The sequence below is a fragment of the Podarcis gaigeae genome (genome assembly GCF_964106915.1).
Source record: "Podarcis gaigeae genome assembly, chromosome: 4".
Taxonomy (NCBI): domain Eukaryota; kingdom Metazoa; phylum Chordata; class Lepidosauria; order Squamata; family Lacertidae; genus Podarcis; species Podarcis gaigeae.
Window position 1 is genome coordinate 66,662,938 of NC_139677.1, and position 137,189 is coordinate 66,800,126.

Sequence of the window (137,189 nt, forward strand, 5' to 3'; positions counted from 1 at the left end):
TCCTCACTGCAAGAAGTGAAGCTACAAGGAACCAGGCAGAGAGCCTGCTTGGCAATGGCACCCTGCCTATGGAACACCCTCCCATCAAATGTCAAGATCTTTGCATTTAAAGGAGAAAGCCTACAATATTGTACACCAAGCATGAGGAACCTGTGGCCCTCCAGTTGTGGCTGGACTTCAATTCCCAATAGCCATTGGCTCTGCTGGTGAGGGTTGTTGGAACTGTGGGCTGCAAGTTATCCTATCTTGTCCTGTCCAGTACAATGTGTGTGCAAACAATACTCTGGTTTCACAGCAAAGCTTTTTTTGGAAAGATATATGAATAAAAATGGGGTCTACAATATGCAGGTACAGTAGTAGTAAACACACCATCCACCCCAATTTTATAACCCGGCTGCACTCTGACACTCCTTAGCTACTCCACGACAAAAGCAGAAGCAAATTAGGATGTAACTCTGCCCCACAGCTAAAACATCTTTTAACACTTCCAGGCCCTAGTGATGGATTTTTGACCCACTGTCTGTCAGATAATATTAACAGATGGCTGAGCTTTGGATCTTTAACTGTAGGAATGCAGAATGGAATTCTTCATTGGCCGTGGGTGGGGGAACCTAGAACTAATAATCTTGCATGACAGAATCATAAATTTGTTTGGTGCTTTAGGGACATCCACAAATGATGGTTTACTTTGCTGATGATTATAGAAATCCAGCATCATATTATTTACATCCCCTGGTTTCCTGCAGTGCTATTATGAGTTTCACGATGTTTACAGTCATTTTTAAAGCTTCATTGTCAGGCATTCCAAATTTCTGCCATCACTTTATTTTCTGTGCTCTTTTCTGGGACTGCTCTGACCACTGTGAGAACAGTTTGCTGGAATTAGATAGACCATTGGCCTGATCCAGCAGGCTCTTTATATACTCTTCTTATCTACTGTGGGGTTAAAAAAATACTTTCTACCTTTGTGCTGAATTTAGTTTTAAGTCCTCCAGATTAATAATAAATTTCAAGCAGGAATGGGACAGAGTTAGGGTTAAGGTTAAGTACAGCAATAGACTTTCTTAAAAAATCTCTTTGTCCATGACACAAATCTTTCCTCCCCCTAATTTTTATATTACTCCTTGATCCTTATGAGTTTTTTTCCTGCTAAAATTACTGCACATTATATACACACTTCAGATTTCCTAAAGTAACTAGCCCATAGACAGATGCATGCAAATATTCAGCAGCGCTTGCAAGACCAAGCAGCTGAACAGAAGAGAATCTTATTCTTTACAAAACTCTATATTGCATATTTACATCAGTATCCCCAAGATAACAGGACAGGGGAAACTGGGAGATCCGATGAGGAAAAGGACAGGGCACCTGTACCTCTTGGTTACATAAAGGAATCCTGGAAGGTGCGGCTTGTCTTGAAGGAGTAAGAAAAAGCTGCTGAATTTCTCCTTCCAAAACACTATTAAAGCAAACAGGAGCCCTGTTCTCTCTCTCTCTGTGTGTGTGTGTGTGTGTGTGTGTGTGTGTTTGTGTGTGTGTTTGCATCTGGGTACAATAGCAGGAAATAAGAGAACAAATAAGACGTATAGAATAGAAATTAAGCAGTCCTAGAAAGAGTACTGCACAAAATTACATAGGCTCCCAAGGCTATTATTTGATGTGTGCCAATATTGATTATTTGAGCTCTTGTTTCCCAAGTTTCTCCCCCCAGCATAACTAGCGATGGATTTCAAGCATTACTTTAGCGCCCTCTAGGGGTACAATAGCCAACTGTGCGTTTCTCGAGGGCAGCTCCCATTCATTAGCGTTACAGTTGTGGACAAGGAACACTTCGAAGTCTGGTATAGTCTTCTTAATGCAAGACTGATTATATAAAGCGTTGTTCCCTACAAACTTCCAGTAAAAACAACTGGCTCATCGGTGTGAAAATTTTGTATCACTGTATGAAAAGATTGCTCAATCATGTCCTGGTGGGTTCTCTAAAAGTGGCTTGCACCCGAGGAGCAGGATCCTGCCCCCAGATTTCCTGAGCAGTGCATCAGTTTAAAATTATCTCAGAACATTTACAAGCTCGTTTGAGGGCTCTTTACATGGGTCACCCGCAGTTAGTCCTTTGAAATCAATCCCACATTTGTTCAGAGTTAGGCAATGGTGGCCTTTGAGACCAGTAGGGCAGAAAGCTGGGAGCTCAACAGTAGGGGGCGCCAGAGCCAATGACAAGCAGAACCAACTAATTCTTGTTTGTCACCATCTTCCTCCATGCCAAGTTTTACAAAGGCAACACTGAGACTGAAGAGTAGGAATTCGACAGGCAGTGCCTGGTGGTGAGCAGGCAGACAGATTAGGGCAGGGCCGTGTTTTGTGGGAAACTGCCTGATGCACCTTAATGGATCAGTCCCCACTGGAGTTAAATTTAAGAAAGATTGAGGTGTTTTGCCCTTTTATAATATTTCCCACTCCACCTTTCCAAGGCTTAGGGGTGTGTGTGTGTGTTAGATGGCCCACTTCAGGAAATGGCTTTTTTTGCCATGAGGGAGGGAGCGAGCCAGTTGTGTGTCAAAGACTCTTAATGTCTTAATGGTTTTCATGGTCCAATTAGTATCTTTGAACCTCCTCTTCCATTGGTCCCAGGGCCCTTCCCATATGGGCCTTCCCAGTGCTTTTTTCTATAAAAAAATGTTTAGGAGTACTCTCATTTTCCTACTCATATTGAAATGCTGCCTCTCAATGAGGTCAAACTTAGATTCACAAAATGCTTAGGGGTATGTGTCCCCCTGCACCCCCGAGAAAAGAAGCACTGGTCCTGCCTTAGAGCATTTGGAAAGCCTCTGCATCTGGTCTGCCCTTAGGGCCAGCCTGAGGGATTTTGGCACCTGAGGTGAATTAGAAAATTGTGCCCCAAAAATACACACATGGAAGATTCATGCCAATTTCTTATAGCAAAGGCCACAGCATAAACTGCATTGCTGTTGTATAGGGTGCTTCTCTCATTCAATATAAAGTTCAGGAAGGGGAAAGAAGGTGATGCTGACCACAGCCACCCCCCCAACCTTAGTTTTCTGTGCTTAAGACAGCAGCGGCAGCCTGTACAGAGATGCCTTTCCCCTCCCTGTGCAAAACACCCAAAACTATGGTTTTCTTTGGGAGTGGGGGGACAGCCAGCAGCAGCAACTGGCAGAGGGAGCTGTGAACACTGCACATCTGGGTGAGAAACACATTGCACTTGAAAGTAACTCCACCGAAATGCAGGTGGTTTGTTTACAAGCGAAGGGGACTCATGAGCCGGACAGAAGGAGGAAGCAGAAGACCAATGCAAGGCAGTAAATAAAAAAGAAGGTTGCAATCACACTTCCTTGTATGTAAGCACCATTGTTTAAACACGCATAGGAATGGAAGTGATAAATGCGGATTGCATTTGCAAAATCAGGAAGTAATGCTGGACAGGAATGTCTCCCTTTCCCTGGGATGGATTCTTAGCAAATGGGAGGCATTTCCAAGACTTTGCTCCCTGGTCTCTCTCTCTGTCTGCCTTGGGGGCAGTCGGAAGTGACGGCAACTGGAAGAGAAGCTGTGGCTGCTGTCACCGGTGCTGGATCTGCTGCCCCCGTGGATCCTACTGTCCCCCTGTGGATCACCTCACCTTGTGTGTAGGCCGGGTCTGTCTGACCCTAGAGGTGGGAACAGGGAAGAGATAGAGCAGCTTCTATGCTATGGAACTCCTTCATTTAGGAAGATCCAATCAACTTCCTCCTTGATGGCATTTCAATGCTAGGCTAAAATGCTCTTGACTTTATTGCTGACCATTTAGTCTGCTTATAATTGGTTGTTTTTTTAAAAGCAACAACATTTAAATACAGTTATTGTAGGTTTGCTTCTCACTTAAAAGTCTCCACAGTATGTCGCTGCATTTCACTTACTCCATGTTTATGCCGCCGCCACAAGATGTGGAGGTGGGATCTGTCTAGTCCCAGCCTTGAAACACTGCTGCTTACTCTTTCCATAGCATGAAGATGGCTTAGGCACTATTTGTCAAGGAGCTACCGTCTGTGTTGATATATAGTCTATTCCAAGCACTCAGGAAAACCCTTCAAGGCCTTTTTTTATTTACCTAACATGGGTGTGACCATAGGCTCGGCTCAGCTAAGCTGAGGAAGCCTGTGTTCATCCTGCATTAACAACCGAAGCTATAAATCAGTTTGGGACATTTATTTAAAAAAGCAATCAACGATGCTGTAGAACGTACCTGTGGTGCTCCTATTTGATGACCTTCCATCTGTGAATGGAAGTGAAAATAAAAGTACTTCAGCAGAAATAAAAGTACAAAAAACTCTCTTGGTGTCAACAATGCTTTATTGCTGAACAATCCCAAGAAATTTTGCTGCCATAGGTAAAGGACAATGTGGTGCTCCCCACCCCCCAATTCCTCATACAGAAGTTGTCAATTCAGTCTTACTTTGGTGAAGGACTGAAGCTCAGAGATGGCGCATCCACTTTGCATGCACAAATCTCAGGTTCAGTCTCAGACATCTCTGGGTAGGATTGGAAGAGACCCCTGCCTGAAATCCTAGATAGCTCCAAGGCCGTTTCCCCCAAATCATGCTCATATGTGGCATCAGGTGTGGGGCAGGCAGAGACACAGCTGCCAGCTGACAATTGGGAGCCTTAAAGTACACTCCCAATCGTGCATTTGAAAGGGAAAGCAGGCCCAATACCTGTTTGCTGCACCACAGTGATCCAGCTGTGTTCCTAAGTGTCTGACAGCCAGGTAGCTATCAAGCGGGAACAGCTATGCAAAGTGCTTTGCCAGCCCTATGCTTGGCACTTCCCAAAGTGCTGCCAAAGCCTCAAGTGCTTGAGAGCTGCTGCTAGAGAGATTTGGACAGGTGAGTGGGACAAACCACTCGCCAATCATCTGATGTCATAACATCATGTGACTGACAGGTTAGGGTTAGGGTTGTCCCAGCCACCTGCCTACATTGGCCTGTGGAGATAGGGCCAGGTAAAGATCTGGCCGGTGGAGCCAAATTGGTTCTCCATCCTTGTTCTAAAACTATAAAGTGGTTGTTCTTTATGGGAGGGGTATTTCTAGGACAATGGTGAAACTGTGAAGCTCCCTTGTTATTTTTGCTATTGAATGCTGCATGTTGTTTAAGTAATCTTGTTATATTTATAGTATTGAAACATGGTTTTTTGTATGTTGTTATATTTGCTATTGTTTTGCTATGTTATGATGAAGTTCTTCTCGTAGAGTTTGAAAAGTATTCCTGTTTCCTTTGTTGTAAGTTGCTTTGAGCATGACTTTTTGTACGGAAAAATGGCATACAAATAACATGAATGAATGAATGAGCGAATGAATGAATGAATTCTTGAAGAAAGCAACTTCCAACAGGGCAGCAGCAACATGAAACAGCAATTCAACAAGGGATTCCATTCTATCACCTGTGGCGAAAATAGGGATCAAAGGTTCCTTAAAAATAATAATCATACTACAAGTGTTAATTTGCTTACCAATGCCAGAATGCCTAAGTTAACAACAACTCTTTATGAATGGTTTCTATTAATACCATAATTATCAATTTCTCCTTTCTGTAATTAATTTTCCCCTGACCTCACTATTTCACAATTTCTCCTACTTCCAACCATGTGTATAAAGGTAAAGTGATATAAGGGATTAAGTTATAAAGAATATGGAAAAATGGGTTTAAAAGGAAAGGAAAAATCGGAGACATAATAGGTGAAATGTATAAATATTGAATAAGATTTGAAAGAGGGTAAGGTATTGCTGAATTTGATTGTGTAAAGGGGAACACAGAAAAGGGAGACGTGAGGAAGTCAGGAAAGAGGGCTATAAAGATAATAAGCAAAAAGTTAGATTCTTCTTTTTTCTGTTTTTTCTTATCTTTTTTCTTATGTTTTCTATTGTATTTTTTCTTTTTGTCCTGTTGGATTGTGTTGTTTTTCCTTTTATTGTCTTTTTTGGGGGGTTTGTCTGATTGTGATGTTTGTTTTACTATACAAAATCTTAATAAATATTTTTTCTAAAAAAATAAATAAAGGTAAAGGTAAAGGGACCCCTGACCATTAGGTCCAGTCGTGGCCGACCCTGGGGTTGCAGCGCTCATCTCGCTTTATTGGCTGAGGGAGCCGGCATACAGCTTCCGGGTCATGTGGCCAGCAGGACTAAGCTACTTCCGGCGAACCAGAGCAGCATACGGAAACGCCGTTTACAGTGGCGTAGCGTGGGCTATCAGCACCCGGGGCAAGGCCAGTAATTTGCGCCCCCTAACCCATGGATTTGCGCCCCCTAACCCGTGGATTTGCGCCCCCTAACCCGTGGATTTCCCTAACCTCCAGATGTTGCGCCCGGTGCGGCCGGCCCCCCCTGCACCCCCCACGCTACGCCACTGGCCGTTTACCTTCCCGCCGGAGCGGTACCTATTTATCTACTTGCACTTTGACTGCACTTTGACGTGCTTTCGAACTGCTAGGTTGGCAGGAGCAGGGACCGAACAACGGGAGCTCACCCCCGTCGTGGGGATTCGAACCACCAACCTTCTAATCAGCAAGTCCTAGGCTCTGTGGTTTAACCCACATCACCACCCGTGTCACAACCATGTGTATATGTATACGTAACTCAGGATTACACTCCTTGTGTCTGATGAAGCAGCCTGACCCACAACAATTTATTTTGGCATAAGCTTTTAAGGTGCCATAAGACTCTGCTTTTGCTGTAACATATGAACACAACTACCACTCTGGAAATTGATATTCCTGTCATCCTTGAATGGGTCTTGTTACTAGTAAGAGATAACATTGATAGGTGAGGATAAATACCTTATAAGGATAGATGCATAAACTATGTGAGGCACTTGGATACAAGAGAATCGACAGTTTCAGGTTTAAGTGTCATTACAAAAGTGTGCACAATACACAACTACAAAGACCAACTCTCGTCTTTCTGAAGAGGGGGAAACATGTTCCTCTTTCTTGTCCGGCTTTCTTGTAAGCTGATAGCTTCCCAGAAGGTCCTGCTGTCATAAAGGAAAGTGGCATGGCAGACTTGGTAATGCGACAGGCCAGGAGGCCAGGCTCTCAATCTTCATAGAATCATAGAACATAGAGTTGGAAGAGACCACAAGGGCCATCGAGTCCAACCCCCTGCCAAGCAGGAAACACCATCAGAGCACTCCTGACATATGGTTGTCTGCTTAAAGACCTCCAAAGAAGGAGACTCCACCACACTCCTTGGCAGCAAATTCCACTGTCGAACAGCTCTTACTGTCAGGAAGTTCTTCCTAATGTTTAGGTGGAAACTTCTTTCTTGTAGTTTGGATCCATTGCTCCGTGTCCGCTTCTCTGGAGCAGCTGAAAACAACCTTTCTCCCTCCTCTATGTGACATCCTTTTATATATTTGAACATGGCTATCATATCACCCCTTAACCTCCTCTTCTCCAGGCTAAACATGCCCAGCTCCCTTAGCCGTTCCTCATAAGGCATCATTTCCAGGCCTTTGACCATTTTGGTTGCCCTCCTCTGGACACGTTCCAGTTTGTCAGTGTCCTTCTTGAACTGTGGTGCCCAGAACTGGACACAGTACTCCAGGTGAGGTCTGACCAGAGCAGAATGCAGTGGCACTATTACTTCCCTTGATCTAGATGCTATACTCCTATTGATGCAGCCCAGAATTGCATTGGCTTTTTTAGCTGCCGCACCACACTGTTGGCTCATGTTCCTCCTCCACAAGAGGTCCAGAGGGTGGCAATATGAGAAAGGGCCTTTTCTGTGGTGGCTCCCTGTTTGTGGAAGGGTTTTTCTTTTATTATGTATTTTATGTTCTCAGTTTTGATTTTTTGTTGCGAGCCACCTTGTGATCTTTGGATGAAGAGCAGCATACGAACTTAATAAATAAACAACAACATAAAATCAGTACTACCACATATTACATGCAAGGTAACTCTCCCAAGTCTCTGCAAAAGGAAACATCTCTGATGTCATGGACACTTCACCCTCCCCCTCAAATAATTTTGTTTCCAGTTAAGAACTTATCTTAATCTGCCTTTTACTTTCAAGCCAAACATGCATCAGCTCTCCTATGCCCTTAGTGAAAGACCCTCTCCCAACTCGGAACCTCTCCAGACATTCTTTTTATTGCACATTCATGATTGCTTGTGAGCATGATGCTATTTGGGGCAGTCACACACGATCCTGCTTTCAGTAATGATTGTGCCTGCAAAAGGTTTTGTGGTGGTTACATTGCTTCATTTCCAGTAACTGCCTGTCATGTCACTTCCTGCTGAAGCCCATTAGGGGTTTTTTCTTAACACCACAAGTGCTCTGGTTTATTTTTGTCCCGTTTTCGTTACGCTTTACCTTCTCCAGCAAGCTGAAGCAGAATAAATCCAGCCCTACTGCACTAATACTGTGCAAAGAACACTTTGCAGAATACACCTGTGATAAAAGAAAGGGCCCCTTCAGTGACACCCTGTCTACTCCATGCCTGCAACTGCCTGATATTTAGCAAGGACAGTCATACCTCGGGTTGAATGTGCTTCAGGTTGAGTGCTTTCAGGTTGCGCACTGTGGCAACCCGGAAGGAACAGAGCACATTACTTCCAGGTTTTGCCGCTCGCGCATGCGCAGACACTCAAAATGACGTCACGTGCAGGCGCAGAAGCTGCAAAATGCAACCCGTGCATGCACAGACACTCCGCCGTGTCTTACATTCCATTCAGGATGCGAACGGGGCTCCGGAACGGATCCCGTTCGCATCCTGAGGTATCACTGTGTACATAAGGGTCTAAAAAACCATGCTTCTCTGGATCTTGCTAGATTTCAGAGTCATTAGAACACATTTTCTTTCTTGTCGAATATATCACAACTGTAGACAAAACTGTGTTGTTTTAAAAGGGAAATGGAGGATCTCCTGGCCATTTAAAAAACAAAGAGTATCCTAGAGGGATGCACAATATAAGCTGTTGTTGCTGTTAAAAACTTCATTACAAAAAGACTGCTCGTTTTATGGTAGCATTTGCGAAAAATAAAAATAAAAAAGATTACTGCCTCACTTTTATCCACTGCTGGACTTGCCTAACTAGGCGTTAGCATGGTATTAGAAAGTATTGCATAACATGTTTAAATCTCGTCTGTATTGGGATTTGCAGCTGCATTAGCATCTTATTAAGAATCATAATCTTTAAAAAGTTCAGCTTCCAGATGGTCGGAGCTGAAGGGGTGTCACAGGTAACTGGTCGCCTTCCCTCTAACCTCATGACATATTATTATGGTCATTTTGCTCCATTTGTCATGGAGGCAGGAGGAATAAGAGTCCTGTTTAACAATAATTCCAGTTTTGCTATAAAAAGTATTAAGTGCTAGGGAAAGAAGCTGGATTTTAATATTAAGCTGCTTATTTAGGTCTCTAAGTTCTGGAGATACTTGCATTTCAAAACTAATTAGATTGACAGAAGCTTGGATTCCATTACAGCATTTCTAGAAGCAGAAGATTTAGAAGGGGGAAATTAAATGACTATTAAAAAGGCAGGATTTAAAAGTATGCACAGCCACCAATTATTATTCATCTAAAAAAACCCAGCAGAGAACAACAACTTGATAAGGCAAATTTCAGACAGCGACAGCAGCCCCAAAGCAGCAGAATTTCAGGAAGACAGTGATTTCTAGATTTTGGAGGAGCCCAGTGAGGAATTCACATTAACATTGTGGGGATCAATAAAATAACTTTTGTTGTTAGACTGGAGTCATTTTGCAATCCAACATATTTATCTTCAGTCAGGACTTGGAATAAAATAATAATAATAATAATAATAATAATAATAATAATAATTGTGATGATGATGATGTATTTATTATTTATACCCCGCCCATCTAGCTGGTTTTCTGCAGCCACTCTGGGCAGCTTCCAACAAAAGATTAAAAATACATTAAAACACCAGTCATTAAAAACTTGAGTAAACAGGGCTGCCTTCAGAGCAGAGTCTGTTGGACTCCTAGAAAAGATTGCTGCATATATAGCAATTACCAGTGCTTTTTTTCTTTAAAAAAAAATGTTATGGGGTATTCGCATTTTGACTCACGAAAATCACCATTTTATAATTCAAATTGGGAAAAATAAATGCAGGACTGATTTGTATATGCATATTCATCACAAAGATTCACAAAATGTTTAGGGGTATGTGCACCCTTGCGTTCCCCCATAAAAAAAGCACTGGCAAAGGCTTGTTCACATGATCCTAAGAGAGTGAACATCACCTGTTTTAATGGATACAGGCAATCAAGTGATGAATATGCATATACAAATCAGTCCTACTGCTAACTTGATTTCAGCAGCTTCTCTTCATTCCCATCAGCATTAAGTGATTATTTTGTTTCAGATTGTTAATAGAGCCCCCCCCCCCCCACAATATAAACTGGATTCTCTTCCTGCTGCTGCTCTGAAAATTTAACTTGCTTAGAAGGGACTACCCACAGGCGTCTGCCTCTATTTCTCAAGGTCCATTAGATTTTGAACAGCTTTGTCTGGAGTTCTTTTTTCCTCCCTTTCTAAAAACGCCTCTGATCAGGTCTGAGCTTTTTTATATTCATTCACGTTTGTGCTTTCTGAAAGGAAAGTAGATGGATCAACCAACAGTAAAAAGAAGAGAGAAACCCGAAGCTTTCCGCTGCATAAACTGACCTGTATCTAAACAAAGAGATTTAAAACAACTCTGGAACAAAGAAACGTAACAGCTACGGGGCAGATTGCGCATCGTAGTTCAGTGCATCTCATTCACTTCACACGAAGGCTAAGCTTCGTTCAGGAAGAACGATTCAGACCCTCTCAAAAGCTACAAGTGCCTTAAAGAGTCAAACGTTTATTAGAACAAAACTTCATTTGTTCTCTCCTTCCTTGCAAACATTTGACATAGAATTAGACTTGGTCATGTTTTCAAGGTTTCCCCTCAATGCTTTATATTCAATAGACAAGCAGCTTCAATCAACACCATGCTGAAAGTGTCTAATAACGTATAGTGGCAGTGAGGAGACATGAGGGTCAGCCTCAAATAGCAAACCCTAACTCGGCCCAGTGTTCCTATGGAGAAGCAGATGAAACAAGCACATGTATGCCCATCTGTAGGATCTAGTGGATACCGTGAGTCAAGGACTGACTCCCTCAGAGGTTATTTGTCAAATATAGGGATTTTTATGGGCCTGTGACAGAATCCGGATTCCACTCTTGGCACTCAAAAGTCATTCCAAATTTTGAATGGCTTAGTCCCTTGGATTATGCTATTCACCATCAAAGATATCTTGATTGCAGTCTTTGTGGCCATACAATTTTAGAATTAGACATATAAATCATTTCATTGGTGCCAAAACTAATTTCTAAGACTCTGGAACATGGAAGAGTTCCCTCCCTAGCCATGAATTTTCCCCAGGCAGGGCTATAGGAATGTGCTTACAATTCCCACAAATTCTTTGGCAATCACTTGTAGCCGTGTCTTCCATAAGATTGTCTTCCATAAACATGGTTTTAACAATGAGTCTGTAAATGACTGTGGAGGCCAATTCTGGATCCACACATCCTTCCACAGTGGGGACATTGGTTTCCGTGCTGGAGTTGATCATGGTGTGGATTTGCGAAACATGCCTTCCTCCTAGCACATTTCTCCTTTGTGTCCTGAGTTCGAATGTCTTCAAAGCCCATGACACCTTTGGAAAAGGCTGTTCTCCAACAGGTGCCCTCGCAGGCCAGTGTTTCCAAGTTGTCAGTGTTTATACTACATTTTTAAAGACACTTTTGTACAGTAGTTCAGAGCACTGTAGTATCAATGTGATTAAACAGAGGATGTGGGGTGTCAATTCAGTTTCAGCACAAGAACCAAGCACGACACAGGATGAGCACTTCTCTGTGGCAAGCCCTTTCCCCTTCTTAATCTATTGTTACGCACCCGCTATAAACCTTGCACACAATCCATGCTTTTCTAAGGCTGCCAGCTCAAGTGTGAATCCTAGGAAATATGGATCTCAAAGTAACAACCACCTTTTCCTTTGTGTGGAAATAACTAGTTTGAGGTGCTCATTAAATGCAGTTAATCATCCCTTGCCAAAACGTCTGCCCATCCCTTAAGATAATGGCACATGTGACTCTTTTTTTGCATGGGGGTAAACCTGCTAGTCTATGAAGGAGATACAGTGAAAAAGTATTTTTTAACAGATTACATTTAGCTTCAAAGGAAGGACTGTCAATGCTCACCTGACCAATGTCTTAACATTAATTGGCCCTAAATTGGCCTCAAATCAACACATCTCACAGTATGCCTCTGAGCGCCAAGTTGGAGCGGACCCTCAAGCCACTTGTTAAAACTCCACAGCAGAGCACCCTCCAGATACAGCGGTGGTGGAAAAGTATTGCTTCTTCACAACCATGGAGCTATGAGTTGTGTGATCAGATTCGCAACTTGCTGCCTGCCACTCACGTTCTCCCCATCTTCCCTACCTTTCATTTCTCCTCGCATTCTAGTAAACCAGGGAGGTGAGTGGGCTCAACAGGACAGCGCCCAATTCTGCCCATTCCAAAGTGGTCTTCAGTCCCCTAGAACAGAGGGGAGGAAGCGCAGGCCTCCAAGCCTCTTAAGTTGTCCTCAGGGCTCTCCTAAGACCACTCCTCCTTCTAGGCCACACACTTCACTTCTCCTGTTTCACACCCTCCTTGAATGCTTTTGCCCAGCTAGAACTCGTCCTTGCATGCCTAGATGGAGGACAGAGAAGGGTGTTCAAATGTAAAATGCACATTAGCTCCTCCAGCTACTTTTGCTTCTCCTCCCTGCCACCAGCACTGGCATTTGGCCACTGGAGGGTTGCCCAGAAGTCAAGGCGCCCTATGGTTGGGGGAGGATTCCCCATTCCTGCCCCACAGCAACTAGGACTTCAGCAAGAGCTACAGCCCATGACAAATGCAAGCTCTCCAAAAGCAGACAGGAAGGCTTCAGATTCCTTAAGCCTCTGGGGGAAGACCATTCCAGTAGGTCCACCGCCCCTAAGGAAGGAAATTGCTGAAGCAAGTCTACATCTCTACAGGAAGTGGGTTGACCAGGCATAGGAAAACTCCGGCCCTCCAGATGTTTAGGACTACAATTCCCATCATCCCTAGCTAACAGGACCAGTGGTCAGGGATGATGGGAATTGTAGTCCCGAACATCTGGAGGGCCGGAGTTTGCCTGTGCCTGGGTTTGACTATGACGAGGGATTCCACAAAAACCCTCCCAGATCCAGTGTAAGAGAGGCAATTTTGTCAGCAGGACTTCGCCGTTCAGGGATGAGAAAAGCTTTATGTGCCCAAGTTTCCTCTTCTACATAATCATTAATAAAACAGCAGCTCTGCCATCCTCTGCATCCAGCCATTCCACTTAATTCATCTGTCAGAAAAAGAAGCAAAGTGAAGCAAAGAAGAACAAAAGCAAGTAAGTGGTAAGGAAATTAGGGCTTGAGAGGAGTATATCTGCAAGGCCTCTTGGCAGATTTTGATACGCAGCTTGAACTGTCAAGATATATAGGGATGCCTTCGCTTGTCTTCATCTTGAGCAGAAAATTGCAAGCAGTTCTGGATAAGAAGGGAAACAGGTCATGACCAGAGTCCCAAAACATGTGCCCACTTAACTGTGGCTTAGCTAATGAGCTTCACTGCCACACAGGCACAGATCTAACTCAATTTCGCTCGTTACCAGCTCATTCAACACATCACTCATTCGTTTTATTTGTATGCCACTTTTCTGCAAAATAATAATAATCATATTCCAAGTGGCTTATGACAAAGAAAGCAGGAATACATGTTACAACAATTTCGTAATGATGTAGCAAAACAACAGTGAATATAGTAACATACAAAAACAAACAAACCCCACATTACTTAAGCAACAAGCAGCATCCATTAGCAAAGTAGAGTTGCAGTTTCATCTTAGTCCCAGAAACACCTCTCCCATGATATTGCTCAGTGTCCATCTCCTGTAGCCGCTTGCAAAGGCAAGGTGTAGAGTAGCTGGAGACAACCCTCCCATAAAGTTCATCTGATCAGTTTCAAAACTGCAGACTACATACGGCAGAAAGATCCTGCTGAAGTTCACTGCCCCAGACTCAAAATATACTGAGTACCATTCCCTGAACAAAACTACAACAGTGGTACCTCGGGTTACATACGCTTCAGGTTACATACGCTTCAGGTTACAGACTCCGCTAACCCAGAAATATTACCTCGGGTTAAGAACTTTGCTTCAGGATGAGAACAGAAATCGTGCTCTGGCGGCATGGCAGCAGCGGGAGGCCCCAGTAGCTAAAGTGGTGCTTCAGGTTAAGAACAGTGTCAGGTTAAGAACGTACCTCCAGAACGAATTAAGTACTTAACCCGAGGTACCACTGTACCAAAAAAAATAAATGAACCTAGCAAATCAACCTAACTATCCTAACTCAGTAGAATTTGAATGTGTATAGTAAAAGAACAAGCATGTCAACAAACTTCTGGGACAATTTGTTATTGTTGGCAAATTCAATAATGATAATGGTACAATTGTGGTAATGTGCTAATTATGTAAAGCAAGAGATTGTAAACAAAAACAAAAAACCCCTGGAGAGAAAAACATTACAGGGGCATCTCAAGTCAATACAGAGCGGACTGTAAAGCATCAACTAATGGTGATTTTGAGATCTTCAGTGCATCATTTTAGAGCAGGATGCAGCAATATTGACATTCCAATATAGGGGACTGGTCAAGAATGAAGATCAGGGCTGCTTTTGACAGCATAGACAAGCAACAACATTATTTCATTTTCCTTTGACTAAAATGGGATAATACACCACTGCATGCAGTGGAAACAATAAAGTACACTGAACACCACATATAAAAGGAGAGGAAGATGTAATTTAACACAATGACCACAGAACACGATTTTATAAAAAGACAATTTATTTTCAATGTAAAAAACACATTACACAGCATCGTTTAACTGTTCAACTCATATCTTCCAAAGCCATGCTGAACACATTTCTTTAAAAGCTTCCAGAGCTGTGCCTAAAACCTTTCTTTCAAAATCAACCAAAAAGATTTCCTGTCCTTTAAGAAAGATGCTTTTGAAATGTTACCCAATTCGTGTTCCAAATGTCCTGAATTCCCAACTGTGAGCTAGAAGCATGGAAAGAGACAAATCAGGATTGACAGGAGCCCTTAGAATGTTTGACTGTTGATTCCATGACTGCAACTCTGACAAATACTGCTGAACACCTAACTGAATCCCATGCAACTTCTTCTCCACAGAGATACCAGAGAGAGTTAACACAAAACAGAAGCAACAAATATTTTCTGGAGAGACAGAAGAGCTACTTTTTAAAAAGAGGAACAATATAAAATTGGCACAATTGGAAGGAGACTCTGGAGTGGTACTACTTCAAGGTCTACTTAAGTACAAGGGAGAAAGCATAATCCCCAATCAAAAGGAGCAGTTGAACCTACCAGATTTGTTTAGAAGAAAAATAGCTCCCCACCCTCTGGTCTAAGAAGCCTGGGCAACAACTTGAGAGAACCTTGCTATGAAAGGCAGGGAATCCCTGAACCAAAATAACCCTGAGTTTCTTTCCATGGAGAGGCAAAGTGTGCAATAAGTGTTCAAAGAAAATCAAACTTTCCTGGGCTAAGCCATTTCATAATTATTGCATTTAAATGTTTTTGTTCATCCCTCAAAATGTGAGAACAGAAAGACTCAAGACACAATATGCATGGAAGGATAATTTGTGCTTTAGACAACTGCTTCTGCTCCACTTTTAAAAAAGAAAGAAATAAGTCTTACAATGTGGAGAATGCAACTAAAACATTAGCTTGCAATATGAAAGGTTAAGACATAGGATTTGTCTAGATGAGTGGGATGTCAGATTAAATATAAGCCACCTGGGGCAATGCTCTAAATGTCAAGTGCAAAAACGGTTTGCCACAGAGAAGGCCCCAAAGGGGCAGATTACCATGGTCAGCCAACCAGAACTCTCATATTTACTAAGCCTTCTGGAGGACTCTAGCCATGTTGACTCCATACAACTTTAAAGTTTGCAGATTTCCAGCGGGTTCCTGTAGCTGTCAAGGAACCTTTCAGGAATCTCAGTTTGGACACCCCAGAATTAAAGCTTGCAAACCTAGCAATATGCACAATCTTACACTGGAGTCAATGCAAGCTGAAACTGGTGATTTGTGAACACCATTTGTGCCTTCAGATGAATGTGCTAAGTTGATGTTCACACGCATAACATCCTGCATGCCTCCTTGTGTATGTGCACAATCTCCATTCAACTTGTATTAACCAGTTTACTCTGCAGGTCAACTTCACCTCCAAGCACAATAGAGTAGAATGACTATTTGCTCTTTGCATGAACCTTCAGTCTTAGGCTTGACTCAAGTCACACATGTTTCATGCCTAAAGTTTTCTGGAAAATGCCTCTGTTCTGAATTCTTATTGCTTAGATATGCTGGCTGTGCTGGAAGATTTAGATGCCTTAAGTCACAGGGGCAGCTCCTTGGATAAGGGATAAAGGTATGTGGAAGACAAGATCTAGATCCCTCTACTTTAGCACCAGAGATCCCTATCATGATCATTTATCCTAGTGTGTCAGCAAAGGATAAACTGCACTATGTGGCATGCACAAGGGAATCCAGAAAAGAAGCACTAGCCCCCACGTATATCCACTGTATTTCTCCCTCCCTCCTTACCCCTACCCTGAGTTACAACTGCAGACACTGATCAATGCCAAGTCTACTTGGTGGCTGCAAAACCAATTGTGTAAGTTCCCCAATAACAAGCTGCAGATCTGGACTCTTGTTCACTGATCTGCAGGGGTCTTTGTCATGGTGCACCTTAATCTGTCATGGCACACTGCTCTCTGTGACTTTTTTCTACTTGCCCCGAGTCAGGAATGTTTGTACAAGGAGGATTCTGCCTCAATTTTAGACCTTCTGGTCCTTGGGTTAGGTAGACCTGTGATCCACCTAAGAACATCTAGCAGTCTCCATCCAGTTTCTAGAGGGTACATGTTCGTTATGAAAAAAAATCACCAGCACAGTGAGCAGAAGTGGAAAAAGTGGTGGCACTTCATGTTGAGGCTCTTAGGAATATGCAGGGCACAGAAGCTCAAGCCCCTCTTATCAGTATGATAATAGTGGGCAGAATATGAAGCACAGTGGGAGGCAGGGCACTGTAAGAAAAGGTTTGTATTGCTGCCTACTTCCTTTGCAGGGCTGCTAAACCAGCACTATTAAAAAAAAAAAAGACTTCAGAAACTACAATCCAAGTTTTAGTTTAGGATTAATTCCAATCCCACCAACAGCAGACAAAAGGATTTCCTCGCCAGATTCTGTCCGGAGTAAGGGAACCTGTTCTCTCTTCTCTAGGGATCAGCTAGTTATAAAGGAAGACATTTATTGCCTCTGAGCTCTTCCAATTCCATCTTCCTATTAAACAACAATGGGAAACGTTTTAAACACAAGCCTTGATAGTGAGTCTTAGCTAAAGGTCTGCAGGAAGCACACTGTGGAACAGTTTGCCTGTGGGGGAAAAAAGAACTATCCCTCAAAAAAGTGCCACTTGAAGAAGAGCTCAATGCTGACAAACACTACTTGTGCTCTAAATGTGAAACACTGGTAAAAGGAGAAGTTCTATGTCCAGGAGAGAAGGTCAGACAATGGCTGTCAGGGCATTTTGGCTTGACACACTCAAGTCTGAGTAGCCTCAGGCCTTCCAAAATCCCCTCCCTCACAAAAACGTGTGCATCCACCTCAACTTTGAAGCTCAGTCCATTTCCATAGACATAAGTCGGCGTCTCTCTCGTCGGGTTTCTTGAACTTCCTTCTTGCAACACCAACGGGAACTGCAGTAGCCAATCAGACAGGATAAGAGTCCAATGATTGTGGACAGGCCGATGCCAATCAACAGTGGGAATTTGAAAGCATTCAGCACTGAGGGTGAGGGAGAAAGAAGAAGAAGAAATGTTATGCACAATCCAGAGAGAGTAAATGTTTCTTGCATTAAAAGGGGCTATTTCAGATCTGGATATATGCAAATTAGAAAACGTATTCCTTTGTCATTTGTTACTTGCACCTGACCTGGACAGAGAAAGTAACAGAGATTCATAGGGATGTCAATGCAGTCCCAGGTCAATTTATAAAGATTAAAAATGTTAAGAGTACTGAAAGAAATATTGGTCAGCTACTGTTATCTATGATTACCTAAATAGCCCACCTTCCATTCTAAATTTTAAGAAAAAGAATCAAACACTGAGACTTTCCACCAGCAAATGTCCAGTTCAATCTATATTTAAAAGGCAACAAATTACCATGAAGGCCAGTAATCAAAACAACACTGAAGAAGAACACTGAAGGTATCTGAAGAAGTGTGCATGCACACGAAAGCTCATACCAAGAACTAACTTAGTTGGTGTCAGAGCCACCCGAGGTCCCAGCTCACAAGAGACCAAAATCCAGTCCTAGTTATATACAAAAGGTTTTATTGAAGAACATTGTTGTAGTTACATCCGAGCTCCGTGGCTCAGCATCTTTTACCCTTAGATGTTTGAAGTCCCCTCTGAGTCAGTCCCGCCCCTGCACCAGCTTAAGAGGCTTGTACTGCTCCACCTTTTCCTCTCCTTCCTTTTCCGCAGGGTCTTCCTGCCCCCCTGTGCTCCCTCCCTTCGGGACTCCCCCGAGGCTGAGTCTTCTGACGCCTGCTCCCCCCTCCTTCGTGCTTTGGGACCAGGCTCCTCCTCAGGGCTCTCCTCATTTCCGCGCGCCTCCACATTTGAACTTGGCGCGCGTACGTTGCCTCTGACCTTCCTTTCGACCGTTACGCTACTCTCGGTACTACACTCCTCCCCTTCCGGCAGGATGTTCTGCTCCGAACTCCTTCCCCTCTCTGCTCCCTGTTCTGCTCTTTCTGACACACTGGTAACTCCACCCCCTTCACTCCGTTCCGACGGAGAGGCCGGTCCCGATCTCCAACCCCCACTGGGGATTCCCTCTTCGTTCCCCTGCTTCTGACTGCTTCCCTCTCTACTGCCCCTTGGCCTGACCAGGGGGGCTCCCTTTTGGGAATCCTCGGATTCACTTGACGGACTCACCGACAACCTCGGGTCATCGTCGTCCTCTTCCTCGTCACCCTGGGACCCCTCCCCCTCGCTCTCTGTCCCTGAAACCCTGACAGTTGGTCTTTAAGGTGCTACTGTAAGGAATTTTTTTGTTTCAAAACAACTCTGTAAGCCAGCATAACATGGTGGCTTGGAATGAGCATCTGCCTGTAGAGTGAAATGTATGTTGCTTCAAACAACTCACATTCAACAGAAAAACAGAAGATTTCTGCAGACTAATTATACAAACTAGTTAAATAAAACAAATAGAAAACAGAGCAACTACTACTACAAGAAATCAAATTGCAAGCTATCATGTTAGTGCGTTCTAGCAGTTTTGTCTGATTTTCCCTGGATCATCACTTAGTGATGCAAGAACGGGAAAACCCTCATGGGCAGTCATAACAACCAATAGTTGTAGAAAGCATTCTGTTGTTTGCCACTATGCTAATGCTATATATAAACAAATGGAAGGCACTCTTACCATCCATTTTCACAGTTACAAGGATTGGCTTGGATTTGACCTCCATCTCCTGTTGCCAGATCCCTGCAGTTGACCGTACCCAGGGGGTTACTAAGCAGTAGTGGTTGCCAAAGTCCTGGTCTTCACAGCCATGAATCCTAAGACGGAATTCCATGGGGCTGATTCTTTCCAAGCTGACATCACTGCTTCCATTTCGTTTAGCCTGGGTGACTATCCCTTTCCGATCTAATGAAGCGAGGAAAACGGGGTCTCTGTCCATTGCGATCGAGTGCATGGCAAACCAGGAGACATCGAAGGACATGTCATCTGAATTGGGAAACACAAACAAAACCAATGTAAAGGGTAGGTATCACTAAACACAACAGTCCCAGGTAGGTACAGAGCTTCCTCTTGCCCTTCCCAGAGTCAGGTTTGCTAAACTGAAAAGGCTTAATTGCATCCAACAATGAATGGTCTCCGATTTGTGGGTCCTTCTGAGCAATAGCCTCAACTTTAAGCTTGTCAGGAGCAGAAGAAAGGACTAATGAAGGGGTCAGCAACCTTTTCCAGCCGTGAGCTGGTCCACCATTCCTCAGACCATGTGGGGGGCCGGACTATATTTTGGAAAGGAAAAAAAAGAATGAATTCCTATGCCCCCAAATAACCCAGAGATGCATTTTAAATAAAAGCACACATTCTACTCATGTAAAAACACCAGGCAGGCCCCACAAATAACCCAGAGATGCATTTTAAATAAAAGAACACATTCTACTTATGTAAAAACACACTGATTCCCGGACCGTCCACAGGCCGGATTGAGAAGGCGATCTGGCCCCTGGACCTTAGCTTGCCTACCCCTGGGCTAATGTGATTATTAGCAAAAGAAGCTCTATTTGCAGCAGTACATTTAGGGCAATACTACACAGTTATTCTGCTTCAGATTGATATTCTGCTTCAGACTGATGAGGAAGCAAGAACTCAGAGGGGCTGCATGAGACAGCCCTTCAACCTTTGTTAATCTCCAGCTACACTGCATTTAACTCCACTATATTCACTGCAATATCACATAAATATGATCTAAAACTGGTTTTGATGGCATCACCACAGTCCTCTTTTTCCAGTTTGTTCTCTAGCTTGAATTACTGCAAAGTTCTTTTTACCCACCATCTGGGTAAACTGCATAGTTCAAACAGTGAACCTGATATTCCCGTTATAAAAGGGCTGTTTTAAAGCATAATCCCCAGTTCATATGTGGTGACAAGACAGATTGCTGTGTATGCTCCTATCTGAGATTTCTGGTTTTGCTTACTACAGGCCAGTATGTGTTCATTCTTGCATCATTTACCATAGTTTTAAGATATGCTTGAACTGTTCTTTATGAGGACATGGGAAGAGAAGAGGAAAACGTAGCATGGCTTTAGGAAAGTATAGTAATGCTCATAGGAATAGCCAACCTGTTTAAGGTGGAAGGGCAAGCTATTGTAACCTTCAAAACAAGACATCAAATCATGGGTTATGAAACGATATCAGACAGCAGTATTCCCCTAAAACTGAGGTAATGCAAGTATAAGCAGGTTGCCTTACAGACACTAGTACAAACAAGTTTCTGTGACATTGCAAGGTTTGTTCCCTGTATGCATTGCCCCAATTCAGATCACCTACCTACATATCTACTTTGGGTGGTGTGCCATTAGGAACAAAGGCCTCCAATTTTACTAACAGACTAATCTCTCTCAAGTGTCTTTGCACTGACTTCCACCTCTAACACTGGATGACAGGTAGTCAGAGTCCATCAGTATATCCTGCATTCTTCCCTCCAATGTGCAAGATTATACTAAATCCATTAGCAGATCTGCACTTTTAACCTCATTAGACTGGTAGCTGAGGATGCAGTTTAATCGTTGCAACTGTCTTCTAGTCCTAGTCTTCTGAGAACTGGGAAGCAAGTGTAAGAACCATCACATACTACAAAGAATAGATTCAACGTAACTATGCCTGCTACAATATTGCTTGGGCTGTACCCTCAAAGCCAAAGTTCATTATGACAATCTTTGCATGAAGTGGATGTCAACTGATTATATTCATGATAACAGAAGGCAGTTGCCTCATCTGAAAAGAAGCATGATGCTTATCCATTTTTACTAGACTTGTGAAAGGTGCTTTACACATGAGACTTAAGTACGTGTACATTTTTATATCTTTGTTAAATTTATACCCCATGTTCCTCTGTGCAATACTCAAGGTGGCTAGCAATAAAATAAATCATCTTAAAATTACACTCACACCACAATCTAAGAAGAGAAGTTGAAAATCGTCTATCAGCATCCAGTTACAATAATATCAACATGGAAGATGTACAAGGCTCTAGAAGAGTGTAATGAAAATGTTCCCAAAATTACAAAACCAAAATCAACAAAAGTTTCATTGGAGGAGGGGTGCAATTATGCACATCCTGGGTTTATTTGAGTGCAAAACTACGTTTTTGTCTGCAGGGAACAGTAGGGAATGCAAATCAAAGCTTCATCAAAAGCATAAAGATTACAGAGGCATTAAGACATAGACTGGGAGCCAGAAGGAGGCTCCCAGTCTATATCTTGTAACTCATGAAAGTTACCCTGCCCACGTGAAATACAAAATGCAGCCTAGAGAACTCTAGAAGTCTCTAGCTTGGTTTTTGCCGCATTAAGATATTTTTTGCTGTTATTAGGTACTGCCATTTGTCATAAGCTGTTTATTGATTGCCCTTGTGGAAATTATGTTATCCTGCCTTCTGTTGCAGATAAAAAGGTACCAGAAACAAGCATTATTCACAAGCTGTGCACCCTAATAGGATCATTTCTATTGGATAACCTGCATCATCTGTGCAGTCCATTCATCCGCTGTAGCTGAAGGGAAGCCAATTAAAAAAACCTTGCATATTTGTAGTTTGTCATGTGGACAGCCTATCTGAGAAACTGCCCAAGACCCAACATTAAGATGTCCAACAGATGGGAACAATTTATCTTCATCCAGATGGGTTATCAGAATCTCTGACCAGAGGGATGTGAATGTCCCAGATACCTTACTTTCAATCCCTAAAGCCATTCATTACCCACATATCTATCCATCTCATTCCTGGACTTCACATTTCTGACTAACTTGATCCAATTACACTAGAACACGCCAAGAGACTTAACTCCTAGGAAGAGGAGCATGTCTTAAGCTACTACCTATCTTTTCCACAGTTTCATTTTGCTTTCATCTCTCACAGTCCTGACATTAACCTTTGTAAATTTATAATACATGTGGACAATATTTCAGTAAATCTGGTGAATATTTTGTGAGTTTGGACGATACTGGGGATTGCAGAAGCAGCAATAAAAGCAGAAACAGTGGCAGAAGCAGGAATAAAAACATCAGTCAGAATCAAGATGCAGTGGAATCTAACAGAAGTCCTGGTCGGATTTAATTTTTATACTAATGGACTTTAAAGAGAGATGGCTGTAGGCAGTTACTATTCTAAGATGTGAATAATATTTGCCACACTTTGGAGAAGCTCTTGTGGCATTTTTTGGGGATAGAGAAAGATAGCATTTGGAGCGGTGACAAATTAAGCCTTAAAACTGTGCACATGGGGCAAATTACAGTGCTAGGACACTTCCTTCGTGGAAGGAACTTTGAAGTGGATCAACATGTAAAGCACACAGTTATATGCACATTTTGATTTGACATGCAAATCTAAACTCTCTGACCTTTAGTCAATTCCCTTGGTCAACCAGCCTTCAAGATTCTGAGTCCCATTCCCAGCCTATCTGCTTGGCACTGTGTACATCGGCTTGATAGAATAGAGCTCCTTAAGCCTTGCCGAATCTCAGTGTTGAGACCATTTGTATTTAACAAAAGAAAACAAGGACATAGAGACTTTTCCTTGATTTTATAATTCCCACGGTAGTGCTTACAAGTTGTAGTTGTAGCATATTAAAGTCTTCTATTCAAATGCTTGTCCATAAAATATGAACTCTGCACACGGACCTATGGAAAAGCTAACCTAAAAACCTGTGGCTCTCCAGCTGTTGTTGGACTACAACTTCCATCCCCCCGATCATGGGCTATGCCAGCTGAGGGTGAGGAGAGCTGGAGTCCAACAACATCACAACAGCCACAGGTGACTCACTCCTGCTTTCAGGGCACATCTTCTCTACATCTAAAATGAAAATAGGAATGATTCTGTTTATCAGAAACCAAGTGCTAATGAAATATCTGCAGCGTTATTGCTCTAGTAATCCAACTCTTGCTGTGAAGTAACAGCAAGGAAGTATGTACTGCTGAATGGTGGAAAATACAGGTGAAGCTCCATCCAGCACAACCAAACTACCCGTACCTGTCAGCTCCTTATAATCTGATGTAACTGAATGGGGTTGGTGATCACACAGACTAGTGACAGAACCAATCCCGAGGGAGTGGGGGGGATGAGACGTGAGAGACACAAACAGAAAAGGAAAGGAACCACTTTCCTTTGGCCTGGGTAGAAACAGCTCCAAACATGGCAGCTGTACTCCTGGTTCCTTCTGGGATTCTTAAACCAGAAGACTTTCAACAGTAGACATATTTGTGGTATATTTCTATAATGCGGCACTGTGCCAAGTGCATATTGCATGCAGAGTTTGGTAGGAATACTTGAAGAATTTGACGTTTGTGAATTCTGATACAAACTGACTGGCTCTGTAGTTTTCGGGTCATAAAAATTTCAAAGTATGTTTTGAGAGAAGGCATTTAGAAATATGTATACAAACACAATTCTTCATTATTAACGAGGAAGAAGGATGTACTGGGCTTATGGGTGAACACATGCAAAAGTGATATGGACCAGAAATGGACTATTTCATGTGTTCACCCATAAGCCCAGTACATCCTTCTTCCTCGTTCATAATGAAGAATTATTCCTTATTGTGGGAGTGATTAGCAATAAGGGTATGAAGTTGCCTGTCAGATTGTAGGTTTTTGCCTTTTATTGTCTGGACCAGGAGTTAAATGGAGTACCTTTGGCAGTACCATTCACTGGACATTAAGTAACTTAGAAGACATCTTAAGGCAGCCCTGTTCACGGACGTTTTTAACGTGTGATATTTTATTGTATTTTTGGTTTTTATGGAAGCCGCCCAGAGTGGCTGGGGAGGCCCAGCCAGATGGGCGGGGTATAAATAATAAATTATTATTGTTATTATTGTTATTGTTATTATTATTATTATTATTATTATTATTATTATTATTATTATTATTATGGTATTGTGTTAACAAATCAAAGGTCCAACACTTATAGTTACTGAACAAATTGATTTAAAAAAAAAAGTTTTAAGGAAAAGAACAGGCTGACAGACAAAAGGGCATTTGGCTTCTTAGTTCAGCAAGGTTTTTGAAATACTTCCTGCAAGCACTTTGAACACATCAACACAAATACTAAGGATTAAGGAAAAATGAATTGTTTGCCCTAGATGTGTCCTCAACATACTGCATAAAAAGTATAAACACCCATCAGAATTACATTTGTATAGGTGAGCTGCAAAGCTTAACTGAAAATAGCTAAGCCCAGATTTGTGTGCCGAACACCCACAACGACCAGGCTGCTCAGGCAAATAAGCATATTCTGAAATGTGCTGGATGTAGTGTGTTTTCAAGAGGTATACAGTGATGATTAAACATGCAACTCTTCCACAGGAGAAAAAACAAAACAACAGCAGGATTTTGAGTACAAAAGTAAAATTTTATATTATCTCACGAAGGACTAGGATTCCTTACTATGTGGACACTTTCAGATGTACTGTTTTGCTGAGATTAGCTATTGAAGACCTGCAATTAATCTCAGGGTTCCATTCTCAATTGAGACACAGTACTCAGGTAATGAAAGAAAGTCTTAGTTCACTGCTAAACTAGCCAATGTGGCAGCAACTATTAATTAATAAGCAACCGTGTTCAAAATTAGATGGGCAGCCACTACAAATTGGCCTGAAAGATAGCTCCAAAAATCATCTGTCCTCTGGGAACCATCTCCCGTTGTGCATGATAAAACTTCTGTCCACAGTTTTTATTCTGTCTTGACAGATGGGCAAACAGCTGGCATCTCATAGCGTACAGAAAGGGTGTGAGTTAACAGTGGATAATGAAGTGTAGGATTGTGGCAGGTGTGGATCTCTTTCCTCACTTCCACAAGATTCAGGGCTGCATCAACTCCATCTATGCTTTCAAGGAAAATTCAGACCCAGAGCTCCCTGGTATGACTAAGAAAGTGGGACTCACCCAAGCACAGCTGCAGCTTACAGAAGCACCTGATAATTATAATCCAACTCAGATTATAAGAAGTTTGATAAAGGGTGAAGCTAGCAAGTTATGTAAGTTAAAAGGGGCGAGTCTTCAAGATCTTCCATGGTATTGTGGAAATGGATCATTTAATTCCAACTTCTACTTGCAGGCATAACACATCCTAAGTTGTGAGCATGTTCAAAAATAAACAGGGAAAAAGTAAAAGCCATTATCATTCAAGAGGTTCAAATCATACCTGGACTGAGTACTGTCCCTGCAATGGAGATGATGCAATCTAATTTCACCAGCTCTCCTCGATAAACTGTTGTTTTATGCGATTCCACAGAGACATTGAAAACAGGACCTATGAAGAAAAACACATATTTCTCGTGTGTGATCTCATATATTACACACAAACAGAAAGCCTTACCTAGTATAAACATATATTCATATATATATAAACATATATTCATAAGCTGCATCTGGTTAAAGATTCATGCCTCTAAAATGTACTTAGGAAAACTGAATCAAAACAAAAAGTGTTCAGCCCCTGAGAACATTTATGTGCTCAACACCATCAGAATTAGCTTTTGCACCAGTCAGGGTAGTGGTTCGAGCCCCACGTTGGGTGAAAGATTCCTGCATTGGAGGGGGTTGGACTAGATCAGGGGTCTGCAACCTTTAAGACAAAAAGAGCCACTTGGACCCATTTCTGAAGAAGAAAAAAAACTGGGAGCCGCAAAACCATTGCGACATTTAAAACAAATATATCTCCAGAGCCGCGATCTGACAGCGGGTGGGAAGGTGACGTCGGGACAGTGCGTGACTAACGCACGCACCGCCCCCATGCGACATCACAGCCAGTACAGCGCCCGTCACAGTGGGGAGTGTCAGGGCGCACAATGCGCCTCCTCCTCTCGCTAGTATCCGCCCCGGAGCCGCGGCAAAGGTGTAAAAGAGCCACATGCGGCTCCGGAGCCGCGGGTTGCAGACCCCTGGACTAGATGATCCTCATGTTCCCTTCCAATTCTATGATTCTATGAAAATTCAACAGTACTTCATACATTCTGTTGTCAGTGCTGACATTTATGAGAGCACAAGGAGAGCTCTTAAGGCTACCTGTTAGCTGTACTTGCTTTCGAGCTTGGCACCACTAAAACTAGGATTTTAAAAAGCACTACGAATCCAATGATATTCTGTGCATATTTTGATGGTACCAGGGACATAATTTTTGCTACATTATTATGATTATTTGATGTATTTATATTCTGCCTTTCTCCCAAATTGGGATTCGGGGCAGCTTAAAATATTTAAAACATTATAAAATACAAAGTAACAAAAGCAAACTAGTTAAAAACAGTAATTAAAATGCAGCAGAACATATTTTAAACCAGCCATTAAAATACAGTTCTTCCTGACAGCATTCCAGTGCAGCATCGCCTGCACTTTAATCTTCAAAGGCCTGTCTGAATATGAAGCTCTTAGCCTGCCGGTGGAAGGTTAACAAAGAGGAAGCCAATCTAACCTCTCTTCAGAGGGAATGCCAGAATATGGGAGCAAGTGAATGTGCTCGCGCTCATCCAAAGACCTTAGCACCCAGGCAGATTCATTATCTTTCAGGTTGCCCGTACTCAAGCCACAGAAAGTTTTACACGTGCTATGTCCACCCTAATTTCGCTGCCTAAAACAATGGGGCAAGAACACCCTTCCTCTTTATACATACAGGACTGGCAATAGGATGGCATACTCCACTGCAGGGGCCAGGCTGTGTGAAATATACTCAGAGTCGCAAAGTGATTTCATGCTCTTTATTCAGCTCATAGTGGTGAGGAGGAATGAATGAATGTCCCCTCAAAGTATCTGCTTTATATACATTATTTACACAATGGGCTGCACATGATTGGCTAATTCTGGAATTCTACTGTAAGCCAATCAGGTTGTGGATTCACTTATATCTGGAGCATGATTGGGTGGTTCCTGCCAACCAATCATATTGCTGCATTGTTCTAGGACCAATCAGACTGCTGCATTTTGAATCCTATTGTTCTAGGACCAATCAGGCTGCTGCAATTTGGATCCTATTGTTCTAGGACCAATCAGACTGCTGCAGTTTGGATCCTATTCAACTCAGTACATAACACTGTGAAAGACACACACATAGTTCTGCGCTCAAAATACCTTGCTGCAGCTCACTCCCTGCTCTGCGGCACCTGCTCTCTCCCCACTGAAACAGGTGGTGCCAGTGTGCACCATGTGAGTAGAACAATGCACATGTTGGGAATTCCATTCCACCCTTGCTGCAGATATGTGGGATTGTTACATGTCACATGTCTGTTTACATTCCGGCACAGATTGCTGGAATCCCGTGAGCGGAACATCTGTTCTGTACTGCTTTTGTTTTCTCTCTCTCCAAGAAGAACGACAAGGAGAGAGGCCGTGTTTCTCTTTGTACTGATTTATGTGTAATAAATGCGTAGTTTAGTATAGTATCCACGCCTCAAGCCTGATCTGTTGTGTGTTTACTTTGCTGAGTAATGTGTGTTCTTGCATGCACAGAAGCTTGAGTCGCAAATGCACATCAGAGGAGGATGACTGATGGATCTCTGCAGTGGCAAGGCTGAGAAGGGAGACACTCCGGCTGGGGCCAAGCCAGCTGGCTTTCCATCCCACGGTTCCGACAGCACATACAAGTCTGATGCTTACTAAAATGCATGGCCTCGCCTGCCGGCCACTCTGCTTACTTGCCCAACGGAACTATTTGTAATGTGCTGTGGGAAGCTGACCTAATGAAACAGCATGCCAGCCAAGGCAGCAAAAACCAAAGACCATTGCCCAGAATATCAGACTAACTAGGGGAGCTCAGGAGGAATGACCATGAAGTCTTATTCTCCATCTTGGCCCTTATACCTATTAAAGCCTACCCTTAACCTCCACGAGCAGAAAGCACTTATGAGAGAGGGAGAAGAGAGATGCTGAGCAAAAAAAAAAAGTTAATATCTCCGTTTATTTAAAGCATTTTTACTCCAGTCTTTGGCCAAAAAGGCTCCAACAGAATCTTATGAAGATCAACAAAAAGATTAAGAAATATCCCGCTCCCATGGTGTTGAAGATCACAGCCTCCAGGGTTGCCCCTGGCTGGCTAAAAAAGAAAGATGGAGAAAAGATATATGTTCCTGCAACATGGCCTTAGTCTTTGTCGAGATTTCTGCTCTTTCAAAGTGAACCAGTACTCCAATATTTGCTGTTTCTCTTACAGTCAGGCTAGGCCAGTATTCTCAAGGGACACATTCAACAGCAAAGCAAGTTTCTGTTAAGGATGTTAGCAGCTTGCAAACCATGTTATTTTTTTCTTGGTCTATGCTGAATCAGCCATAGAAGTCAAACCTCTGTATTGCAAAGAGAATTTATTTTTATTAAGATAACTTTTTTGAAAAGGAAAACCTGATATACAACCACTCTCACAGACACATTTTACTGTGACCAATTTCAGCTGTTAGAAGCAGTTACTACCTCAATTATTACTTCAAAATTAACATGGTACCAAATTTCTCTTCTAAATTACATTTTGTATCGTACAGCATGAGACTGAATTTATCTCTTGCCCTAATTACTTAGATAAGAAGGATGCGCAACAATAGCAAAAATATTTTTAAATAAATAAATATTTACATATGAGTACTACAATAACACAGAGGATGTAGTGAACCCACATAATCAAGACCATTCCAATGATTCGCAAATATAAATGTAAGATGGGCACATTTTCTTCCTCGCTGCTGAATTTTTCTACAGATAAAGCAATTCCTATATAGGAAGAGTGCCATAAAAAAAAATCTGTTCTACATGCTTTCCACTTCAGACAAAAATAGTTGCATTAAATTAATCCTGTATCAAGTTAAGAGGGAATTACTGCATTTTCTAGTGCCTTATCAGCCTATAAGAGGAAAACCAAATTTATGTCCCTGATGACAGCTCTTCCCTAGAAATTACTGCCAATCGTTAAAAAATGATGGAAGGCATTCCATATATTCAGTGTCACTTAGAATGGTCTATGCATAAGCAGGCACAATTTTGTGAAGACTGCAGAAAGCAGAGGGAACATGGCTAGAGCAATCCCACCTCACTCAGTAGGGGAGATTTGTAGAAGAGCCACTGCCATATCCAGAACCCTGCTGGCTTGCTACAGAAAGGAAGAGTTGCCATTTTCAGAGGTGGCATATTTCTGTCTGGCAACCCTGGAATGCCAGTTCCTGGTCTCAGGTTGTTCCCAGTACCGGCAGCACCTTAGTGATAGCAGCAGAGCTTTCCATGATAACGCTGGCAACCATAATCCAAGAACTACCATACAACCCAATTGGTTTAACAGATGTTAGTTATTGACCTCTTCTCCTCATCCAAGTTCCTCATCCAAGTTCCCAAAAGAGAACCCTAACAATTGGGCATCATACAAATCAACAGGCCCATGAGCCACAATCCCTGTGAAAGACTTAGATATTGTGCAGGTTTTACCTTAAGGAATACACCATCATGTAAAACAGGAGATAATATTGATAATTAGTAACCTTCAAAGAAGATCTTTTAGTTTTCACTCATGTTATCATCACTGGGGAAGCTGCATTATTTTATTAGGATGAAAACAAACTGCTGTGATGAAGTATTCTAGAGAACTATATTCTTATAAGAACTATATTTGTGTGTGTGTGTGTTCTGGGATCTTCAGCTGAAGGATGGTATGCAAATTCAATAAATACTAATAAAAATATTTTGTGACATTTTAACTTGTTCTAGTGTAGGTATTACCCAGGTGTAGCATTAAAAGGCTTCTCTGTGCTACTTATTATCAAAAAGTGTTCATAATCAGGATGTATGTATGTTTGCAGACACACATTTGATAAATGCACTTTAATTCTCTGTTGCTTGTCATTTTATTAAATATTATGATTCAATGATGTTTGTTTTACTTTTAAATGGCACTGAATTTACAAAGGAGGGGTGGTTTTTTTAAAAAAAATAACAATGTAGTAATATGAAAATGGGAACAATTTTTCAATCAGAAGTGTGGACAACTCTAAAAAGATTCCTATGGAGACGTTCTCAGCTCTTGCATTGGGTTTAGGAAATATGATTTGCCCCAAACGTGGGGGGCGGAGTTCTGCTGAAACAAATGTTAGACTATCTAGTCTGTCATGCACCATTATTTGAGGTAGGATAAAAAGGTAAGAAAAGGTAAAGGACCCTTGGACGGTTAAGTTCAGTCAAAGACGACTATGGGGTTACGGCACTCATCTTGCTTTTCAGGCCAAGGGAGCTGGCGTTTGTCCACAGACAGTTTTCCAGGTCATGTGGATAGCATGAGTAAGCTGCTTCTGGCACAACAGAACACCGTGATGAGTGCCAGAAATGCCGTTTACCTTCCTGCCACAGTGGTACCTATTTATCTACTTGCACGGATATGCTTTCAAACTGGTAGGTTGGCAGAAGCTGGGATGAGCATCAGGAGCTCACCACATCGCATGGATTCGAACTGCCAACCTTCCAATTGGCAAGCCCAAGAGGCTCAGTGGTTTAGACCACAGCGCCGCCCACACCCCTACTGAGATGAAGTATGACATTTCAGTGAGAAACCTGATTTAAATCGGATTCCCCCTCCCTTTTAAAATTGCCTAGATTTACATCAATCCACCCTGAAAAAGGGGATGGGGTGGGAAGAAGGAATATACACATAACTGCTGTGTTGATCACATTCTAATACAACTAAATATGCATTAAGGATCCCAGTGAAACAACTGTGACCTTCACAGAAACATAGTGCCAAAGAAGCAAATTATATTACAATATATCCTCCACTGGGACAGAAAGAGACACAGAAAACTTGATCCAACAGACAGTAGCAGCACGCAGTTGCTGTCTGGCCATCCTAGGTTCATAAGAATGCGACTTTCAATGCTACATTGAACACAGACCATATAACAGCATGCCCATAGTATGAGATATAGGAAAAACTGATGTCATCCACAAGCCCTTCCTATTCCAAAATATTACTCACATCTACCCTGGCCTCAGACCTTGCATTATTATTGTGAAGCTGCTATCATCTTGTCATTTAATAGGCCCTTCTCTCACATAATTCTAGTCATAACTGTTTTTTCTGTGTACATTCTTCAACTAGCACTAACCACACAGCAGAAGATATTACAAAAACAAAACGTTGTGTGTTTTAGCTGCGGCTTGTATTTCTAGCCACCAATTGACAAGAAGCCGTACCAGAATTATTAAAGCACTATCCTGGGCCTGTGCAGGGGAGGGAGGCCGACAGTCTCTCTTTTTGCTTCGCCTCAAAAAGAAGGAAAAGGCTAAGTAGGATTGTGTTGTGTGAACATAAAAATAGCCCTGCTGGATCAGACCAAAAAGGTCCATTAGTCCAATGTCCTGACAGTGGCCAATCAGATGCCAGTGCAAAGTCAGCTAGCAGGAGATGAAGGCAAGAGCCTCCCCCCTTCTTCACAGGAACTGGGACTCAAGAAGTCCACTGCTTTGAGCACAGAGTTACATAGCAGCCACTCACAGCATTCTCCTTCATGAGATTATCCAGTTCCCTTCTAAAGCCACCTAAGCTACTGGCCATCACAACTTACAGCAGCAAACTCCTTGAGTTCACTAAGCACTGTGTGAAATTGTCCTTAATTTTAGCTGTCCTCAATTTCTAGCCAGTCCGCTTCTTTGGATGAACCCAAGTTCTAGAGAGTAGGAGAAGAATAATAATATTTCTCTCTAACTACTTTCCTCGTGCCATTCATAATTTTGCAAACCTCCACCCCCTTTCTCCACAAACTAAATCTACATCAAGTTTCCCCTTAGCTGCCTTACTATGATTATTTAAGTGAAAAGTGCCGATTATTATTGTCTTCTCTCACAGAAAAGGTGAAAGAGGGGAGGGCGTTTTAACAAACACAGTTCCAAAAGGAATTGTTGTGAAAATAAGAATTAATAAATGGGGTGGGATTTATTTGGTGTTTTGGGTTGTTGTTGGGGTTTTTTTTGTGTTTTTTGTGTTTTTTTTGGATGCCAGCCCTCTTGTTCCTGATAAATTGAGAGGGATTTGGCTGAGAAGTACAGTATACTGTCTCTCTGGAAGAAACTGCTTTGGCCTACCATGATTCATCCTACCTGGGAATTGTAAAGGTTAACAGTGCTTGTGGGGTCAGCATTACTGAATAGTGAGGGACACAGCTGCCCTTTCTTACAATACAGTGGGCTCAAGGAAGGGCATAAACAGCCTCTCCCCTTCCATTGCAAGCCCCACAGACTGTAGGGACTCATACCAGCTGTAAGGGAAAAGGCGGCCTCAAATTCATGGCTGGCTCATGGTGGCTTCATTTAGCCAGAGCTGCCCTGAGAATTCTGTAGTGGAACTGGAAGGTGGGATATACATGTTTAAATAAATACTTTGATGGTCTCATTTTGCATGCTGTACAGGCGAGTCCCAGGTACATGCCCCAGAGAGTAAACACCGACAGTGCGCTCACACACAGTTCTAATTGGCCGCATGCTGAATATTAGTGCTGGGCTGTAGGCAGGCAAGTATAGGGACTGCTGAACACATGGGTCCTGGTTGGGATGAAGCACAAATTTGCAGAAGGGTCTAGGCACAATTTAGGAAGCTGTGCAGGGCTCCATAAGCAAAGCACAAGGAGGCTGGATTGCTCACTGCCCGGGATATTAAGCTAAAAATAGTTAACAGCTAGCGTATGGAATAGCACCACCAAGCACGGAAACAGGGCATCCAGGTCCCATACAACATTTCAGGATAGGACCTATGTGTGCAGTTCTCTCAACCCTAGTATTGAACATGTTGTTCTTCTCTTGCTAGGGGACATAATAAATGTGATATCACACTACCTAGAGCCCTGAAAGAGCACATACTACTTTGTTACTGAAAAGCCAACCTCTTTTATTAAAACATATAAAGCAAGTTAGACAAGATGCGTCTGAGGTTTTGCCCTCACGTATTTTCGTTATGCCTCTGGTGCTGAAGTGTTGCCTTGTGCTATCTCCTGCCTTCAGGGAACTCAAGAGTTCACTGGCCAGGTTATGCAGCCATGCCTGCAAAAGGTTTCCTTTCGCAGTTTGCAACCATACAGCTCTCATACATCTAAAGCCCAGAAATGTAGTGCTGAGCAGCTGAACGGCTTAGGACATGTGCTTCAGGAGATGGGAGCCTCTCAAATGCAAAAAAAACCCAAACCAACCCTACCCCTTACATAACTGGCAGCCTTGTTGACAAGAGTCCAAGGATGCCCTGGAATGTCCTAAGACCAACATGATGTTCCAGAAACAACAATGGATCCATTATAATAAATGAGAGATCTTGCTACCAACCTGAAAGTAATTCCTCGTTCTGCTTAGCAGAAGGATATGCTGAAAGGAAAAAGAAAAGTACAAATGTGCCCAAAACCACCACACTGGCTCACATCTTTACGAGCTCCAGTAATTGCAGCACCATATGTTAAAGAAGGATCAGATATACTATTAACAGTTAAATTTGTACTCTGACCTTCCTCCAAGCTCAGACCTGCTTACCTGTGGTTTCCAAGATCTTGCAGACAAAATGGGATGCCTGCATCATGCCTTGAACAGATTTTGGTGCCTCTTGCCTTTAACACAATTTGAGGTGAGGTGTGTATATAATTAGCTGAATGGGAAGTAGAATAGGGTTATGACTGCAGCTCATGTTTAGTGAGGAAAGAGCTGAACCATGAGCCCATGTGTTTGGAGAACACACTAATCCAAACCTTGGTTTAGAGTGGTGAGAGAATAAAAATGACTAGGGAAGAACAAAGCAGCCGCAACGCCACACAGTCCCGGTAAGTTACTGTTTGACTTACCAAGTTGTGTGAGTCAGGATTGTAAGTATGAGATAGAAAAGGAAACTCAAGAGTACCTAAAAGACTACGTCAATTGGGTGAATAGAAACTGGAAAATTTTCGGCTGGTAAAAATAAAGGATCATTTGCTAGCAATGAGAACTCTTAGACTGTGAAATAGCCTTGAGCAAATTAGTGATAGTTCCTGTTTTAAGAGTCTTAATACAGTAAATTGAACAGAGGTTTTTGTTGCACAGTTGGGAACAACCTTCTATTGATACCGAATGAAGGAGAATATAGATTAGAGATCTTGTGTGTCCTGATTTATGAGCTCCAGGTTAGAAGATGTCCTTGCTTCAGACAAGTGTTTTAAAAAGACGTGCATTCATTGCACCGCAGCGAAACAATGATCAGTGAGTGAGAGTCATAGGGAAACTTTCCGTCTCAAGCTGGCAATTCTACTACCCCCGGGATAAACAAGGAAGCTTTGTGGCAACTAGAAGACTAACAAATGGACTAGGGCATAACCTTTCAGGGACTAAAATCCACTTCATCAGATGCAACCAATATCATAATAAATCTGTTTGGCTTTTAAGATCCTCAAGACTCCCTTGGTTTTTCTGCAACTAACATTGCTTCTCACTGGAAAGAATCTGATACACATTCTTCTATGAGAGTTCATGGAAACCTTTCTAAAGCACATCTGTGTGTCAGGGCTCCTAGGGTAAAAATAAATAAATAACTTGGGTTGGAGTGCAGACACCAATTTACACAGGGGAAAAGAGACAGAGAGACCTCCTACAGTTCAGCTAAATTGCACATTCACATCCTGAAGAGCTTTTCTTGAAACATGAAACCATTCAGACAAAAGTGATGCTCCAAACAGCTCTGGCAGTAAGCCAAACCAGTGGTTGAAAAGTCTTTCGATCCAAATAAGTCCTCCCAGCTTCACGCAAAAAATCAATAAGAACACAGACATCTATTGCAACAACCACTAAAAGCTTTTATGTGGAAATCTTTGAGATTTCCTTTAACCATAGTCCCTATACCCTTTATTAGCTTCCTAAGTTACACAGGGTATTGCCTGAGTTGGGCATGGTTCAGATTGAAAGTCTTGTTTTAAAATAAAACATGGGCAACATGTTAGAGTCACTTCACACGTTTTGTTTTCACCCACCAAACACTGTCATACTACTGGAGCTGTGTGTAGCGTGAAGGGAAATGACTGAGCATCTTCAAACACTGAAGAGCTACCGTTGGGTATGGCTCCTTTGGCTCATACTTCTTGCTCACACTTTTGGTGTCTACTGCAGCAAACTCTGGTGCACTGTTGAGTGCCACCCCACCGTGTGGCCACCCATGTGCTTTCACACCTCAGAAAGGAGCTAGCACACCAGCCACGGTAGTAAAGGAAGGAATAAGCTGTAACACAACGTTCATTTCTGCAATCCTGATTTAAGCCACAGCTACCGACAATTGTTGGTGGTTCCTGGGGTGGTGGCAGCAGTGGCACCTCTCCACTGGTGCTGGGAGGATGCACCACTACTGGTACCTAACAGTCCCAGATCTGCAGGCTGCTTTCTAGAGGTCTGCTGCAAGGAAGTTATAGTTATGTTTGAAATTTTGCTATTGCTTGGGAAGCCTTTTCTCCTTTCCCAGTACCTTATGAAACATAACCCACCCAGCAGAAACAGTTCGTTGAAGGTATGATGAACAAATCTCTTCACACACACAGCTTGATCTCAACACTGCATAATGGTTGTTTTTCCCCTCAGAAAAAATTGTCAATATTATCCCCTTTTCACACAACACTGACTCTCTAGCTGGCAAGTGAGGCACTACAAAGAAGCGGCATGTGTCCTGACTAGCAATGCTCTGACTCTCTCAGTTGCACAGGGTGCACTATGTAGGTGACATGTGCCAACCTGCAGGCAATGGGCCCAAAAGCAGATTTATTTTCTTCCCGTTTTTGTTATTTATTTAATCATTTGATGATTATCAGTAATCAACAAAACTCTGCTCCAAAAATATTACTTAATATCACAATACTTTGCAAGTAAACACAAATTAACGCAAAATTACAAGATTTCTTCTATAAAAAAATCAAACCTGATTGAATTTGCTTTTGCGGGAGGTAATTATTTCCTTGTCAGTGTTGTAATACTGTACTGGGCAATCAGTTTTCCCCAAATTTATTTCTATATTCACCTACAATTCTCGCTCTTGGATGTTATTTTTGCCGTTACAGCCAAACTTTGTTAAGCCTTTCTTTCCAGGGAGGGAGTACTGTAACTTTATGATTTGTTTATTGCTCCAGTAGTTATGGAAGCAGTCAGATGCCATAACTTTAGAACAACTTCCATTTACATTGGTGTTCAGAAGTGTTAAACGAATGATCAATTCCAGAGTTTGGGACAAACCAAGTTAAGAAGCAGGGATGCCAAGAGAGGTATAATGGCAAGTACTGGAAGTCCATAGCTACTTGCTTCTGAATGACCTTATGAAATAGTTGAATGCACAGCTACTTCTGTTCCCTCCAGATATTGTTGGGAACTCCTAACAGGGGCAATGGTCAGAAATCATGGAAGTTGTGGTGCAGAAACACCTGAAGGGTACCAAGCTAGAGAAGGCTGTCTGATATCTTCTATGACTACTCCAAAGAGGATTCTCCATTCAAGCACATCTGACTTCAGAGAAATTTAAGACTTCAAGTGACCATCTTTAAAGGCTCAATGGGCAACTGGCAGACATACAAATCAATACTTGGATGTCCCAGTAACTTTTATCAAATTCATATGGAGAGAAGTAAAAGATGTGTTCCTAAGCATGGCATTTCCATCCCAATTTCCTGGATTTCAACCAGCTATAAAGACTACATAAATATTATTTGACAATACCATCACTGTAGGATTTCTTTGTGGAACAGAACTTCATGAATTTCTTAAATGCATTTAACACAGCAAAATAAAGGGGAAATTCTGATCCACGGACCACAGCTTTTCTGAAAGAATCTCTGCGACAGGCACTATTGTCATGTTCTCTCACCGATTACCATTTTGAGCTTTGCACTGACCTGAGGTCTGGAAGTCTATCTGGATCGGGTTGGATAAACCATTGACTGCCTCTCGCCACATGCCTCCACCCCCTGGTGACCATGCAGTCACCACACAGCGATACAGCCCAGCATCAGAAATCTGTGTCTGGTACATCCTGTAGCGGAACTCGTTCTCCTGAACCTTTTCCAAGACCACACCATCCACCCGTTCCTGGTCTGTCCAATCTTCCCGCCTGACCACTGAATCTTGATTGAGAGAAATTATGCGAGTGGTCCCATTAGGAGTTGACCGATCATTCAGATGCTTCTCGGCTGTAATGAGGACTGAGTAACGAGGAGTCTTGATGTTCTGGGAAGACACCTTGCATGTCATTTCAAAGGTGTGCCCTGCCATGAAGAATGGCTTCAGTTTCACAGCCTCTACGGTCAGCATATAATCTGAGAAGAGCAAAGGAGGCACAGACATAAGCTACAAGCAAAGGATGAACAAACATATACAGCAAGCAAAGGATTAGTGCTGCAATCTAACATTCAGCAGCGCATTTCATGTTAAAAAAAAACTGAGGAGTGGGCATCATAGTCTGTTAGAGGCAAACACACAAAGAATCTGAGGACAATATGCAAACCTAATAGCATAATTCCCACTGTGTTCAATGGGGCTACTCTCAGGAAAGTACTATATGCGCAAGGCCACAGCCCAAGTGACACAGCCCTTAGTGGCTACTTAGCAGAATGTTGTGACAATACATGAGGAACAGAAGCAGCAAGGAAAGATAGGCATGCAGAATAATTATATACTGAGAATTTAATCTTCATGTTTGGGTGAAGCCCTAATTGAGCCTTAATAAGAAGTTAGAGTTTCAATTTAACACTATGCAGTGGTTGCCTAAATGGGCATGGGTGAACTTAAGAGTCCAAAAAAATAGTTTTATCAAATTTTGTTTATTTATTCTATTTATTAATTATCTACATCGCCCTTCATCCGAAAATCAGAGTAGTTTACAATATTTTTAAAAAACCACAAAAATAAATAACATAGTAGCAAACAAAAACAATATCCCCCACCACAGTTCAAAAACCATAAATAAACTTTTTGCCTATTGCCTAAAGATATGTAATGAAGACGCCAGATGAGCCTCCCTGGGGAGAGCATTCCACAAATGGGGAGACGCCACAGAAAAGGCCTGTTCTCCTGGCAGCACACGAAGAAGGGCCTCAAATGATGGTCAGTTCATATGGGGAGAGGTGGTCCTTGACATATTGCATACCTCTGTCATTTAAGATTTTACAGGTCAAAGCCAGCACTTTGAATTGGGCCTGGAAACTAATTGGCAACCAGTGCAGTCAGGCCAGGATCAATGTATTATGCTCAAACCGTCTTGCCCCAGTGACTAACCTGTCCACTGAATTCTGCACCCACTGTAATTTCCAAACCATCTTCAGAAGCAGTCCCAGGTATATTGTTTTGGAGGAATATAACCTAGAGGTTAACAGCGAATAGGCGACAGAAGTCAAGCTATCCTTGTCCAGATAGGGGCACAGCTGGGCCACCACCCAAAGCTCATGGAAGGCACTCCATGCCACTGAGGCCACCTGAGCCTCAAGCAACAGCAATGGATGCTTAAGTACCTCCAAGCTGCGTACCTGCTCTCTCAGAGAGAATATACCCCCCATCAAAAGAAAGCCATCTCCCATCCATCCGGTCTAAGGAACTGCCCACTAATAGTGCCTCGGCCTTATTGGATTGAGTTTTGGTTTATTGGCTTTCATCCAGTCTATTACCGAGGCAAGACATCAGTCCAGCACATCCACTGCGACACCTGCAAGTGGAGCTGTGTGTCATCAGTATATTGCTGACAGCATAGTCCAAAGCTCCAGATGACTCCACCCAGCATGTTAAACAGCATGGGGGATAAAAATGAAAGCCTGAGGAACCCCACATTGAAGACTCCATAGGGTCGAAGAACACTCTCTAAGCATCCTCATCTGGAATCGACCATCCACATAGGACCAGAACAACTGCAAAGCAGTGCTACCCACTCCCTAACTCGGACAGCCGATCCAGGAGGATACTATGGCTGATGGTATCTAAAACCACTGAGAGGTTAAGGAGAGTTAACAGGGATGCATTTCTCTCCTGACAGGTGTCATTATACAGGGTAACTGAAACAGTTTCTGTGCCAAAGCTGCACCTAAACCCTGTCTGTAATGGATCTAGAAAATCAGCTTCCTCCAAGATCACCTGATGCACCCACAGTACCTCCTGTTGCAGATGATTTAGGTGACATTTGAGTGAAACAAAGCTTAATTCAGGATACAGCATTCATTTGGTTTTCGGATTAATCTCACAATAATTGACAATACTTCAAAAAAATCTGCAAACTTTTAGCATTTCTGCTATTATTATTATTTTTTAAAAAAACCAAGTCTTCTATTTGATCTTTGACTTGTTTGCAAGAATATCAGATATGCATCCACGATTAGGCAGGTTATGTTCCATTATCTCAGAAGTACTTTATCTCAGAAGTTACCTACTTGCAACCATTCAGCATAGTGTCAAGTTCTGGAAAGACACCTATTCACTGTCTGCGTATTGCCTCACCTCCATTTTTAAGACTAAGGTCTAAAGGTAAAGGTAAAGGACCCCGGATGCTTAAGTCCACTATGGGTGTGGCGCTCATCTCGCTTTCAGGCTGAGGGAGCCGGATTTGTCCACAGACAGCTTTCTGGGTCATGTGGCCAGCATGACTAAACTGCTACTGGTGCATGGAGGATTGTGACAAGTTCCAGAGTGCATGGAAACACCGTTTACCTTCCCGCCACAGCAGTACCTATTTATCTACTTGCACTGGTGTGCTTTTGAACTGCTAGGTTGGCAGAAGCTGGGACAGAGCAACAGGAGCTCAACTCGTCGCACCAATTCAAACTGCCGACCTTCCGATTGGCAAGCCCAAGAGGCTCAGTGGTTTAGACTACAGCACCACCCACGTCCCTCTTTTAAGACTACTGGACTTCTTAAGGCAGAATTGGGATATATCATGTGCGCAGTCTGAGATGGTGGTGGCAACTCAGTCTCATAGGCCATATGAATACAGGATTGTTGACATTTACATCAAAAGTATAATGAACAGACAGAGAGAAATATTAAGAGACATATCTGTTTGGGAGGCTTGAGCATTTTTAATTTTTTTGGAAGATATATATATTTGAAAAACAGGTTAGTATTCTTGAGCACTAATAATAATAATAATAATAATAATAATAATAATAATAATTTTTATTTATACCCCGCCCTCCCCAGCCAAGGCCGGGCTCAGAGCGGCTTACAAGCAATAATAAAAACAAGATGAATGATTACAAACTTAAAAACAAAAATAAAACACAACAATTAAAATAATGGAACATTAAAATATTAAAATGTAGCCTCATTGCAGGAGGAGAAGGAAAAGAAGGGGAAAAAAGAGAGAGAGGGGGGAGGGAGGGAATCAAGCTGGCTCCAAGCCAAAGGCCAGGCGGAACAACTCTGTCTTACAGGCCCTGCGGAAAGAAATCAGATCCTGCAGGGCCCTGGTCTCATGAGGCAGAGCGTTCCACCAGGCCGGAGCCAGAGTTGAAAAGGCCCTGGCTCTGGTCGAAGCCAATCTAACTTCCTTAGGGCCTGGGACCACTAGGGTGTTGTTATTTATGGACCTTGAGGCTCTCCGTGGGGCATACCAGGAGAGGCGGTCCCGGAGGTACGAGGGTCCTAGGCCGTGAAGGGCTTTAAAGGTCAAAAGCAGCACCTTAAATCTGACCCTGTACTCCACCGGGAGCCAGTGCAGCTTGAAAAGCACTGGGTGAATATGCTCCCATGGCAGAGACCCCGTGAGGAGCCTCGCTGCAGCATTCTGTACCCGCTGGAGTTTCTGGGACAGCTTCAAGGGCAGCCCCGCGTAGAGCGAATTACAGTAGTCAAGCCTGGAGATGACCGTCGCATGGATCACTGTGGCCAAGTCAGGGCGGGAAAGGTAAGGGACCAACTGCTTGATGCGGCGAAGGTGGAAAAATGTCGCCTTGGCTGTTGCTGTAACCTGCGCCTCCATGGAAAGGGAGGCGTCAAGGATTACACCCAAACTCTTAATGGAAGGCAATGGCACTAATTAGGCCCCCACAAGAGAAGGGAGTTGGTCCCTCATCCCCATGCCATCCCGACCTAGCCATAGGACCTCTGTCTTCGAAGGATTTAGTTTCAATCGGCTCCCACGAAACCATCCAGCCACAGCTTCCAAGCATCTGGTCAATGTGATGTCTCATTTTGTCCCAAAGATGTATAATTTTTTTCTTACAGGGCTTGCTATTGCTGCATTAAAAATAGTTACACACAAACACACATAGAGAATCAGTGAGAATTCCAACAGCAGTGAAGGAATTGCTCTATGCATCTGAGGGGAAAAACACTATTAAATAGAAAAATATGTAAGATTTTTAGTGAATGCAAAGTAAAAGTTCCATGAACTACCACAAGAAATGATTAGCAGACCTGCAATTGAATATTTAAGAAGAAATTTGGGCAGGGCTAGGAGAAAAAAAAAGGTAAAACATTAATTACAGTCAACCTTAAGGGGGAGAAAATATAAAACCATGCATCAATGGCATCTGACATCATATAAACTGAACCTGATTTATAAATCTCTCTGAGGATAACTGCTGGGAAAACCTCATGCAGATTATATGCCACATATTTTGGAGATGAAATAAAATTAAAAGTTTTTGACAGTTAGTGCTGTTTTATAATCAATCACAATATACAATATTCCAAATAAGATGGTTTAGCCTCTAAACCATTTTGAAGGCTGCACTGAATGCCAAAAAAACCAATAAATCTGTCAACAGCAGCTAAAATATCAATTGCCATGTATTGAAAAAAGAAAGAAGTTTCAGCTCTACTTGATGGCTACTGTAGGATTCAAGTTAGACCATTAATGCAGAAATTATAAATATAATATAGCATAATATAAATTATTATATTTAGGCCCATGAAAATAATCAAATATCAGCATTTATCAATGATAAAGTTGGTGATGATGTATGGCTGTCCATGCTGTTTACGTTGTTCTAATGAATTATCTGGCTTTTGCTTTATGCTACTTATTACCAAACTTGAAAGGACTTTATTTATATTTGTAGGTATTAATGCTTGTTTGTTTTGTGTGTTAATGTAAGTATTAAAACTTCTCATGGTAACCTGAGAGTTTAAATAAACAAAACGATTTGAATCAATAATACTGTTTCTATACTACTGCAGTAACATGGAATACAGTAACATGGAATACAGTGCCAAAATAAACATTTTTCACTAAACATAAGTTAATATCATGCAGAACTGAGCCACATTCTGAAGGTGCACAAATGTAAATAAGATGAACTGTAAAAACCGTATAGTTTACTGCTCATTTCCTACCATACAACCTGAGAAGAAGTTTACCAGTACTGGTAGTTATCACGGAGAGCTGTGATAAAAAGGTATTAAATGCAAACATGTTCAAAAGTATTGTTACACACTTCTCATCTATCAATCTGGGCATGATAAAAAAGCTTAATATATTATGAAGAATGAAGTCAGTATCCAGATTTATAAGACGGATTCATACCTACATTGGAGGGATTTTTTTTTGCCTGATCCTGCAAAAGTTTTGTTACAAAGTAGGGCAGCTTAGTTCAGATAATGGCACTTTGCCAAAACTGTTCATATGTAAAAGCAGCAACAAACATTACATTTGTGCTTTGTGATCAGTTCACAACAAATCACCAGGACTACAGCTCGCAGGGCCCTTCATAAGAATATCAAATCTACTGCTTCCATCACCATCCTATTTTAGTAGGCGGAAGCTGACAATTCATCAAATATAGCATTTTAGTCATATTTTTGTGACTAGTCGATCAGTCTAAAAAAAAAAGTATAGCCTGTTGCTGCTATCTGAAAAGGGCTTGGAATTACACTAGGAAATGCAACTTGGTGGTGCCAAACACTGGTTTTCCCTCAACCTGCTCCCTCATTTGGCCTCTACATGTTTCTACAGGTACATCACATACATTTTAGCTTTTCTGTATGAAAGAGGCAGGTCACGTACCATGAAAGCAGGGCTTTTATTTATAGATTTGAACTAGCTTGGCATTTAGGCCGTTTGAACAACAATCCATTTTCTTCCAATAAAAAAGCTGGCTGAATATTAAACACAAGGTGAATCTTTTACAAGGCAACAGGGAAATAAGATATACCAAGCTCGCAACACACTTCACAAAATTAAAACGACATACAATAATACTTTTGTCCTCCCCCAAGAGATCCGCAAGGTACTTGTTTGTGATTACAGCAAAAGGTGGGGTAAGCACAGTGCGCAAACTGCTAAGCACCAAACTGCTCAATTGCTCACATTAAAAATAGTTTAATGCTGCAGACTCAATTCCTCAAAGGTGAAGATGATTTTCTTGAATGGAAAGCTCTCAACTTCCTACCCCCAAGAAAGCATGCAAGAGTGTCTTCCGTCCCAACAATAATTAGCACAGATACATAGTGTTATGCCTGGGAAATGGGTGGTTTACTTGGGCAAGGATTGTGGCAATGTACAGTAGAACACACTTTTAAAGTCTCTATGCTGCCCTGCTGAGTGGCATCGTTGTCCTCAAGCTATGAAACCTGGAACAGCTGAACAGGGGCAGAAAACTAGAAAAGGGCACAAGGAAAGAACAGTGGTGTGTTTTGCGTATGGAATGAATAAATAATAGAATCCTGAAATTGTAGACTTGGAAGGGACCGTGAGGGTCATGTAGACCAACCCATGCAACACAGGAATCACAAATAAAGCATCCCTGATATATAGCCATCCAATCTCTGCTTAAAAACCTCCAATGAAGGAGAGTCCACCAACTCCCGAGGAAGTCTGTTCCACTGTTGAACAGCTCTTACTGTCAGAAAGTTCTTCCTAATGTTTGGCATGAATCCCCTTTCTCGTCGTTTGAATTCATTGGTTTGGGTCCTATTCTCCAGAGCAGGAGAAAGCTAGCTTGCTCCATGTAGAAGGAAGCCCTTTAGATATTTGAAGATGACTATCACATGTGCTCTCAGCCTCCTCTTTTCCAGGATAAACTACCCAACTCCCTCAACCATTCCTCATAAGGCTTGGTTTCCAGACCCTTTATCATCTTGGTCACCCTCCTCTGCACACATCCTAATTTGTCAAAACTCCAAATGTGGCCTGACCAAGGTAGAATAGAGGAGTACTATTACTTCTAGAAGTATAGTCTCCAGATCAAGAGAATAGCATTAGCTTTTCTTTTTCCTTTTTTGCTGCTGTATCACTTTTTTGCCTCTAGTTAAGCCTGTGGTCCACTAAGAACCCTAGATCTTTTTCACATGTATTGCTGGCAAACCCATGTGGTATCGTAATTTAAAGTTGTCAACCTACTCTTTCACATTTTCTCCTCAACTTCCATGTTTAATATATTAATAAGATGTCAATCACTTTTGTAGAAGACAATTAAGCTACTGTACTCGGGGATACAGAGAGATAAAAACCAGGTCCCTTACCCAGAAACCTTTGCCAGTAGTGTCACAAGCGAGGGCAAGTTTGACCCCTGCATCACTGATATCATGGACTGTAGCCATTTGCAAGAAGGTAAAGACAGGCACAACACTTCTACATCAGTGGTTCACAGCCTGACTAAAGAAGCTATCTGGGGGGCGTGGGGGAAAGACAGGATGACAGCTTTGCTGATCATTTATTAACAAAACAGAGAGAGCAGTCAACTGATTCCCCTCCTAAGGCCTTATAGGTAAGCATCTGCATGCTAATCTGAGCCAATGAACTGTCCTCACAGAACCTGGGAATGAAAGCAGGCAATCATATCCTACATTGGCCATTGGTATTCCCCTTAAATGCTGCATCTAGCCAATAAATGTCTAATACTAATAAATGTCTGAGAATGATCAGCATCACTGCCACAAACTCTTTCAACCTGTGAATTCCCAACTGAGCGGATTTGCACTTGATCCCTTGGAGAGTCATTTTTGAGGTTCAGTGGAGATCTATAAGGAAAGCTGCAAAGAAAGGGAAATAAATTTCCATTCCTCATTCTGTCCAGACCCTTCCCTTACTGGCGCTATTCCATGTCTCCATTTGTTGAATAAAGTAAAGAAGAAAATACTGCCTTCAGGCAATACTTTCTAATGACACCTTGTTGCCGCAAATCACTGAGTAGTTTTATAAACTTCCTAAGAACAGTTCATTGGCCACATGAATGATAACAAATGCTGGTTACAAACAGGAAATTTTAAGCCAAACATTATAGTATGCATAGCATAGTATTATAAACATGCATGCAGAATGTTCTTTTATTTAAAAGTATCATCTTCATTTACAAGAGGATTCTCCAGTGGCTATTATATAGATTGTCTTAAATGCTTAGTAGTAGTAATGTTGGTCATCAGTTACAAGCTCAATTACTACTGCATTATTTGCATTAAATAGAACAGTTACATTTCTTATTACAAGAGACGGTCTCATACACAGTTTTAACATAGGCATTTCAGAACAGTTATGTATGCAAGTCGGTCCAATGAACACCATGTAATATTTGCTGCACCAGAGGACTTGTGACTGTGCAGTACACTGCCCAAACAAATGCAGCTGCCTCAAAATATTCACCTAATTCCAGGCACAAAATGCATCACACATTGGATAAGCAACGTTCTGACCAGATGCCTACCAGAGAGGCAGTAAATGATTATGCCTTTATTTGTTTCAGCAAGAGTTTGCCACTGACTTCAGGAGGCAGCCTCAAAGGCAATGTGAGTACTGCATTAAATGCCTAAATATGCAAGATTATTCTTAAGGGGTAACATCCAATCTCTGCAACGGACAGCTCAAACAAACTTGCATCTTATCTCATTAATGGTCTTAGCTGTCCTTTGAAGACAGAGTCAATTCTCTCCAAAGATGTCACATATGACTCAAAAGAGATTGGGCCCAAACATGCTGTTCTTGGTCCCTTCAGAAGTCTCCTCTCTCTCTGGTTCCTATACCTGTGTCTTCCCAAATTCTCTTCTACTAATTCTTAAGAATTACAAATCAACTGCAATGTGAATGCCTGCAACAAACTTTCCCATAAGTACCGTATTTTTTGCACCATAACACTCACTTTTTTCCTCCTAGAAAGTAAGGGGAAATGTCTGTGCGTGTTATGGAGGGAATGCCTACGGGTGGCATGCCTACTGATTTTCCTCCTCTAAAAACTATGTGTGTGTTATGGTCGGGTGCGTGTTATAGAGCGAAAAATACAGTACATTTCTTTGTGACAATATTTTGACTAATCACTTAAGTAAGGATACATTCTCCTAATGTGCTTTCCCTATGAGCTGCCCTTGACTATTTTCATTTTATAATAAAAACAGACTTTTAAAAAAAACTGGAGGCAGTTCAAGCTATTAAACTCTCCAGAAGCTCCAAGCTGTTTACACAGCTTTTACTTGCTCAGTGTTGATTTTATATTTCCAATTACGCACAAGCAAGGCAAAAAGCTGAAACATTCCATAAACCAACGTTAAGATGTGCTAGTAGTTAAATGAAGAGTATTTGATTGTACTTAGCGCTAATAGTGTGGATTTACAATGATGTATAATAATGAGAAAACTATTAAGAGTAGTTCCTGAAAATCATTACCATTATAATTAAATTCTGCAAGGAAGCAACAGTAGGCAAGTTGATTGTGAAGGTTGTAAATGAAGTTGCCTTGATTTTACATCTCAAATCTATGCACAACAAAACATATTAGGAAAGAATATGACCACTTCAGAGCCTCCTTCCTCTAGGATTCATTGAGATGAACAGCAGCAAACTCTCTGACACATCTTGCAATATTCTGCATGCTTTACTACCATCAAAATCATTTTATTTTTTTTACCCACCCTTCACTCTAAGATCCCAGGGCAGGTTACAATTTTAAATACAGCATGAAAAACCATTTAAAACAGCTTACGAACACAAAAACAGAGTGGGTCCTAAAAAATATGCCCCTAAAGTGTCAAAGGCCAGGGTGAACAGGTTTGTTTCCAGCATTTGCTGAAAGCTGTATAGTGAAGCTGTCAGATGCACCTCTGTGGGTAGAGAGTCTCACTACTTAGAGGCTGCAGCACAGGATGTCCCCAACCTTTATAGCAAGGTTAAAGAAAACTCCTTTCCTGTCTCTACTTTGAACTTCATTTTGTGGCATTTCGGAATCCAACATGGCCTTTGGTTCCTAGATCACCTGGGTCCCAGGAAGCAGCTTACCATCACACCTAAGAACGAAGACTATGCTAAGCATCAATACAATACAATCTATGTGGGTCTGTCCTTGTGCTTGGTCTGTAATCTGCAGTCAGTGCAGAATTATGCAGAGCAATTGTTGACAGGAGTGAGACCCTGTCACAATATTACACCTCTGTTCAGAGATCCACACTGGCTACCAGACCAAATGCAAGGTGCAACAGTTGGTATTGTTATGAATTTGCGCAAAGGGGAAGGGGGCAGGCTCCTCATCAGAGGCACCAACTTCTCAAGATGATTGAGGGGCCCCGACACAATGTCCTGATGTCACATGCGCAAGGTCACCAGGGGGCGGAACCAAATGCCCTTTGAACATTGAGGTATGGTGGCTGCAAAGGGGAGATCACCTTTTCAGCTGTGACATCTTCTCCTTGGAATTTCCCTCCCCTTATATATTAACCAAACACCCTCATGGATGGTGCTCAGAAAACAGACAAAATATGCTTTATTCTCTCACTGGCTTTTAATAGTATTTTATTTTAATGCAATTGCTGATGAGCTGTTTTAACCCCCTTAAGGTTCTTTTACATTTTACCATAGTTTTTATTAGGTGATTGTTATTAGCCATCTTGGCAGAGGTAGGACATAAATATTTTAACAAGGAATAACTAGGCAAACACTTCGTCAACTTACTATTATGCAATTGCTATACAGAAAAGTAGAACAGTACTTCAAGACCAATTCTGTCTTTATAAAAAGCATTTCAAGTGTGGTATTTCACATTTTATGCCTATGTTATCAAGTTGAAGCTGGTGTTAAGCGCAGCAATTATGATCCTGAGACTAGGAAGTAAATGTCTAAGATTGACTTGGTGTTTTTCCCCCCTTAATGCCCACATTCCTGAATAATAATGTACACTGAAAATAAATTGTTTGTGTTTCCATGTTTTATCACCTCAACTAAGCTATTGTGTAGAATAACTGCAGCACATTTTTGCTGGTGCACTTAGGCCACTGAATATTGACTCAGGAGGTGGAACTAATTGCAAGTATCAGATTGCAGTGCTCTGGGTTTTGGATAAAGCTTCAAGGCCCTCCCCCCACCCCAGAAATCCCCACTTATTTCACAAGAACTGCTGCATAGTACAAAGTTTAAGGGTAGCAGCCTCCGTAGCATAATTGCTTTCTTTTCATATAAATTGCTTCCATGATCTCCAAAACGAGTGCACTGTTAGCATCTTTTCATGGTCCTTTTCTGTACTGCATTTCAGAAATACAAAGGCAAGGGATCATTTAATTTCAGACTGAAGACAAGGAGATAGAACAAGTTACATTATCACCACCTCTCTCTCTTTTTCCTTGTCTTAATCTAGTGCTCAAAACCAATGATTGCAAGAACACTGAGGTTGTATACTTCTTTGCAAATAGTTTAACAGATGCCCCTAATATACCACTGCTTTCCTCTCCCAGAGAGGAAAAAAACATGGGCATGTTTTGCAGAATTCATGAGGCAGCAGCGTTCTCTGTATCCAGACTCTCTAGGAGGAAGTAAATAATCGTGGGACAGAAAACAGGGTTCTCATTACAAGGTTTCCACCCAAGTAGCTTTCAAAATGTACTTAAATACCCCAGGGATACTAAATGGCTTTTGGGAGAGCGCATACTGGCAGCTGCAAGCTAACACCGATTAAAAGGAAACCCCCACTGACCACCAACGAGAGTAAGGCACACGGTAAGTGGGTCCAAGGCCAGAGATAGTGATTTACAAGAGGGCTATTGCTGTATATAGCATTTTGTCTTAAGCTTATCTGCAGTGTATGGGGTGTTATGGTCAGGAAGGTGGTTTTCACTACCCCCAGGCTCAGCCACACATATGAAAGATCTGCGTTGTGTGTGAACCCAAGATGCATTGTTACAAGTCTGTACCAAAGCCTCCAACTTGGAAAGCCCAACAACCTAGTTTTAAACACATCCATTTGCTCACTTATCCCCTGGGTAAATTTGAATTTGACACCTTTCCAAATCCTGCCCTTCTGTTTTCCCGTGGGCTAATGTTAAGTACTTTAATAATGAGAGAGGTAGCCTGGCCTTCTGCCCTTGACTGCCCAGACAAATGCCTGCCTTCCTGTAATCACAGGGCAACAATCCAACTCCCTATTCACATTTCCTCCCCTCTTCTAGGTAAATTGTTTTTGCTATAATAAGATGCAAGTTTGTTCAGTTAATTCCCTCTCCTCTCCCTCACCCCCCATCCTGCCTTGAGTATACTCAAGACAGTCTATACGGAAACCAAGAAACACTCCTCCTACATCTCCTGGTATCTCCCTTGTTCCCTGAAAGACAAGACATGCCAGAAACAATTTCCCCTTTTAAAAAAAGTCTAGGATTTTGGACAGAATTTTTAAACAACTAAGAACCAATGCCTTCTTTCCTGGTAACAGAAGGGAGCAATAAATACATTTATTTTGTTTGATTTTCTCTGTAATGATTTGTTTTATTTTTTGTTTTATTTTTCGCCAGGAGCAGATTTCACAATTCAGTGCCATGCCTGGCTCATATTAGAAACCCCCCCTATTTACATGGTGTTCCCTTTAAAGTGTTTGTAATTACTCCACAAATATTAGGGTCAGTTGTATACCGTTTCCAACCAGCCTAAATTGGTAGGCAGTGGCACCAGCCTTGAGGTACCTTGAAGTACCAAGAGACTTTTGAGTACTAGGGATGAGACTGTTCCAAAGTAATTCAGCCCAGCTTTGTACAGTACTGAGTGTATGGCTCAGTTATGATACTTAGGACATCTTAAAAGATAGATCTTGAGAAAGCCAATTCTGCTGACCCTTTAGACCTTGCTCGGTCCCCAAAATATGTTCTTTTTGCGGGGGGGGGGGGAGTTGCTGTCTAGGGAATTTAGATTTGATACACAAGATCTAAGATTGTGAAACTGAATTAATTTTAAATTAGCATCTCTAGCATAGATCAGATTATCAGCGTTTAGCCGAACTGAACTGGTATTAGGTTTTCTTCAGCAAAGCTATACCCAAGGAATGACGAGTTCTTATGGCTACCTCTATACATCTAATTTTAAGCTGGGAATTGAATCTGGCTGATGAGCCACATACTTATTCCCCTGAACTCCTGTGGGTCAAGTTTTGACAGGTAGGTAGCATTGTCAGTCACCTGACATCACAATGATATCAGGTGAGCCACTTTACCAAAACTATCAGTTGACTACCCCTACTTACAAAGCACTGTGTACAGGGAATTGCACATGGCTTTGAAGATGCTGTCACTCAGCTGATCAGTGATCCTGGCAAAGCCCCTTTAGGCCAGATATATCTTTATCTGACCCACACCTGGCATCATATATGAATAGTTTATTTTTAATGTGATATGTAAATTGGGCCAATGGCAGGAAGAAGTTTAAATTCGAGATCCGTGGAGCTCCCTGAACATTCCATATGTCATATATGATGTCAGGCCTAGGGCAGATGGACATGGTTTGGTCAAATAACCTAGTGAGACAAACTGGGATGTCTTGAGGACCAAATTATGTCTGTGGTCTGCAGCTTCTTCACTGCTGTTTTAAATGAACTGAGGAGGGGACTTATAAAAACTGATTGACTTGGTAAATGTTTGTTTTCATAAAGCTTGAATCCTGTGTCAGTGTCGGTTTATACTGTCCATTTATGACTATGCGATTTTAAAAGTGAAGTAGACAGGGGATGTACAGTATGTTGATTTTGCTCACTGATGTTTAACCAATTTAATGCTTCTTTAATTTAATAGTTTATGGTACTGTAAATTTTAGTTTCAGGCACCAATCTCTATAATTTGCTATCTTCCTTTATCTGTTCTAAGCTGAAAATCAAACCAGTTTCCCTACTCCTTTACAGGATAAAATTTCAGCTTCAAAAAGAAAATCAGATTAGCAACAAGGGAAGTAGTTTATAGTAGCTTGACTGGTATATTGAACTCCTTCCGAACCCAGCCGTAATTTCTATTCCTCCTCCTCTGCCTCTAAAAACTTGCCTTTGATGATCAAGAGATATTAAATATGAATAAGAGATAGGAGAAGCTTGTCAGTAAAAAGCTACTGATTCTTGTCTCTGAAAGGCAGGCCTGTTCTTAAGAAGTACTCCTTGATTTGCCACTTAGCTCTCAGTTTCCGTTTGTGATCGATCTTACAAGGACTAAGTATCTATCTTAGACTTGTCAGTGGAGTACAGTATTTTGCATTTAATGCAACCCACAGTGCTCTAGATACAGTAGAGTTAACCTTCAAAAACACCAAGTGCCTACACTCTTATCAAGTGTATAGTGGCGAAATGAAAAGAGGAAAAATTTTAAAGGCTGAGAGAGCCTTTCTAGTTTTGTGGCATGGCCAGACACATACTTACACTGTGTGTGTGGCATTGTTGTTTTTTAAGTACCATAGGTCAGTCCCAAATATGATGCTCACTTAGGGTAGCTATTATGTCCCACTTTGCTTTACTTTGAAGTCATCCTCTTGTTGAAAGGCTGTCCAGTCCAAGTCCAGTTTCAAATGAAAGAACTATAAGGAGGAAGAGCAGAGGCTGCCCATCAGCAGTTAGCTCCTGGACAGCAAACTGAATAGGCACACAGGTCAACTGGGCCAGCCTTGCCCTTGACAGTGAGAGATGTATTGCACTTCTATTTCTATTACAGTCATTGGGTCAGATTCACCTTACAAACCCTGTCAGCAGAAGGCTTCACAATAGGACTCTGCTCCCCTCCCCTGTGCCTCCCTAAATTGGGTGGTTGGAAGAACAGTAGCGAGAGGAGAGGGGAGCTGATATGCTTGTGCTGATGAAACATTTGTAACAGTGTGACGTCAAATTCCACCCACTATTTCTAAGTTTGCATATTATATAAACACATGCAAATTTATGCAAATCTGTGCCCTCTTTTTGGCAATATGTAAGCTTACCCAGCACGCTATTTATTTATTGGAAAACATGTAAGGGACCCTCACGGGCAGGCAATTATTCTCAAGCAAAGTTTCAACATCCTACAACTACTGAAAGCATGTTTGAAAGGGGATGGATTTGTTATAATTCTGCTCTGGCAGCATACAATCAGATAAATGCCAGATTTAGTTTTCTATTCTAGATGCAAATCTTCAGATTAAAAGGAAAATGTCTGGTCAAGATTTGCATTTTAACTAGCTGGCTGTTAAGTCTTTTCTAACACTAGGTACATTGTCTCAGTATCTTCAATATCCCCCACAAACATCCCTTGAAAGCGCAGGGAATATTACAGACTCAGATTAAGTTACCTATAATTATTGTTGTATCAGCATGACATATTGAGAGAATGCCATTAAAACAGTCAAGTTTAGAAAATAGTATGTTAAAGGATCCAGGAGTACAACAGACGTCAGGTACAATGTAAGGTGGGGGGAGAGAGAGAAGGTCGGTGGATATTGTTAAAAATAAGAGTCTAGTGGAATAGCTATAGAGTATTTCAGATTGAATATTCCCTTTCCCCTTAGCCTCCTACCTATTTATTTTGTCCATCTTTCGCATTTTAGGGCTGGCCAGTGTAGCACATTGACCTTTTCTTAAGGTCACTACAGTGGTACCCCGGGTTACAGACATTTCAGGTTACAGACGCTTCAGGTTACAGACTCTGATAACCCAGAAATAGTACCTCGGGTTAAGAACTTTGCTTCAGGATAAGAACAGAAATCGCACAGTGGCGGTGCGGCAGCAGCGGGAGGCCCCATTAGTTAAAGTGGTGCTTCAGGTTAAGAACAGTTTCAGGTTAAGAACAGACCTCCAGAATGAATTAAGTTCTTAACCTGAGGTACCACTGTATTGCCACTGCCCAATCTTCCTCCCCAGATATTCAGGTTTGCAGACATAGTGAAGGGAGTCCTACAGCGTCCTTAATATTTCCAAAAACTGGAATGTTCAGAGTGAACTCTACAGATCTCTAGTTCAAGTATTTCTACTTCTTCAAGCCACTGGGCCAATTCACATTGACTGGGAAAGTTTTGCCTATAGTCACAAATCGTGGTTAAAAACTATAGGCAAAATGTTCCTAGGTCTCAATGCTTCTCATAAAACAAAATTTAAAATAAGTAATAAAAATAGATATCCTACAAACAAGAGCTGTGTGTAATCCACAGAGACTTAAGTCCAACACAGAGAAACTCCAGCCTATGAACAGCAGTGGGCCTGAGGTACTTCCATCATTTCCTGGCATGTACGGTAATCTTAACAAAGTTCAGATTGCCACAAATTCTAGAATGCAATGCTGAAGGCTAAATCAAGAGATAGCATTACAGAGATGGTGGCAGACAACGGTGAGGAAGCTGTGAACACAGGACCTCAAATACTACATGACCCACCTGGGTCAACAGGAGGTCAGGACTATTGCAAATCTGGAGCTAAGCCACATATTCTGACTGGTTTTATGTCCAGATCATCTGCCTGAGGCTAGGACCACCAATGTTCAGTCCCTGCAGAGAGCCATTCCACTGCAGATCATAATCAACAACCCTCAGGTCAAGTGCTTTAAGGAGCTGCAAAGTCTAGTAAAAACATATGCACAGACCTATGTAATTCAGTTAACATAGTTCAGTTTTAATGTTATTTGGTTTACACAGAGCAACTCAAAATTAAGTTAAGCACATGAGACCCAAACTCATCACTTGGTAAGAAGAAAATTTGAAAAGCAAAGGGGGGCGGGGGGGGGGGGAGAAACCAGCATCAGAAACAAAGATGAACTGTCAAAATACTGTTTTGCACATCTGGCAAGAAATGGAACTTGCTAAAATATCAAGGAAAACTGTGTTTACTTTAAAATAAATAAAAAGCAGGGGGAGAGAATGCCACACATGCAGCCACCACATTTCAGATCACTCAAAGCACATCCAAAAGAGTAGAAACAGATTTCCACAGTCTAACAAAAATGGGATAAACCTGTCTTTCACAAACAAGGCTACATTTTAAAGTCTGAGCAGCTATTATACTGTTTATGCTACATTTCTCTCAAGAGACACAACAGCTACAAAGCCTCGTGTGAGTGACAAGCAATTTGGATACTGTACTTTACAAAGAAAAGCTTCCATTTCAGTCCAGGAGGAGGAAAACATTCTTAGCCCAAGTATGTCACACAAATTTTAAAACGTCACATTTTTATCAGCCACCAGAGGAATCCATATATTTGGTGCATGTATATAAACCAATCTGCAGACTTGTTTCACACAAACTAACTTCAGGTCGCATCTGAAAACCATGTGCAGTACCGCACAGTAGGTCCACATGCCCCCCCCCCCCCCAATCCCACACTGCCTGTTCTATATTTTGCTTTAGATGTTAGTCAGATCAGGGCTGGAGTTAACTAAGATTGCCCTGAAACAATGGTTTGCAGTCTACCAAAATTACTTTTTAAATGTTACTTTACAAAACATAGAAATTGCAGAGTTCTGATTTTAAAATCAGATTTGGGTATTTCGTACGGATGTGGTATACACTTAGCTCCGCTCAATGAACTGAAGACACTGAAGCAATTTGAAGCCTTTGCTGAAGCCATCTCTTATTTTCCCACAGGATTTTGGGTCCCAAATATGCTAAGAATAAATTGTACTAAGGAAGGAAAACTATTATCTGAGCCACTGCAGGTATATTAGGTCAGTTGCCTCCCAAATGAACCCTTGATAAGCCAGGGGCCCTGCTCCATGCTCTTCTGCCAACAGGAACATAGCAGGGGCCTATAAAAGACAGGGCCTTCTCTGCTGTGGTGCCTAACTTTAATATTAATTTAATTTGTTGCTTTAATATTAATTTATTGATGGGTATGCGTTTTTTGTGTATTTCTATTGACCAATGTAAGCTATCTTGATTATTATAGGAAGGCAGGGTACAAATGCTGCAAATAGATAATGCCACTGAGCAAATGGGAACAGGTCACTCATTATAATAAAAGAGGAAGGAGGAATAGATTACAAGCAGAAGGACTAGATCACAGATATTGTTGGCAATTTGCCGTCCGAGTCATAATCTAGGAAAGGTCAGTATTTTTAAAAAGGTCAAGCTCTCTTGGAACAGCAATATATATGATAAAGACTGCACTGCATCGAATGTATGAGAAAAGGCATTTTGTTTTTCAAAGGTCTTATTTTTCATGCAACGCTTTTGAATTTGGACACATATTCAAGGCACTGATCTCTCAGCCTCGTTCTGCTTGCCTGCACTGTTGCTGCTGCCTCCCTTCTGATCCCCTTCCTCCTGTACTGCAGCAGCCACACAACCATCCCAGCCTTGTAAACCATTTGGAGACAATTATAGCTTTGCAGTATATAAATTGCTTAAATAATAAAAACAAATCAACAAACAAACATGATTTTAAGATTGGAGAACACACCACAAATGCATCTGCAAGACTACAATCCATTAGATAAATTTTGGACTCTAGACCTAATGGTATGAAAAGTGGAGGTGGGGCTCTTTAGATGGTAATGGGCATTATTCCAGACAATCTTACAGGGACCCTTCTTTAATTCTTGCACTGAAATGTGGCAAGCCAGTCCTGCTGCATCTAGGGGAACCCCCTGTCCAGAGGGGCCCAGGACTTCTGCCCCAATTCTATCCCTGACGGCAGCAACAGTGATGGCTCAGTTCTACGCATGACAGCTGTAGGCATGACTCTCCTCTCCTTTTTAGCCACAAAGGGCTACTAGCTCCTTAAGAGAGTCCCATGTATGCAACTGATGCTCACCTAGCTCTCTGGTGAGCAGCAGCAAGTATGTGGAGAGCACAGGGTGAATGTGTTGTTTGCCACTTAAGTGCTTGCCCATGGGCAATACCTGCTTGGCCCATGGAGCAAAAAATTGCAGAGCAGCTTGGCATTCATCAGGCAGCCAATAAGCTGCTTTTAAAACACAACAAAATTTAATTCTATGACACAGAAAGATATCCCAAGAGAATGAGTTTTAGTGTTTGTGATGGAAGTCTAGGCTGCTAATTTAAGCATTCCTGCCTGACGATAGTGAGTTGTGCAGTGCATACGTGTAGTTAATTCTTCATCCTTTGAACGATATTACTGTATTAGATAGAAGTCCATGGCCAAGGAACATTCTCCTAGTCCTGTCCCACAGCTGAAGTGCACACTTGCTCTCAAAACGTTTGCCAGTGTGGTGTTAGCGCTAGAAACTTCGACTCTAAGCCTGGATGTTTCAATAAGCATCTAGTTACTAAAATAATCACTGCATGCCCATAAATTAAGTGAGCCACAGATCTTTCCTCCTGATCCACTAATTTATTCCTTTTGCACTGAACCTTTTGCACTGAGCTGCAAGCTGTCCATTCACTATGTGACACTCTTAGACAAAAAGCCAGGATTTCCCTGCTGACTCTGTCCCTTCTTTATCAGTTAACTTTTCGTTACCAAGCAAGAGGAAGAAGGAAGATACCTATCTTGAAAAGCATGCCTCAACCAATGAACGGCACAGCAGAAACTAGTTCAGATTTTCTGGTGCCAGATTAAGTTTTCCCCCAGGCCTTTTAAGGTTGCTGCAGCCTTTTAAATCTGTTTTAGATTTCCGGTTTCATTCTTTGCTCTTTTAGCTTTTGTTTTAAGGTCTTGATTTTTACCTCCTCCCATACTTTTATAGTACTGCATTGTATGACTAATTTAAGCACAAAGCTTAAGTTTTCATTTATTTTATTTTAATTCTGTAAATGCCAAGAATGTTTATTATAGGGTGGCTTGTAAATGCCATTACAAAAAAAACCTCCTGGTTGGCAGTGGGGCTTCAGTGCTCTGCATACCTCTTTGCACCACATCATTAAAAGAAACCAAAATAAAATTATGCAAACTAATGAAATTTGCAGAATAAGGGAAATTGTACAAAAAATGGGCTTTTTTTGCACTGTTAATAGAAAACACTGGGTTTTTTTGTTATTGCCTTTCTTGTAATGCAGGGCTTTGACAATGAGCCTGTCTGCCATGACACTGGGATCATGACATCCTTCTCCAGGGGATGAGACCAGGAACTCAGGGTGGAAGCCTCAAATTTACACGTGGAAAAAGAGGAGCCCATTGTGTCAGTACCTCTCCAGCTGCTGGATGCTGCATTGCCTTCCTCTGAGAACTCTAGCTCAGAAGCCTTAGAAGAACCACAGCCTTGCCTGCTCTGCCAGAGTCAGTGAAAGATAAAGCACGCAGAGTCCATTTAAATGAAGGGGCTGCTCCCACGAAAGACAGAGCTAGCAACTCTGATAAACTGCAGCTCTAAGCCCAAGTCTGGGGATGACTGCTGCTGAATACAGCCTCCAGCCTGGGCCACACACAGAACTGTCCAAAGTACCACCGAAGCCTTGCCTTTGTATTGCTGAGACCATCACTCAAAAAGGAATAATAGCACGAATTGCTTCAATCTAACACTTGAAGCCCAGATTCAGTGCTTTAATTGGATACCTGGTGCAGCATACTGTACACCATCTAGCCTCATGGCAAAACTGCTTCTCGACGGGTTCAGTAAACACATACGCAAAGCAAGTCGACAGAAAAAGAACACAGCAACTCTGATTCACCGTGGTGTTTTCATTCTTACAAACACCTTGTGACAGATCCCCGCATGTAAAAATGGAGACAGAAAAACTCAGAAGTAGCTACTTGTCCCGGGCATTCAACAAGAACTGAAGCCATTGATCACATGAACTTTCAAGTCAGCCCTTAGTGCAGAGTATGACACAGTATTGTAGCTGCTGCCGACAAATAATTACATTCTGAAAAATCTTCATGAAGGTGACTGCTGACAGTTCTGAAGCATGTGGATTTGGAAATGCTGTTTCTGTTTCTTCCACCCTTTACAGCCCAGACTTCGAGGCTACTTTGGTCTGTTCTTGAATATCACAGGGCCAGATCACAGGGCTTTCGGGAACAATGCAAGTTTCTGCTTGTGCTTTCTACAGGCAATGAACACAAGGTGTTCCAAGGAAAAGGGCAGTTTGCCTTTTTAAAGCATGTTTCCCACACTCAAGTTAAGTTATGTGAAGGAGTGCCCAATCAGGACTGTTGGCTGCTGTCTAGACACAACTTTCCATCAGATAAAAGCTCTAACCAAAAACAGCTGTTAGTTTACTCTATTAAAAGAACAGGAATCTGATAATGATCCAAGTCAATTACTTGATTTCCTTCACTCTAATCATGAGGCCGAGGGGGCTGGATATCCAAGGCCACCATGACAACCAGCATTGTGGTCCATCTTCCATGTCCCCACCTCCCACATCCACTTTAGAGTAGAGAGTTGTGATTAAATGGTCTGTAAATCGTTCTAAACAAAACGAACGTAATATCATTTTTTAAAATTTTCTCTTGTCGCCTGGGTGTGAAAAAATATCCTGACTGTGTAGTCTGCATCTGATGAACTCTAAGAATTCCAGATAAACCTTCAATCTCTTGCACAACTCCTTGCACCAATTCCCTGCGGCTGCTATTTCCTCAGGACTCCACCTTCACATACATTTCAAGCTGCTTCTTGGTACATTGTCAGAAGGAGTTTGGACAAGAGTTTGTGATGGTGTGGGTGATATTCAACAAAGCTTTACTAAAAGCAGACTTGCTGAAATTAATTGACCTAACCTAGCCATGTTCATTCATTTCAGTGGGACCACTCTGAGGAAATTTTAGTTGAATAACACTCTGTGGAAGGAATTCAACATTGCCAGAGTGCTTGCTGGATGCAATCATTTTCCCTCTTCTCCCTCCACACATTGTTTTGGGTGTTCTCCTGATGCCTCCAAGTCAATGGGGGGGGGAGTGGAGGGAGCTGGAGCTGGGGGACAGGAAAGCGGGGAAGCCCCGATGCACTAGTAGCCCTGTGTACGCTGCCCTAAAATATTTCTAGCACAGGACTCTTAGCAACCTTAGCTTGGAATTATTGTTGATTGTGCTGAACATTCCTAAATGGTACTGTGCTCTTTGATCTCATCATTAGCCACTTTCATCTGCTTTCCCATCCAAAGATGGCAATGGCAGATGTATATACATCTATCAAAACCCTTTAGAAATTTTCCATCTCGGAGTCTCTAAAGGCAAGCCACTGAGTCACCAACAATTTGCATCACAAGTTTTTAAAGTCAGGCTGTACAAGATTCCTACCTTGTGTAGACCATAAAATGCTTACAGGCACAGAAGCCACATCCTTGATCTTTATCCAGCTGTTATTTCGTTGCCTGCTCCATGAAGAAATTACACAATAATAATCTCCTCTGTCTGCTTCAGAGGTCCACTGGATTCGTAAGCGGAAGGTGTCCACAGTTGGTTTAGAGAAAATAATTTCCCCATTCTGGGCCCGGTGTTTGCTTCTGTCCCCAACTACCAGCGTCCAGTCTGCATCCATGGTGGCAAGAAGTTCATCTTTCACTACTTCATCACTGCGCATAGGTAATCGGTAGTACCATGAGACAGTGAAACGCACATTTGTTTCAGTGTTCTGCGCCTCTGTGATCCTACATTCCAATTCTGTTGGATCTTCTGCATACTTAGGTGTTTTAGTCGCATTCAGAAACACATGGTAAGTTGGCTCTGCGGAGCATTTTGAAAAGCAGGGAGACAGACAAGGAAAGGAAAGTATGAAATAAAGACCAATTCAGAATACAGGCTACATTTTCACATTTATCATTTCAGAACGGCAACATTCTTTTGGCATCTTGCAAGTCATGGCATAGGATGGGGCATTTACTACTTAGCTGGTGACAGTGGACCATGTAATTCCCAGAAATGGAGTATCTTCATGGCATGCAGCCCCAAGTCAAACAAAAGGCAGATTCTAAAGCCAACATTTAGTAAGTCACACTATACTGTAGGAATTTCATAATACAACATTCTGGTTACAGAACACTGCATTGCAATTGCAAAGTCTGCCTCTCAGGGAAATGTTTCATTTTAATGAACATGCTCCCCATTTTGGAAGGGCATGCCAAGAGCGTGTCAGGTTTCTGTACACTGCTTTACCATTCATTTTATTGCCCACTTCAGCGACCTTGGCAGAGGAAAGCTGGCACTAGAGCAAGCCAATATTGGAGAGCATCCCACATTTACTTGTTCCTGGTGTTGAATGCCAGTGCTAGAAACTGAATATACCCTTCACGTTAACTTTACTGGGTTTTTTTAAATACAATTTCTGACAGTTTCATAATCACAAGTCTGAAAGAACTATGAAGGGCCTACTTTCTGCTCTTAGCAACCATATTTAGGATCCCAGAAAAGAAGAAATACAATGCAATAACAATATTTATAAAGGTAGTGGAGGGAAAGGTAGTTAATGAGCCACAAAAAGGGTTGGGTTGGCCAATCATACCTCACCTTAATAAGTCAAGATCTGAATGAGGCTTATGGATGCACACACAGTTCCCTTGCTCCCCGCTTTGCTACAGTTTACTATTTTGTCCAAACAAGGAAACTATGGTTAACAGTTTCTGAACAAGCCAGGATATGAAAACTTAGTTTGAAGTTGGATTGAAGGGAGGAGCAAAAGAGCTGCTCATGTGCGGCCAAAAGGCTTGTTCTTGGCTCAGCATAATGGTATATGATAATCTGAACCAGCCCACATAATTCACTGGAGCAGCTTGCTTCCAAACAGAAGCACCAACAACATTTTCATGTCCTCATTAGGAAATAGAAGAAAGTTGAAGGTAAATGGGATGTCAGCTAATCATATCCGGCATTTGGAAGACCTATAGGGAATAGGATGGCTGGGGCAAGTTTTGGCTTTGACAGGAGTGCTCCAGCTAGTCTCTTCACACTGACTCTCAGACAGAGGATTTAGCAGGAAGGAATAAAAGGCTTGCTGGATAAGCCTCATTCCTGCACTCTTGTCAGCTGTCAAAGAACAGCCTTGCTGACAGTTCAATGACTTAATACCCTGCCAAGCTCTCAAACTTCAATCAAGTAGGAGGGGGCTGCTGTTGAATTTTGGATGCAGTTTATGTACTACAGATGAGAATTCCTCTCCTGCTTTTCCCACCCGCAGGCAATGTAAGATCATTTGAAAAACATTTTGCTCTTCCCCCTTAACCTGCATCAAAATAATTACTAATTTGGGATGCAAAGGCGAAGAAATTCCCACTGACCAACAGAATACTTTCAGTGCAGAAAAGAGGCACCCTATTCAAGGCAGCTTTTAAAGCTATGGATGCTTTCCAGATAATATTGGTAACAGAAGTACACTGAGTGTACAGAATCAGTGGCACCTCTCTGTTTAGTTGCATTCGATGGGATGTCTGTTGGATGAAAAGAATGAGAGACAAGCTCTCTCTCATAATTAGGCCTACAGCAAGCAGGATGGAAATCATTAGGCCATATTGAGATTTCCTTTCCTTTCCTTTAAAAACTTGCACAGCTTATTCTCCTTCCTCTAAGGCTATAATTCTAAACTAACCTATTAGCCTATTGAACTCAATGGCTGCATTTACACATAGTGCTAAATACTAACTGAAGTTTCATAAACCATGCTAGGTAGTGCACAAGGGCTGTTTCACTATTCTAGTCCTTGAGGTAGTGCACAAGGGCTGTTTCACTATTCTAGTCCTTGAGAGCAGAGAAACAAATAATAAAAAGGCAGCTGGCTTAGTTTCATCCAAATCCAAGGTTGTGGTTTGCATTGCCCAAACAAACCACTAGCCAGGCTTACACTATTATTTGTTATCAGCTTATACTCCTGGGCTTGCTATTAAACGGTAATGCAGCCAAAGAGATTTACTTGCAGATAAACATGTTTAAAATTGGATTGTACAAATACTGCAGAAGTGGATTTTCAGCTGTCTTGGCTCTCTGAAGTACAAGAGATGCTGTGGCTGTCAGGACTGGGTTACCATCAACCAGATCTTGACTGTGCTACGATAGCATTCAGAAGTGTATATGCACAATGCTTGAATTTCAGCAGAGTATAAGTAGAAATGCTTGCTCCCACTGCTTGAAAGGCTGTCAAGAATCATCTGGCTCCTAATTGCAAAGTCAAAAGCCAGAAACTTGATTTTTTTAATTATCCTCTAAGAGATGCTGACACGTCAAGGCAAACTCTACAGAACAACATGGTTCTTTAGAAATTTGTGCTAGGGTTTCAGTTTTCCATATCTCTCCTGCCTGGATGCTCATTTCCTAGAACATCTGCATAAAAAGCAGATCTCAGTAGCTTAAGAGTTCAGCCAGGAAAACAGAGTTAGTGAAAACACATAAAGTCAAAGCAGAATATTGGGGTGAGGAAAAATGAAAAACAATGTTTTTGTCTAGACAAACTTCTGGTTCACCTCCTAATCTTTCTATATGATATAACGTCCATTAAATAATAGAAAGTGATCTATATTATTTTTAGGATTTCCCCAAGGAAATCTGGCAGATCTGACAATGGGTCTGAAAGAACCATTATAGTAGTGACTGTGGGATTAGTCCAGTCATCCAAGCCACACTCAAGAACAACAAATCAGAGCACAAGAAGGTGTCTAGATGAGTCGCTGGACTACCTGAGACCAGATTCTATTATGCAGCTTTGCCAAACGATACTATCTTCCTGATAGAAACTATAGATGTGGCCTTCAGAACAAGTGTGCATTTGACTATATTTTTATTTATCAGTTGTTTCCCTTCCTATCTCTTGTCTTTGGAGCAAACACATTTTATTTTGGGGGTTTTTTTAAAGAAGAACTTAAAACAGTACGGAACATTCCCAGCTAAAAAAACTGAACAATTTTGAATTTTGTCTTTGGATGACTAATGGGAAAAATTACATTGCTACAGAGAATGGCAGCCCATGTATTTTCAAGCAGGCTGCTAAAGAAGACCGAGACTTAACAACAACCAGCACTGCATAAGTCTGTTTTATGTCATGGCAGGTCCTGTGGGGATTTCCAGCTTATATATCCCACCAACACTACCTTTGGGCTTGTTGAAAGCTTTTGAATGTCCCCTCTCTCTTCCAAGACAGGGATCACTTTAAATATTAAGACTATTCCATCTTTGTGTTCTTTTAAGTCAAGTTAAAGAGCCACGTTTGATCAGAACAAATGTTTCATTTTAAAATGTTTTCTCAGGACTGATACAATAGACACAAAAAGGCATCCATGAAAAAAGCCCAGGATGGCTGGTATAATTAAGAGACCATGTTGGACACACCACCAATGAGCATGAACTGGTAAGTCTTAAAGGGTTTAGCATTTTTAAGAACCACATAATTTTCTTCCAACACAGAGTCCAGGGCAGGAGGGATCACTCCTATTGAATGCCACTTTCTGTTCACTTCCATATTGTGGTATAAACCCAGGATAGAAAACTTGTGAACCTCCAGAGGTTGTTGGGACTACAACTGCCATTATCACTTTGCCACTGGGTCATACTGGCAGGGACTGATGCAAGTTCAAAGCACACCACCTCTGGAGGGCCACAGGTTCCCTATCATTACACAAGAAAAATTATCCATCAACTTTATAGCATCACGACCCAGCTACTCACCTAATGCCAACACCTCCACAGTGACAGGCACAGATGTCCTCTCTGCTACCTTGTGCCAGCTACCATTGTGCTGTGGCACCCAGAGAGTTGCTTGGCAGTAGTAGTAACCGGAATCTTCAGTGCTCACATCACGTACCAATAGGTGGTAAGAACTCCGATCCACATGGCTGAGGCTGATGAGGGTAGAATCACTAACAACAGAATCACGGTCTGCACTTAGCAAAACCTGAGCTTCTGCCATGGTGCTATCAGGTGATTCACTGAAGTACCACCTGACCTCTGCTTGGAAAATGCCACTTCTGTCTGTTGTGAAGTTGCAGGTAAGGTCAAGGGAGTCCCCCTCTGTCACAGATACATTGCTTCTGGTGATAAACACACCTAAAGCTTTTGGCAGGAGGGAAGCAAGACAAAAAAGTGTTATTTTCAACTCTTTAATACAGCAGATAGCCTAACTGTTGGCTTCTACTGCCTGCTTTTTTAATTAGTGGCCTACATATTTACAAGCAAAACTCACATATATTATTGCTGAACTATAGAAAAACAGGCAGTGAACTTTTTCCCCCAAGTTTCACTACTTATCTAATTTTATGTTCTGAAGCAAATCATTGTGCAATTTCAGTTTTCTTAGAATAAAAAACCAGCTACCTTTGCCTTGTGCAGGGAAATGCAAGGACACAACAAATTTTTCTAATCAAATTCACTGTCAATCCAGCTTCACACAATTTACGTCTAGCTATGACATCGTTCCAACAGAAGGTGTTCCAAATGGCTCTACATTTTGCTACGTACAATTAATCCTCCCGGGGGAGAAAAACACCTCACATGCCTACCTACTCCAACATAACAAGCATTATAACTTCAAGCACAGGGAAGATCAAGGGGGTCTCTCACCATCACAGAGATGTTGTTTCTCATAATGAATACACCTAAAGCCAAGACACACTCCCAAAGGAATACAAATCAGATTTTACAAGCTAACTACTATGAAGAACTGAACCACATCTGAATGATTGTTGTGGCATTTTCAAATTCTCTGTGTGGTGATTAAAGGATTTCAAGTCCAGTATGAGCATACTTGCAAAAACATATAATTTCATTTTGCTGCCAAGAAACCAACTTGCTTATTCTTCCTTCTCCAGAATTACCATTGTACACATTTTGCAGCCTGGCATGATCCATCAAAGCACATGCATTGCACACAGGTATATTTAAACAAAGGAAGGGGAACAGTCATTTAAAGACTACTGTCTAGTAGCTAAGCTATTGGGGGGGGGGGGGAGTTGCGAACTTAAAACAACTGTAGATTTAAATTCTCCTTTAGCCCTAGGCAATCCCCAAAGCCAGGTAACAAGACCTTTTACACAAATATCCTATACAAACTACTGAAAAAGAAAAGAGTCCTCTGTTATGAAGCCTAGGTTTTAAATAGATTCCAAACACAACTATGCAGTAGGTATTCAAAGAAAATACAAATATCTAAGTTCTTATTTGCAGTGACTTCACAACATATCTAACACATGTACTGAGGAAAGTACACACTGTTAATATATTATATACTGTGCTGAGATACTTAAGGGAGCAGCCACTATGGCTTTACACCAAATGTTGGTGGCCTGCACATTCTGTCCCACAGCCACAATGGTGTTACAGCATAGATGCTGATACAGGCAACATCATTTCATGAATACCGCATGCTCACCTGTTGGCTGCACCACAACATTTGCTATATCCACAGCCTTCTCTTGTATCTTCTGCCATGAAGCATCTGCACCTTTAACCCATTCACTCACTCGACACCTATAGGCACCTTCATCTGTTGGAAGAGCTTGGGACACAGACAAGCGGTAAATGTCATTGGCCATGGCATCTAAACGCACATCTCCACTGATATAGCGCTCGTTATACTCTGAACCAGGCTGGAACTTGCCCTCATGCGTCAAGGAGAGAATTTCTTGCCAGGCAAACCCGTTTCTGAATTCCCAAGACACATGCAGATGTGTGTGTTCTGAAGAATTTGTGGACGCTGAGCAGCGCAACTGAAATGCATCTCCTTCCGATAAGTTCCAAGTAGATGTGGAGCGGGCTGTTGACCTACCAACGGTTAAGCCATCCGCAATCACTATTCGGAGAAAAGAAAGTTATCAAGCGTGTGGGTTATAATAAATGGCTTTACATAAAGCAACGATGAAACAGAGTCAAGCTGTGGTAGATTGTCATGAAAGAGATGACTAATTATGCAGCATAATGAGTACGCTGAGCCAAAACAAATCACTCACATTGGAAAACATGAGCAAAAAAGTGTTTTCACACACCACACTTTCTCCCTTAACTCAATCAATTATTCAGCTTCAGAAAGACCTCCACCCACAATTACCTCTTCTAGTAAATCTATTAGCAGAGAAACTTCCCCTTCCAGTATACTTGGTTTAGAAACAAATGTCAGCGAAGAAGGGTGGGGGAGACTGGAATATAACAGGAGCTATTCTGAGCATTTTGCTTTTTTTATAAATTCAAATGATCCTGTTGAGATAGTCACCAACCCACTGCTTCAATTAAGCAAGCACAGGACAATGCTGTGGTACCAATGGGACATGGGGCACTGTCCACCTTCAGGTTATACAAAAGTGCATTTGGCTAGATTGCATCTACTCCAGCCATTTCACGTATCGCTTGCAAAATTACACTAAGACCCAATACCAATTGTAAATACCCCTCACCCTTTAGAAGTACCTTTGACTTCGACTACAGCGTTGTAATTTCCCTGAACGACAGAATCTGTGCTGGGCGTTGTGCATCGGTACATCCCTTGGTCAGTGGGGCGGATGTTTCCAATCACGAGTTCCACAGAGTTGTTGCTGTTTCGCCTCAATGTGATCTCTTTACCGTCAACCCGATCTTTATATTCCTGAGACGTGAACCAAGGGTCCCAAGTACTCACTACTTGTACAAATCTAGAGTCCGGAGCAGAGATTCTAGAGAACTCCCAGTCAAAGTTCTGCTCGCTGGGTCCTTCATATTGACTAACGTTGCATGGAATCACCACCTCTGTGCTCTCAACTCGCACTAGAGGACCTGCAGGCACCTTCACAATACGCCCGTGGCAGGAAGCTAGGGGGGGAAACAAAGGATTGTAAGTTAAAATTGCAAGAGAGAGAGAGAGAGAGTGTGTGTGTAATACACACACACACACACACACACACACAACACATATACATATGCATAAAGGGAGCCATGGGGAGGCAGGAAAGTAAAAAGGACACTATTGTTTGCCGTTTAATTGATGGTATATTGGAATGCTTAAGGTGAAAATGTTTGTCAGTGAATTAGGAGAGTGCGCAGTGGGTTGAAATGGCGGAAGGCAAGATCAAATTCTTGCTTAGTTGTGAAATGCAATGGGTGGCCTTTGGGACATTGCTCCTCTTCACTACATCCATATTCGACTTGTCATTGGATGCCATCTGGGATTGTGAATACTGTCAGCCACAATTTAAGAATTCTTGTTCTTTCCACAAACATGATTTCCTTGATCCTCCCTTTCATCTGCACTATGTACAGCTCCACTTTAGAAGAGTTAACAAAACTGAGTCAAGAATTTAAAAGAGTCCAATTACCACCTCATCTAGTTTGCAGATGAAATGGTGTGTCTTGTTTCAGAAACAGAAGTCATTTGAAATGAGCTGCCTGGCCATGGCTGAAAAGAGAGTCACCAATTCTGGTGATATTCTGGTGTCTAGATATTCTGAAGGTTTTAACCATTTTGGTTAAAGAGGCATGCCACCAAGGGTTTGTTTGCTTTGCAGCATTTTAATGTTTTAGACATCTCTCATCAGTTAATGCTATTAACATTTTCATTGCTGTGATAAGTTGGGGACGTAAGTGATTATTTAATGTTAACAGAAGAGGAAGTTCAAAACTGCAACTTTGAATCAAATTACAAAGTATGCCTTGTGCTTTTCTTCTATAAATAGCAATCAAAGAATTTCTCCATAGTAAAAACATCCTGGAATCCTATAGACACAAAAGTATCATCTATCGCATTTCAGCAGTGTTGCAATTTGAATGATTTCACAATGCTTGTGTTTTTGATGCATGATCATGTAAATATATATGAAAGACAAAAAGCATGGAGTGGGAGAGAGGGAGAGATATCTGCCCCCTACAGCCCTTGAGCTTTCATTGGAAGAATGACACCCACATTTTGGGGGTTCAAATATTTCAAATGGAAAACACAAAAGAAATGCAACCCTTATCTCCCATCTCAGTGTTCACTGGTGTCAAGCATCTAGAGCTGCTGCTGGAGAGACAGGGAGCAAGACGACATACAGGGCACTAAGCATACCCTACATAATCCATTGTCTGTAGCCATGCCCCATGGCAGAACTGCATCTGTTTCTGACTGACAAAGACTCACAAGTTAGGGATTTACATAATGACAAGACCTGACTAATAACTCAGGAACAACCTACAATGGTACCTCGAGTTACAAACACCTCAGGTTACAAACGCTTCAGGTTACAAACTCTGCTAACCTGGAAGAGTTACCTCGAGTTGAGAACTTTGCCCCAGGATGAGAATGGAAATCGTGTGCCGGCGGCGCAGTGGCAGCAAGAGGCCCCATTAGTGAAAGCACGCCTCTAGTTAAGAACAGTTTCAGGTTAAGAACAGACCTCCAGAACAAATTAAGTTCGTAACTAGAGGGACCACTGTATTACAGGACAGCCCTAGAAGAGAGTGACAGAGCCATTTGTTGTCCATCCAAATCACGCCAGTGTATCAACAGCTTATCCTGGGTAATTATATCTTCTTCACCCAGGCCTTTGGTGGTAGGGAAGCATTTTCTTAGAGACAGCCCCCACCCCACCCTAAAACAGCTGCTTACCAGCTACAATAGACACAAATATAGGGATCAGACCCTGGAGCAAGGACAGATATGTCCACATATCTACTCAGGCAATACTATTACTGGACCTAATAATGTCAGCTATGACATGATCTTTCACATACAAGATGTATACAGTGTGAAAAATGCTAAGCTGCTGTTCTAAGAATGAAACAGTGTAATAATTCTCTAGTTGTAAATTAACACTGTATAGTGGCCAGTTCTGAGGCCCAGTTTAGGAAGTATATGAAGTAGCATCAACAGGAAACTCAATTTAAAATCAATGATAATTAGCCTTATATCTTACTGATTTAAATCACTTTGGTCTGAATCAATTCACCCTGCATAGAAGAACACTGAGCCTCATTAAATACGTTAGCTGCTCCTCACAAGTCCTAAGGGTTTCAGTCAGCCATGTGGAAAGCCAAAACCTCTTCTGCCTTGCAGTGGGCTTGTTTTGAAGCCCAAAAATCTCCAAGAGCTACAAATGGGCTTTGGTAGGATCTCTCATTTCCTAAGAATGCTAAGCAAGCACTGCTTTTATTTGCAGCTCAAGACTTTCCATAAAAGGAATAACCATTTCAGCTGCAGAGATGCTTCAATTTCAGCCTCCAAACAAAATCACTTTAAGGATGTCTAATCCCACACTGTCATGTGCGTGCTGGGTTTCTTGCAGGACTGTCACAGTAGCACCCCAAAATGCTGCAACAGCTCAACAGCAATTCTCAATACCACAACAGCCTTAAACATAGACACAGTTTCCCTAGACAATTAGGGCTGGGGAAAGCCGTAGGATAAAGGTGTGGAAACCAGTATTACATCAGCTTTCTTCTCCCAGGAAAACAAGCAGGCAGCTGAAGAGGAAGCGTTTCAGCAGCCTTCAAGGAAGGCAGGGTGGGTCTGGGAAGGCCCATGGCAGCACATGAATGGACAAGTAGCAACTACTGTCACCACCTAGATTGGACCGAATTAACTTTACTCTCCCTGATTACTTCACAATATTGTGGTGAGCACATGAGTCCTTTATTCCCTGTCTCCTGTTTCCTTTTCTTTCCCTTCTCCTTGAGTGTGTGGTTTCCGTGTCTGTGCTTTCTTTGAGCGTGTGGCTCCTTTGGCTGTTTTATTGGTGGCAGTTAGCTGAGAGGCAGCAGCATAAACCGGCTCCTGACTCCTCAGCACTTCCATTGAGCAGCCGTGATTCTGGCCCACTCCCTGGTACTTCCAACAGTAGATCTGACTATGCAGTTACCTATCCCCGCCCTGCCAGCTCAGTCTCACAGCAAGCTCAGCAGCGGACAGCGATCTTTCGTTTGCCCCCAACATGCTGCCATGCCAAGCGGCAGCTGTCAACAACTCTAGCCATCTTGTAGCCTTGTCACCGACCAGCAGGCCTTTCCAGCACCCTCTCTTTCTCTCGCCTTGTCCTACCCACCCCTCCCTCTCAGACAACTGCAGCAGGCCATTTTGGGCCAGACCTTAGGAGCTGCCACCACTGCTACTGCCCAGCTTCCCTCCCCCTCACTCCTTTCCCCTTATCCCCAAGATGGGCCAGGTTGGGCAGGGAGAGATGAAAGAATGGGGGAGAGAAGGAGGTCCCCACGGGAGGTCTACCCTGTTCAGTCCCACTTCCTGTATTCTTAAAAAAAACCAACCTACAATTCCCAGGAGACTGGGGGGGGGGGGATGCCATTTCCTTATTTGCCTCAGGTGAGAAAATGTATTTGGATGGCCCTGACTCTAAGACAGGCATCCCCAACCTGCGGCCCTCCAGATGTTTTGGCCTACAACTCCCATGATCCCTAGCTAACAGGACCAGTGGTCAGGGACAATGGGAATTGTAGTACAAAACATCTGGAGGGCCGAAGGTTGGGGTGCCTGCTCTAAGAGAACTTCCTGGGCCAGAGATGGGATGGCCCTCCAGGTGTCTATGGACCACATCCCTGGCTACTGGTCATGGAGTCTAAGAACAACTGAGAACAGCAGGTTCCCCATCCATGAGTTAAGCCCTGCTCAGTCACCAAGGTCTTCTTAAGCTCTGGCATGTTTCTATATATTTTTCATTGTTCCCTTCATTCCTGATTTGCTCTTCAACCCAGACTCCTGTTTCCTTCCCATGACTGCTGGTTCCCTGTACCCAGCTCACATCAGACTGCTGAACCCAGGCCCTGAACCAAGGTTCTTTCGTTTACCCGGTATCCTTATAGATTGAAATGCAAGAGACTGAACTTGGAAGCTTCTACATAGAAAATTATGAATTTTCTTCTACATATATAAAATTACGAATGGTGTGTTGCCATCCAGTGAAACTGAATGGTGAGAGATTCAGGACAGACCAAACAAATACTTCACAAAGTACACAGTTAGAATTATGGGATTTGCTTCCACAAGATGTAACAATGGTGATCAACATCGATGGCTTTAAAAGGGGAGGAGACAGATTCATGGGCAACGAAGACTATCAATGGACTGTAGTTATGATGGCTGTATATCATCTCCAGTATCCTGAAAGCCAGCTGCTATGAGAAATGTGTGGTAGGGGTCTATTGTATTCATGTGCTGCTTGTGGGTTTCCCTTGGCCAATGTGGGAACATACTGCTGAACTAGAAAGGACTTTTGTCTGGTCCAGCAGAGTTCATCTCGTGTTATTATTAAAGCATATGTTTTTACCAGTGAGCTATGGCCCCTTGCTGCCAATAATTATTTGACAGTGACAATAATTATTTCTCTCCATTCTATGAAGCATATGCTGCACAATCCATTCCTGTCGATAATGGCCTCTGTTTCACTGAACTGATTATTCCAGTGTTACCTCTGACAACTATGATTCAAGTCACATATGATCAGGATCCCATTCTGCAGGCCATCAGGAACATTAGCCAATATTAAAAGCAGGCACGCAACCCATGAGAGTTTTCTGTAACAGCCCAGCCAACCAATAAAACAGATTATTACATCATCTTCACCACAGCATTTCTTGTAATGCACTTTCCTCAGGGCATATCTAGCCAGACACAGAAATACATTTTGCAAGGACATTTATTTCTACTGTACATCTACATAATGCAGCAGGGTTAATGCTGTGGGAACCAGAGATAACTTCACAGTTCATATGCCATAATATTTTTAACCTTGGTGATGTAATAATCCCAAGTACTTTGCATGTGATTAAATAGAAATCTAATGATACAAACTGCTAAAAGGGGAACATTTTAACTTTGAAAAAAGTAGAAGGGGTACAAATAAGGTAGGAGATACAGGGTTTTGGAGGATTTGCTGAGTACCACACATCAATAATTTTAGTTTCCAGTTTGAGCCACACAAGCATCTCAAAGAACTATAGCATTAAACTATAGCATTAAAACAACTATAGGGAAGCTGACAGGAAAGTCCAGATTTTACCTATCAGCCACCCTTTAGCTGACACTGTCCTCATAAAACCCGTTCAGTCAAGTGTGTTCTCACTAGTAAAGAATCAAGCTGCTTGCCGACAGCTTCCACCAAATCAACATTTAGTGCAGAGATGTTCAATGTTGAGGCTAAGGAGAAAGATTCACACACAAAAATACACACACACCCTACCACAATCAGGCACAATCCAAATATTCTGGGGTTGACAATAGTTTTTTTAACAAAAACAATCAAGTGTTTGATTGAACACATAGTGTTCCGTGGTTCTCACAGAAGATGCTCACATTTCTAACAAACAGGAAGTTGCATTTTTCGTTGGGCTGTAGATTGTAGTTGCTCATCCCCAAAACAGCAACATTCCAAAATGGAAACATCAAAGGAATTATTTCTAACAAGGCCTGCATATTTATACAAGGATTAGCAGCTTCTGTTCAACCTACCATCCTTGCAAAGGTCAGTAAGGCTCTCTTCTATGTCAACTAAAGCACTGAATCTTGAAGCACTTGGTGAGGAGGGGGAAGCAAAAGGTTATTCTGCCTTCAAAAGGAAGAGAGGAGGAAAAGAACGCTGCTTATAAGAATTTTCTGAAGGGTTTTAAGAAAATTGAATCTGGCATAAGAAAAGGAATTAGCTGCTGTCTATAAATGATTCAAACCTTCAGGGTTCTGTCTGATTTAACTCAGATTTATCCACAGTACTAACAAAACAACTTCAGGTATATTACACAGCCAATATACTATGTTGCAGAGTCTGACTAAGTCAAAGACAACATCCCCACCCCGCTTCCTTTTCCCTCCTGTCACCTATGCCCTCCCTTAAAAGATAAAACACACCCCGGAACAAAATGTGAACCATTATTGCAAAATTTGTTGAACCTGAATACCAATGCCCCAATACGTAAAGCACACACATTAATTATAAAAGCTACTTCTTCAGAATAAGGGTTCAATTAAAGTGATAGTGGTACATACACTGGCACAAACACAATTTTATAAATAAGCATCCAGTATGTTTTAAAAGCATATTATACTATAACATGAAAAATAAAATACGAAGTGATCCCCCCCCCCCCGCCATGACCCACTTAATGAGCCTGAGGGCCACACATATTGCCTTCCCTTGCATTAGTGATTTTTATCCTTCCCAACTCTGGATATTTTAAAGCAGCAGCACATTCTAAGGTTTGCATAAAAATCTCCATACAGGTTATGAGGTGTTCATTTTTCTGTTGCTGAGTGAGCTCTGTTCCCCTCAATTGTATTCCCTCAAAAGCACACATATACTGCCTTCAGATTAAAAACTATCCTACTGTATCTACCTCCCCCGTCACCGAGCCAAGTGGACTATCCACTTTTGTGGTTTTCCCCCAAATGCATTGTAGGTTCATCTGCTCAAGCGTTCGTTCAGCAGGGCTTTGGGGTTTTTTTAAGCCCCCTTTGAACCTTTTTTAAACCCAGGGCCTGTAAAGGGGAGAGATGTTTTCTGCCGCTTGTGTGACATGGGAGGCAAATTCTGTATGCGGGGAGGTTGACTATAATTATACAAGGTGATGTAGGAGCTCCTCAAGTTCACCCTCTTTTTATGAAAAGCAGAGGCAGTGGCAGAAATGCAATCAACAGCTGCATTCTACCCCCAAGAATGTCTGATTAGGAACAATGCTATATCAAAGGGGCATTGTTGGGGGGAAATGATGGTTGCCCCCATGGGCTAACTACCTCCCAATAATGCCAGTATTCAGCAGTGGCATTCAGACACAGACACACACACATACACACACACACTTTCTGAGTGAGTCTAGGCCAAATACTCAGCCCAACTCTTATTAAAAACTGCTTTGAGGCATCTCCATGACTGATGCCAAGGGTTGGCTAATCAGTGCTTTGCAAATCCTGCTCCTGCTGAAAGCAAGAACAGTCTGCAATGGGGGGTGGGGGGAAGGGTGCATATATGAGCAAGATGCATCAAGTATCGTTCCAAAGCAGGCTGACGGCTAAAGTTATATACATCTGTATACACCTTAAAATGCATGCACTCACCCGGCCACTCCGGGTTGTATGGCTACTAACCAAGAATCTGAACACAATGCATTTTGTATTTAAATAACAACCCTCCATTTCATTTTGTTATAGCATGTTTTCGTAATAGCGTCCTCTGTACCAATTATCTAGAGTACATTGCTTTCTTGTGCTCATAATTTTTTAGCCATGCTATCTATCCTTTAGGTCATTTGCAAATATGATAAAAGCCAATCTCTTATGCTCTTCCATCATGGTGAAAATAAATTCAGAAAAAACTTTCTGACAGTAAGAGCTGTTCGGCAGTGGAACAGACTTCCACGAGAGGTGGTAGACTCTCCTTCCTTGGAGGTTTTTAAACAGAGGTTGGATGGCCATCTGCCATGGGTGCTTTAGCTGAGATTCCTACATTGAAGGTTGGACTAGATAACCCTTGGATCCTTTCCAACTCTGAGATTCTATGATTCTATATGAAAGGCACTAAGGCTACAACTGGCTTCTTTGGGGTCAAATGAAAAATACCTTCAGTAGGATCCTATATATGTTTATTCAGGTGCAAGTTTCATTTAACCCTACTCCCACATAGGATAGCAGTCTTAAATTACTTTTCTCAGTAATTTTCAATTTCACCCCACTAACCGTTTCCAGCAATTCATTTAGATACTCCCCAAAAATTTGTTTTCCATGTCCTTCTGATATGTCACAATGCACAGTTTTCTCTATACTTCTGTGCTTGACTTGGTACTAGATGATTATTTAGGGTACTTGTTTTGTTATCTGTCACAATGCATTTCTTAACAACACCAGAGCAGGTGGCTCCTTCTTCAGTAAGTTGTGATCAAAAATTGCACTGCCACGAATATCCGAAAACACACAATTTAGATGTGCACTTGTACGCATAGTGCTAACATGTGCACATGGAGGAAACAGTGTCAAAAGCACATGCAAAGCGATGTGATAAACTCAAATGTAATTCATCAGCTCTTCTGTGGCATTGCCATCCTGTTTCTAAACTTGTTAAGAACTGACCTCAGCAATTATATCCCACCAACCTTCCCCACAAACAAAAGAAGAAGAAAAAGCTTATGAACACTACTATTTAGAGTTATAAAACTGCTGAATATAGTGGGGTTATCCCTACGGTACCATTTAGGAAGAGAATCTATCCAATAACAACCTTTACTATATACTGTGCTTGCAGTCGGACAAAAGCATGTAGAATGGTTGGAAGTCAGAACAGAATTTCAGAGAGTCAAAATTCTACTAGCCATTTGAAATACAATTGCATAAACCTGCTTTAATGAAGTATGCCTTGCCCTAACCCCATATATTCCTTCCACTTTGACCTTTAGATTTTTAATCCCTTCTTTTTGGCAGACCATTACAGCATATGGCACAGTGTCTATCCTTAAAAAGGGTCATACTCTTTCCTTGCAATGGTGTTCAGATTGCCTTGTACAGCACAGAAATGTGCCATCTTACTAGGCGCTGTGCAGCAAAAGCAGTACAAGCTCCGTTAGAAGAGCCCAAACTGGAATCTTTATGGCTAAGCTATAATCAGCCTAGAAGTGGTTAAATGCCATGCTCCAAACGTCACTTGCATACAATACAGTTTTGCTGCAGTGTTCAAGCAGGAGTTTATGTCCCAGAAGATCTAAAGAATTACTATCCCATGGTATTTGGGAAAGGTGAACAAGAGAAGCCATCTGAGATATGCATGCATTGCTCGTCCCTTGTCGACTGACTTTTCTTTTAATGGATAATGCAAAGTGCTTATCAAAGGAATTAGCCTGGGTATAATTGCTTAAAACCTATTATCTCCATCAGGCTGAAATAAAGCATATTGCATCTTAAGCAAAGCCTCAGAAATGTGATCAGATGCTAATAGTGCTAGATTCTGCTAATCCAAGTACAACTTCAATTAAGAAAAAACAGATTCCCCACTCTACCCATCCCTAATCATGTTCCACCACCAGGATAAGTTTTGGCTACTCAAACATGTTCAAAGCCCTTGCGAAGAGTGTGCTTTTCTCAGCATCCATCCTTGCAATATGGAGATAATTACCAGGGGACTTTACAAGACTGTTGCATGGCTTGCCTACATAATGGGTGATGTTTGCTTGTGGCATCCCACTTGCACAAATGCGACTTTCCCCTCATATCCCCCTAGTAAAGGTAAAGGGACCCTTGACCATTAGGTCCAGTCATGGACGACTCTGGGGTTGCGGCGCTCATCTCGCTTTACTGGCCGAGGGAGCCGGCGTACAGCTTCCGGGTCATGTGGCCAGCATGACTAAGCCGCTTTTGGCAAACCAGAGCAGCACACGGAAACGCCGTTTACCTTCCTGCTGGAGTGGTACCTATTTATCTACTTGCACTTTGACGTGCTTTCGAACTGCTAGGTTGGCAGGAGCAGGGACCGAGCAACAGGAGCTCACCCCGTTCGAACCCCCGACCTTCTGATCGACAAGCTCTAGGCTCTGTGGTTTAGACCACAGCACCACCCGCGTCCCCATGCCCCCCTAAGGTAAAGGTAAAGGTACCCCTGCCCGTACGGGCCAGTCTTGACAGACTCTGGGGTTGTGCGCCCATCTCACTCAAGAGGCCAGGGGCCAGCGCTGTCCGGAGACACTTCCGGGTCACGTGGCCAGCGTGACATCGCTGCTCTGGCGAGCCAGAGCTGCACACGGAAACGCCGTTTACCTTCCCGCTGGTAAGCGGTCCCTATTTATCTACTTGCACCCGGAGGTGCTTTCGAACTGCTAGGTTGGCAGGCGCTGGGACCGAGCAGCGGGAGCGCACCCCGCCGCAGGGATTCGAACCGCCGACCTTTCGATCGGCAAGTCCTAGGTGCTGAGGCTTTAACCCACAGCGCCACCTGCGTCCCGTCCATGCCCCCCTACATACCCCTAAAATATACTATGGTGAGTTGATGGGACTGCAGATGCTATATCACTGGCTAATATGCATGCACATTTACCGGAATATCAACAATTAGTGTGCTCTTCCAATAACCTGAAGCTATGTTTAGCTCCTTCTTTGGTTTCCAAAACTGATCATGCAAAACTAGTAAGAGAAAGAAGAGCTCTTCTCTAATCATGCCACGTGTATGATTCTTCCTTGCCAAGGGTAACAAGCTTGCTCTCAACAGCTAGAGATAAATGTGCTTTAAAAGTGCCACTTGGTGATGAAGGACCTGAAACAGACTCCATGTGACCTAATAGCAAATTGGCTCATTGCAGGGCCAGCAAAAAGTTACTTGGGTGGGGGGGAATCCACTGTGTAGAATCAGTAGTTGTTTGCCTCCCTAGTTCCCTTCCAGAAACGTGTGCTTTGCCAATAACTATTGTTAACTATGTTTAGCTCCTTCTTTGGTTTGCAAAACTGAACATGCAAAATAGTAAGAGATGAGCCCTTCTCTAATCATGCCACGTGTATGATTCTTCCTTGCCAAGGACAGCAAGCTTGCTCTCAACGTCTAGAGATAAATGTGCTTTAAAAGTGCCACTTGGTGCTGAAGGACCTGAAACAGACTCCCCGAATTGGCTCATTACAAGGCACTTCATAAAAAGCCAGCAAAAAGTTACTCTGGGGAAAACAATCCACTGAGTAGAAGAAGAAGCAGTTTGCCTCCCTAGCTTGCTTAGATGTCATGGAAAGAGAGTGTTCAATAAGAGCTGTCATAAAAGCAAAAGAAATACCATGAAGTCAGAATTCAGTGCTTCTTCCAACTACTGTACCCAGGTGACCAGCACAAAGTATACGCCTTATGAAGTTTATGCCTTGTGTTCTTCAATCACATCTGTAAGCCAGCAACAGGTCTCTTCACCCAACCATATCTTCCATCTTTTTGCTTGCTGGATATTTGTTGCTAATTCTGCAAGCATTTATTCTGCATTTGATATATCTCCTTGTTAAAGGTAGCAATATTCTAGTTCAGGGGCAGTCATCACAGGACTCTCTTAACGTTACTGGATTCCAGCTCCCACCAGCCCCAGCCTGCATGGTCAATGGTCAGGGATGATGTCAGTCAAAGCTGTCCATGGGTTTTCTAATCTCCAAGGCTGATTTATGGCAAGAACCTTCCTTCACTCACTTATGCAGAGTCTTGAACTTGTGCTTGCACAAATTTAAAGACCTTGTTTCAGGGTCTAAGGGCCTATATTTTAAGCTCTGAAGCTACATCTATTGATAGCATTATTCATTTTTAAAATTTATGTCCTATAAATTTTTCGTCAACGGGAACTCAAGGCAGATAACAAATAAAGCTTAAAACATGGTCACATCAATGATAATTAACTCCAACTTTTGGAGTGGGAGGGGCAGAATCAGCACTCAATCAGGCCTGAATGCGTTCCAGAACAAAAACTGGATAAATATGTTGAAGAAAGATGAAATGCACATAAGCACAGAGTTCGGGTGGTAGTGATCTTCCCAGTAAGATACTGATCTTGTGGAACTTCCCAATATTACAAAACTAATCAGGTTTAGCTTTGCATTATGCTCAAGTTGTGAAAGCACCAGAAAGGATTTTTAATTCTTATGAATAAAGAATTTAAAAGGTCATCCTTGCCACAAGACCTATCAAATATTTAAGCGCTGCTCACAACAGGCTATAGTCAGAATTTCTGGGACAGTTATCTAGAAATAATGTCACATGCAGACTACAACAAATCTGTTTGCAGTGATGAGTGTGATGACATCATCTGATGAGGATGACAAGGTACCAGCTTCCCTTCATCAGGACAAGCAATTATTAGTATCTCCTTTCTAACTCTTTCTCATTGCCCTAATCTTGCTGTCTCTGAAACCTCATGCAAGCCCAAACTGCAGTCATTTGTATTCAAGATTTTGAAGAACCTGGCACACTCAGGCATCTTACGCTGCAATTTGCTTGGCTCTCTAGTGCTTACCTCATTCCATATAAGGCAATCATATCCCTACCTCTCTCAGTCTCTGTGATAGAAACCATTCAAGCTTATGGGCGCAAGGCTAAATGGGTTTGGGTTGCCTGTGCAATTTGTAGCAATGGACCATCTTGCTATTTCCCCCCCCCCCCCTTAAACCGGCACAAAGCCATTTTATTAACCGTCCACCATTTGGGGTAAATATATATCCTATATATGTTTGTATTGGCATTTGTTGGCATTTGCTAATTCCCACCAAGCCAGCAAAACAACGTTAGTATTTTAAAAGTAATTGTGTCCTTTTCTATTACTGTATGCGGTACATAATCACCTCCAAGTAACATCCAGGCAGAGGGCCTTCTCGGTAGTGGCACCCTCCCTGTGGAACTCCCTCCCATCAGACGTCAAGGAAATAAACAACTACCTGACTTTTAGAAGATATCTGAAGGCAACCCTGTATAGGGAAGTTTTTAATGTTTGATGTTTTATCGTGTTTTTAATATTCTGCTGGGAGCTGCCCAGAGTGGCTGGGAAACCCAGCCAGATGGGCAGGGTATAAATACATTATTATCCCCCAAAGTAATACAGTGCTTCTGTGAACACGCACATAAAAGATGGGTTCAGGCATACATGTGTAAACATGCAAGGAGATCCATTCATTATATTCACCCATGAATAAGCCCCATTCAACTCAGCGAGGCCTACCTCTGAGTAGACATTTGTAAGATTGTGTTACAATCCATTTAAATAAAGCAGTCTATTCAAATAAGTCTTCGACAAAATGGAATAGAGGGATGGGATCAAATTAAACTTCTTTTACTTAAGAGACTCTACTAAGCAAACTATAGTAACACATGCCAACCCTAAATTACAGTTCTCAGAAAATCGCTACTCTTCCATTTATGCTAATAAATGTCCCCAAAACTAATAAATAAGACCATTATCACAATACAAGCAAAGCAATATTTCAAACACTTTGTGAACAGGGACTACTTTCTTCTGACTCAGTCCTCAAGTGCCTGATCTCTGAAACTTTACGCAAGTTTTATTTCACAGAGAACAGATGGCCTGCACTTCTCAACAGCCGGGTCCATTTACAGCTCATCTCTCAAGTTGAGCCCACCATGCTACTTTCCACTAAGAAAATCTTAGTGCATTTACATGTCTAGGTGGAACAACAGAACTCAAATCAAGAGATTAGCACTAAACTGCAGGCTTAATTCATTTTCCCATCTCTTCCAGGAGGTGCTACAGTGCTTGTTAAACTGCATCAAAAGTGAACAAAATGAACAAAGAATAAAGCAGAAGAGCAAAACAAGAACATTAAAATGCTAATAGAAATCAGCAGATTTATTTACACAGGGGGTGCATAATTCCTCCCCCCCTCCATTTGGCAGTTATACAGTGTGAACACACCTAGTCATCTTGAGCTAAACAGCAGTGCTTCTAAGCTAAGAGCAAGAAAGCAGCTATAGGCCTGACCCTGCAAACAAAAGCCTCTGTACTACACCCCATATAGCCTGTGCTTCCATATAGAGTTGCCAGGTGTGTATCATTCTCATTATGCAGCTGCAGGGAGATCTGCTGTGTTGTCGTAAGGAAGGGCCATCCTTTGTTGGAATAAGCTGCAACATTTTGAATGCAAACTTCATCCGTGTGAGAAATAAAGACACTGAATGTATACAGGATCATGCCAACAGAAGCTACCTTAGTACCAATGACTAATTGCCAACCCCCACTCCAACAGTAACACAATTTCCAATCAAAAATGCAAAATCACTGTTTTCCAAATGATTTGGGGAAACATGTTATGAGCAAATATGCACAGCAAAGCCTGGTACTTGCTTTTCTTTCTGTGCTTTTCTTAAAGAAAAGCAAATTGGGGAAGGGGTGAATTGAGCATCTTGTTTTCTCTGGGACCAATGGGCTAAAGTAAGCATTAAGGGCAAACGTTATAAAAAAGAAAGGCAACCTTGAAGATTGGGATTTTGAGTGGCAATGGAGATCCTTAACCCTTTCCCTTTATCTGCTCCAAGTCCACCCCCATAATGCCACACATAGTTTTAACCCCACGTTTCAAAGGTGATTTTGAATTCCATGGAGTTAAAGCTGTATGGAAGAGATCGATTTGGAGCAGACCAACAATGGCTAGGGTGTTCACCACCTCTTCTCTACTCAAGATCCCCACACTCAACACTGCTTACACTTCAACTGAAGGAAGAAAATATGACACAGACCAGGAGTCATCTAAGTGTTCCTAATCACTCGAACCCAATTACATTAGAAAATGTGTGTTATGGGAAGCCAGCACACAATTTAAAATTAGCATCACACCTTTGCTGCTTCTGTCAGTTGCGATTCCCTGGAACCCACTCCCCCTTTTAAAACTCAGAACGAACTGATAAAAGCCACTTGTTTCACAGTTCTGCCAAGACTATCTAGGGAAGCGCTCCAGTTAATAATGGCAGACAGAGTTCAAACTGCAAGTCAAACTACAAGTCAAATCATAGTCAGGAAATGCAATTGTTTATCATGAGCTCCAACTGAAAGCCATGACAGACTTCTTTCTTTCTGAAGCTTAAAAAACAAGAGTCCTTTCTAAGAGTACTATATATAGACACAGAGGAGCTGTATGCCTGCAGTAAGCCACCCTTTATTTACTCAACCATATATTTAATTCACATAACCGTTTTCTGAAGCAAAACTGCACCATCAGCCAAATGAAACAAAAGATCCCATATAACGCAACACCAGAGTTAGCGTTCTGTAATTCCCTCCAATCACCCGCATGGTTCTTTGGAGTTGTGGCCTAACCACAACCTCTGCAACCACCTGATGATGCATGGCAAATTGCTTTTAAAACTGAGAGGAGGTTCAAAAGCAGCTTGCAGTTAGAATTGAGGTCAGCTGTTTCAAGCCAAAAATCCCATTAAACTAGCCCAAACTCCTTGCCAGAGCTGAAGTAGCTGTTTTGACTCAAGCCATAGTTGTTACTGCTGGTATGCCAAGCAAAGTTAACCATGGCAATGCAGGATTTAGAGATGGGGAATCTGCCATTATGTGTCCTTCCCAGAAGCCCTTGGTGAAACCTGCACAGCATCTAAAGAGCCTCATTTGAATGTCTGCTACCTCCTCCCACACTCCGCTTTAAGACGTTTACAAGCCTCAGATAACCTGGACACCAGCCAATTTTTCTCTTCCCCTTGGACCATTAACCATCTGGCCTTATGCAGAGTTCTGGAGAACACAAAAGCTTGTACCCCATTTTGTGATGTTGGTTAGCTGAATAAATGTATTGGCAAAATACAGAGAGAGAGGAAGATTGCCTTTCCAGGACCTGGGGTAGCAAGAAGTTACACATACCCATCTGTGCATTTGGTTATTACCAAGAAGCAGAATTTCCTGCCTTTCCTGATATATTCCACTTCCTAAAAAGGGGGGGGGGAATTAGCTGAGAGCTACCCATTTTCTTCCTTTCCCCTTCCTATTCCCTCCCACTCAAATAGTGTTATTTACTTAGTAAGCAACTGACGTTATCTGGGAAATAGTACTACATCTGCCACCTGGGCCTGGCTTCAGATAAAAAGGTGTGTAGTAATCCTCCCCCTCTTAGCTCTTTGAATATTCTAATGGTGTTGGAGGAAATATGGGGGAGACAATGGATAAGGTAAAGAAGAGATCTTTGTAAACACCCCTTCTTCCATAATACAGTGGTACCTTGGTTATTGAGCTTAATCCCTTCCGGGTGTCCGTTCAACTCCTAAAACCATTCGAGAACCAAGGCACAGCTTCCGATTGGCTGCAAGAACCTCCTGCACTCAAGTGGAAGCCGTGTCGGAAGTTCAGCTTCTGAAAAATGTTCACAAACCGGAACACTTACTTCCAGGTCTGCGGCATCCGGAAGCAGATTTGATAGGCAACTAAGCCGTTCGATAACCAAAGTACGACTGTACAAGGGGAGAAAAACACATCCATTTTGTTTCTTGGCTGAAATGCTTTAGAACCATGTACCAAAAGCGCAATGTCCTTGACACATGCACAACATCCCACTGATGCTCTCTCCCCATTTTGCCCTTAGAGTGCTATCAGAAGCCGCTCTGCCAGCTCACACCTCACTGAGCTTAATGGGCCTTATGCCAGCCAAATGCTTAAGCATCCACTGTGCATAATACTTTGCTGTATCCAAGTGAGATATGCCCACACATGCCCCGTTCCGTCCCTGCCATTACAGAAGTTTACAAAGCAAGCTATCATGAGCAAAACTGAAGTGAGAGCACACAGCATTTGTCAACACTTGCTGCAATCTACCATTAAGTCAGATTACTGGAATACCAGCTTTCCTCTAACTGTTACATGGATACAAACCGTAATATTGCCTTTCAAGTTGCATTTGAGGGGGAAATGGTTTTAGGTACTCTATACAGATTCAAGACTTGAAATTTGAATGCAATTCAGATTCTGAAACAGAGGAGGTAAATTCAAAATAAGACTCCAGAAACTCAGCACTATCTACCTGTTGACACTCTTCATAGTTTAAATGTTTTAAAAACAGTTCTTTTCTTCCTTCATTAGCTTTCCCTACCCCCTTTTTCATGTTTCCATTTAGACTGTAAGCTTGCAGGTATAGTTTTGTGGTTAATTCTGTGTTTTGCACCATTTTGGGGTTCTTGTTTTCCTCTTCACCACATAGACCCCCTTCTACTTTGCATTCTCCACCGAGAACATTAGTTACAGCAAGCAGGGCCACCTCTCTCACTCTCCCAGGACTCTAGCAAGAGCAGATATAAGAGTAAGGTAAAGGTAAAGGGACCCCTGACCATTAGGTCCAGTCGTGACCGACTATGGGGTTGCGGCGCTCATCTCGCTCTATAGGCCGAGGGAGCCAGCATTTGTCTGCAGACAGCTTCCGGGTCATGTGGCCAGCATGACTAAGCCGCTTCTGGCGAACCAGAGCAGCGCACAGAAACGCCGTTTACCTTCCCACCAGAGCAGTACCTATTTATCTACTTGCACTTTTTGGCGTGCTTTGGAACTGCTGGGTTCGCAGGAGCAAGGACCGGGCATCGGGAGCTCACCCCATCGCGGGGATTCAAACCACCGACCTTCTGATCAGCAAGTCCTAGGCTCTGTGGTTTAACCCACAGCGCCACCCGCGTCCCCAGATATAAGAGTAGGAATGATACAGTCCAGAAAGGGGGCAGATAAAAGAGAAGAGATTGGCTTGACCACTACTGGCTTTTGCCACACCCATGTCTGGCATGCACACCCTGACAGATTGCAGCCCTTGACATTGACAACAAAAGGTTTTGCACTTCTGTTATAAATAGAGTACCAAGACCAATTTTAAATATGCAAGTTAGTGCCTCATATGATGGCAATTCAGACAGAATGTTCACTTCTTTGGGACCAGTTCATATGACAGTTTTGTTCTACGCAAGCAGTCTCAACCATCCGCAGCAAGTATTCATGTGAAGAGTGTTCATCTGGGTCCTTATGGATACGCAGTTAACAGCAATTCCACCTACCGAGATAACAGGAATTGTTCCACCTGGATCTGTCAACTCTCACACTACGTTGGGACTGCTGACATATATAAAAAGGGCGTTTAATTGAGATGGTCCTTTGAAGCACGGCTCTCAAAGAACATGCACTACTGGACTGCACTGCAGCAGCAAAAGTTTCTAAAGGTGGCCTAAGCAGAGAATAACAGAAGAGGTGCAGGTGAAGGAGGATGGAAAGAATGTCACATAGCAATAAATCCTTCCGTGGCACAGAGTTGTCATTCCCAGTTATGAGCATGCTTCAGTATTAAGATCTAGTCAAAAACTCAAGTTTGACAGGCGGGCAAATAATACTTCACTACCATTTCTCTACTACTTCTTCCTTCACACTGTTCACCTCCCATTGTCTCAAAGAGAAAAGAAGTGAGGAGGCTAGCCTACTTCCCCAAACCTGACCATGCTACTTGCTCCCCCAAAATCCTTCAAGAAGTAAAAGGGGTTAAGGGGCATTTTAGACATTCGTATATCCATCAGTTATTCCTCCTCTTGAACCTGTCTCCTAAAGGAGGCTTAGAAGACAGAGGAAGCAGCAGAATCCTATTGCAGACACAAATATTACCCTAGAACTGCTTCAGGAAAGGTATCAGGCATTGTTCCTCCTGTTCAGGAAGGCTAAGTCACTAATGCCAAAGACTCTGGTGGCATCTTCCCCCCCACCTCCCATGTAAAGCTGACTTGCATCCACTGCTCCCCAAGCACCTTGCAAGGGCACTCCTCTACCCAGTAATAACAATCCCAGTTACACGTTTAACTCCTTTGTTTTGGTTAGTGTGCTATCATAACCAGTCTCTGGCAAATTGCCATCTGGTAGAGCAGGACCAAGATGGCAATAGGATGAGTTTCTCCTACCACACCATTTGAGCATCCCGACAAATACTCAGCTTCAGCAAGAGCTTATTCCTTGAACACCAACTAAGTAGTAGTCAGACATGTTTAGAGTCACATGCCTGTCAAGTGTGTCAATAGTGGCTGAATAACATGGCTTGTCATCTTTCAAACTCTACCCTACATTGCAGCCCATTTACTTTGCCTCAGAGAAGTCTACCTTTACAGTACGTTCATTCTTAAAATATGATAAACCACCACAAAATATTAATTTTCTCTTCGTGGAAACTCAGCACTGTGTTGTGATCACAGAGTCCTACTACAAAGCTGACTGTGAAAACCCCAAAATTAGAACCGTCAGCCAATCCTGGCCATTTACTGCATTTCAGCGCAGATTCACACCTCCAAGATAGCATTCCCTGTTCAAACAAGCAGCTCTCAATTATTTCCTCATTCTCAGCTCTAAAGAACTATGCAATCTCTTTAGACTCACTCACAATACCATTTTCATTTTATAAAAGTGTCTAACATTGCAGTAAACTGTAAATCAAACCTGAGCTTCAATGATTCACAGAACCTGAAGTTCATTTGTATTGGGAAATCTACCCTTTATCTGCTGCCAAAACATAAGAACAGCTATCTATATTCATGCAATAACTTGTGCCAAAATGCGCCCCCAAGATTTGGTGGCCTCTATCTTACGCCATCCCAGAAACATGAGCAGTTTTACTCTTGCCTTCCTATATAGTATTCCTCATTTTTTCTCCAAATTACGAAGATTCTTCCATGGAGAAACACATTATTAAAACCTCCCACTTTACTGAAACAGTACAGGGCCAGTTAATGTTGCAGATTGTGCAAATGAGCAGCAAGCACAAGAAAAGAAACCCGATACACAGATCAGGTGGACAACGCACAGGTTAATTTCCTTTTGTCCACAATGAATATTAAAACATGCATCAAGAAGAGTAAAACTGAGAGTACATGGTTAGACTAGTTCAAGTCCCAGATCACAACAATGATGGCAATGCACAGAGTGGCATTTCTCCCCCCAGACACAAGGGTGCTAAATTTCATGCAGCAAGCCAAGTATTATCAGAAAAATGTGATCCTCTTTAGATTTTCAGATGTTTTCAGCATAGGCACTGTGAGAAGGTCGAAGACAAAATTCAATTTCAACTTAGTATTGGGTGAACCAATAGTGTAAGTAAATCCATTGATTATAATTAAACCTAGTACATTCTCCATCAAATATCTTCCCGCCTCACACACCATACCCTGTATCTGCTTTCCTTGATTATTAGCACTTTGCATCCTATATCCGCAACACATTTTTGAACAGTTCTTCACTTGCCAGATGTGCATAAAAGTTGTTTAATATCTTTGGATTTCATATTTCATGATTTTGAGGAAAGTAAATAATATTTTATTGGCTTTAGACTTGTCTATGTTTTGCATGAGTCTTTATTCCAATACATAGTTTTAGAAGAGATATGCTCTCCACATCCACATCCATCATTTCTCATTCATTAGCATTTTCCCAACTTCTTATTTAACAAACTGCCTCAGCTGCTTTCACTATAGCAATATGAAACTATTAAGGGCACTGTGTCCTTGGAGATATTAGCATGGAGTCACACTGGCATTTTATTTAATTTAAATCAATAATCAACTGAACCCACAAGGGCTCAGCAAAGATAGTGTTTAAGACAAACAATTATATCAACAAAGATATAGGAAATACAGAAAATTATATACCGCTAAATTAAGAATTTTTCCCCCTCTGTGGGAGTTCCAAGTACTTTTTGCAAACCACTTTGATGTGGTGGTGGTTGATTTTTACAATCAAGCAGTGTATACATTTTATGAATGAATGAATGAATGAATACTATTCCATAAGAAGCTGTTTTACTAGATGAGACCAAAATTCCTTTGAGACCAAAATTCCACTACCTCCAATACTGGTGAGCTATATATTTCCAGAAACTCACAGACAGAGAATGGAGATAATTGTCTTCTCTTGCTTGCACCAGCATCTAATACTCAAAGAAGCACACACCCTCTCAGAGTAATGGCTCTCTCAAGGCTAACAGCCATTAAGAGGCCAATCCTTCATAAATGTGTTTAATTTTCTAAAGCCATGTAAGCTAGTAGCCATTGCTGCATCTCATGGGAGAAAACATATTTTGTTAAATACTCGTGGAAGTACTTTTGGCAAGTGTTTCAATTCAACTTCAACTGGCAACCCCAAGATTACAGAATAGAAGAAGAACACTATCCATCATCTTGCCAACACAATTTTGTAAACCTCCATCATGTCCAACCATCTACAACACAGTCCAGAAAAAGGAGTCTAAAACACTTTAACCACTCTACAAATTTGTAGGCATTCTTTTTTTGAATGCTTCAGAATAGTAAACAGTATCCAAAAGTGGCACCATAGACAGCAGTCAGCCACCAACAATTCTCTCTACGCTCTTAGTATTCAAGCTCATCTTGTGAACTGTACATTCAAAAGTGTATTTGTTGCTCAAATGAGATAGGGCTATTTTATCCCCTTCATGTGCATAAATAAATTCTATAATTTGCAGCCTCAATATATATATTTTAAATATCAAAACAGAAATCCCGTGTGCATTCTGCTCAGACAGTTGTTACAAGCAGCAAGAAGGGACTACATCAATTTATCTGAAGTATGGATTTCACCTGTGTTTGGGAGGTTAGGGGAGGGGTAGTACTTCTGGTGGGGGACATGTCATGCTCCTTCTGAAGTTCACCTTGGGTCCCCACGCTGCGCACAGCTCTCAGCTGGGGCTCCTAGAAGCTGTCAGCATGCAACAGTGGCCACACCCCAGGAAATGGTTTCAACTGGCTAGCTGATGGGCAGCTGATAGGTTTCAAACCCTCTGCGAGTTAGAAACTTCCCCTGCATGTGAAGACAAGCTCCGGCAGACTGAGCAGACAAGAGCGATAATGGGTGCAATGGCCAAGAGGGCGGTTTCTGCGTGTGCTGTAGAGGGAAGTGAAGGGCTGATGGGGTTCATCAACCTGGGAAGACAGCCCATCTAGGAGAAGGAAAACTCTGATCCTAAACCTCTGCTGGTTTGCGAGATATTTCAGGAGAAGAAAAGGCTACACAAATCCCCAGTTGAATCCCTAAGGTGGTTGGACGGCACCTTGTACATCTCCTCCTGGCAACCCCTGCAGCCAAGCTGGTGCCAAACATGTTGCTCTGCTCTCCACACATCAGAGTGGCCAAGAAAGGGGGTATTGTTGTCTGGGTAGCCCAGGACCTCCATACACCCTGCCTAGGCTTGCACCCCAGGGAGATCACATCGGTGCTGCTAACCCAGTGGTTTGACTCTACCCCTGGAGGCATACTCCATTCCCTCTTGAGACAGATGGATGCCAACAACAGCAATGGTCAATAATGGGAAATAATTAGTGTGAAAAATATCTGCACCATCCACCTGGATGCAATCACTTTGCAGAGCCTTAAATTCTTCTGAAATTTAGGAACAGAGGAGAAGAGCAAGAGCATGCAAAAAGTGGTTGATCTCAGTGAAGCAAGGCCACACTGATCTCTCTTTTCATACCAAGCTGGGCAAACCCTACTCTTAAAAGTGCTGGATGACAGAGCAGAATTGTTTTTATTCTTTACCACAGAGGAATGAGGCAAATGTAATATCAGGTTGCTGGCAGTTGGAAAAGAACAGGTAACTCAGCACATATTAATTTCACCCTTTAATCCTTTCAAGCATCAGGACTTCCCCATATCTTTCCTCTGCATACTCATTTCTAGTATTGATCAGTGAAATAGCATATCTAATGGGCAAAGCCCTTTACACTCACTCTCTCGCTTTGACTTTTTACCGTAATTGCATTGCAAAGAACACTGTTTCATGAGGTTCATGATTACAAGCAGACAAGCAACTAATTACTGGAAGCCTTTAACTGCAGGGTTTTGAATTAAACCTTGATTCAAATTACTAACTGTTGTAGCATCAAAGAAATCAAACAGCTGGAAATGCAAGCCATTGCAAACAATGGACATGAAATGAAGCTCTCTGAAAGATCCCTAATGCTAGCCAGGAACTGGAGATTAGACAGAAAAAGCAATGCAAGAACTTCTGAGGCATGGAAGACAAATATTGATTACCTGGGGATTTTGAATGTTGATTGGGAATGTTCTTGCTGTGGTACAACATGAGTCACCTGCTTTCCCTCAAGCCCTTTCCCACCAAAAGAAAGAAGCAGTTTTTTAATTAAATGGAACAGTTATCTTAATTAGGACTGGAAAGGCTGACATTTGCTCAGGTTACAGATCAAATACACACAACGTGCATAAGTACTTGCAAGGTGGCTTTCCACGTGGTTTGGCAAAAAACAGACCTACTTGTGGGTATTTAATTTTTTTCCTGCAGTTCTCATGCTGTTAAAGGGTAAACTAAAGACTGAAGCACTCATGCTCAGAATGCAATGCCACATGCCATCAGCAGGTTCAGCCACCTTCCCAAAACACGTACCTCAACTGTTTCCCTATGAAACCATAGTTAGAAGACACGCTCTGTTGAAGGCAGAAATAGCAACGCGTTTCCTTGTACACTTACTTGGTTTGGTAAATATATAACTACGGTAGGTAATTACCCCGATAGCAGGAAAGACCTTTGGTCATGTCCCCTATACATGCCATACCAAACCTCTGCAAATATATCAGCAAATTATTTCCCTAAACTTCAACCTTGATAGACACAAGGCCTAACTAAATATGCTTGACATTTTCTGATACAGGCAACCTCACATTTACACGTGTTCCGAGGCACTGCACGCATCAGTGAAATTGTGTATTTTTGAAACACAAAAAACCCCTAAAAACACCCTGTTCCACCCCTGCCCTACCCCTTTTTGTGGACATTTTGGTGACTTTTTGCATCACTTTCAGGTTCGGTGCAATGCATGCATGCACGGTCGTGCACATAATTGAACGCGCATAAATAGCAGGTTGCCTATACCCTATTCACTCATATGAGGGAGACAGCATCAAACTCCCAACAAACCTGCCTCTCATTACCACTGTACAATCATGCAAAAATGAGAGAAAGAATTTTAAAAATATTTGTCTAGTGCCTTCTCTCTGTAGCCAGCGTTAACACAAGGGCAATTTAAAACAAGTGATCTTCCATCAGAATTATGGGCAGTGAAAAGGTTAAAAAAAAAAAAGAGCAAAGGACCCCTGGACAGTTAAAACCAATCAATGGTTACCATGGGGTTGCGGCGCTCATCTCACTTTCAGGCTGAGGGAGCAGATGTTTGTCCACAGACAGCTTTCTGGGTTATGTGGCCAGCATAACTAAACCGCTTCTGGCGCAAAGGAACACTGTGATGGAAACAAGAGTGCATGGAAATGCTGTTTACCTTCCTGCCACAGAGATACCTATTTATCTACTTGCACTGGTGTGCTTTCAAACTGCTAGGTTGGCAGAAGCTGGGAGCTCACGCCGTCGTGTGGATTTGAACCGCTGACCTTCTGATCAGCAAGCCCAAGAGGCTCAGTGGTTTAGACCACAGTGCCACCTACGTCTCTACTGGGCAGTACCACATGCACAACTGAATGCTGGAACTAGCATTTTTATTATCACACTATATGTGATGACACCCAGGTCTGTTCACATCAGGACTAGTCTTATCTTTAGATCAAGAGGGACACACAGATTAAGGAAGAATGAACCTTCCTATACCTGCAATTTACCTGCCTGTAGTCTCTTCCCTCTACCACCTCCGCCTTGTGATTCTCACATAGCCCCTCTCACTTCCACTATTGGAGGCCAGCTGGGGGAGTGAAATGGGGAGGGGGAAATAAACTGCAAGGAAGTAAGTTTAGCACTCAGATATGCACGTGGCCCCTTTTCTCTAAAAAGGCAACAAACCATTGGGTCCAACACCATTACTTTTTATTTTATTTGGACAAACTTGGGTCAACAAGCAAGTCTGCCACAAAACTAGTACATGTACACAGCCCTAGGCCATGAAGGGCAGATCTGTCTTCTTTGAACTAAACGGACAGGAACACCAGGTCCACTAAATATTTTAAGTTAAGGAATTATTTAAACCATTCATTTCATCTTAGAGGAGCGGGCTGGAGACATGAAAAATGGTGTGTCCAAATTATAATAAATCCAATATTTTGCATATGAAAATACCAAGAACTTCTGATTTGATGAAGATCTAAGGACTGAAGAAATGATTTTAGATAACGAATAATCCTTAAGAGAAATGGTTCTTCGATTATGCACCCCAAGGCCTGCATTCCCATTACCCTCTGCTTAAGCCAATAAAATTATTGTAAACCTTGACATGTTAAACACTGAAGCTTTTCTATAAAACTTTACTGCGTTGTATAACCGATATCTTATAGGTTAATTACAGAAGCTCTGAAATATCTTTTCTTTAAGCTGTGATGCACTAGCAGTCTCATTTAAAAATCCCTCTACATTCTATATTTTCTAGGTTTTTTCACTCTCTCACACATGGTTCTTATTTTAAAATGTGTTGTTCTGAAGTGCTCCAAACACTAGAGCCCAAAAGCCAAGTATGGAACACTCCTAGTCTAGCACCGGAAAACACACCAGGGCAGCTGTTCCACAGAGTCTACAAACTTTTAGCAATTATAGATGTGCCATGCATTAATTAGTATAGTATATTCAGAACTCAAATTAACAACACTAAAATTAGTGCCAGAACACTTCTGAACACCAGAACACCTCTGAATACCAGAGCACACACACTCACTCTCACACCCCCCCAATGCATGCAAAACTCTTTAATGCTAGTTCTTTAATGCTGCAAAGCTATGTGGGCAAATTTCAGCAGAAGCATTAAACTAGGTGTCATAGAAAGAACTAGGAAGTGAAATCAACTGCTGGACGCGCTGGCATGGCAGCTTCCAAAATCAAAGAAGTGAATAAAATATACTGACAGAAACTGTGAAAGGTTTAATCTAAGCACCGTATATGAACAATGTAAGAAGACGCCTTTCCCCCAAATCATTAAAAGTACCAAAGCTTTAGGCAGAGAAGTTCACAATGATTTAATGAACTCACACCTTAAAGGGCAGCCGCTAAAGCCAGCCATCCTATCCCCCCAAAGGTGACCATTCTCTATTCATGAGAAGACTAGACAGAACGCTAGACCTCCCGCTACATTAAGGAAGGAACTGGACACAGAGTTTAGTTACCTCTGCTATGACAGAGAGATGAAGAAGAATACAAGAGTGGATCTGTTTCCAGTCTTTTAACACCCGCTTATAAAGTGGAGATTAAAGCTGCATTAATGTTTTTTGAGGATATAAGAGGAATATGGCACTGGGGAGGAGGGGGTCTCATTTTTGGTCACGGAGTAGGGCTGCCTCCTCCAGAGAAATCACTTGGGACTCCAAAAGTGTGCCGGGTCGCTTCACTGGAGAGCTGGGTCCTGCACGGGTATTGGGGGGGGGGGGAGAGACCTCCAAGCATGGGCAGAGTGCCTTCGTCCACTAACAATTTGCGCGGGTATATTTTTCCAGGCTTCAAAGGGTCACAACATGGCTCTCGAGCAAACAACCCTACAGTTCAACCCTTGATGATTTGATTTTAAAAAGGACAAAGAAAGACAAAAAAAACAACAACCCAGGCACTGCTCATATCCCGCAACAGAGCTACATGCGAATAAGGAACGCCGCGTATCCAAAAGCCAGGTCAGGTCAGGATCCCCACCACCCGGGACGCGCTAACATCGCCCTCACACCGTCTAGTGTCTCCCTCCCTTGCTCTCGCCCCCCACCCCCACTCGCACATCCCACCCCTCTTTTTCCCACCCACGCCTCTCTCTCCCCAAAGGACTCACCAAATAGCGACAGGAGCAGCAGCAGAAGGGGCGCGTCCTCCCCACGGTGCCCCATGCCTCTGCGTCCAGAATTGGGGGCGGGCAAGAAGCGCGCCGAGAGCCAGCCAGCCGGAGCCCCCCCAAGTCGGTCAGCGAGCCAGCAGACCCTCAGCTAAAGTGGAGCCTCCAACAGGGGGTGGGGCCACAAAGCAATAACCCGAGCGCGAGGCAGAGCAGCGAGCAGCCCTCGCCCGCCTGTTCCCCGCTGGCTGGCTGGCTGGCTTGCCCTGGGAGCCGGCAGGAGCGAGGGAGCCGCCCGCCTCAGTCTCCGCCGTCCCCCTCCTCAGCCCGGCCGCGCAGCCAACCACAGGGACAAACTTTCCCTGCCCCCGCCCCGCTCCCCCTCCCACAGGTGCCGAGGGAAGGCCGGCCCGGCCCCCACCCCCTTAAAGGGGAGGAGGAGGAGGAGGAGAAGCGGCTGCGCTCCCCGCCCGCCCGCCGGCAGCGGCTGCTTGTCCTCCGACGGCGCTGCCGAGGGATTCCCCGCGCCGCCTCAGCCCGGTCGAGGGAAGCCATCCACTAGTTCCATTGCATTGAACAACCAAGCAAGCTCCGCACCTCGCTCGGCACGCCCCGCACCCGGCGCGCGCTCGCCGTCGGTGCGCGGCGCTCGCCGCCAAATCCCGCCCCTTCCACTCTCAGTCTCGGCGCTGGGATCCCGAAAGGGGGAACAAAGTGCCGGCAACTAGAAAGCGAAGCCCTTCAAACCAGGCGGGAAGAAGAAAGAAGGCGGGAAGGGAGGGAGGGAGCAAGTTGGCCGCTCAGGCGGATAAAGCGCGCAAAGGGGAAAATCGAGTAGCCCGAAATAGTCCCACACGTTGGAAGTGAGAAAGGTGAAGGGGCCTGTCAGCGTCGTGCGGAGGGTTTTACGGCTCGCAGCGCAATCTTAAAGTATCTTTACTTCGGAGTCAGACTGGCCGGGTTTTGCTCCCAAGGAAACGTGGGTTAGGTTTGCAGCCTTTGGCTTCGTACGCACGCTCGTTTGCAAAGTAAATTCAGTTGAAATGTAGGGGGAAAGGAAGTCCGATGGGAGATCGGGGACGTCTTTGGGCGCACGAGTCCCGTCCCCCGTCCCCCTGCTTCTCCGCTTCAGGGGCCGTGTTTGGGCAATATGGGATTATGGGACACGCTGGGGATTACTGGTCAGAAAGGCAGACTCCACGGGAAGCACATCCCCCTTGAGAAAGGGAGGTTTCTCGGCGCCACCTGCTTCCCAGACGCAGCAAGAACGGCGAAAGGCCCTCCGCACCTTTTGCTCTAACGGCTTTAAATCCCTTCCCCTGGCGAAGGAGGCCGGAAAACTATAAAACTGATTTCTTCACAGCAAGACACACACCTATCAGGGAAAGGGGGGGGGGGCTTGATCACATAGGTGTTGGCATCCGACAGTCTCGAGAGACAATGGAGTGCGCCTCCAGGGGCGAAGTCAAACCGCTGCGTTAGTAGCACCAAAGTGGCCTCCCGGGATGCAAGAAACCTCTTCGATTTTTAAAGGCAATCCTTTCCTCAAATCACAAACATGCCTGGCAATATTTCAGTGGTGCTTTATGTTATCTCTTATAGTATCCTTCTGGGCTGGCTTCCTGGGTTATGATCTGGAAAGATGGGACTGGTCGTCTTATTAGGTGGTGCTGGGTTAATGCTATTCTGTCCCATGGTCACCAGCCACCAGGAATGCTGAGAAGTTCTGTCTTGTCCCCATTTCTGTTTAATTCCTACATTGGAATTCAATGTCAACCATTCCTTGCTGGTTAAGTGTGGATAGTGTAATTATACAATGAAGTCAGTAGGTGGCACTAGACTTTGATACAGTGGTACCTCGGGTTACATACACTTCAGGTTACAGACTCCGCTAACCCAGAAATACTACCTCAGATTAAGAACTTTGCTTCAGGATGAGAACAGAAATCGTGCTCCGGCGGCGCGGCAGCAGCAGGAGGCCCTATTAGCTAAAGTGGTGCTTCAGGTTAAGAACAGTTTCAGGTTAAGAACAGACCTCCAGAACGAATTAAGTACTTAACCCAAGGTACCACTGTACAGCGTATGGGTGGAATCAGGAGGATCCCAATGCTGTTCTTTGTTTGGACAGAGACAATAAAGTTATTGTCTAGTTTCTTTACTAGTGTGGCCTCTAAGCCTTCTATGACATTCTCTATGTCTTTTTTAAAAATGAAACCGAAGTGTTAATCTACAAGTGTTATCAATGTAATGGACAAAATGTCACTCCATTTAAGGAAAGTCAATTCTATTACCACCACATCTTCACAGGCCTTCCAAAACACCTCCAGTATCATGAACATTAACAACCACTGGGAATGATAATCCACAATAAGGTACTTTTTACAACTAAAAGCTAGAGTCATTGCTCTTTCTATTTGAATGAGAAGGTAGGCTATGAACCCTCAAGAGGAATTTATGAAAACAGACCCAGAGCCAATATATGTTAAGAGTATGTCTTCTATTGTGTGATACTGTGCTTTCCTTTGTTGTAAAATATATTGCTATAATAACTGCCTTTTGCAATGCTCTTCAGCTGTTTAGATATTGATCTCCTCTTACTACACAATAAATGAGAGTTGTAGGTTTTGGCCTACAGTCTCAAACATTCTTGAATTCTAGGCGAGGCTATTTGCTTTTCAGATCAGGCAACTGATGCTGTTGATTTAATTACTGTGGGTGGTTGTTTGCTGTTTGAGTTTCATTTTTAATCCACAGGTTTGATGAAGGAAAGGTATGCTGGTTTAACACCACCTGGGGTCATCTGGAAAATAATTGTTACTGCTTCCTTGTTTCCCTGAACTGCTGTAAAAATACAAACCACAGCCCAAAAAAGAATTCAATTTCAATATATTTCTGTTTTCCAGGGCATTTATGTGGCAAAACCTGCATGCTACTGCCTACATGTGAGCTGAGGTAGCCTTTAGAAGATAAAAATGGAGGCACATACATTTAAAAGATGGATCTCAATGCATATAATTAAGGAGGTGAGATCTCTCTATGTGTGTAGCAAGCATTGGTGGGCCATTTCTAACTTAATTTCATTTTTGCCATCCTGGTGCCCTCCAGATGTTTTGAACTACAGCTCCAGCCAACATGGCCATAGAAGGCTTCTCTACCTGGTTATTTCGAGGGTAAGAATTTATTGTGGGGGCAGGATGTTCTAAAACTTTTAAAATTACAGTTCCCTGAACCTGACACAACTATCACAGGAAGGGAGTCTGAGGAACTGAGACAAACAGTGGTGAAAAGAAGTGTAGTTCTAGACCGCAATGACAAAATAGAAACAGACTAATCACCAAGTCCAGATAGTATCCACCTGAGAGTTCTTAAAGAATTCAAGTGTAAAACTGCTGGTTTTCGAACAATAAAAAAATAACTTGTCCCTAAAACTAGCCTCCATACCTGAGGATAGAAAAGTGGCCAATGTAAGTCCGATTTTTAAAAAGGTATCCGGCGATGGGATCCTGAAAATTGCAGGCAGCTTAGGAAAACAAATGGGCTGGCTAAGACTGATGGGAGCTATTTTCCAAAACTTATGGACAGTACCAGGTTGGTGAGGACTGCTGCTTTATGTGGTTACTTCATGGGTGAGAGTTTGGGTGTGTAATTCTAATACAGTGAAACCTTGGTTCTCGAGCGCCTTGGTACTCGAACATTTCAGTTCCCGAATGCCGAAAACCCAGAAGTAAGTGTTCTGATTTTTGAATCTTTTCCAGAAGCCGAATGTCCAATGTGGCTGTCGGCTATTGTTTCCAGGGCACCTGCACCAAACAGAAGCCGTGCCTTGGTTTTCGAACATTTCAGAAGTCAAACGGACTTCTGGAACGGATTACGTTTGAGAACCAAGGCATGTCTTAAATGTACTGGTATCTTGATATGTGGTGGGAAAGCATATGGAATTTACATCCAGATAGGAATGTGCCAATCCCCTTTGAGAAATTGTGTTGCTCCTATTTAAATTGTTTTCCTGGTTTCACTTGGATGTTCTGCCTGCGGCGGAATCTCTGAATTCACTTCCAATGTGACTTCATGGAAATACAATTACAACCTAGGACATTGGAAATCACTATCTCTCACACACCAATCCCAGAAGTGTCATTTTGGGGGGGCGTCAAGTCAAGACAGTCCAATATTTAATTTTAATTTTAATTCAAAAGGAATCCCAGCTGTCCTGAAAATACAAAGTTTGTGAACATATCAGGAACTTGCTCTTTATTCTCAGTCTCAACTTTCTATGCTAGAGTGGCCAACAAGGAGCCCTACAGATATTGCTGGACAACAACTCCCATCAGCCATGACCATTGGCCATGCCAACTGGGGTTGATGGGAATTGGAGTCCAAAAGCATCTGGAGAGCATATTAGCTATTCCTGCTTTCTACACAGTGCTCAGCTCAGCAGCTCCCTCCATCGCAAAGGTTGGCTCTCATTGCACAGCAAGCAACGTTGTGTCACTGGCTGCTGAATCCTAAGCAAGAGGGATGTACCTCCCTTTGTTAATTAGCCATAACTTCAACAGCAGTCTATATTTTGCCTGATCATCCCCGAGTAATGTTAGAGCTTTGTCACACCACTCTTCTGGATGGTAGTAGTTCTTGCTCAGCCCTCCCACTCCTGCCCAAGCAAATGCTGTTTCTTTCATCAAAACTCTGTGCCCTTCTCTGCAAACTGGCTAACACATACTCCTTCCGCAGAACAGCTATTCTTCTCTACCTGCAGCAGAACACCAATTTCACAGAAAACAAAACTTTTGCTCTATTGCTGCATCAGTTCCTGACCAGCCAGCACTACCAACATCTTTTTATTATTATTACTAGTAGTAGTAATAAAGGGGGGGGGAGGACTTGGGTAACTACCAACTGATGAGCTTGGCATTGATACCAAGAAACATCCTAGAACAGATAATTTGGTATGTCTGTGAACACTTGGAAAAGGATACTATGATTACTAAGACCCAACATGTATTTCTCAAAAACAAGTCATGCCAGACAAACCTCTCTCTTTTATATATAGAGAGAGAGAGAGTTACAAGCTTGGTGGATCAGGGGAATGCTGTGGGCATAGTGTATCTTGATTTCATAAGGCTTTTGAGAAAGTCCCCCATGATATTCTTGTGAGGAAGCTGGTAAAATGTAGGTTGGACAAGGTGGATTTGTAGCCACCCAATATGATCAAAAAGTCAGAAAATCAAGCCTTATGAGGAATACTTGAAGGAGCTAGGGATGTTTCACCTGGAAAAGAGGAGTTCAAATATTTGAATGGTTGTCACATGGAAGATGGAGCAAACTTGTTTTTTCCTGCTCTGGAGGGTAGGATAGCTTCAATAGCTTCAAGTTACAAGAAATAGCTTCAAGTTACAAGAAAGGAGATTCCGACTAAACCTCAGGAAGAACTTTCTGACAGTAAGAGCTGTTCAACAGTCATTGGAGGTTTTTAAGTTGGATGGCCATCTGTCATGCATGCTTTAGTTGGGATTCCTGCATTGCAGAGGGTTGGACTAGATGACCCTTGGGGTCCCTTCCAACTCTACAATTCTATGATTCTATAGTAGTAGCAGAAATTGTTTGCCGCTTTCCACAAATAAGCCTCAAATCCATAAAACACACAAATCTTTTCATCATCAGAAAAAGTTGCCCCAAAAGGTAATCTGAGCTACTATTAGATATATTCAGAGTTCATAGATATGTAGCTGTAAAACAGAGGTACTTTATAGCTACAACACAATGGCACTGCACTCAGTTTACACAAAAGTCAATTACTTTTCCAGATACTAAACAGTGAAAAATCAAGCCTATTGTGTTTTTCCCCTCTCTCTTTATTTGAAAGATGCTGAAATCAGAGGCTGTTTCACAGATCATGCAGATATAGCTAGTGAAGGGACGGGATTTCTTTTGCAGTTTTGCTCCTTTTTGCATGCTTCAAGTCCTCCATTTGCATGTTGCTTATTCTTGCCTTATTTTTGATGGACTGATACACCGATTGATTTAGGCCATTTCCCCCACAATTTCCATTTTGTAGCAATTTAAGCTTTCATCTGAGGTGTCAGATTTAAGTCAAAGACTTCCTAAAAAAACCATAAAGCAGTCAAGTACCTTTTCCCATTAAAAAAAACCCACCATATTTATTTATGAGGTTCACAGTAAATGTGTGATCAATGGTTTGTTTCAATGGGGAGTATCCAATTTGACTTTCATGTATGATAGTTAGATACTGTTTTATTGTTTTGTTGCTGCTGCAGCAGATTTATTTAGTTACATTTCCACGAGCACCTCTGTTAATTGCTGGCCCAAAGAAATCTCCCGTTTTCTGCAGCAGGATAATGAGTTACTTCAGGCATAACTCAGGAGAGTGTCCAGAATAAAGAATTAGCTGAAAGGATATGTGTGTGCACTCACAGTTTATGACCCTGAAATTTAGATATAAACGGGGTCCCCAAAGCACTTCCCAGAGAAACATGAGACCCACACACCTAAGTTTTCTTTGGATGCAGGCCTGGCCACAGCTGTCAGCCAGGTTGGGCACTGACTGAGGGCTCCAGGGGCTTGGAGTGGCCCAATTCTGGTCCAGCCTGGCAGCTTCATCATTTACCTTCCTCTGGATGCTTTTCAGTAGTGGGCAGCAGTGCCACTTTGGAACAGCAGCCAAGCTCAACTCCTATCTGCGGTGGCCTCCCAACATTCTAAGGTGACCCAAATGTGATGCCCTGTCCCTTTAGATCTATGACATGTATCCTGCTCCTAATGAACCCTGACATAGCATTCACCTTGATCCTAAGATCTCTTTCCTTGTCATTCACTGTCAGTTCAGACCCTATTAGCATTTATGTGCAATTATTATAGCAAGGTTCCTGAACGTGTCCAACTGGCTGAACTATCTAAGGAGGAATGAGCCATATTTAAATCACAGCCAGACAATTTCTTGTGTTACTATTACCTCCATGGAAATTAATCGAGTACATGCAACATCTTCCCAGATTGTGTGCTTGCAAAAGGAAGAACACTTCTATCACACTTCATATATTTTTATATATTTACTTCCTTACTATATTTATTTATATAAGGCCACCCAATAACACTGCTCTTCAGGCACATCACAAACAGAAAATGCTAAAATGCAGTTAAAATAAGAATGGCATAAAATTGCAACTTAAAAATGTGCAGCAGAAAGAAAAATAAAACCAGATAACTGAAAAACTAGGCAGCACATAAATACTGGCTGAAAATGGTAAATCATGGCTTAAACAAAGGCTGAGAGAATAAAAAGGCTTTCTTGGTGTGGGAATGGTGATAATGAACACAGCAGATAAGCTACTCTGGGGAGGACATTTCATAAACAGGGTGTCACTGGTTAAAAGGCCTTTTCCCAAAAAGCCAGCCATCTCCCTTCACTTGGTGGGGCACCCAAATCAAGGCATCTAAACACGGTACTTCAAAAATCCCGGTCCCAAGCTGTTTAGAACTTTAACAGTTAAAATCTTGACTTGAAATTATAAATGGATTGGAGACCGGTGCAGTAGGTAAAGCAAAGGAATGAAATTATTAACTCATCACGTCAGCAGTTTTAATGCTCAATTTTGTATCGCCTATGTTTCTAGCCTATTCTCAAAGGCAACCCTGCATACTTGCCTGGACTACTGGCTTGTGGCACTGCCCTTGAAGACTGCCTAGAAACTGCACTTAGTGCATAATGTGGCTGCTAGGTTGGTGAATGGGGCAGCCCAAAGCAAGCATCTGTTGCCATTCCTGAAAATGCTACACTGGCTGCCAGCCAAGTACTGGGCCCAATTCAAGGTGCAGGTAAAGGTAAAGAGACCCCTGACCATTAGGTCCAGTTGTGACCAACTTTGGGGTTGTGGTGCTCATCTTGCTTTGTTGGCTGAGGGAGCCGGCATACAGCTTCCAGGTCGTGTGGCCAGCATGACTAAGCCACTTCTGGCAAACCAGAGCAGCACACGGAAACGCCGTTTACCTTCCCGCCGGAGTGGTACCTATTTATCTACTTGCACTTTGACATGCTTTCGAACTGCTAAGTTGGCAAGAGCAGGGACCGAGCAATGGGAGCTCACCCTGTCGCGGGGATTCGAACCGCCAACCTTCAGATCAGCAAGTCCTAGGCTCTGTGGTTTAACCCACAGCGCCACCCGTGTCCCAAGGTGCTAGTACTAGTATACAAAGTTCTAAATGACTTGGGGCCCAGCTACATAAAAAGCTTCCCCAATACTGACCATCTCATGCACTAAATCAACAGAGGAAGCCCTCCATGGTGAAGTGTGTCTGCCTCCCTCATTATTAACATTCAAGAGGAATTTAAAAACATTCCTGTTCACACAGGTATCTGATGGTTGAATGATACTGACCCTGGAAACCTTGAAATTATTGGCTATAGGTGTGCGTGATTGGTTTTTTTTTTTTAATGTTCTTCGATTTATTTTATTTTATTTTATTTTTTGCTATTTTGTTGTTTGCAATCCCTCCCAGAGGAGGAGCAGAAAAGAATTTTTTAATAATAATAATAATAACAATAACCACATTGCCATAATTTCTTACGTGCAGATTGATTTCCATGTAGGGAATTGTTATTATTAAGAAGCTGCTGCCATGCATCACAAGAACTGTGCTCCTAAGTTGCAAAGTGCCCAGAGCAGCACAGAGGGTAAGTCTGGATGATTATTATGCTGCCATCACAAAACTTCTCCTTTATACTCCGGCAGCCCTGGGGACCTGGGGGAAAGGAGTGGGCAAAGTTTATTAGAATCTGTGAACAGCCCACTGACTTTGCAAAGCCAGCCTAAAGCTCCTTTGAAGCATAAATCAAGAGAAAAGACGGCCTCTTAAGAGGATGGATGTTGAACTTGGAATAACGAAATATTTATTTAAAGATTCAGCCTCGCTGCAGAAAATAAAAGAGGACATAAACACTGAACACTCTATACGCACTGTCTCTAGCAAAGCAGATACTTTCAGCTAGGTTGTCACTCCTTTAATTTATGTCCAAGTAGTTACATTCTCACACTAAAAAGTCATGGGTATTTTTTTTGTGTCCCTGAAAGCAAGACAGATGCTAATGCCAATATGGATCTGCCACACTGACTGGGCCAACTTTTCCGCTTTTCCGCTTGAAATGGCTTTAAAGTATAGATCAGATTTACTTCTAGACTCCTGCTGCTGTTTTGCATTTTATAACTGATGTTTGCTCAGACATTTTCCCAGGTTAATGACCCCAGCTTTGCAAAATGTAAGCCCTCCTGTAGACAGCCACCCTAGCATGAGTTGGAAAGCTGCAAGGAATTGATTTTTCATGCCTGTGGCCTTCATTCCCCAAAACTGGATAAGCTCCTATAAGGAGAAAAAAGAAATGAGGTTCACTTTTATATTGCAAATATCATCAGAGTATCTGGGAGAAGCAGGGCCAGCCCTACCATTAAGCAGAGTGAGAAAGCTGCCTCAGGCAACAGACGCTGCAGGGTGGGAAGTAATGCCAAGGTGTCAGAAGACAGAGCTATGGGTGCCATGTGACCTGCTCTGTGCCCCTAACCTAGCCTACCACCTTCAGCTGTGGTCAATGACTCTGTCCCATTTCCATTGCTGAAGGACAATTCCACAACCAATCTTGCCAGCTTCTGCACATGAAATTGGTGGTGAAGTAGGGAAAAATCTTGCCCTTCACCTCAGACAACAAAATGCCTTGGACATCCCCAAGGAGAGGATTTCCACAAACATGCCAGAGACTAAAGATTTGCATTTAAAAGACCAATGCCAGGCACTGGTCCACAGCCTGTTAGATCTCAAACAACTTTATAAAAGTGTATGCACTGTAGTTTCATATATCTTACAAAAACAAGATATTTTAAACTGAGGTGACTTACAGATTTGTCATATTAATGTGTGAAGCTCCCCTCAGAGACAAAGGCCAGGTAAGCTGCCAAGTAAAACAATTTGCAAGTTCCCTCTCTCCAGGGCGGCCCATCCTGTTTAGCTGTCTGTATGGAAAGATTTCTCTGGGGCTCAATCCTGCTCAAATGTCCTCATTCCTCCTGAGAGTCATGATATGCAGTGAGATGATCTTGGGCCGTGAGTTCCACATTATTCTTCCAGAATGCCACCTCCAGTGGGTTTATCATTCTTATCAACTCTGGTTGTTTTGCCCAATGTTTGGGGTGGGGTCATATCACTAGGCTCCCTAATGGCCTCTTGCTCTGGGAAGTCTCTGTGGCAAACACAGGCCCTTTGTTGTCATCAAACAAAGAAGAGTCCACTCAACAGGGTCTTGCTTGGTTCTGATAGCTACCCTCTTTCTTCATGCTGGAGCTGTCCATACAATCATTCCTGATAAGGAAGCTACAAAAGTGTAAAGAGAGCTCTTGATCTAGGGAGCTGGACAACTCCAGTGTGCCTTGTCAACACTTATCTAGCACCCACGTTCATGTATGCAAGCCCAGATCTTGCACCTGTATATTCTGCACCCAAGTCTGATATTTTCTCTCTCTCTCTTAGACTGCTTCAGTTCTGAGGCTGATCCTAAATATGCCTACCTGGAACAACCAATGTTGAGTTCATTGTGAATTACTTCCTAGAAAGCTAGTGTTATGAGGTGGGTCTTTTTGGGGGGGTGTGGAAGTAGGCTGTATGAAAGATCCTTCTAACCCCTGGATCCCGCAAACGTTCAAATATAAGCCAGGCTACTTCCCGATTTTGAGACGATCGCCTGGGTGACAGGCCATTATGGAGAACAAAGAAAGATGCTTTGTGTGAGAGCATACCTCTGTGTAAGGTGGAGCTCCTCCCTCAACAGATAAAGCGGAGTTTAGAGTAGAGTTTGCAGTGATGTGAGCTAGAAGCAATGCAGCAATCTGGAGAGAGAGAGCAACACTTGAGGGCAGCGTTTGATTTCCCTGGTTAAGTGGCTAGGACCTCTGGAATTTCATACCGCTTGGAGACTGAGGTGGCATGCAACCATACATATGGCAACTCTAATTCCATGTGTATGTGTTTTTTTTCTCTTTGCATTCCCCAGTTGTGATTTAGCAAGCATTACCTGATACAGAAATGCACTGCTATGCCTTTTTAAATGGGAAACGTAGGAAGCTGTCTTGGTTCCCCTAGCTCAGTATTGTGTCTCCATTTACCAACACTATTTCTCCAGGGGTCTTTCCCAACCATGCCCAGAGATGCTGGAGATTAGACCTAGGACTTTTGCATGCAAAGCAGAACCTCTACTGCTGAGCTGTAACCCATCTCCGAATATGTCATTGTTTTTATACTGCCAGTTCTGTGAAGAATTTAGTGATTCGTTTAGGTAAGAGGCCAGTAGGACAGAAAGAGGCACAGTAAAGACCATGCAAGGAACTAACAGCTTGCCGTCATCATAGCTAAGCTTGTCATCATTATAGACATGGAGCATTCAAACATATCTCTACTGAACTGTCCAAGATAAGGCTATCTTGGCATTTGATGAAAAGAGTGAAGGAATCCTGTGGTTTTTCTTGCCGAGAATTTGCTTGGCCTGTTAATGTGAATGAAAAATGCATTCAGATGGACTCCAATAAATGATGTGTGGTATATTACAGAGACACTTTCCCAGAGGTATCCAGGTCATGGAATAAAAATACATTTATAGGAAACTACCCATTGAAAATGGCCAGTTACATTGTTTAGCCAGAGACTGAAGCTCCTATCATTCACAGCTGTAATTTACTAAACCAGATTTATGCCCACAGTGAGGATGTATATCTATGTGTGTATATACACATAACTGCATTTGGTAATGTAGGGTGCATTTTGTTGTGTATGTCATAAGCCACACTGAAAAGACTTTCTCTTTAAAAGTAGGTTATAAATCTATTATATAAGTGCACAAGGAGGGAAGAAAAACCCTCACAAATTCAGGACAATGAATAAGGAACTAAAGAGTTATTAAGGATTAGAATATCATGGTGCCAAGTTTCTGAAATGCAGTCTAGAACTGGAATATGTGATATGTGCACTAGCCACTAACTGGATTTTTTCTGTGCTCTCCCACAAAATTTCTGTGTGTGTACACACACACACACACACACACACACACACACGAGTGCTAATAGCAGTTGTTTAATAAAAATAGCTATCCTATCAGATAGGATATCATTTCACAACAAGCAGCTTTGCCTTTGGAGCAAGAATATTGGGCTAACTTGAATTAAACAAGAATTCATAGATACCACCACAGTCTGAGCTGACCAAAGAAGCACCTTTATCAGGCTCAGGGAACAAATGGAATGCCTTTTAACCACGCTACTCTGGTTTGCCAGAAGCAGCTTAGTCATGCTGGCCATATGATCCGGAAGCTGTACGCCGGCTCCCTCGGCCAATAAAGCGAGATGAGCGCCGCAAGCCCAGAGTCGTCCGTGACTAGACCTAATGGTCAGGGGTCCCTTTACTTTAATCCAAACGAAGCATAATTTTTAAATTTCAGGACATGTAAGAAGAGCTAGTAATTCACAATGAAGGTGAAGGAACTAGGTGCTTAAATATTATTATATTATATTATATTTACATTTATATTATATACGTAATTGAATTTAAGTCCAGTGGTTAATGAACATAACAAGCAGCCATTGTGCACATTTCCCCAGGCCTCCTGGATAATGTGCACATAATCTGTCCATGAAGGGGAAGTTTGCACATTTTCCCAACCAGCCATCAAGAACGTGCATATATTGAGAGAATTATGTACATTCTCAGGTCATTGTGCATAATCTCCAACAGACCTTGGGATATTTGCATATCTCATTTGAATTTTATATGTCCTCCAGCCATTGTACAGAATCTCTTATCACGTCTTGGGAAATGCCCTTTTCTTACCTGTGTTTTGTACATCCTTCTGGTAATAGTCACATTCTCAGGCCATTATTCCATCTCCAAGAAACATGCCTTCCTCCCTCAGCATCTCTAGTTCAGATTTGTGCAATCTTTACACACAGAGAGAGAGCTGGGCTGCTTCTGTCCCACAGTGTGATATTCCAGGGGCCACAACATACCTCGCCACTTATCAGCAGGAGAAAGGGGGGAAACTTCTTTCTGCAGTCCTGCTTCTTTTTCAGAACTCTTAGCTGTTCCCCAGTCAGCTGATCAGCACAAGGGGAAATGCACCTTCTCCATGGCCTGTTTGGTATTGACAGGAAATGTGCACACTTCTCTCTTCATGGATAAATGATGTGCACATTCTCCATGAGGCCTGGGGAATGTGCACAATGATTGATTGTTCTACACACTGACTGCTCAATTTCTCCTTAACGTATAAACACACATGCTTAATAATTTATTTTTAAAAATGTATGTATCTACCACCCACTCACAGAAAACATCAAGACGGAGTAGAACTCTATATGCAAAAACCATAAAACATAAGCTACGTAAGAACAATACAAAGTGATCATAAAAATGAGTGCCTCATCTTGAAAAAGATGGGAACAACTTGAATAGGCCTGTCAGGATAACATATAATCAAAAGACAACTGAAAGTTAGCAGCAAGGGTGCCTGCCAACCTCTGCTGAAATATATTTATATTTATAAATATGAAACAACTCAAGGACCTGCTTGCACTGTGGGGAGAAGGAGGAGAAGTTACCACGTAATATGAAAAGTGTGTCAGCAGGAGTTCCCCATAGAACCACCGTATGATCCAATCAGGGAGAGTGTCAAGCTGTCACTTGTTTCCCGCACTGAGGGACCAGCTCCAAGCTGTCTCACCATGCAATTTTATGGGGTGATTGTGACATTGATACGCAATTATCCGAAAAGAGGGGCACTGTTTGAAAGCACCCTAATAGAGCTTATTGCACACACCCCTGACGGTTCCCTTAAGTACAGTGACAGAATCTCAACCAAGAAGTTTGCCCTGTTCATTGTCATTCTCCCTCCCTCTTTTTGGGATGACAAGTTAGATAGTTATCCGCCTGGCAGGAAAATGGGTCAGATCGTCTTCATTATTCATTGCCAATGGGCGTGTAATAACAAGCCACCACAGGATGCCTTGCTGATCAACTGATTGACCTGTAACCTTTGCCTATCTCTGTGCTTGGTGCATCTTGCCAGGTCCTTTTGCTGATTGTCCTGATGAATTTTCAGGAAGACCATTCATGTGACAATTTTTCACCTAAACCACCACTGATACATAGGCCCAGATTTGCTTTCAGCTGGGGGATTCTGGTAGCCTATCTGATTCTACCAGGTGCCTTTGTAAATCATTAATTCTTGGCAATTATCACATTAACAGCAGGTAATGACCTTCAAGTAAGCCAGCTGGCAGATCTTAAAGTGCGCTTGATGACCAGTCTCAGTTTCAAAGAGTTCAGAAGATCAGTTTTCTCCCCCAGCTGTAGGGGTGAAATGGTGACTGCAACAAAAGGGAGCTCTCTCTCTCTCTCTCTCTCTCTCTCTCTCTCTGTGTGTGTGTGTGTCTGTGTGTGTCTGTGTGTGTGTGTTTTGCTCTCCCCTGTACACATACATTCACATATACAAGCACATCTGGGAACCACATATATATAGAAGTGCTAGCTAAAAAAGAAAAACAGCAGAAGCAATACGGGAAGAGGCAGCATCTAAGTGTGCCTTCATGTTGTTCTAATGGTTTTCAGAAAGGCATGTGTTGTATATAGGTTATCTTTAAAGTCCTTGATTTCAAGAAGGGTAAGAATTAATTGCATGTTAATAAACAAGCCCATATTTTGACAGACTTAGAAATTAGTAAATGCAGAGGTGTAGGAACCGTTCTTTGGATTATTAAAATGGTTTAAGTTGGTTTAGATACTAGCTATAGACAGGTTGTCATCCATTTGTCTCAAGAAACAATGAAGTGTCCCTCCAGGGCAGGGAGTAAAACCGTTATGTTAGTAGAACCAAAGTGACCTCCCCTGGGCAGTGTGTATAGAAGTGCTGGGCTGCGCAGATGACAAGATCCCCATCTTTGCCTCTATGATGTGGTCCAAAGGAAAGGAAAGCAATACATTTGGCACCAGCTTGGCTGCAGGAGTTGTCAGGAGGAGGAGGAGAAGAAGAAGAAGAAGAAGAAGAAGAAGAAGAAGAAGAAGAAGAAGAAGAAGAAGAAGAGGAAGAGGAGGAGGAGGAGGAGGAGGAGGAGGAGTTTGGATGTGATATCCCGCTTTATCACTACCCGAAGGAGTCTCAAAGCGGCTAACATTCTCCTTTCCCTTCCTCCCCCACAACAAACACTCTGTGAGGTGAGTGAGGCTGAGAAACTTCAGAGAAGTGTGACTGGCCCAAGGTCACCCAGCAGCTGCATGTGGAGGAGCGGGGAAGCGAACCCGGTTCCCCAGATTACGAGACTACCGCTCTTAACCACTACACCACACTGGCTCTCTGGCATACAAGGTGCCATCCAACCATCTTAGGGACTCCACTTCATATTTGTTGAGGTTTTACTCCACTCGGGTGGTGCTGTGATCTAAACCACAGAGCCTAGGGCTTGCCAGTCAGAAGGTCGGTGGTTCGAATCCCCGCGATGGGGTGAGCTCCCGTTGCTCGGTCCCAGCTCTTGCCAACCTAGCAGTTCAAAAACATGTCAAAGTGCAAGTAGGGAAGGTAAACAGCGTTTCCGTGCACTGCTCTGGTTCGCCAGAAGCAGCTTAGTCATGCTGGCCACATGACCCGGAAACTGTATGCCGGCTCCCTCGGCCAGTAAAGCGAGATGAGTGCTGCAACCCCAGAGTTGTCCATGACTGGACCTAATGGTCAGGGGTCCCTTTACCTTTACCTTTACTCCTTAGCCTTTTCTTCTGAAGATATCCTGCAAGGCAGTAGAGGTTCAGGATCCGAGCTTTCCTTCTCCTAGATGGACCACATGACCTTAGAGTGGTGCTGTGCAATGCCAGCTCAATGACCAATAAGACCAGTATCATCAATGACATAATCATGGGTGGAGGAATTGACCTGGCATGTGTAACAGAGACGTAGTTGGACACAATAGCTGGGCCTGTTCTTGCCACTGCTTGTTCACTGCTTCTCTTACACACCACAGCCTAGTTTTGCAGTGATTTTTAAAGAAGTCCTAGTTTTCACCAGGTGTCCTATTAGGGAGACCCAACCTTCTGAATGTATGTTCTGGAAGCTGGGCAATAGGGGCAGTGCAGGATTCCTATTGAGGTACCGACCTCCCTGCCCTCCCTACCGACCAAGCATTCCCTGCCCAAGCTGCTTCAGGTCATGTCAGATGAACCACTTGAAAATTGCTGAAAATTGCACTGAGTGGTTTTTCTGCTTATAGCAACTGCAATGCTCTGTGCTAGATGTTGTGTACTTTTTAATTGTGTTCTTATTGCTTTTTTTATTTCTTATATATTGTATTTTATTACAATTTGAATTCCATGGAATTCAAATTGTAATACAATAAAATACAATGTAAGGAATAAATGAAGCGATAAAAACACAGTTAAAAATCAGTATGAATGTTTAATGCGATGGATGTTCTGCTTCCTCTCTCCAGCCACATATCTGCAGAAATGCCACAGAGTTCCTGAATGAAGTGCACACACCACAGCTTGGGAACCCCTGATTTAAATTATGTCATAATGGGGCATATGGGCTGTCTCATTAACAAAAGGGCCCTCTAGGAAAGGAAGTATCTAGCTTACCTAGGGAGAGGAATCTGTAAAGTAAGATTGGACTCGTGGTGAAGACATGAATGGGAATTTTCATGACATGAAAGTGAAATGGGAAGGTAACAATAGCTGTGGAAAAGCTGTGGTAAGTGACATGCAGTGGGATCATTTTCCTAACTTAAATTTAGAAGGGAAAAAAGGTCTAATGGTACACTATTGGGGCATGTGCTATTCTACATGTTTGATAATGCATTAAATTTTATTGAAACAAATGCATGTAAACACAGTATATCTGCAAAGCAAAACTACTGAAAAAGGAGATTCAACAGATGTGAAGAAAAATTACTCTCATTAATGTGCACGTCACAGATGTGAAACTTTTCTAACTACGTTCTAGTGCCTGCATGTAACACTAAAGCATAGATTAGTACTACATATGAACCAATGTAATGAAGTGAGGAATCCTAGCAGAGTTTCCTCAGATGTTGGGGGGGGGGCAAGGAAATAACAATGATTAATTGCCCATTATTTCTTCTGAGACCATGGGATATTTTGCACTGGTCTACCTTAGAGCTGTCCACAACTAGGATTGGGTTTGGGTTTTTTACTTCTATCAGATGGGTTTGGAAAGGTCATTCTGTCGTAAACAGAATACGGCTATTCTGTGGACAAGGAATGGTGCTCTCATTCAATAAAATGTTTGAAGGGGTTAAATGTGTCATCATCCTAGAGAGAATTTTTGGCATGATGGTCTTTTACAGAGCCAGAAAGGAAGATCAGGAATTCATACAGAGGCATTTGCATCTGAGATGGAGTAATATAAACCCTCAGGATATTGGCAGGTCTTTCTCTGCTGTAGAGGATACTGTCCCTTCCTTTATTGGAAAGCTCTTATAGCCAAGTTGCTACAAGGTTATCGCAGCTCCCTCTCTGGAAGTGGAGGGGTCTCCGCTTTCATTTCATAGGGAGAAGGCTGAAACGCGTTCTGCTTCATGAGGCAGCTTTCCATTGGAAGATTTGCTCTAAGGCATGTTCATGAAATGATCCACTGGATGCTGCAAAGCTGAAAACAAAGAGGAGGACGCATCTGCAATTACACATATAAATGTGTAAGTAACGAAATGGAGATTATCTCCGTTTCCATGGCAATCATTCTCTCAAAACAGCTGGATTGGCAGTTAAGAGGAATAGCTCCGAAAACTTAGGAAATAAAGGTCTTGTAATTGCATGAACTGATAAATAAGAAAAAGACATAGAGTTGCAGAGTTGAAAGAGATCTCAGGAGGTCATCCAGTCCAGCCCTCTGCTCAGTGCAAAAATCTGCAAATCATGATGCAACTACACCATCCCTGGCAGGCGGCCATCCAGCCTCTGATTCAACACCTCCAGCAAAGAAAAGCCCAACCCCTCCCAAGGCAAATCTGTTCCAGTGTCAAATAACCCTTACTGTCAGGAAGCTTCTCCTAATGTTCCAGCAAAATCTGCTTCCCTGTCGTTTCCACCCATTGGTTCTCGTCCTGCTCTCTGTGGCAAGATAGGACAAGTCTGCTCCATCATCTACAGATATCTGAAGGCAGCTGTGAGGTCTCCGCATTGTCTTCTCTTCTTTTCGTGCCCACGCCTCAGGCCCATATGCAGATTGCTCCATGTCATATTCAGATTCTGTGCCCCTGTCCTGTCACAAGCTAGGCCATGTGGCTTGACATTGACATTCATACACCCAGAAAGACAAGCCTAAAGTCCTCTACAAGCTCCTGGGCAGGTTGAATGTATTCCTCTGATTTCCTTCAAGATATTACAACAGGCTTCCTCAACCTTGGCCCTCCAGATGTTTTGAGACTACAGCTCCCATCATCCCTGACCACTGGTCCTGCTAGCTAGGGATCATGGGAGTTGTAGGCCAAAAACATCTGGAGGGCCAAGGCTGAGGAAGCCTGTGTTACAGTGTGCTCAAATAACTTTTTTTAAAAAAAGCAAAACATCCAGAAACACATGGTCTAGTCTATATAAGCTGATTTTACCTAGTGTGCCCCTGAAAAGAAACCAGCAGCGTGTTTCTGTGACTCTGCTAACATTATTTCCTAACAAGTAGAGAATGATTCTACAGTAACAGAAAATAATCCCCCCAAAAGGAAGTCTGCCTGTTGTGAAAGCAGCCCATGCTGCCTTATGTGATATTGAACTCCGCCATTAGTTAGCCCTGTTTGTTTGTTTGTTTGTTTGTTTGGTGATTGTGGTTCCCGTGATCAAGAAGAGAAGAGTTTGGATTTGATATCCTGCTTTATCACTACCCAAAAGAGTCTCAAAGCAGCTAACATTCTCTTTTCCCTTCCTTCCCCACAACAAACACTCTGTGGGGTGAGTAGGGCTGAGAGATACAACAAATGCAATATGTTTATATGGCAAAAAACAAAACTGAGAAACTGCAGTATAATACAATGCAATGCAATGCAATATAAAACAAACCTATAGTACAATTGAATATAAAACAATAAAAAACCCGAAACAGAAATATAGCAGCACATTTTGGAAGCTTCTTAAGAGGCAGGGATCCCTGATGTGTGCCCCTTTCACAGTGCAGTGCAGAGCAAAACAGGGAGAGAGGAGTCTGTGAGATGAGACGTGTACTCTAAAAGCAGCACCATCTACATCATCCATCCTTATATTTGTACTTCTAGATTAGATATTGCCCCACAAAAGTTTGAATTCCGCTTACACTTTTGAAAACATTACCCATCTGTTTCATGATTCAGAGAAGTGGTTTGGTGAAATTTCTTTGGCACAGAAACATCTCTAAGATGAATTTTTTACCAGTTCTGATGCTTGCAAAGTGATGTCGTTTTGTCTTCCATCTCCCTTAGCTTTTCTCCCTCTATGTCATATCCTACAGATGCCTCATTAGTGTGTCTGGACAGGTTAAGATTTTAAAAAGAAAAAAGGAGTGCCTGTCAGATGGAAAACACAGTGCATGGCCAAGGAGAAAAATGCATTCTGCCTCCCACTCGGCTCTCAATAAGCGCAACTAAAGGGCACAGCAACCATAAACCTATTGCATAGAGATGCAATGCTTGGATGTCCCTCATTGTGTATAGGGATGAGCCAATTTGCCTGTTTTGGTTCCCTCTGTTTCTTATTTCACTTAAATTCCATTCTTCCCATTTCCACATCAGTTTGTCATCATTGCATTTTAGTGCAAATTTCTCCTAATATACACAATTTTGTTGGATTCCAATTCTTGACCACTGACCATGCTGGCTGGGACTAATGGGAGTCCCATAATATTTGGAGGGCCACAAGTTCTGCATCTAGGCTCACCTGCCACTGGACTTATAATCAAGCCTAAGCACATGTTGACCCCGGCTTCCTTTCGCCACCCTTTTTAACTGTGTGGAATTTTAGATTGCAAGCTCCTCAGGGCAGGGACTTGCCCTCTTCTACTCTGAAAAGCACAATGCAATTGATGACACATTGATGAAAGAAACACCCTCGGATCCACATATAGTCAAGTCTGAGAAATAGTAAATTCAACTCAGAGGGAAAGGACACTGACATAAAATACAGTGAGTAAGAAGGGAGGGACTCAAACACTCACTCACGCCTACCTGACCTCTCAGAGTCTTAAAAATGAGTTCGCTTCAGTGGAAAACATATCATGTGCTCAGACTACAACAAGGCACAGTTTTAAGTTTATTGGGGACAGATAACTGATGCAGGAAACTCCCAGAAAATGGCTTGCCCTCCTTCCCAGATTAAAAGGAAAGTGATCATGGAGAGAAACATGTCCATGAAGGACAAGACACTTGTTAGGGTTCCTTCTAAACATGACAAACTCTCACTAGAGGTAAAATGATTCCAAACCATGGCATTACAGGCAGCAGATTAAAACTGTCCTCTTTTACTCAGAAGAATGAAAAACAGGTCCCATTAAATTTTTATATATACTCTCTTTTTTAAAAAAAAAAAGAGGCGAGGCATTTCATCCCACACTGTCATCAGACATCCAAATTCTGTGCTAGATGAACATCCTTTAAAACAGGGGTAGCCAACTCCCAAGAGACCGCGATCTACTCACAGAGTTAAAGACTGGCCGTGATCTGGAGGTTCAGGTCAAAGTTGTTGAGCTTTTTTGGGAAGGAAAGCCCTCTTTTGGGGGTTCAGGTTGAGCTTTTTTTTAGGGGAGCCAAAGTAGTTGGGCTTGTTTGGGGGGAGCCACTGATCTGCTGGTGATCTACGACAGACGTCCAGTGATCTACCAGTAGATCACGAACTACCTGTTGGACATGCCTGCTTTAAAACATGTCCGGGGCACTTCAGGGTGAAAACATATGCTTTTGGTGGGTGCTGAGTTTAAGAGAGCTAGGAATCATCATGGAGAATTTGTAAGAGGACATTAATTAAGTGTTGTTCAAATACTAAGATAAGCATCTAAGCATTCTTGTTACACATTGCTTGTTTAGGTCTATAGAGATTTCAGCACACACACATATCCATATCCATACCCTCACTTAGAACACATACTTTACTGTTCAACTCCATGACTAATAACCATGCACATCAATTGGTTTATACTGTATGTGAAGCCATCAGGATTTATCGAATGCTTGCAGCGTGCTTAAACTAACTGTGTCCAGGACAGTCAAATTTTCCATTGAGTCACACACTCAAGAGATTCCCAACAAAGAAGAAAACATTGGTCTGGTCTGGATCATTAAGGAGAGCAGCACAGAGATGGCCGTACATTTTGCCTTGTCAAACAGTTATATAATAAAATTCCATTCCTAAGCATAGGACTCATATTACAGCTTTATGTGCCCCTGCCATCCCAATTCATACTCAAACTGCTTGAGGAGCCATTTGCAAGTGGCCTATACATGTACCTCTTCAGGGAAGGCTGTGGTTTGGAACTTGCTTTGTTGTTTTGGATAGTGGGTCTTCTGATTTTAGTGTTTTGGACTGATTTTACACTTTGGTGAACATTTGAATCAAAACTTTGCTTTGGTTCATTTTCCAAAAGTTTAGATGACTTCTCCATTGATTAGAATGAAGAACAACAACAATTGCCTTCAACTTCTTCACTTTTTGGCAAGATTGAAGGGAAAATCCACAGCCTTAGTAGACTGACTAATATCCAAAGACTTGATGCATGAAAGAGTTTTCTGTTTGTAAGATACCTTGAAAGTTTGAGCTATAACTTCTTCTTCTTCTTCTTCTTCTTCTTCTTCTTCTTCTTCTGAGAGGCAGAATGTGTATAGGCTCTGATAGTACCATTTCCTGCAAAAGTGGAGGACATTGATCATACTTGCAAAGTCTACACACACAGGTTCATACGATGAGGAGACATCAAATATGTGGACATGGGGGAAGGAGACAGTTGCCAGCATAAACAACCAACTTCCTCTCCACACATCCATTCATACAAGTTTGAATGCCACTCTGTTCAGGCTTCTATGCACAAGCAAATTCAGAAACGCCAATGGATGCCACAACATGTACACAAGAAGAGCCTGCTGGATCACATCAGTGCCTCATCTGGTCCAGAATTCGGTCCTCCCATGCCCAACCAGATGCCCACAATCAGGATCCAATGACAACACCACGCTCCCTTCCTGCAGTTCCCAGTAACTTGTATTCAACTAGCCTCTGGTTGTGGAGGCAAAGCCTTTGATAGCCTTTACCTCCATGGATTGGTTGAATCAGTTGGTTAGAGCATGGACAGGGCCTGGTTGGATGGGAGGCACCAGCCAGGGAACCCCCAAGGGAAACCCCAGAGGAGGACGGCTCAGAGCTAGGGGATTGGTGGAGGGACACAGAGGAGAGGTCAGGGGGAGAAGAGTGGGAGGTGGTGTTTGATGCTGAGGGGGGCAACAGGATTTGGTGAAAAGGGGGAGCCTGTGACTGGAAGCAGTTCCGACTCAGTGGCTGAAGCAGAGCAGGAGGGGCAAGAGGCTGTAGAAGAATGCAGGGAGCCTGCCTCTCCTCCTGTGGCAAGCTCCTCTTCCCCCACCCCTTGTCTCCAGGGACATGCAGAGTAATGAGTAGAGCAGAGATTAGAGATTTCCCATCACAGTTTGAGACTGCTTGGGAAACTTCTGGCAGAGGAGGATCCTTAGAGGGGGTAGAAGGTGAAGTCCTGACAACTGCTCTGTAGGGGCAAGACTTACTGGGAAGTGTTGCTGAGTCATATGCCATTTATTTGAATAAAAAGTTATCTTCTCAGTCAAACACCGCTACTCGCTCATTGACCTGCGTCTGACTCCAGCCCTGACACCTTGCAAATCTAGGTTTCATTTGACACACTTTCGCTAGTGAATAGTGCATTACTTCTAGGTGCTGGCTCTCACAGCTGCCTGAAAGCCTTTGCCATCTTTACACCTTAACCCAGATATGTGGAAGCTCATTCTTCTTTTTACTGATTACTGAGAGGAAAGCCCTCTGCATGTGCTCAAGGGAAAACTTTCAGGATTGCCTCACATGTCCCAGGGCTGAGCCCTGACACTAAAAACAGATTCTGGCTCAGGGTAAGAAAAAGAAAAAATCACACCTAGGTACATGAAACTCAGTTAAATACATCCCTCCCTCTTGGTCTGGCTGATGGTGCAATCTTACTGGATGGGACTCAGCAATAATATAAAATGAACGTATCAGCTTTGAGTTGTTGTTGTTTACTTCCTCTCTGTGTCTTTGTGTAAAGGCTACAGCACTCTTTGCTTTCATTCTGCAAGTCAAATTTGTCTCCAAAATGCTGCTGTTTTCCCAACCAGACACTGCTTTTGCAATCTCTCTCTCCAGTTATCCTAAGGGGCTTCTCTCAAAAACCTCAGTCAAGACAGCTCATCTCAGTGCCCAGGAGCTTTACATAAGCAATGCCCATTAGCGTTAATGGAAGATGCTTGCATAAATCTCTCAGGCGAAGAAGGGAGAATAGACCCATGGGTATATACACATGCATCAGCGCCGGAGTTCTTATCAGCTAAATGGAGGAAGATGCATTTGCACCTGCTAGTGTGCTGCTCCTTGGGCCTCCCCAAAGAAGCTTCTTGCACATGGCAATTCAAGAAGCAGCAAAATCCATTGTAGTGCATCTAGTTAAGTCAATTCTACAACTGTAGAATCCAGGGCAGCATTTCAGCACTGGAGACATGAGGCAGTTGTTGCTTGCATATCTCAAGCAGGAGCTGGAAGTCTCCCTATTCCCCATTCCCCATTGTGATCTTTGCATTCCAGAACAGTAAATTAGTGGAATTATTTTTGCTATGCAAGGTGGATTTGGGTGACTGGCGTCTCATTCCCACTTAGCCACCCCTCACCCCACAAGTTCTCTTGGGTGTGGACCAGATATTTGCCTGACTAGAACTAGTCAGAGGAGGCAACAGTCAGTTTTGCTGTGCAGTTGTTTCCTTTACATGCAGTATCACAACACAATTCACCTGCCAATTAAACTTTGCTAGATAGGATCATATGTTAGGACCACAGTCTCCATCGTCTTCCTTTCCATATTGATCAATGATGGAAATGAGTTGCCAATTTGTCTATTGCTCTTCTTGTTTATTTGTTATTGTTATGTCTCTCACCATGTTATATTAGCATTAAACACAATGATAAATTTTGGTGCATTTGTTTTGTGGAACACCATTTTTAATGGAACTCTTGATACATGTTTTTGTTGGTCTTTTGCCAAAATTCAAAAGGCATTAAAATGAACTTTAAAATAAAATTTTAAAGAATTCCTGCACAGTATAATGTTAGGTTAAAGAAATAAAGAGCCAACTACATCTATGGGGTCCTCTATTTTTTGCTGAACATATAAAACATCCCAGCACAGTCTATTACAACGGATGAATCATGGCTTAATAACCAGAGGAGTTCCCCCCACCTTTTGCAGACCACCTATTTAAATATTTAACTAGCAGATCAAGCAATTTCTTACAAGGCTTAATATAGCAGACATGTCAACACATAACACACCAAGTCTATTTCATCCAATTCACATGGACATCTACCTTAAAAAGAAATCCTGTTCTGAAATTGCAGCAATGTTAATCTTATTAAAGTACAAGCAAGTAATGTTTCCCACGTTTTAAAATTTAGCACAGTTGTTAGCTAATATACCAGTGCAATGGGGTTCTTGAATTATCACAGAAAGACAGTAGCAGGGGGCAAATTTACAGCTAACAGAACCGACCCTTTTCCTGCCTGTTCCTGTCCACATTCGTCATCACGAATGGACAATGACAAGAGCAACTAGAGCTGTCTGTGCCAGAAGCTCAGTGCTTCTGGATGCACAACAGGCAAAAATTCATCAGGTGATGCTTCTTCCTAGCAGGGATATGTGGTAAGAGCAAAGGCTGCACCTGTTGAATTTCTGCCTGTGAAACTGCCACCTCTGGCAGGAAACAAGCAGTATAGTGATGCAATCATTGCTCTTTATCCTTGTTTGTGATCTGGACTTAAATTGCCCTTTCCTCCATCTGTATAAAAGAAAACAACAGACAATGAGGCTGATCTTTACATAAGGAAGTGATAGGGCACTATGGCACTGAATACCATTTGCTGGGGAAAGCAGGAGCTTGTCAGCTTTCCAGGAACATCTGGTTGGCCACTGTGGGAAACAGGTGCTGGACTACGTGGACTTGAGATTAGACACAACAAGGCCCCTCTTATATTCTTGCAACTCCTTGACTGCATTTTCCCCTCCTATGCCCCTGTGAGATAAGGCAGATGGTGCAGAGACATTTCAAAAGTGAGGGCCAGAGGCACACCCTTCTCTTCCACTCAGAAAGGAAGAGATGGCAGCTGTTGCAAAGAAAGCTGAGCCACTTGACATAGATTTTGCTCCCGCGTCTACAAAGAGAATGTGTCAAGCGGTGGAATGAACCGAAGCCACCGGGGCCTGGTGACGTTTGCACAGATTCTGAAGGAAACAGTCTATGCAAATCTCAGAGCTGCTAACAAAGGAGCTTCATTAGTGCAAGGTATTCTGCTTTCGTGCAATGGGAAGTCCCTCCTTCCCCTCCACACACTCCCCAAATCTGATCTGGAGGGGGGACCCCCCAGAACAGGTTTAGGGGCACACACAGGGTATGTGGGGAGTAGAACTGTAGAGTTCGAAGGAACTCCAAGGATCATCTAGTCGAACCCCCTGCAATGCAGGAATCTCAACACGTGGTTCCCCCATCCAGTTTGAAACCATACTCTGGGAGAAGGAGGGGAAGTTCAGTTGCAAAGCCAGAAGTTCTTGAGCAATGGAACTACTTCACCAGGTACTGCCCCTAATGTTGATAGTGCAGGAATAGTGTGGAAAAGGAAGATAAAATGACAGAAGGGCCAGACTCCAATACAGGCCTGACTCCAGGTTTTGAGGGTCTCATAGGTGGTGACCCCTCACCTTTGTAATTCATGAGTGAAGGTCCCTGGCACTTGCCAAAGCATATTGTCTGATGGCCCTAAAGAGTGCAATTTCTAAGAATGTGTAAAAAGTTGGAGAATCATGAAATGGATCCGACTATGTAATATACTGTAAGAGGGTGTACTTGGCATCATATACCTAAGCTTTTCTCATCTCTATAAAGGCTTGGGAAATGTGGACTAGAATGAAGGTGGAGGCACATTTAACTGAGACACAAACTGACATCAGATTCAAAACGAGTATCTAAAGGAATCTGTCCAAAGTCCCACATTGTTCAGCACCTTCCTTAATGGCTTTGAAATAGGTTTCGTAAACTTGTTGAAACTGTTGGCTGTTTTGTAAACTTATTGAAGAGACTGGCAAAGATAGAAGAGGGTAGGCTACAGTTCAAAATGAGCTCCATAAACTAGAGAATGAATAATTATGACAAAATGGAACTTGACAAAGACAAATGTAAAGGATTATAAATGCTCCTTTATATGATGCAAAATACCCAGCTAGGCAATAGTACTGCCAAAAATGATTTAAGTGTTACAACGGATCACTAAACATGAAACAAAGCTATGACACTCTGCTTTTTCAGTACCTGTGTTTGGGTAGGATTCTCAGTCAAACGTTAATCACTGCAACATGGAGACGTTCCCTATGAAGTGTGTGAAGAATTAGGTCTAAAAAGAATTCTCCGTTGTAAATTTTTGTGTTGAATATTCTCTAGATATATATGTGGATCGTTAACATCTGGCAAAGAACCTCTCTGTTTGCTGCAAAAAATGGCATGTTGCAAACACCTGCAACTAGGGGGTGTGCACAACCTCTAGGGCTTGCACAAACCAAAGTAGGATCCTTTTGACATGTCCTGAACCAAAATGCAAACCTGAAAGGGCAACTCAGATGTTTTAAAAAACTGTGCAGAGAAGTGGGGAAAACAATACTCCCCCCACCCTTATTTCCCCATAATGGTGAATGGGGAATACATGGAGCTTTGTTTTGCTGTATCGGTCTTCAGATTTAGACCTGAATTTAATCAGGCAGCATCCAAAGTACTGTTTTTCAAAGTGCCAGGCTGTTTTTCAAAGTGCCAAGTTGGTGTCTGAACTGAACCAAATCTGATGGTCTGTGCAGCCCCCTAGGGTGAATCCTGGCCAGTAACGTCATCTTTCTGTATTCTTTCAGCTCCTGCCACCACAATAAAAGCCTTGCATGTTAATTGGGGAGGTGGGGTTGAGAGACAAGGAACAGAGCAGTCTGCTTAGGAACGAACTTTTCAGGATTATTGTGAATGAAGCAACACTAAGATAAGTGAGAATCAAGCCCTCCCAACCTTTACAGTTTGAAGCCAGGAGCTAACATCGCTGCATGCTGAATTCACAGCTCAACAAAGTATGACGTGAAGAACTGCTTCGCTTCAACCAGGACCAAGTTAGTTTGCTACCGTCAGCGATGGGTAAAGAAACCTTTTCCCAAGCATGGACATTTCCCAGGCTCTGGCAGCAGCTCCAAAATTCATTTCACCCTTTAATTCGATTTCATGGAGCCGAGTAAAGAGAGGTGGGGCGGAGGGAGAGGACCAAGGGGATAAGGGAAAGGGCATCTTACAATTCTTCCTTTGAATGCAGTGATGCTCTTGATCAGTGAGGGGTGGGATAAGTGGTTTCCATGGCAATATATTCCCAAATACACACACACACACATATTTGGCAGGGAAGGAATTCAGTGCCCTGTATTGAGTGTCAAATTTCAGCAAGAGCACAAGTCACTTCCATTTCATCATCTTCCAAAAAAATATAAAATAAAAACCTCTGGCTTTAACTAGGTCACATTTTCTTACCAGAGCAGAAGCTGCTGCAGTCTTGCTCGGAATGGCTTAACCACCCGAGAAGAATTTCGCTAAGAGGCGCCTTATATGCCAGAATTGGTGATAAAACCCCCTTCCCTCTGCTCCGGGGGGGGGGGGGAGCCCTGTGTGCAGGGTGGGGGCAAAGCCTTTGGAATGGTGCCGTTCAATGGCGGCATTAGAACAGCAGTTTAAAACAATGACGCAGTCCCCCAAGGCAGGCCACAGCTGTACACACACTGGGCACATTTGGGGAGAAATGGGGAATGGGAACACACACACACACAGAGAGAGAGAGAGAGAGAGAGAGAGAGAGAGAGAGAGAGAGAGAGAGAGATTTGCAGAAAGCCTTTATTCCGCTTCTCATTTCCCGGGAAAGGCTTTGTAACATATGCTATTAATTCAGTGTGAGTGGGTATGCAGGATGTTTAGTATATGAAGTAAAATTTTAGTTTGATCCCATTGATTTTAATGCCAAAGCGTCCTGGGCAATGTTTCTGAAATGTATTTCACTTAGGATTGATATCTTTGCCCATTTTTGTAACTATGTTGATTTAAGTATCTGACTGTTTCATTAAAAAAAATAAATTGCAGTGCAATCCCATCTTTGATTTACAACGGCTAGGATGAAGGTGGACTGTTACTAAATCCCTTAGAGAGGCTTAAACCCTAAGCTTCCAGTACCATTTGCCTCCAGACACATGTGGAAAAGGAAATGGGGTTGACCCACTGGTCTCACCTTCAACCTTCACACATGCAATGGAGAACCTGCAAGTCACCCTGTATGAACACAATAACTGCATGTGGGCTGGAACTGTCAAAAGTGCCTGGAAAGCAGGCACAATCAGGATTTCGTATTATGTAGCCACAGATCCATAGTATCAAAGTTGGTTGGCCATTACCAGTCACTGCCTTTTATGTGCGGGTTGGGCGGTTGCTTTATCTATGACAGAGGTGGCCCTCCAAAAGGCTGCTGGATTCCAGCTCCCATCAGTTCCCAGCTAGTGGTCAAACAACATCTGGAGGATGGTAGGTTAGCCACCCCTGGTCTATGGCATCTGCTTGTATCTATGAATATGGCCAGGGGAATACCTGGTCTATGTTCCTATTGAGAAGCTTGAAGACAGTGGCACTGCTGGTTCCAAAGCTGTATGTGCATAGGGCAGCTCAAGCCAGTTGGCTGCCTTGGGAGCAACGGACAAAACGTAACCTCTCCTCTCATTTCTTGCACAGAGTAAACCAAATCTTACTTCAGCACTGGCAATGGGTCAGTGTCTTGCACTGCAGGCTAACTTGGGGGGTGGGGGTTCATTGCAAACCACATGGCTCAGTCATCTCACTGCTGTTCCCCACCATCTGCCACCAGAGGCAGCCATCTCACGCTGCCAAATGATTAAGTTGGTCTTGTCCAGGAGCGCAGGAAGGATTCTAGAAACAGGCAAACGCTTTTCCATTTGCACAGCCTGGTCAGCCTGCATCAGTTCAGTCTATGCTGGTTGATCCTTCTCAGATTAGTAGCCCCCATCATTTCCAGGAAGGGCTGGGAATGTCCCTTGCTTGAAATCCTGGACAGCCCCTGCCAGTCAGTGAAAACAATACTGAGCTAGAGAGATAGTTGTGGATACCCAACAATCAGAGCCAATAAGAGATGCTATGGGGAGCCTCGCATGGTCCAAATCTGAGCATTCATTGCAGAGTGAAGTGGGAATGGCTTTGCTGTGCATCCAAATGTTCAGCCGTCTCTTGAATTTAACAGAGGTCTTTTGGCCTCCACTATCTTATGGCAATGAGCTTCACACATTAATAATGCATAGGGGCCAGTTTTAAATATATTGCCTTTTAAAGACATTAAGGTCCTCTTGTGCCTCTATTATTAGAATGGGAAACAGGGTGTAGATAATTTACTTTCATTCATTATTTTTAATGCGTCTGCCATGGCCCTTATTCTTTGGCTCTGTAAATTAGGCATCCAGTATTTTCATTCCATCTTCATCTTGGGGGCTTTCCATGCTGATAGCACATGGCTTTTTCTCCGTCTCTGGGCACCTTCAGATTCAGCTGTTTCTTTGAGATAGGCTGAACCTGGCGCCCTTCAAATGTACTGCAGCTCCCAACCTTGAGATATGCTGACTGGCGCTCTTGGGAGTTGTCATCCAAACATCTGGAGGCTGCCCATTTAGGAGAAGACTAGATGAACAGTCATAGTTCTACTATTCCTGGTGAAGAATCCTCAAGGATGTATACAAAGCAATCATAATACCAGATTGTTACTTTATAGTAGGACTGAACATTTCAGTTTGTAGATTCAATGTACAGCACCCCAGTGGGGCTTTGCAGAGAGGTGAGGTTGCTGTTTTGACCACAGGCCTGTTGTTCACACTGGCCACAGTGGAAAGAGGAGCAGGAGTATCTGGACTGATCCATGCTGATGACCCTGTCACCTCTAGCAGCGAAGCTGGCTTGAGATCCTGCAGATTCCTGGCCAGTTCAGCCCTGCCACCACCTCAAAATGCCCAGTTGAGGCTTTTCTGATGGCTCCCACCAGCCTCCAGGCCTGACATTTCCCTGCCCGGTCTTAGATAAAGCATGATGAAAGTAGAGGCCAATGGTCCAACCAATGGTGCAATCAAGCCTGTACATGTCTACTCGGATGCATGTCCCATTGGATTCAAGGAATTGTCCACACCTCCATTTGCCCCATGCCTAGATAGCACAAATCTGAGTGGTTTTCAACTTCATCTGCAGTGTCTAGGTGTGGGTCCAAGCGATTTTTCACTTGCCCTATTCCTTTCCCAGGAAAAACTTGTTCTTTGGTGCTAAACTGGAGCAAGAGTTAATCCATAATAAACCTGAATTGCTGTTTGCTCTGATTGAGCACTAAAGAGCAGTTTTCCCCAGGGAAAAGCAGTGAGACAAGATAAAGTTACTCCCAGGTAAATGAGTTTTGGATTTGCAACCTAAAGCACATGTGTGGCTAAACCTTTCTAGCTGTTTTAGATGGTGAAAGAAGGAAAAGCTCAGTGTACAGTTGCAAAGAGAACCAGATGCAGACAGATCAAAATAGACTTTCCTAGAGCAGAAAAAAGGCATTCATTTCAGTGAAGTCTATTTATCTGCCAAATTGTAATGTATTTCCAGCTGGTTTGGCTATGGCTAGGCTAAAAAGAAAATTCAGGATTATTATATGGTTTGTTTTTTTAAAGGCAAAACATATTTATTTCAGTTTCCCTTGGCTCTTTTGGGGAAATGGCTGATTTATATTTGCTCAAGCTTTCAAGCAAATTTCACATCTAAAAAGAAACTGGGCCAGAGAAGCTGCTTCAAGTTCCAAACAGCTGGAAATGAGATGGTGATGACAGTGAGGGAGGAGGCTAAAGTGGAAATCTTAATCCACTTCAAAAGTGAGCTTTCTCTAATATAATACAGAAGCCCCTCACATTTACATGTACCTCACATTTACAAGATGGTGGCAGAGCCGTTCATGGGATTACTGCAAGCTCAGAGTTGCTACTTCTAGTTGCCCACACCATTATTTCACTTCTCCAATCATATGGCAATCTGCATCTTCCCATGTAGTCCAGCATTCTGTCCTCACAATGCCAGCCTATGAGAAGCCTGTGATTCCTAGCAGATGGCATTCATGGGCATACTGCCTCTGACATCAGGTGTAGAACATCGTGTGTCCCAGTGGCCTCAGAGTGCAGCAGCCATCAAAAATCAAAAACTATGGGAATCTCCAGCTAAGGTGTTGGACCAGGTTCAGGGCCCTGAGCCTCCTGCTGGAGACTGAGAAACCACTGAATCTGAACCGACAGACAGGAGCCCGCAGGGTGCGAAGCAGAACTGGTGAAGGTGTGCTACCTGGGTAGAGCCCCGAGGGCCAGGTAAAGAAACAGGGGCTGCACATTGGTCCCCTGGCCCTGAGATTTCCTATTTCTGATCTAGCAGAAGTAGAGCTACCAGTGAACTGTCCAAGACAATATTCCCCTCCCCTTCCACTTGCAGAAGATGACTAGACTGGCAGTTGAATTGGATGGGACAGTATTCTGCACAGCTGAAGGTGGCAAACTAAATTAGGGGTCACTGAGCACGATACATGGTTCACTCAGCTCCATCTTCTAACACCTTTGTGCCATTTCCCTCCCTGCAGCATCTGCTGCCTGAGGCAACTGCCTCACCCTTCCTAATGGTAGGGCCAGCTCAGAACGATATATTACAGAAGATCAGTGCCACATGGCTGCTGCCAAAAGCCACAGCCGTGAATCTCTTCCTCCTTTCTTCCTTGGTAATTCAAAACATTTTTCAGTATATTTGCATTTTCTAGTGCCTTTATCTTACTTCTTTACAGATATTAATCCCTTCCTTCCCAGTCCTTCCAATAACTGTTTTCCCCCCCATTTGTTTTCTCTGTACTGTCTTCCACAAAACCAATTAATGGCAGGTATTTTGACCAGTTTGCAAATCTCCCTCCCTCTTCTTTGAAAATGGGGGCTTATTGCCCCAGTTCTGCACATCTGAAATGATTTGGGGTGGAGGGGCATAAATCCCCTTTACTACCACATAAAACTTGCCAAGCTAACAAATGAAACTTTGTGAAAGAAGCTGCAGAGCTGTCCAGATGTCCAGAATACCAGTGACCTGATAGGAGATAATGATGAAAAGGAAACATCTCATGGTGCATTCATACCTCAAAAGGAAAAGTGGGCAGTGGAGATATATCAGTAGAGATAGAAGGAAACAAAACAACATTGCTAATTAGGGAAGAAACACTGGCCATTTTTGAACTTGACTGTAATGGCAAATGATCGATCTGTCACTTGACAGAAGGGATTCATTCAAATTGATTGAACAGAACTTTATAGTCTAAATTGTTGTTGCATATCATTAGAAGCAATTAAGGTGTTCACACTGTGCATCACTTACAGGGCATATTCCTGAATTATCTGTGAGCAGATTGTGTGTCTATGGATGTGGTTCGCAATTGCTTAACACAGCAACAAAAGAAATTTTAACATGTGGCTTATTTGCAAAACTTATTTGCATTTGATGGAGTATGCGATGCTAGCCTGTGATAGCTTACGCCAGAATAAATTAACCTTCAAGACGCTACAATTCTGCTTTTCTTTTTGTTGCTCGAGAGCTCTCCTGTAAATAGCTATCAGCACCACATGAACTGTCACCTCAGATAGATAATATTGTTTGGCTTCTCTGATTGGAACACATTAATTCTATATTTTCTTTCTTTCCTTCCTTCCTTCCTTCCTTCCTTCCTTCCTTCCTTCCTTCCTTCCTTCCTCTCTCTCTCTCTCTCTCTCTCTCTCTCTCTCACACACACACACACACACACACACAGAGAGAGAGAGAGAGAGAGAGAGAAGGAATCTATTATTTTATTGCCAGCAAATACTCAATTGCTATGGAAATTCAATTTATGTGTTGGTGTATTTTAGAAAGTGTGTTTTTATAATGAATACCCCAATGGATCATAGATATTCCAGAGAGGATTTAGATAACCCTAAGTGGCTTAAAGTCTGCAACATCCAGTTTTAATTCCTAGGAAATATCTGGTGGAACTGCCCAGTTATAAAGTCCTTTGTGAGAAAACTGATAGATATAACAATTTATCTATCAGAACTCATGATGTGACCCCCATGACTGTTCTGTTGGGTTATCTGGATATTAGACTTGAGGAGGGGAAAGAGTCTGTATGAAATCTAACAAATACAGCATAGATATCTGTAGCACAAAAATGGAGAAACAGTTCCCCATCTACGATAAAGGAATATTTGGCAAAGCAAATAGGCTCCTGAAATTACTAAAAAGTGCTGTGGAAGACGAAAGTCATAAGAATTTTATAATAATTGGTTTCTGTTTATTGAATATATGAAGAATAGATTTGGCATAGTTATTGACGAACATGGAAACTTTTCTGTGTGGTGAATAATATGCAGAAATATATATTTGTGTGGTATATTTCCAACTATGACAGAGCTTATCTTGTAAGTATTATCAATATATTATTTATAAAGTTGTATGTAAATATTAAAAGTGAATGTACATAGTTTTAACTTATTTGTGTTTAAATCTTAATACTTAAAAAAAAGACTATCTGCTGAGGATCCAATTCATGGGACACTGTGAGGTCTTCGCTCCCTGAGGTTACGGACAAGATGGCTCCCATTCCACATACAGAAGCCAACTGGGCTCACAGCTAAATTTCACTTTGACACCAGTCATGGGCCAGTCTTCCACTGTACCCCAGCCAGTTTTGGATGGTCATAACGTATTGTGCAGTATACAAAGTTCTGTCCTTCAACAGACGAGAATGGCCGGAGGGCTTAGAAGAAAAATCACAGGGCTACTTTTGTTGCTGGGTGGTCATCTCACTTTGCCCAATAGCTTTTTTTTTCTTTATATTTTATTTTATTTTATTTATAATATTTCCTACCTGCCCCTTGCCATAAGGTCCCAGAGCATGTTTCAACAATGTAATAATGCAATATTTAAATCAGTTAAAACTGCTCTATCACTGAGTTGCACACTTAAGAATGACTTTATTCTGTCACTGGGGGTAGATGGTAGTACAGAGAAGGCACTTCTAGATGAGAACTATCTTGAAACACCCCAAGTTTCAAACTCTGATGATGGACAATGCAAATATAATTGTTTTTCCTCTGGTTGCCTTAATATTAAAGCTCTTGCCAGCTGTAGATGCATTTAAATTGGGCAGGAAAAATAAGGTTTGTGGTGGATATTGTGCTACCAGAAATACTTATTTACAATATGTATACACCATCCAATAACAAAAAGTTTTCTGGACAGTTTACAGTAAAAGTGAAAACTACAAATTATACCAGGATCTTCTCCAGCCTGGTGTTCCCTCCAGATGCTGTTGCACTAAAACTCTCATTATCCCTGTTGATTTGAAAGGCATCAGATTGGGGGAGGCTGAACTATACAAATTATCTCAACAAAAAAACAGCAAGAATAAATTCAACATACAATGCGAGACAGAGCATTACAACAGTGCAAAATATCTAAAAATCACTGAACTTTTTTTATAAAACTGGGAGACCTAGGAAAACAATAATAAAAACAGAAAGTTTCCACCTGGCATTCTGCTCTAACAATAACAAGAAAAAGCAATGTTGCATCATATTTTGACATTTAAATGAAGATTATACTTCAAGGTTAGAAAGAAAAGCACCCAGCATCCAAATACTCAGAAAATTTTATTGCCTTTTCTACATTTGAATATTTATCTTACAATTGTCACTCTTATTTGGATATCTATTTGGACATATGGCCTGCTTATACTAAGATATGTGTTTACATCAGGATTAATGTACTGTGGTCTAAACCACTGAGCCTAGGGCTTGCTGATCGGAAGGTCGGCAGTTTGAATCCCCACGATGGGGTGAGCTCCCGTTGCTCGGTCCCAGCTCCTGCCCACCTAGCAGTTCAAAAGCACTTCAAAGTGCAAGTAGATAAATAGGTATCGCTCCAACGGGAAGGTAAACAGCATATCCGTGCACTGCTCAGGTTTCTTCAGAAGCAGCTTGGTCATGCTGGCCACATGACCCGGAAAAACTGGCTGCGGACAAACACTGGCTCCCCCGGCCAGTAAAGCGAGATGAGCGCCGCAACCCCAGAGTCGTTCATGACTGGACTTAACTGTCAAGGGTCCTTTACCTATTGATAAGGTGAGCCGACGTAGTTTCTTTCTCTTATATCTTATTTTTAATATAAATATAAATATTGTGTGCTTTTAAAAAACCTAAATTCAGAAATTGACTTTTTATTTAAAATAAAAAAAGGTTGCCACACTTAACAAAATACAACCCAGAGCTCTGTTATTATTCCTCCTCCTTACTTTTCTGCACCCACTGCAAGTGCATGAATGTTTGCTCAAAAAAGGAAGTTGAAATGAATTACAGGATCGTGGTCCCAGGATAATTGACTGTAAAAAAAAAAAATGGGAGGGGAGAAAATTAAAGAAGCTCATTGACTTACACATCAACAGATGGAGAAACAAGACACTTTGAGAAACAGCTTCAGGAAAGCAAAATTAAACATAACAGATATGGCTTTCATTAACAAGAGCAGCAGTAAAAACTAATTTTCCATGGATGCAAATGGTTCCTCTGCTTGCTCTGTAGCACGCCATTTGGGGAACTTGGGTATTAGGTTGGGAGGGGGTTCACCCCGGTTCAGTCTTTTATTGCCACAGCTCTCCAAGTCTGTCAATATTTGTAAAAGAGCATGTGCATATCTCAGGAGACAGATAGGTGTGTATTGGATTTCCATGGTGAGAATGAGAAGAACAGACAGAAGCTGTAATGTAAGGAGCCTGAGGAGACTAGCAGGGCCAAGTAAACAGCCTTGTTTCATTAGACGAGAAATGAATTCCCACTTCAAGCTCCATGGCTGGAACAGGCAGGGGTCTCTATTGACAAGCAGAGGCATAAGTACACGTAAGCACGCGTCAGGATGTTGCCTTGCTTCACTGACAGACAATCCCCTTGACGTGAGCCAGCCACTTTCAGCCAAGAATAGTAACCATTACACAACTCTCCTGTGGGACAGCCTGCAGAGGCCGGGATGTGGCTGTTACTACGGTACAGAATGTAGCACATTGAAAATGCTCTCGGGGGGAGATAGAGAAAGAGAGAAAGAGAGAAAGAGAGAAAGAAAGAGAGAAAGAAAGAGAGAAAGAAAGAGAGAAAGAAAGAGAGAAAGAAAGAAAGAAAGAAAGAAAGAAAGAAAGAAAGAAAGAAAGAAAGAAAGAGAATTATACCCACTTCCTTGAGGAAATAAGAAGCTCCAGTAACTGTCAGATTTCCAGTATCTTATTCTTTATATACACTAAGACCCCTGTGTATAGGATGGTATATACATCCAATTATTATTATTATTAATAATAATAACAACACACAGGGCTTCACCTTTCCTACCTTCTGCCCCCAGTTTCAGAGTGAGTTTAATACTTGTCTAGTTATGTCTTGCTCTCTGTTAGTACACTGCCACAATATTTTTGAATGATGGGCAGGCTGCAAAATGATCATTGCATATTCACAATTTATTTTTGGCATCTTCTCAAGAGGCACAACCCTGCTTAAAAAGTCAGTTGTTAATGCAATATTAGATTCATCTTTTGAACGTATCGATGAATTTAGATGATCCATAGCTCTAGTGCTAATAGCTATTCACAATAGCACCATTATGCAGAACACAGAAAATCCCCTGCAAAGGTTTTAAGGACATGTAAACACCATACATATCTATTTTAAGGAAAGGGAATGAAGCATAATAAAAGCATTATTTCACAGATGATTCATTTTTATTCATTTCTCCAGTCACTTCACTTGCACTTCAACCGCAGTAGAATATTCAAATTGTAGCTTCTTTCTTGTTTTATTGTTTTCTAACCAAACCTCCAGAAAGGGTAGAACACTCTCTTTGCATACAGAAATTCCCTGATTCCATCTCCAGCTAAGACTTGGAAAGGTTCATCTGAACCCTGGAGAGCCACTACCAACCAGTATAGACAATGTTGACTTAGATGATCTAAGGTTCTTAGATGGATGACGGGTTCTGCAATTGCCGGGCAGGCTGGGTTCAGGACCCTGGAGGGCCGCATCTGGCCCACGGGCCTTGGTTGGAGGACCCCTGGTCTAATGGCTCGACCCAGTAGGACAAGGCTTCCTAAACAATACAATAGAGCTCCTGCTAGTTTTCAGATTTATTATTCAGTTTACTTTTGTCACTGTTCTGATAGGGCTATGTATTATACGCATCACATGAATGCACAGTAAAGTGTAAAGGCACAGGTCAATTCTGTGACCAGGGTAGCTGTCTACCAGCTCCATCTGGTACGCAGGCTGAGACCCTACCTGCCCGCAGACTGTCTTGCCAGAGTGGTGCATGCTCTAGTTATCTCTCGCTTGGACTACTGCAATGCGCTCTACATGGGGCTACCTTTGAAGGTGACCTGGAAACTACAACTAATCCAGAATGCGACAGCTAGGTAGGTGACTGAAAGTGGCCGCCAAGACCATATAACACTGGTCCTGAAAGACCTACATTGGCTCCAAGCATGTTTCCAAGCACAATTCCAAGTGTTGGTGATGACCTTTAAAGCCCTAAACAAAAAAAATTCCTTCCAGTAGCACCTTAAAGACCAACTAAGTCAGTTCTTGGTATGAGCTTTTGTGTGCATGCACACTTCTTCAGATACACAGTATCTGAAGAATACTGTATCTGAAGTGTATCTGAAGAAGTGTGCATGCACACGAAAGCTCATACCAAGAACTGACTTAGTTGGTCTTTAAGGTGCTACTGGAAGGAATTTTTTTTTGTTTTGACTATGGCAGACCAACACGGCTACCTATCTGTAATTTAAAGCCCTAAACAACCTTGGCCCAGAATATCTGAAGGAGTGTCTACACCTCCATTGTTCACCCCAGACACTGAGGTCCAGCTCCGAGGGCCTGTGGAATACCCTCCCATCAAATGTGAAGAAACAAACAACTATCTGACATTTAGAAGACATCTGAAGGCAACCCTGTTTTGGGAAGTTTTTAATGTTTGATTTTTTATCATGTTTTAATATTCTGTTGGGAGCACTATGGTTTCATAAACTAGTGGTATTTCATGTATTTTACACACAGCATAGCCTGCACTGAGGAGGAGGTCAGGAGAAAGCTGGGTGGAAATAGCTCAGTAATACAGAATGCAAGAACCCCAGCTTGCTTTCCTAAGAACATATCAACAAAAGGAGAATCTGATCAAAGGTCCATTTAGTCCAGCATTCTGTTCTCACAGTGGCCACAAGCTTCCAACATCTGATACCCAGTAACTTTTCTTCATAGGCATACTGCCTTCAGCAGTGGAAGCAGATTACTAGTCAGGGATAACCTTTCCCTCCATGAATCTGTCTAATTTGTCTCTTCCCTCTCACCCCCACCTAAACAAACAAACACAACATATATTTATTCAAATCTAGCCAGGATCATTAACTTAAACCTGTGGTTTAAGATCCCGGTTTGCTCCAAAGCTGATAACTATGGCTTTCCAGTTTAGACGTAATGAGAATTTATGGTTAAAGATGAGCATCTGGACACATTTTAGAGCATACAGTTAGGCATGGCAGGTCAGACCATCTTCATTCTAGACCACAAAAGAAGAGTGTTGACGTGTGGAGAATGTGGTAGGATGGAAGCTTCGATTGATGTGCTTTAAAAAGCCCAATTTGAGTGGAAAGTCAAGTTCCAAGCTCCTTTCTTACTCTTGCTTGGCTGCAAAGAGGTTGGAGAAACAGAAGGAAACTGGTGGAAAAAGAAACCATAAGATGAGAAGTAGAGAACAAGGTTATGGGAATATGCCTTGTAGGTTTTCCCAGGCTGCCTTGCCTCTTCCTTATCTCTCTGTCCATGCAAACATGTGTGTGCATATCATCTTCACTCTCACATTAATAATATCCTGGAACTGATTAACTGCATTCTTTAATGCTTCTTTCCACAGAAGGATCATCAGGAAAAGTGTATTTAGATACAGGGCGTGCATTTGCCCAAAATAGAATTAATCCCGAGCATTTGGATTAATACATCCCTAATACTGTGAAAGGTATCAAGGGGGGATTCTTTTATTTATTTATGCAAATATAGTTTTGTTTGGCTTGGCCTACCCCAGGTCTCAAAGAGATCTCTCCCTCCATATAACAGACCTTCTTCTCTATGTCAGCGTAGACGACCCTGAACTCCTGAACTCCTTGCATATTTACTGACATTTTGATTTTTAATCCACTCAATCCCAGCATTATGTCCACTCTCTTTTCTTTTGCAGTAGACAATCTCGGTTCTAAGGCCACCTATGCCAGTAGTGGCTGCCATAGGAGGGCCGAGCCGCAGAGCTGCTTAGGTTTTTGTTGCTATTCTGGCTTGCTTCAGTAAGGAGTGGATAATGTGCATTACAGACTCACCACCACCCCTGCCACACCCAGCCCCATCCAGTTAAGCTGCCATGATGGATAAGCCACTCTGCCCCACTACACCAGCCACTACTGTCCTATGCCCCACCCAGCTCTAGAATTTCCTCTCAACTCAGTGTTTATCCCTAAGGGCCAAGTCTAATGATTAGGCTGTAGTCCTTTACAAGTGTGCCTGGGAGTCAGTGGTGCCATCAAGGGAATGGACATTCAAGGCCACACTTAGCAGGACAACCTCCAAATGCAGCAGGGTTGACTTGCCACATTTCAAAGGAAGGGAAGTAGTCGCCTTGACAGTCTGAAGAGTAGGACCCCTGCAAGGCCAGCAAGTCAAAAATAGCTGCTCCGCTGATGGAAATCAGTCCTACGGAACTCAAGGCGGCTTACCTCTGCATAGGCATGTACAGGATTGCCCTGCAGATTAGTTATCCATTACTTAAGCAACCCAGAATTACAGCAAAGCCCTAATCAGACTTGAACAGAGCAAGAAATTAAGCAGCTTTGGCCCAGGGAGCCAAGAGAATGACAGAATTGCAACCTCGTAAACATTCTCTGCAGCATGCCCAACACTGCTATTATTACAGTCTTGAGCACATCCAGTTTTTTTGGGGGGGGAGGGGGCAGACAAAAAACCCCACTTTATTCCCTATGTTCCTTCCCACGTGCTCTGGTCGCCATCTGAGGCACTGATCCAGATTCCTTTCACCCTATGAAACATGGGGAAAGGGGGGTGGACAGTAACTACCAGCTATAAATTCCTCCTTATATATTTAAAGAAATATAGGCCTTCTGCCGAAGAGGGCATCCTACATTAATTCAGCCTCCCTCCTAGTCTCCCAAGGACCAGAAGGGTAAATTAGGGATCAGATCAGGTCCATGATCTGACTCGGTGGGCCTTACTAACATCTATTACCCCAAGCTGTGCTGCACAATTCTAAGCATCATAAGTTTCTCTCCGTTTCATAAGTGTTCTTCCCAGTTAGTATGTACAGGACTGCAACTTTGATGCGGCTAATAGTCGCACACATATTTTTCAAGGGAAAGAAATGTCTGCTTCACTCCAATAAGCCCACTATGTGATGCTATTATCACACTTGGCACAAACCCTAGAATCAGTGCCAAAATCATGCAAACAGAAGGCAAGATGTTTCACTGAACATTTCAATTGCCTCCCAAGGATTCTGACCCTCTTTATGGAGCAGTGCAAGAAGTGAGCTTTCATAGTGTTATGAGTGTTAAGCTGTGTGCCAGACTCCCCAATCCCTGGATCTAGTGAGTGTTAGAATTTAATCAAGGCATCTAATTCTTGGAATAGCCAGGCTAGCCTCCTGGTGAGGCGATAGCCTGGTGATGAGCCATTAAGGGGAATTAAGGGGATCAGTGTGAGATGGCAAATGGGTGTCTCCACCTCAACGAACAAAGCCAGAGTTTGGAGTTTTGCAGTGATGTGACCTACAATCAAAGCAGCAACAAGGAGAGAGAGCCACAATCCAAAGCTGTGGCTAAGGGAGAAGCAAGACCCTCTTTTAACATCTTTGTCTTCCAGGAGCACTTCTGATCCAAGTCGATCAGTGACATTGACATCTTTCCATATCAGACAATGGAAAGCAAATGATGGACTCTGGCCCACATTCGCCCACACTGCATTAACCTCTCCACTTCCATTGCTAAACATCTGGCATTGTTCTGGCTCACACAAAATGAAGCCACAGATTTCCAAGGAGAGAACCCTGGAAGGCAAAGGCCTTTACAGAGGAGAAGGTAAGGGCTACATCTGTTTTCCATGAATGCAATATTTTATTTATGCACTCAGCTCTTTGGTTAAGTGAGCCTGAGGGGCTGAAAATCTGCATCCATAGAAGCTTTTAGCTATTGTCTTCTTGGATGTGGCTGGAAGTCTTGGAATGGAATGAATTGGAGCAGGACCCCTTGACAAGGCAAAAGCAAATTGCCAAATGCAAGGAGATAAGAAAGCCTGTTAAAAGGTCAATCTGTAGTGATTGCTAATAGTTCGGGGTGACTCACAAGCCACAGGAGTGGTCTATTTCTGATATTCCATTATGCCCAGTGTGGCTTGCTGGAAGCTCTGTAGTGTGAAAAGGCAAAATAGAGCAAGTAAATCATTTCTTATTGATTGGCAACTGAGAGGCAATCCACTGGCCATCTGGAGAATTCTTCCAAGGAAACCACCCAGAGAATAAAAAGAGGACTCGCTTGTTTTGGAAAGGCTTGCTGGTCTTCTGGGTGTAATTTAAGAACAAAAATTGAGAATCTGTGACCTTTGGGCTCTTCTGGAAATCTAACTTGTATGTTTTATTATTTACTAAAATGGAAACAAATCCCTGCAAGTTAGAGTAGATATGCCAGTTTGTTTCTAGGCCCAATTCAAGATGCTTACATTAGTGTTTAAAGCCCTAAATGACTTACTCTTTGACCACTCCTGTTGCTTTTACACACATTATGATCTTGATGCCTTTACCTTGCTAGGGATGTTGCCATCTGTCTCTCTATTAGCCACTGATAGATCCTCACTCAAGATCCATTCCTGCCACTATGCAAGTTGTCCTGTTGCTACCCAAAACCTGGCCTCTTCACACAGCTGCTATTATGCAGACCAGTGGCTTGCCACACATATCTATGCTACTGTGTGGAAAACCTCCACAGAGGAAACTGGTGACAACATATGAACCTTCCATACTAAGGATGCATACACACTATAACTTTAAAGCAAATTTGAAGCACATTATTTCCCTCAAAGTATTTTGGGAGCCGTAGCTTTGCCCCTCACAACTGCAATTCCCGGCAATCCCTAAACAAACAGTGCCCAGAATTCTTTGAAGGAAAGAGTGTGCTTTAAATGTGCTGTAGGGTTGCCATAGCTTTTTTAAAAAGCTATTTTTTTACTAAATTCACACACACACACACAAATTCAACACTTCTGACATGGGTTGCCACATGACCGGGTTTTCCCGGTCATTTTTACCGATTTTCGGAAATTCCATCCGAACACTATTTCTCACGCTTCCTGGATGTGTCTGGCAAATTCAACGTATGGAAGCCCTATAGTGCTGTGAAGGTATGGTGTGATCTGCTACATGTCCCCCATCAACTGCTTTTGCCCAATATGTGCTTCAGATGGGATAAGGCATGTGACCAAGGGAATCCTTGGGCTGTAAAAGATTCAGAGACACCTTGGCCTAGAGACAGTCTTGCAGCGATATCACAAGAAAGGTAGGTGCTGTTGGGCTATAACTTCCATCATAGCTAATAACTGGCCATGCCAACTGAGACT

The 137,189-nt window shown here is 42.5% G+C and overlaps 1 protein-coding gene across 3 annotated transcripts; it reads right to left on the minus strand.

Annotated features, from left to right (window-relative positions):
- Positions 1-14,936: 14,936 nt before the first annotated feature.
- On the minus strand, positions 14,937-94,782 carry PTGFRN (prostaglandin F2 receptor inhibitor). Of its 3 annotated transcripts, none has more exons than XR_014563573.1 (9): positions 94,040-94,173; positions 67,293-67,670; positions 66,262-66,681; positions 64,563-64,946; positions 60,216-60,641; positions 37,820-38,239; positions 26,140-26,247; positions 19,270-19,934; positions 14,937-18,384 (listed from the first exon to the last, which is right to left on the minus strand). XR_014563573.1 is itself a non-coding variant. In XM_083736393.1 (9 exons), the coding sequence occupies exons 1-9, from the start codon at positions 94,092-94,094 to the stop codon at positions 17,815-17,817; spliced, it is 2,664 nt and encodes an 887-aa protein (XP_083592519.1). In that variant the 5' UTR covers positions 94,095-94,782; the 3' UTR covers positions 14,937-17,814. The 3 variants fall into 3 exon arrangements, 2 of the variants coding, with proteins under 2 accessions (XP_083592519.1, XP_083592520.1); XM_083736393.1 differs by having other exon boundaries at positions 14,937-17,981; positions 19,629-19,934; positions 94,040-94,782; XM_083736394.1 differs by lacking the exon at positions 37,820-38,239 and having other exon boundaries at positions 14,937-17,981; positions 19,629-19,934; positions 94,040-94,646.
- Positions 94,783-137,189: the final 42,407 nt, after the last annotated feature.

Coding starts and splice junctions, on each gene's coding strand:
- PTGFRN (XM_083736393.1), bottom strand. CDS start 94,094: ATGGGGCACCGTGGGGAGGACGCGCCCCTTCTGCTGCTGCTCCTGTCG. Junction 66,682..67,292: donor CGCTGTAGTCGAAGTCAAAG/GTACTTCTAAAG, acceptor TTCTCCGAATAG/TGATTGCGGATGGCTTAACC. Junction 38,240..60,215: donor CATTTTATGGTCTACACAAG/GTAGGAATCTTG, acceptor TGCTCTTCTCAG/ATTATATGCTGACCGTAGAG.